Source organism: Corapipo altera, unplaced genomic scaffold, assembly GCF_003945725.1.
Source record: "Corapipo altera isolate COAL_440 unplaced genomic scaffold, ASM394572v1 1, whole genome shotgun sequence".
Taxonomy (NCBI): Eukaryota; Metazoa; Chordata; class Aves; order Passeriformes; family Pipridae; genus Corapipo; species Corapipo altera.
Window position 1 is genome coordinate 13249627 of NW_020884873.1, and position 144179 is coordinate 13393805.

The 144179-nt window shown below is 40.4% G+C and overlaps 2 protein-coding genes and 1 long non-coding RNA gene across 6 annotated transcripts in view; all 3 read left to right on the forward strand.

Moving 5' to 3' along the window:
* The first annotated feature begins 920 nt into the window (after positions 1-920).
* Positions 921-92299, forward strand: RFX4 (regulatory factor X4). 3 transcript variants are annotated; one of them, XM_027668107.1, is made up of 18 exons: positions 921-1328; positions 20881-20967; positions 27607-27667; positions 32816-32939; positions 44145-44206; positions 48901-49114; positions 49953-50030; positions 51830-51993; positions 54385-54485; positions 56303-56361; positions 57913-58057; positions 62325-62419; positions 64079-64196; positions 69816-69935; positions 71201-71362; positions 78891-79053; positions 81505-81643; positions 90899-92299. In XM_027668107.1, exons 1-18 carry the CDS (start codon positions 1286-1288, stop codon positions 91169-91171), a joined length of 2208 nt encoding a protein of 735 aa, XP_027523908.1. In that variant the 5' UTR covers positions 921-1285; the 3' UTR covers positions 91172-92299. The 3 variants fall into 3 exon arrangements, with proteins under 3 accessions (XP_027523908.1, XP_027523915.1, XP_027523925.1); XM_027668114.1 differs by having other exon boundaries at positions 71204-71362; XM_027668124.1 differs by lacking the exons at positions 921-1328; positions 20881-20967; positions 27607-27667 and adding an exon at positions 31726-31816.
* A 4534-nt stretch (positions 92300-96833) lies between these two features.
* RIC8B (RIC8 guanine nucleotide exchange factor B) lies at positions 96834-131683 on the forward strand. Its single transcript, XM_027663956.1, has 10 exons — positions 96834-96928; positions 100191-100238; positions 109628-110236; positions 112832-112926; positions 117451-117604; positions 117911-118006; positions 120444-120588; positions 120742-120886; positions 122680-122799; positions 130582-131683. Exons 3-10 carry the CDS (start codon positions 109760-109762, stop codon positions 130691-130693), a joined length of 1344 nt encoding a protein of 447 aa, XP_027519757.1. The 5' UTR covers positions 96834-96928; positions 100191-100238; positions 109628-109759; the 3' UTR covers positions 130694-131683.
* An 8958-nt stretch (positions 131684-140641) lies between these two features.
* LOC113954129 overlaps positions 140642-144179 on the forward strand; it is a 15629-nt gene continuing 12091 nt past the window's right edge. For both annotated transcript variants that reach the window (XR_003530111.1, XR_003530112.1), the window contains exons 1-3: positions 140642-140796; positions 142327-143888; positions 144068-144179. The exon at positions 144068-144179 is cut by the window's right edge and continues 5 nt beyond it. This is a non-coding gene — a long non-coding RNA (uncharacterized LOC113954129). The remainder of the gene's footprint in view (positions 140797-142326; positions 143889-144067) is intronic.

The following is a 144179-nucleotide window of genomic DNA, read 5'->3' on the forward strand; positions in this document are numbered from 1 at the left end:
TCCCCCTTTCTCTTCCTCTCCTGGAGCTCTATTCATATTCTAATCACAGCTTTTCCTTCCCTAAACCAGCCACTTTTATCAGAGCCCTAGCTTTGCACTTTTACTTCCACTTCCAGCACATACAACCGCATGCAGAATAAGCAACTTTTTCCAGCCTCTGTCCTGCCTGCCTCTCCCCCCTCAATCCTCTAACCCGAAATGGGATCTTCGCATCCTCGGACTAAAGCTGGGAGGCAACACCAGTTCGAAAACGCACCCGTTCGATTCTTCATTTCTCTTGGCAGTCGGGATCACCCAACCCCCTGCTTTCCACCGGGTCCCACGGAAAGCTCTCCGGGCCAGCCGCTCTCCGCTGCCAGACAAGCCGGTGGCAGGCGGCCCCCACCCCGTCTTGCCCTCGCTCCCCGAGGCCCGGGGAACGCATGGGAGTCCCTGCCGCATGACTGCAGTGCCAGCATCACTTGCCGAGACACTGGCTACTTCTCTCTCCCCTCACACCCCCCTTTCCTACCCACACACATCGCCCTTTTTAAATTTTTATTATTCTACAATAAACTAAACTTACAAGATACTTGGGAAGCTAGGCAGCTTCCAATGCCATGTGCCCGCTAAGGATCCCAACTCAGAGCCCATCGGGAGGAGGAGAATGAGGAGGAGGAGGGGAGCTCGGCCGCGCTGCACGCACACTCGGCAGCCCCAAAGAACACAACCCCAAACCTACTGCCCGTTTGAAGATCTAAGCCAATTTTGATCTCGGGCTGTAATGAGCCAAGGACCTTGGGTGGGGGCTGGGGGAGGGAAGGGAGGAGTGGAAAGACCGCTGGAACTTTAAATAAGAAAAACGTTTCTAATGCTCTAATAGAAGAGGGAAGTCGAAGTGTTGGGATTGCGTAGATCTAAGGCCCCCCTTTTTGGAGGAAAGCTTTTCTTATTCAAAACAGCATCACAATGGGCTTCACATTGAGCCTTGCCACATCCCCATCTGAGTAGCAGCCATTCATCAGGCTGGCTGGCCTATCAATGACATTTCTCCCATCAGGGCTTCTATAAAATGATGCTTTTTCCCATGAAACATCCGCAAACATTTTGACGGGTCTGGCTTTGCCCTGCTGGATTACGGAGTGTCCCTCTCTCCCGCTCTACACCCCCCTCCCCAACTATCTGCCTCTGCCCTCCCTCCCCACCCCCTCGCCGTCACCCTGCTCCCTCTCCCCCGCGCATCTCTGAGATAGGGGCTCTCCACACCCCGGGACCTTGGGGCTCCCGTCCCGTCCATGGGAAGAGCATGCATTGCGGGTTGCTGGAGGAACCCGATATGGACTCCACAGGTAAGTCCCCCCCCCGCAGGCAGCGGGCTCCTCTCGCCCGTCAGGGAGGACTTTTTAACTTGACCGTGGCGGCGGGGGCAGCGCGGGCGGCAGCGGGGGGAGCTGCCCGCCGCACCGACCTCGCAGGCAAATGAGCCCGGGTGTGTGCGGGGGAGCGAGGTGCGGGGGCCGCGGAGGGGGAGCTCTCGCTCCTGGGCTGGAGGAGCCCTGCGGTTCCACTTGCAGTTACGATGGAGCAGAGGGTGGTTTTTCCTTTTTTTTTTTTTTTTATTCTTCATGCGCTGCCGGCCGGCAAACTAATTGCCCATCCTCTTCTAGTTTTAGACGCTCGCTTAGGTTTGATTAGAACCTTTCAGAGGGGAGAGAAAAGGAGGTTTATTAAGGAAGATGGTTGGTGGGCTAGGGCGAGCCCAGCACCGAGGTCGTCTTGTCCCACGGGCAGAGCCGAGACTGGGTCGATTTGGAGAGAAGGCAGTTTGGGGAAGGGCAGGGTGGGTCTCTCTCCCCGTACCCCCAAACGATGCCCTGGACGATCCGGCAAGCGGACAGGAGAAGGGCGGCTGGAGTCCCACCAGCAAGCGCCGCCAAAGGGGAGAAGCCCCGGCGGGAGGCTACGGGGACGGCCTTAGTGGAGAGGCCGCCGGCCTCGAGGGCCGCAATCCGCGTCCCGCCATCCGACGGCCGCCTCTGCCGCCCGGCCCGGCCCGGGGGCGGCGGCGGGGGACGTGGGGCGGCGGGTGCCGGCTCTGCCCGGGGCAGGGCTCAGGCCTAGGTCTGTCCCACTGCGGCTGTCAGCCGGCAGCCTCCCGAAACCGCGGGCCCGGCTCTCCCGCTCCCTGCCGCCGCCCTGCCCGTTCTCCCGCGGTTTCCAGCGGCCGCAAACGCTGCGCTCTGCCCGGGGCGCAGCCCCAGCGCTCCCGCGTGCAGCGGAGGGCAGGCGGCCGCCACGGTAACCTTTGAGATTTTCCTTTATTTTATTAGCACAGGAAAACACCCCCTCGTCCCTTTACTCCATCCCTTCCTCCATCTCCGCCTGCCTGCCTGCCCTCCCAGGCGTTTCTCAGGCGGACAGCTCGCACTTTAGGGACGGTCCCCGCTCTGCCCGCTCCTGATCTGCCCTGTCCCCTCCTGTAGCCGCTGCGCCGGCTATGACCGCCGTGCTGGGGGCAAGGTGGCCGGGGAAGTGGAGAGCTGAGCTGTCCCAGCCCCGCAGCCGGATCAGGTCCCCTCTGCCCTTCCCCGACGGCCTCGGTGGGCCGCGTTCCACCGGTCTTCGGGGCTCCGCAGCTCCGTCCCGGCTCCTCCGGCGTTGCCGGCGCCGTGCTGGTGCAGCTGGTGCGGGTGGGGACGGGCCAAGGGGCGATGGGGCAGGGTGGACCGGGCCTCGGAACCGCTTCGCTCCCTGCCATCACGAACCCCTCAAGGGCTCTCCCATCCCTGGCTTCCAAAGCAGCCCGATGGGCATTTTGTATAATTTAAATATTGATTCAAAAAAAAAAAAAAAAAAAGAGAAAAAAAGAGAGAAAGGGAGGGCGGGTTGCCCGACCCCACTCGGCTGTTCCTGCAGCGGTCCCGGTGCGGGGCGCTCAACGCACCGGGTGGGGTCGGCCCCTCTCCGGCCACCGGCGGCATCAGCCGGGTTTGGGCCACGTTTACTGCGGGGCCCCCAGGACTGTAAAAGCCCTGGCGGGCTGTTCCTGGGAGAAAGCGTTCGGCGGGGAAGGAATCGTTGTGTTCAGGTCAGAGCGTGTGCAGGAGTTAGTAGGGTGTTAGAGAAAGTTGCTCTCCTGTCCGGCGGCACTGCCGAGGTGGGGTTAAGGGAACGGGCGGCATCATCTCGTTGTCGAGTGGAACGGGTTTTTACGAAAAGAAAAAAATCGAACATAACAAAAACAACAAAAAAAAAGCCCGGCATTTTCTATTCCTCCTTTAAGAATTGTACATCCTCCAGCTGAGCCTCCGTACTATTCGTTCCTTTATTTCAGTATAGTTATAATAAATGGCAACATGATTGATTAAGATAATATTAATCAAAAACACTTTAGTCTTGCTAAACAGATGGCAAGAAAAGTGGAGCTTTGCAGTTGTCTCATTCAGACACCTTAACCTCCCTTTCAGAGGACTTAATCCAATTAGCTTTTCTCCTGAGTTTCAGTTGTTATGTAAAGATCCTTTTGCATTGTGGAGAAATATGGCTTCATTGAAAAAAATAAGTCATGTTTTAATTTATCCTCAACAGTTTTTCCCTAATCCAGCGGGATTAAAAAAAAAAAAATCACCCGCGATTCTAATTTTGAAGTAGGGGAATGGTTTCGTCCCTTCACCTTCCCCTAGCAGTGCCGTGTGCTTCCACCGAGTTTGGTTCCCGTTTCCCCAACCTGTAGAGTGACCCATGGGGACTGTCACCAAGGCCGAAGGGATTTCTGGCAGCCCGGGGTCTCGGGGAGCCCCCAGCTCATCCCGGGGCCCGGACAGCGGCAGCGCTCCCGCAGCAGCGCCCGGCCCCGACGGCCCGGCCTGGGCACGGCGCGGCGGCGCTGGCGAGGAGATGCCTTCGGAGCTCTCCCGTTGCCCTCAGGCCCGGCCCGGGGCCGGGGAGTGGGACACCCACCCCGGAGGGCCACACGCCCTTCTCGGTGAGTTTGCGGCATCTTTCCTCTCACCGTTTTGCCGCCGCCTTTAGCTGCGTCAGGCGCCCGCCCGCCCTCAGGGGTAGTTTCTTGTACTCGTACCTGCTGCCCCCAACCAGGCCGAGAGCCGTCGAGCCGTCGGGGGAAGTGTGCGGCCCCCTCTGGGGCTCCCCCGCCCCTCCGCTGTGGGGCACAAAGGGCTCATCCCGGGAGGGCCGTGTCTGGGTTTTGGGCTTGCTCCGCCTGCCCTGCGCTCGGCCCGGCTCTCACCCCCCAGCCCCGTCGGCAACCCGACACCTTTGTGCCCGGAGCCTGCGGGGAACTGCGGACCGCCGCACCAGGACCCCATCCCCGCCCCCGGCAAAGTGCACCGGCGGGGCTGGGTGCTCGGAGCCAGCGCCCAAGGGCGCCCCGAGGGGCGGCTGGGCCGGGGGAAGGAGGCTTTGCGGGCTACCCCGAGCATTAACAGCGGGTTTCCACAGCCGCAGCCCCCCCTAGTGACATCGGCACGGTGAGTGCGGGGCGCTGCCGGTGGGGCAGAGCTCTGGCCCCGGTGCTCAGCCCCCCCGCGCCGCCCCAAGGGAGCTCTCCCACGCAGGACGCCCCGCCGGGCTCTCAGGGGCGCCGCCCGGTCGAGAGCGGGGTGCGGGGCCGCGGGGCGGTGTGGATTTCCCGGGGGGCCGCCAACTTCTCTTCCCCGCGGCATCCGCGGGACAGCGCTCGCCGCCCCTCTCGCGGAGCAGGAGCCGAAGGAAACAGAGGCACGTTCTTGGGGCGCAACTTTTCTGCACAACTCAATAAATATCCCTCGTTATTTCAGTGTTGGAGCCAGGCAAAACCTCCACTGGTTTCCAGGCGCTAGATGGATGAGGTCCTTGGGACGTGAAGCTGAGACTTAGGAGCTGATCCAAAGCCCATTAAAATGAGCAGAAAGCTTTTCAGTGCGGTCAAGGACACTGGGATTAGGCCCTTAAAGCAGTTTGTTTGAACCACGAAAAGCTGGTTCCGCCGCCTGGGTTGAAAACTTTGTGACAGTGGCCAGATTTCAGTCTGTCTTCTTATCAACATAGACAGGTGTTGCAGCAGTGGTGGGTGACCTTTGCGACGAGCCTGCCATATAAAATGATCTAGCATATAAGCACTGATTGAAGGGAATTAATGGCTTTCATATCCTGGTTCAATTAATGAAATTACCAATAGTGGTAATAAGTACTTGAATGCTAGTTGGGAATGGAGCTGTGACATTTCAGAATGTATGTGTGATGCTGAGTTGTGGGATCCTGCATTCCAGTTTGTTTAATCCAAACGAATGGTTGGTTTTGCTTCTGAAAACTATTTGCTTTGCTTATTGCAACATAGTAAAGAGGAAACTTGCTATTGGCTTTTTCCCCCCTTACTTTCCTGGAGTACTTTTCATACTTAAACAAAAAAGTGACTTACTTTTATTGGAATAAGTAAAAAAAAAAAGTTCTTTACTGTTCTAGAATTTGTGTTTATAAAAGCTCTTATCTGCTGTGCAGTTAAGATGATCTAATGGTTCTTTGGAATTCTAAATTTGATATGATATGGAGATGCAAAAGAAATACCACTGGTCCTCTGTATAGTTAAACCTGAGTATTTATCCTATGTCATTTTGTATCTCATAAGCTTTCACACATGAAAGAAATGGAGCAGGGAAAAAAAAATCAACCCAATATAAAGTTTCTTTTTTCCTGCTGCCTGTGGAGATCCTGCAGGCAATGTTTGTGCTGAAGGGCCTGATCCTTGGCAGCTCCCTTTGCCTTCAGCAGCAGCAGAACTGGGATCTAAATGCAAGTCCCATCACCGGATTAGGTCTTCATTCCTGAGGGGGGTTTATTAACTTTGTAAAATCTGTAGGAACTTTTTTAGAGGTTTGTAATTTGGTCAAAATTTCCTTGAAATAAGAAGTTTATCTTCTAAGTCTGACTCAGAGAAAAGAACAATTTTATGATATATTTGTCTGCTAATGAATTAATTCTAAAATTCTTAGGGAGGAGGAATTGTGATACTTTTCACTGCTCTGCAATCTGTTATTTACCTGCAGTAGAGAAAAGGTCTTTAAACTGATGGAGAGAAAAAAGAACTAAAACAAATATTTGCATGAGAATAGCCAGAGAACTGTAGGAAACTATTTAATTTATTTAAGGTGCAGTTTAGGGTTTATAGTCCTCAAGATTTTATTTGAGTTGAACTCTTATTACAGAAGGGACTCTGGATTCAGACAGATAAAACTTTTGGGTTTGAGACTGTAAAGAAACCCATAGACTCAGTTGGTCTATCACTGTTACACCTTTGCTATAGCAAATGTACATTGAGCAAAAGATCTTCTTGAAATTAGAAGAGACCATTTTGTGCTAAGATACTTGTGATGCTGCTAGAACTGTCCCACATAAAGTCATTGGAATAGTATCCTGCTTCCAACAGGGTTTTTGGCTTGTTTGCTTTCAGAAAAAAGGTCTGGGTTTCAGCCAGTGATGCAGCGAGTGTGCAGGCAAGGAAGAAGGTTAGTGTAGCTGTAAAATCTGCAGCATCTCCAAATGTAAACACCTTTGCCTTCTTTCACCTTAACTTGCAACTGGTTTGCAAGTTAGGGCAACCATAAGGAAGTGCATCCCCTGGGATATGGTTTCCATACGTAGGATTTCACTGCAGCAAACTAAAGATCAAATCATGGGATCACTGAAATCCGCGTGGTGATGAAATGACAGTACCTCTTCACATCAAGACTTTTGAAGAGGTGGCCTTAAATGCAGCTGGGGCTTAATGGTTCATAACAATGCCTTGAGAGCAGTGGTGGGCTGTCATGTAACTAATACAAATATAAGGTCAGTTCTTTGGGGATACTTGATGTGACATTGGAGTCCAAATAATTAGCTCACAATTCTGTGAGCACTGAGGTTTGTGAATTTTTTAAGTTCACCCACTTGTCTGTTTCCCTGCATCTGGGCTGGATTTTCTATTTGTTTCATTGTGTCTGAAAATGAATACCCAGTGTGATCCAACCCTGCTGGAGCCCAGCACTCCAGCAGCCAGGGGATTTGATTGCTAACATACTAGTTAGGAAGATGGATAGCATAAAGGATATTTGATGGCTGAGCGATTCCATAGATAACAAGTGTAGGAAGGAAGAGTATGTGGTGATGATTAAGACAGTGGAGGCCCACATAGGTTTTTTAATATGTCTGTACTACGGGCACGTTTGCACACATCTTTCAGGTCCTACAGAATTATATATGTGTGCCAAAGAGTTTCTGTGAGCTTTTAAAACTGTGGTGCAATTTGCTGTTGGAGATGGGTCCTGATCCTGCAATGGCTTCACAAGGGAAACACCTGTTGAAGTCCATGTGTGTGCCTGGGAGGCGGCAGGTGCCCAGGGTTAGCACATAATGATCCCTCCCCACAGCTGGGAATGTGTAATAACTTAATTGTAGCTATTTTACATACATAACTAGCAGTACTAAGCTGTCTTAATTTACATTTATTTTTTCTCAAGAGATTTGCAGCAAGAACAGTTTGTTAGATATAAAATATTAGCCAGTCTTAGAAACTGCGCATTAAGTTGGCGTCAGAGTCTCTCTTGTTGTTGCAAGAGCTGTGGTTTCATTCTCTGTATATAAAGAAGTGTTGGTTAAATACTTTTGTCCATTCTTCCCTTTCTGATAAATTTGAAATTAGGAAAAAGTGGAGAGGGTTAAATATAGCTTTAGCTTTCACTGCACCCAGGAAGAGACAGCTCATTTGCAGCTCAAATTGCCCCAAGGCCGAAAAGCAGGACTCAGCACTGCCTGGTTTCCTTCACTTCAGCTACAGTTAAGCACTTTGTTTTCTTTTATTGGTAATTGAACTTAATTTCTCAGAGATGGAAGTTGTTATAGGAACCAAGGAGTTCATTCACACCTATGAATGATGTGTTCACAATTAATTAGCAGCTTATCCTGAGCATTTTTGTGCAGGATACCAAATATTATCGTAATGGCAAACAATATATGTTAGATAGCTGGCACATTCTCTGAACCTTACAGCCCTGGGGATTAGAGGCATTCATTTCAGAGCAGTAGGCTGGGTACATATGCTGGGATTTCATCAGTTTTCTGGTCTTGCTGTAGTCAGATGCTGTGATCATCGCTCTGACAAACTTCGTGCTGAAGCTTTCAGTGCTCATGAACCCCATGGCAGGAATTCAAACACTTAGAAACACAAAATCCTCTTCTCTAGGATCTTTGATTTGCTGAGATCATATCTAGGGGAAAAAAAAGGATATTTGCCTAGAATTAACGACTACAAGTTTTGAGTGTTAGAAATTACTGCCTTTTTTTTTTTTTTAAAGAATACAGTGTCTAGAAATAGAACTACTTGCCACTCACCTTCTCTTTTTTCTCTTTTTAAACTTACACTCCTTAGAATTATACTCTCAGACTCTCCTGGTTCCTTCAATGCAGCCATTTTCACTAGTTTGGCTACTTGGGGCAAAACTTACAGATGCTTGTATAAAGTCAGGTAAAATTCATTATATGAAACATCTTACATGCAAATACAAGTTTGCAAGGGAGATCTCCAAGTCAACAAAATAGACATGAGCTTTTTGTTCTTGTGTAGACCTGTAAATTCAGATATATCTTGTGCTACACTTGTAAAGCAATAAAATACCAGAAATGCAGTGACAAACATAATTAAAACTAGCAGGAAAAGCAAAAAGCAGAGGTAAATACAGATAGAACTGAATGTTAGAAAGGTTAACATATTTCCCTCCCCCCTACAACCCCCAAACATTTTAATTGCTGAACTATTTCAGAAGTGTTTAAACTACCTCAGCTACAGCTGGAGGGAGGTCCTAATTCACTAGTCACCTCTCATGAGAGGTCATCTAATGCTGGGAGAAACCACCTGTGCCCAGAGGTAGGACCCCCATGGTGACAGCAATGCATACCTGGTTGAAAAGACCCCACAGAACATCCTTTTCTACAACCAACCACACTTTTCAGCACTCTATAACAAAGGTACAATCTGTTGCAAAAGACCAAAAGTTCCTGTGTGGCAGAGGAAAAGCAAGAAAGGCTATATCTTTTCCTAATATTCTCAGATCTTACAGAAATAGACCATTTGTTTATTACAATTCATGGATGGTTGTAGGAAGTAGGAAAAATCCTATCCTTCATAGGGGAAAAAAAATTCTCAACCACCTGGCTTGTGTGATTCCCACTCTCATCTAACATTCTTTTTAACCATTAGCATGAGTCAGGATGTCCTAATTAAGCAAATGAGTATTTAATGCTGTTAACTACTAGCTACCCTACTCCTGACTGTTGCTCTCTCTGATGCTGTGAGGAAAGTAAAATCCTTCCTATTTCTTTATCCCTTAAAAAACTTAAGCGACATGAGGAAGTAAATATTCCTGGCTGGTCCTTAAGGTTGCAGTGGCCTGATAGACCCTTTAAAAAAATATGGAAGCTGAGTACTGCTCCATGAGTGCCCTGTGTCCAGGTACAGCAGTATCATGCTGTTCCGTGATGAGAGCTGCCTGCTCCTGTGATGGACGTTCCTGGGTGCATGGGCTCATGTCATGGCTGGAGGGAATGGGCTTCCATGCAGAGACTCACCCACCTCCCATTCGTTTCCGTGTTTCTCTCTGTTGGACTGGGCCAAGCAGTGGGCCAGAGATTTGCTGGCCAACACTGTTGGCATCCCGGGGGCAGCGGGAGAGGAGCTGTGTCCAGTGCTGTGTGTGAGACAGAGACCCGATCAGGGAAGACGTTGTGCAAGAGCCAGACCAGGAATTCTCGGCACGACAAGTCTGCAATGTGTGCCTTGTGTAAGTAAAAGGCTGCTTCTTTTGGGTCTCTTGGGGTCAAGGGTAGAATCAGCTATGTTTTAGTCATCAAGGAAACTTTGGCCTTAGGAGAGAAAGAGTGCAAATGACACATTTTCTAAACAGCGTGTTGTGTTTGCACGCCAGCCTGTGTCCCAGACGGGCCTCCTGGGTGCTCACTGTGTGACACCATAATGTCCTAACTCAAAGGAGGAGCGCTTAAGAGACTTACGAGATCCATGGCAGACCAGGGCAGCAGCCAGGTAAGATTCACTCTGTGCCCTTTGCAGGCTGAGAGCAGGGACTGCTCCCAGAAAGGTGCCCTGTTCCTTTCTCCCAAGCAGTGGCAATAACACATCCTGCTGGTTGGGCTGACTGGCTAGCACAGGTTTCCCAAAGTTTCTCTCTCCTAAATGTAGAGTCACAGGAACAATACTGGTGCAGGGGCCCCTCTAATGCAAACATTTTTTAAAATCAGTTGTGGTAGGGGTAACAAATGGCCTCCATTGTAACCAAGTGGGGAGGACTGCATTTACAGAGCGGTTTAATCACATGGATGGAGCAGTGTGTTCACCTCTCCTTCTTGCTAGGTCATTTCCACTTTGAGCTCTGCAAACAGACCGTCTATTGAGCAGTTAGTATTCAGTCCTGAATATTCAATACTAGACTCTTGTTTTGGTGAGTCTTGGGCAAAAAAAGAAGGAGGAAAGAAGACTTCTCTTTTTTCTCATGTTCCCTCCCTGAGTTTGTTTTGCATATTGTTCAGCAGAGACTGGAGACTTCTCAGAAAAGCCAGGCTCCTGGTTTTAAAAGGACTGGTCTACTTTTATAATACTTTCTAAGGGGAGGGAGGACACAGTGTGGAAGGGACTAAATTCATACAAGGTTTACAAATCTGTGAGTCTAGGCACACTGGGACCTGGCAAAGACTTTTTGTCAACCCCATTTAGACTATAAAATTAATAGCATGAAATGCTTGTTCAGTATACACAGAATAGTTCAAAGAGGTACCAGTCTTTGCAGGGGTATGTTATGATGATTTGTTGATGTCCCCTCTGCTAGTTTTGGTAGGTAGATATTCTCTGGGTGCAGCCTGAGAGCTGAAAGAAGCAGTGTTCGTTTCTATCTGCTGTGCCATATTTGTCCACAAAATGTTTGTGAATAATGTGATGGCTGCATCATTTGAGAGTAGTGAGCAACAGCTAGATCTGGAATAGATATCCATAAAGTGAGGAAAGGTGGCCACCATTTGAGTAAATGTAGTGTCTCTTACCTTTGATTCATATTCTTTTTCGGTCAAGTGATTGTCTCTTTCTTGCTGCTATGACTATGTCCTGACAATTGAGGTTTTTTTGTACATATGTGTCTGTCATCTTATGTTCTTTCAATCTGCCTTACTGGATACTGTTTCTAATGAGAAATATTTACTGTAGCCCCATTCCTTCAGGAGCTCACCTCTTTTCTCCCAGTTTAAAAAAAATATCCTCTCTATAGTTACTTTATTTTCTTCTATCCTTTATTTCTGACCATGCCCTTTTCTTTCTCATTCATTCTTTTGTTTCCTTTCCTTTTCTTTTTCTTCTCCTTTCCAATAGCCAGACTTCTCCCTCTTCTCTTGTCTCTCTGAGCCCCACAACCAGGGTTTTGTGTATCCTCCACCCATATCTCACATCTTTTCATTTTGTCATCTTTGTGGGCCTGTCTTACTGATGTACTGCTGCCTCTGTGCCAAATTGGCCTGTCTGCTGGATTCATCAGCTCCTGAGGCAGAGGGGAAATGTTTCATGGGTACTTGATGCAAATTCTGCTTCTTGTTGAGTCACAGCCTTCCTGTTCAGCCGAATGACTCCAGCCTTGTGTACTGGTGAAGAAGAGCTGAATTAAGGACTTGAGGACTTTATGTCTTCTGATACACACTGATGAACTGAGGGGTAGTGGCAGCAGCTGGAAATGTTTAACCCAAAAGCTAATGAGCCGAGACTGCTGCAAGGTGTGAGTATAAGACATGTTGTGCAAGATACCCAGAAATTAAGTCCTATGAGCTCTCTTGTGGGTCTCACATTAATTCTATAGCATAAGAAGTTAGTGCTATCTGGGGCACAAAGGGCATCAAGAAATGCTGAGCTTTTTTCTGGGAAAGAATAGGTCTGGCATTGATCAAGAGGGATGTTTGCATTTCTTTGGAAGGAAACATTACAGCTAAATCAGAGACAACGATAGCGTTTACACTGATTTTTGCAGTAGACCCTGAAGGACTGAGGAGCTATAACGCAACATGTTGTGGAAGCATGAGGGTACACTTTGTTGTGTGTAGAGTTGGTACTTGGAAGGCACACGATGTGTGTGATGATCTTTACTGATTAAAAGATTGGCTGCATGTTGCACAGAAAGTTAAAGTTCAGCTCTGGGAGAGCTGAATTGGTCAGATACTGGTGTCACTAGCTTAAGTGATCCTAGGGGAACGTGAGGAAATGTCACTGCACTGAAATCAGACCAAGCGAGGTTTGCTTTGCCGTTACATGAGTAATGGCCTTGATGAAGCAAAGCCAAGTGGCCATTTACTGGTCTGGTGAAGCTTCCTTTTCAAAATAAAACAATAGATAGCATCTGTGTGTGACTGGGAGAGAAAAAGGGCTACTCCCTAATTATCATGCATATTGAGTTGGAAATGCAATAGCAATATGTTTTGTGATTCCAGAGAGGGGAACAGGTAGGACTTCACAAGTCTTGTCTGATGAATGCTCGAGGCTACCCAAAACACCAGAATCAATATGCAAAGAAATCTTATATTCTAGGGTTATTGAGGGTGCTTATCTACACTTGGGGTACAGTTTCTTAACAAGGAGCATTGTTGGTAGAGCACTTAAATGAAAGTATCACATTTAAATGAACTTCTGCACAGTGCAAAGGGTAAGCAGAATGCAACATCTCATAAATTCCAATTTTCCTGCCGAAGTATTCTGGAGGAGTTAAATAATGAACTGTCATGCTTTTTATTATCAGTTTAAATATGGTATGCCAATTTTATATACTTTATCAAACAGTTTAGTAGAAAATCAGTACTAGGACCAAAGACCTGGTTAAAAAAAGAAAAAAAGAGCTCTCTCACATTCAAGAGAATCATTCTTTGCATTCTTATGATATCAAGGCGAATCTTCACAATGCTTTACCACAATCCCAAGTCAAAGAAAAAGAACAAAACCATTCCCGCCAACATCCAGTAAGTTCCCTGGGCCAATGTCCATTAACCCTGAAATAGTTCCAATAGAATTGTATGCCAAGAAATAAGAACAAAAGAAAGGACTGAAACAAGAGTGCCTGACATTTTGCCCTGCTGGAAATGAAATAAAAAGTTAGATTAGCGAACAAAACACCAAGGTATCTGGCAGCTTGTCAGGGAAGCGGCTCTGCCATCTGCACCAAGGCCATGTGTCACTGTCATCCCTGAGGAGAAGATCTCTTGGAAGAACAGAAGATGGCTATCCAGGACCAAGGAGGACACTGGCATGATTTCCTGTGGAGCTTGAAGAGGTTCCTGACAGCTCACACACACTGACTGAAGGGAGTGTGCCTTGCTGGCCGATAGCACCGGATGACACGCTGAGGAGCAAAACTAGGCTCTGTATGGCAGGTCCTCCTCAATGGTCAGAGAGGAGCTGGTTTGTGAACTAGGAGTGTCTATGTGCTGAAGGAATCAGAGGGAACAGCAGCTGGATGATGGCCCTGACATGGTCTCGCAAACCTTTCGTTTGATAGTGAAGAGGAGGGAGATTTTGATTACATCACCTGTGAAAACATATGTCTTAGAAAATTCCCGTGTGTGTGATTGGCTGTCCCAAATAGCTTGTTCTGCTTGATTTTGGTTTACAGGGGGTTTAATGCCCTTGATGGGAGCCAGTGGCTGCCAAGCCCTGTCGTGTTACAGGCACACAGTTGTTCATTACATTGTGCAGAGAGTAAGGCAGAAGATATTGTTCAGGTCTTGTTTTTGCAGTAGATTGAGGTTTTGAACATAAAGCGATTTTTGTTTGTTTTCTTTCAAGCAGTGTGGGTCTTTAAAAGCTTTAAATGTGCTGCTGCAACCAACCTGAAGAGAACTCCAGCAGCATTGAACTTCTCAGGTGGCAGATGTGCCTGTAACCAAGAGTGCTGTGCTGCAAAGTGTGAGAGACACAGAACAGGAATCCTGCTTCTACTCAGGCTAAATGTTATGTACAGCAGGTACTAGAATAGGCTTTTAATAGTTTGAGGGTCAGACTTCAGGTTTATCTCATAATCATTACTCCTGAGAGAAAGGGATCATCTCTTTTGCCTTTAAGGGACTTTTAAACTAGTGGTTTGTCTTCTAAGGTGATATGACAAATTGATCCAAGACTCCAAAGTGCTACAAGGTGTAGTCTCCACTTGCATCAGTCAAAATATTAGACATACTGGCTAATTTTTTCTTTACTTTCATATAGCATTTAGAAATTAGATTTTCAGCCCACTAAGGGATGGCCAAAACAGGCAGACTGCTCAGACAATATGAATTTAACAGCTGTAGAGGTTAGAAGTTCTCTGTCCACAGCAACGGTGCAACACAGCAGGAACAGTGTCTGTGGAGTGCTGGCATATCTCAGACCATGTTCAGCAAGATCAGCTCTGAAGAGAAAAGCTTGAGGAATCATGCAGACCTCAGCACTTACTCTGAGACAGACAAAAGAAGAAATTCTTAGGGCAGTGATGGTTTCCTCAATAAGAAAAGATATAGAGTATCATCCTATCAACTCCAATGAAAAATATTATATTAACATAGTACCATGGGCTATCAAACTGGAAATGAGTGGTTCCACAATCTTCAGTCAGCCTCTTGAGCTTTTGAGTTACTGCTTTTACCTGCTAAACCTGCTGTCTGCAACCACTTTCTCTTGGTCTAACAGATCAGATGAGCAGCAAGGCAGTATTGCTGGCCAGCTCAGTACTGAGACACTTGGCAAAGAGATGCTGTGGGAAGAGATGAGTAACTCTTCCCTCTGAGAACAACGAACAAATAACTCAGAGGGGTGCTAAGACTCTGTATGCATGAGAGGAGTTCCTCCTCTGTCACTGGAACTGTAAAATTAAGCCTGTCATCACTTCTGAGTATTCATTTTTCCAACATGTCCTCTTGTAAATCCACTAAAATTTGGTTGTCCCTTTGTATTTTATATACCTTTGCTCACAGCTACTTACTAGTGGGTTTTTTCTACATTTGCCTTGAAAAACTGGGGAAAAAATTACAAGAGCAACCATGAATGCAAATAAGGCACTGGACTGTGGCAGCTGTGCCATCCAAGTTGGTATATGGCTAAGGCAGTGGTTTGGGTCCTAACAAATCTTTTATTCTTATTCCAGTGATAACTACTTCAGTGACAAGCAAACTTATGTGAAAGAAATGCTGGTCCATGTGCAGCACCCTAAGTAATTGTGCCATGCTTATTTGTGAATTGCTTTAAAATTTGGAGTAGGAGAGCCAATTTAGAGCTGAAGGCATCTGAGAGGGATTTTCATGCCATTGCTAGGGCTGTGGTGAAACAAATGATTGTGCAAACTGATACTGTGATTACAAAAAGCCTTGACTATCTCTCTAGGACATGGGAATTCTCATACAATTTCAGAAAAAATAGCAATTCACAGTTATGCCAGTGATACGACCACATCCAGATCAGAGGATATGGCGTAACTGGAGAAAACCAGTACTGCTTACACCACTGTAGGGAATGAGGTGAGCAAAATGCAGCTCAGATTAGGAGACCACAGAGTCTCATTCTGCCTGTAAAACCTCTTAATCTCCTTTCAGGGTGCACACACATGCCCTCGGGGCTGCAGCCAGTGGCTCTGGGTACACTTGCCTACCAGCGATGCGGCACAGCCCCTCCAGTAGGTTTTGGCATCCTATTTGGGTGCTAAGCAGGACACAGTGCCTCACAAAGGCCAGAGGAGATTCTGCTTACAGGTTGTGCTATTACTGAGCAACGCTTAGCCCCCTTGGCAGGACAGGAGAAGCAGAAGCCACTGCCAACTGCAATCAGGCCCACCTCCTCTTCTCCTCCACAGAGCCTGAGTGGCTCTTGCACTGCTCCTGCTATGGCGACGCACATGAGGGAGCAATGGGTGCTTTCTGTTCTGGGCTGCAAATATGCTAAGCCAATAACCACTACAAACGAGGGAGTAATTATCTCATTTAATGTACTGGCATTACACAGGCACCTCTGCTGTATTTCTCTCACTCAACTGAGGCTCTGTAGGGAGAAGCCTTTCAAAGGTGTCTTCTAGGAGCAAACCCTTCCTTCTGAAGAAGTTAGCATGTCAAAATAACCTGTCAAAGTTATATTTGATAAACATTTGTGCTTCTCATTTCTGAAAGTTCATGTAAGCTCCTGCCACTGAGCAGCTCTTGTGTGTTTCCATCTGTTTTGGGGAATACTGGGTGTGTCTTGCCAGCTCAATGTTTGAAACACCATACAAATAAAAATATGCTTGTTGGTGTGAAGAGAAGAGCCTTGGTAGGGACAGGGCAAAGCTACACAGGCCTCTGTTCTGCCTGCTTTTGAAAACAAGTTCAGTTTAAACTTCTGTTGTTAAAAGTGTGGTGGGCACATTTAATGGAGGTGGAATACTCTTGTGCTTGAGGCTCAGTGGATATGTCAGTCTTAGCAAGATAAGGATCAAAAAGAGGAAAGTCAAAATGAGGGCCAGAAGTAGTTCCATACTTCTTTTTTAATCCATTTTTCAGCATTTTATTGGGAACAATTTGTTATTTTTTTTGTGTCACAGTAAGTTATTCTGCCAGAAAATTGACACTGGAAAAATTATTGTAATTTGAATAACCATATCCTTTCCCTCACGTAGGAATCCTGCAGAAGACACAATGTGTTTGTATTCAGTAGTGCACAAAATTATATAGCTAAAGTTTGAAGGCTGAGGAGCATAGTTGTGTGTTTTACTATAATTCACTCTTGATCTTTGGGAAATTAAATAGTTGACCTTATATTTAAAGATGCAGCTTCAAAACGCCATTAAAAACAGTATTTGCTTTCTTTGCTAATAGGATTGTGATAGTTTCCATACTGTATCACAGTCCAGAATTATCAGCATGTGACTATACTACATTTTACTACTAGGTATTAATAAACATATTTACTTTGCCTTGATTTTTTTTGACTAGTGTTGACCCTTGCTCCAACCACCGTCCCAGTACAACTGAGGGTACGATATGCTGGGGCTTAGGATGGGAAGGAGTCCCTGAGAACAGAGAGAGGAAATGCCTTAATGCTTGATACACTGAAAATGCAGTGAGTGAAAATACAGCCTGTATTAGACGGGATATATTTTCTTTTGCTCTCGCAAGCATCTCCCACTAGAAATTTTGAGTTTCTCGTGTTATGTTAATGATTCACCACTTTGTGAAGCCTGATACGCACTTCTGCTCCGTCGATGCCTGAACTCTCCATTACTCTGTGACTGTTTCTGATGTGAAAACCTGTCTGTGAGAAGTTTATAAGGTCCAAGTGCAATAATTCAGGCTTTAATCACTTTAAAGCTTCCATACCACGTGACTCAATGTGTGTTTAGAACAGTGGAGTAATATGATTGGTGTTAGCCTTGGGAGCAAGTGATGGACCCTGAGCCTAGTGACGCCAGGGGTTTACTATGGGTCTTTTCCTGCAGCTCTGCAGCCAGACTGCCTGGGACAGGCCCCAGTGTGGCCCAGTTGTACATCCACGTGTCGTGAGGAAAAGAGAATTTGACATACAGAGGGCTTTACCCAGCGTGTTTGTTATGCTGGAGCAGGATCTAATGCTATTAACTCTTACAGAGCTTCTAAAAGTTAGATTTAGTTTTGACTTTAGATTTTGTTTGCTCTGCCTCTTTCTCCTATTTTTTTTTCTTTTCTTTTTTCTTACTTGGTTTTATTTTAGGCAGATGCTATCATATCTGCAATTTGCAGGCTGCTGAAGGGAATATTTAAAATTTTAGCAAAACTGTGGCTGTATTTTTATTTTCTTTTAATACCTGAAGACATTGTTAATAATATGGGGAGTTTAAAACCCTGTAAAAATGCTTTTCATTACACAAACAGTAAAAAATTTCTACTTATAAAATGAAGATATTTATTAGAACATGTATTTATTTATTAATACTTAAATAATTTGGTTTATGAGATAATATAACCTTTAAATGGTTAGTTGGTGTTGTCACGTTTTGTCATCTGCCACATAATTTGACAAATTTGCCATAAACTCCCTGACATTTTTGCTCAAAGAGTTAGTTTTCTTCTTTCTTTGGTGCTAGACAGGTCATGTATCTTTTCAGACTTGAAGAATTTCTGTCAGCTATTTAAATGCAAGGCCACAAAGAGAAAGCCAGACTCAGGCTGCAGCAAGCTCAGCCGGGGTGATTCAGGACCAAAAGAGTTGCAGCACATACTTAAACAGTAAATGTGCCCTACTCCAGACTGTATCCATCAGTGTAAACTGTGTTCTTTGCCAACGGAAAAGGTGGATGTGTGCAATTATCAGAGACAGTAAGTGCAGGATGGCGAGAATTGTTATCAAGTGACACTTAAAAAGTTTTTTTTCCCCTACTACTTAGACAGGGAATGTGACTAAAAATGGCTGCTGCCAGTTCCCTGCTGCCGAGGGAAGAGGATGCGTCCCAGCTTCCCAGCTCTCGGTGCCGGGAGGAAAAGAAAGGGCAGAGCTGGGCATCGGTCTCTCCTTGGTGCTAATGGCAGCTGCCTTTGCTTTTACTCCCTGCAGCTGGGCTCAGAGCCAAGGGAATTACATACAGCCGTGGCTGTGTGCTGAAAGGAGGAGGAGGAGGAGGAAGGGTAATCTTTCTCAAGGCTTCTTGCACCTCTCTCTGATGTTGCCCTCGGCAGCAGGTTTCTCTCCACCTTGCAGGGATCTGGGAGGATCCACGCTCCTGCCCTCCAGTCCAGGGTACTAAAATGGGACAGGAGAGATACTGTTTGCTCCATTTTGGGGCAGTAAAAGAAATCTGACACAAAGCAGCCGTATCGTTGTGTTGGCCCTCAGACAAGGAGGTGATACACCCCCACCCGAGGGAGCTGAGCAACATGAGCAGGGAAAGCCTCGAAGATGAGTCACCACAGGCTTGTGGGTTAATAACAGGTCAGAGGCTGATCAGACGGCCCAGGCATCACTGGCAAGTTTTACATTGTGGTGTCGGCAACATTAAAGTGATTTTTATACAAAGCTGTGTTGAATTTGACGGGAGGAGAAATACCCTTTAAAAAATCTATTGACAACACGTATTATTTTTGCTTATTTTCAGGGAAGTGCCTCAAAGGAGCAGGCTGTAGGGAAGAGGCAGTGTAGTTGTGAGGGACCTTAGGCACAAGGCAGTTTGATGGTGAATGAATAAGATGCACACAGGGACATGCTTGTACTGATGAAGGCAGAACCACAGCATGTTCCCCCTGTGAATACCTCGGCAAAGAGGCAGAGGGAAGGGAATAGTCTGGAGGTGCCACAACACTGCCTGAAAACCAGAAGTTCACAAAGTAACAGCACCTGAAGTCTTGTGGCAGGGCCTGGAAGTCAACCTTGAAGAGTTCTCAGCAGATGCTTTCTGATGTCCTGCACAGGTGCAATCGTCCCTTTTGGTTGTCTCTGGGTCACTGGAGAGTGTGTGTAAAGAGCAATACGTACAAATTTGTGCAACTGCCTGGGTTTAAAAAGCATTTTTTCTGTAGGATGTATTTGGTCATGACTAATCGTCTATCTGTTTATTGGCATCCAGTGCCGAAATGAAGTCATACCAACTTCTACAAACCAGATGGGCAGCTTTCCCAAGACACTGGGTTCCTGCTTTCCCTTCAAGTCTGCTGCTGTGATGGGCTTTGCTGGCTGGTAGATTGCTGCCTGCGCTGTGCAGGTATCCTGATGTGTCTGGAGTGGGGGGCTCATGGAATGGAATCCGAAGCCATTTCCATGTCTTTGAAGGTGTTTCTGGCTCTGGCAGTTTGCTGACAGCGAGGTCTGTTTCCCCTTATTTCTTGTGCATCTCTTCACTCAGCGGGGTTGTTTCCTGTTGTAACTTGTGGTGTTCCCTTGCTGCCTTCTCACCTATCCCTTCTTTTTTGTGCTTTGTCTGCAGGGAGCTCTATGAGCATAAGCTCATTTCTGACCATGTTCACGCCCTTGAAAAATAGCCTTCTGAGGGAAGTCAGTTTATTGTAGCAACACCCAGGGATTCCAGACAAACTCAAGGACTCATATTTCATACTTTGTCCAAGGAAACACATAAGAAGGTGTAACTTTTGCCCTGAAGATCTGTAAATTCTGCTGAGTCTGGTGCATCCTCTAAAGTCATCAGGGGATGTAAGTTATAGCTTCCAGAAAGAACAGCAGAGTCAAATCAATGTAATGCTGTGGGTAACTCATCTGACTGATGGAAATAAACTGAAAGTGGGAACAGAGGGAGGACAGAAGTGGTTGAATTTGCACTGTGGATTGACAGAGGTTTGGGCAGCTCAGTGGCTGCTGACTTGCTGTGTTGGACTTTTACCAGTGAGGAAAAGATCTTGGTAGGGCCTGGGACTCCATCGGTGTGAGTTGGGTCGTAGGACTGGACTTCAAAGAACACAGTTTGATCCTCACTGTAACCAGAAATCACATGGATGATTGATTACACGCGTTAAGATTTGTTTTCAAAACCAGTAGAAATACTTGAGGATACACATCTTTGCCAGGCTAAGACTTGGAAATTATTGTAGTTTCTGCGTTTCAATTGATTTTTATTTTTTTTTAATGCATCATATCATGGGGAGGGGAGAGAATATCCTGAGAACCTTTGTTTTGTACACAGAAGTGTTTCAGCCTCTGTAGTTTAAAAACAAACAAAAAATGAAATTGAAAAGGAACAGCTAAGTTTGAAAGCAAGAAAGGATTTTCTTGCTAAATAATGTCAGACTGAGTATGTTTTTACAGAAATGTTACAGAACACCATCTGTTGAAAACCAGTACTTTATTTAGGTTTATCTGTTGCCAGTTTATTTTTTATGCAAAGAAAAACACACAAAAAAAGATCACCTTTGGTTTTTTTGCAGAGAGTTGGATTGAAAGATGTCTCAATGAAAGTGAAAACAAACGTTACTCCAGTCACACCTCTCTGGGGAATGTTTCAAACGATGAAAGTAAGTAACTTGTCATTTGCTTAAAATGAGTGTGAACATGTCCAAGTGCTTATTTCCTGCTATATAAGTTGCTACATCTTGGTGATGTTTTTAGTACTGCATAGTTTGAAAAGTCAACTCACTTGACATATCCAATAGTTTTATTTTTTTTTTTTAATATTTGCATTTTTTAAAAAAAGGAAATAATATATCTATTACTTAAAACAGCTAGAAGAATTTGTATGTCACTGAATAAAGGTTGGATGATCTCTAAAATGTGCTGTTAGTATCAGCTTATGAGTAAAACCACCTGTTTTGCTTTTCGCTGGTGAACACCACATGGCTGAAATACAGTAAAAACTGTGCTGCTTGTCAATTCTACTATATCAAAGCATACATAGGAAATCTTTCCTTTAAGAATTAAACAATCATAGCATTAAAACATCATATACTAAACTGTGATACTGATTCCTTTTCAGTCACAGAGAGGAAACAATTATCAATCTAGCTGATTTTAAAATAGCTATTTTTTCTTATTTTTTCTAATTACCATAATTTCAGATCTTGATTTTTAACAGCAGCAGGTAATCAAAAAGACTTCAAAATAGTTTAAATTAACCAAATAATTTCTTTTTAAAATTGCAAGACAATTCTATCTTACCATTAGTTTTCCCTGTTTATGCAATTTCTATTCTGATTAATTTGCCTAAAGCAAAATACTCTTCATGTTAGTTTTCCTCTCAGGATTTCATATATTTGTTCATGTTATAAGACATGGATGCAGACTGAATTATTTAATTCAGTAGCTCACGTTTCCTAAATAGAAGTTTAGAAAGTATATTTTAAATAACTTCTTAGTTGCTTAATGTCCCATTTACATTTTTTATATTTTAAGATAATTACTTTATTTTGATATCAGGGTAAAATTATATGCCTTACAGCACAATGTTGTAATGGAACACGACATTTGCTGTAGTTGGGCCTTACTCTTATTTGTCTGGAGATATCTTTGGAGGCAGTATCTCTTCTGAAGGAGAAGGGTGGTGTTAGTAGAAACATAGTATTTATTTATGACTCCCAAATGGGCAAGGATCCTTAAAGACAGACAATAAAACTAGGAGAGGTTTGGGTTCTTCTGTTTTTAAAAAGTAAGGGATTAGAAATTAATTTATCTTTAAAAATTGTAGTGAATGTACAAACATCAGCTTGTTAATTTGCATTTTATGAGAACCTGTGAGAGATATGAATTTGATTTCACTCTGATTCTACTGAGAAAGTGAGGAAAGAATTCTGTAATGAATGAGATGTGACTTCAGACTCTTAATAGGGCCAGAATTCAGGACTCAGCTCTATTGACTTTAGTGAACTTTCCTTAGACTCACAGTTCAAGACAGTATTGTCAAGGAAATTATTTAGCACCGTTAGCTACATTAATAGCAAAATTATAATTTCACTATTACAGGTCTCTTTCTATGTTTTGTTCTAGATTTGTTGCCTTAAATAGGTTGTGGCCAAACTTGCAGTAGTTTGTTATATGTGCTTTAAATGGGAACATGAGAAACTTCCACCTACCTTGGACCTGCCTGGGTTAGCAAGAGCCCATATTTCAGACAGTGGCATTGAGAAGATAAGATAGTGGTTCCTTCTGTTTTCTGGGACTGGAATTGAGGGGCAGGCAATGCTAATGAAAGGAGGTGAATTTAGAACTGATGGAACAAATACAGAAATGAATTTGTCCCACTGTTCATGTGCAGAAGACATTATTGTCACAGTATATTATGGAAACCCAAATGAGAGTGAGAGTCGATTTTATCTGGCTTCCTTCTTAATAGTCAGTTCTACCAGATGCTTCCTTTGCACTGATGACCAGCATTTCTGCAGTGCAGATAAGAGAATTAATCCACCTGAAAAGTCATCCTTGTTTTGAGGGGGAGGTAAGAGAGAGAAGAAGGTGAAGAGGAGGGAGTAGGAAAGCAAAATAAGCCACCTGTCTATCAGCAAGACCAATAATCTGTGAAATCCAGAACAAACTAGAAGTTTCACCTTAGAAATCATTGAACTGTGTACTCCTTTCCAGCCCTGGAGTTCTTTCCAACATTTCTCTAACAATGCCCACACACCAACCAAGAAATTTCCAAACTACTATGACACTTTTTGTCTAGCCTCTCTCATACACTTGCAAACAGCAGGAGGCAAAATGTTTTGAGAAAACCTACATAACTCTATTCGAATTCTTCAGAATGGTGATCAAATTGCTGTTGTCAGTGTAGCTCCAATTTTCATCTGGAACCAAAAGAAGGCATCATCCATCCTTCCCTTGACTAGTTTTTTGTCTCTAAATACATCAGATAGTGGTTGGCTGGATTCTACCAGAAAAAAATGTGGGTTTGGTGTTTGGTTGGGATTTTTTTGGCCTTGTATCCACTGAAGATTATAAGAACTTGTGCTGTGAACTGATAATGTTCTTACTGAACATCACGCTTGCTCTTGTGACTGTTTTTCCCTGGATGATTTTAGAGTTCATAGGGGTTTAGGACAGGAGTAATAGTTTTGCTGGTGTCCTTTTCTACTGATGAAGTATGCTACAGAGCCATACTTCAGGCCACAGGGGCCCTTTGCAATCTTCTATTCTCATCCAGATACCTCCAGGCCTCTTAAACCTGCATTAAATTGTGAAAGCAAGCAATGACTCACAGCTGAGGATTCCCATGACCTCTTCCAAAAAACCTTTTATATTCTAATATAAAAATTACCAGTAAATTTTATTTCACTTTCCAGTTTTTTAAACACTTTCCCTCCTACCACTTCCACACTCTACATGTTAGTCAAAAGACTCAAGGAAAAGGGAATGGTACAACCTTGCATTCAATAATTAAAAGAAAAACACCCTCACATTATTTTCTGTGTACTGTGCATTGAGCCAGATTAGCCAAATTGAAATAGGGATCTGGAAAAATACAAATAAAGGCTTATGAAAGTTTCAATTTCAGTTCCATTGGAAAGAAGTCATGGTACTACTTCGTGAAGTGGAAGGATTGCTTATCCAAATTTTCTTGCTTAGTTAGAAACGTGAATGTGTAGAGAGTTCATATGAGATAAAAGAAAATATTCACACTAGTTTTTGTACTTCAAAAGCAGTGTTCAAAATCCATGATCTCACTTGCTGAAACGGACTTATCCAGCAGCTTCTTTTCTTATTTGAGCTAAACTTCTTACTCTTCTGCTAAAAAAAAACTGTTTAAAAAAGAGCTACTTGTTTTCATTGAAATTTTCCTTGGGGAAAATTCTTTCTTTTTCAGTCATACCTGCTCAGTGAGAACTCTGCTCCTATGTTTCTCAGAGGGTTTTAAAAAATTCCACTGTTTTAAAAGCACAGAATGCATGCTGCTGAGCCTGAATCTCATTTATAGCTACATGTAAGAAAGAGACAAGATAGCTTCTTACTGTAATTAAATTCTAGCTAAGGCCAAATTGCTTTTGAGAATAGTCAGAATGTGGCCTGCAAGAGCTACAGAGGAGGAGGCTATTCCTCTGAAAAGTGTAGAGCTAACCAAACAAATTATTTTATCCATATAAAGCTACTAATAGCATGTTAGCTGCTTTTGAGATGCATGCAAGCAGCACCGGAAAGTAGAGAGTCCTTCAACTACCTCCACAGTGGAAAGAAGAACTTAACTCCATTTAAGTTATGACAAACAGACTAACATAAACCCTTCAGAAAAAGGTGTGCTAATGCAGGGGCTTCACTTTCGGTTGTTCCACACACAGTGTTTAAGGCAGGATGCTCAAAGGGGTGCTGAGCATAGCTCCTATTGTCTCCATGTCTTGCCCCAAGAAGCAAGAAGTCCCTCAAGCTGTACCTAAAATCAGGCCACTGAAGTTAGAGGATGCCACTCAGAGCTCAGGGAAAGCCACAAAGATACAAAGAGAACTCTGGTGGCTTTGAAACAGAATTTTGAAAATAGAAAGATGGAGCTGTTATCAAAGAAACTTACATGGAGTTTGGGAAGAAAAAGATTTGTTGATATCTCTGGGAGCCAACAAATATTGATTTTCTATGATGATCCTTGGTTTTAATATCTTTGAAGGCCCCTTCTGTGCTGAGTCTTACTCATTTGGATTTTAAGAGTATTGGATTTTAAAAGGTATGAGTTCATTTTAATCTACAGCGCTGGTCTGATGGGGACTGATAAATGAACAGGCCAAAAAGTAAGAAGTGGTATTTTCCCTTTCCTTTTCCATGTTGTGCAAAGAGTTCTGGGATCAAACTTGAGTCAAGAGTTACAGGAAACATTCCTTGCTCAGTATGGAAGCCATCAAGTGCTTCTACCAATCAAAATATAAAGAATAGGGATATTTATTATTTTCTGCTAGTCAATTATCTGATAAGATTATATAGTTAAAATGTGCAAGATAGAATAAGGTGCTTTTATGTGTAATGCTGAAAGTTTGTATTTCTAGATCCCCTCTATTCCTATACCATGCACAATTCTTTCCATCTAATAGAAAAGAGAAAGTTTTCAGAAAATAAATACTTTAGACAACACTTGGTGAAAATGAGAAATATATTGGCTGACAGTTGGTCCACTGGCAAAAAGCAAAGTAGCTCTCTGTTCTTGTACAGAGAATTGGTTTGGGGGGAGACAAGAACTAAACCTGTGAAAAATTTAGTTTTGTTGAAAATCCACTTTTCAATGGGAAATAGTTTATGGGAAATGATGCTTAAATATCTTTTTTGAGTAAATTCGAAGTCCATCATTCTCCTGCTTTGTACTGAGAGACAGTTCATGGAGGATGTTAGAGAGTCTTGAAGAAGGATCTCCAGGAAGCAAACATACCTGAGGAGGGAGATATAAATCGCAGCTTATTATCTAATTGTTAGTTTGTGTTATTAAAACAAATCCTTACATGGGAGGAGCTGAGTAAGGCTGGCTTGAAGTGTGTCTGAGGGCAGGTAAAGTCCCTGCTCAAGAGTGCTCGCTCTCAATGACAGCAAAAAACAGCTGGGGGAGGGATGGAAGGGGTGTGGAGACCCTAGTATTGTGTAATTTAGATATCGATTTAATGTCTGAGGGAGTGTCACGTATCCAGGGGGGAATTCGGTCTGGTTAGCACAGGTGAAAGCCACCCGGTAACAGGTCCCTGAGCGTGAGGAGCGGCAGCCGCGGCCGCTCGGCATTCAGGCCCCGTGTGCCGGGAGTTTGTTGCACGCCGACCGTTTGTTTGGGAAAAACAAATGAAAAACACAATTTAAAAGTGATTTGAGATGTGTATGTTGGGCCTGTGCGCTGAATAAAAGCGGTCCCTGAAAGGCAGGGAGGGAGTGTGCAACCCAATAATTAGGGGCCCATTGTCATGCAGATGCAGAAGGGGGGCTGCGCTGGGGGTCCGCGGGAGCTGCAAAATGGGATTTCCTGACACTCAGGGGAGCGGCCGAGTGGGATAAAGGATGCTCGGTTAGCACAGCTTCCCTGTGTGTAATGGGAGAAATGCTGTGGCGCGGAGGCTGGAGACAGGGCGTTCCAAAGTGGGGTGTTACAAATGTGCCTGGGTTCACGGAACAGCACAAAAGGCCTCCCGACAGGGTCTCATGTTCGGAGGAGGTCGCTCGTAAGATCGACTCTCTTAAGATTCAGCATCCTGAAGGCCCGCTTAAATAACTTCAAAAAGTTGATTGCATGAAGAAATTAAACTTGCAGCGTGGTGTACAGGCATAGTGATTTGTCTCGTTGTTTAGGTATCAAAGTCTTCTATGCTGAAAGCTTTCATCAGGGACAAAGTTGTGAAAATATCAAACTGTGTTTAATACAACAGTGTTTCCCAAAGAATATCCTTCTGTAGCTGCTGATTGTGCTTTATTCCAGCTTTCGCCTAGGAATGTTTTATGTGTTTCACAAAACACAATTTAATAGGAATTATTCTATACATACTTTTAAATAGTTTCAAAAGAACTAACACAAACTAGGAAGAATCCAGTATTTGAAGTTTTATTTTAATTATCTTTTTCTTTGTTCATCTTTTATTTAAATTTTTGTAAAGTCAGAAAATCAGAGTTGCCTTGAAAGCAGTTAATGAGGAATACTATCAGATAAATTATCTGAAAAGGAATAAAGTATATTACAGAACATACACTTCTTATTCAGAATCAATCTTTGTAAATATATAAACAGCTAGTACATATCATATGTTAGGATTAAACAGTGGATGAACCCCATTAGTTTAAATGCCTTATCTAACATAAAAATTAGGTAAAACAACAGTTCCCTTAAAGCAGGTCAAAGTGTTTATATGTCCTCACATGCTGATAGAGATCTAAGAGTTGCTTTTGCTCCATATAAATTTATGCTTTTCGGTGTCATTCTTCCTAGGCACCACTCTGCTCCTGCTATCAGTGATGTTTGCAAGGTTTATTGCCTCAAGCAATATCTACAGATGGTAGTTTAGAGAACATCATTATTTACATTTCCACAATTTAGCCGATATTTTGAGAGAGCTTTAATACTTGAGAACATTTTAAAAATATTTTTTAATTATTTTAATTTTTTAAAATGAATTCCTTACCATTCATAAATAACTTTTTTTAAAAATTACTTATCAGTTCACAAATGCCTGGGAAATTCCCACTGAAATTACATAGCATTTTTTTTTGTTTCTTGACAGATGAGGAAAAAGAAAATAATAGAGCATCAAAACCTCACTCGACTCCAGCTACACTGCAATGGTAAGATGCCTTTTAAAAAAATCAAGAAAACCTGTTAGTGTTGTTTCTTATGTATTTTCCAGAGGAGGAGAATAGAGCTCTTAGACATCTTATACAGTTCTAAAGAAACTTTCCCTGTAAGTGTTTAACATGCTATTAGTATCCTGTACAGCATTTCTCAACAAATGTCCTACTCTTAAGGGATTTGTTTGAATAGAGGAAACTTCTGATATAGTTTAGAAGATCTACTTGGCATATTTGTTTGCCATCTTACCAGCTGGTGATTTGTGGTTTGCCATCATTGTTATATTTATTACAAAAAGAAAACTAGTACTGAGAGGTTTTTTCAAGACTCACATTTGTTTCAGTGTCTGATGAAGCCCACCTTTACCAGCTATTTTACCAAAATGGGATCTATGTAATAAGATGAGCAAACATAAATAAAGGCATTTCGTTGGGAACTATTGTTTCTTTACACCTATTTGTATCACAAAATTCCCATTTTTTGGAAGTTCAAGAGAAGTGACTTTCCTTGAACAGACACTCAAGAAAAGGAGCGATTACAGAGAGAAAATTATTAAAATCAGTGAAACGTCATAACGATATTTTATTTTTTTTTTCATTACTCACTCCCACAACTTCCACACAGTTAAACTGGATAATAAAGAATAAAGAATTATCTAGGTAAAATAAAAGAGCAAGCAGGGCTTACCAGGCCCAAATTCAGAACAGTGTTTATTTTGCAGTGAAGTCAGTTAAGAGTCTTTTCCACAGGAGCAAACAATGTTGTAGCCAAGAAGCCAGCATTAATTAGAACGTGCCAATGATACTGTTCCCAACAGAAAACATGCAAATACTGTAAACAGTCTTTTGCCAAATACTTTCAAGCCTCCTCAGTCATAAAGGTTAGTAAATCCCTAAACTCCTGGGATATTGAGCCCTGCTGGAATGTATTGTGCGCACTTAATGCTCATTCAGCAGTGTTTGCAATAAAATCCTAAAATTTTGATTCTGAAAAGGCTGCTTACACCTTCTTCCCTTCTCTCTAGCTAGTGTAATGGCTTACTACCTCTCTTTTGCACTAGGTTTCTTACGTGTTGAGGTAGGTCAAACATTCTTCCCTTTGACTCTTTTGGAATATCTGCAATTTCCTCCATTTATTTTCTCAAAATTCCACAAGGGAATGGAAAGCAAAGAAGTTTTAACATTTAAAATCTTTAGCTGCTGTCAAACTGAGTTATACAATTGGCTAATTTGTCAATAGGCCTGTAGGTAAAAAGATTCTCAGCTTAGTAGCCATACCATCAAACAGTTTTCTGATGGCTTCTATGTGCTTTTCAACATATGTACTGCAGCTTTGAATTTGTATTTCCTGGAGGACTTTATATTCTAAACAAAATTACAAGCTCAAAATTTAGGGTCAAATTGCTGAGTAGTAAGCTTACTTTGTGTGACGATGTGGAGTTTTCACTGTTCTTGTGTATCAGACACATTATCATCCAGTTATTTGTACAGCAGAAACACCTAGCAACACATGGGTCAGTAAACTGTTGAAATAGCACTGCAAAAGTGCTTCCTGTAGGTTTAGGTTTACGTGTTTGACAGTTTGGCCTGCTCAGGTGTTGTGGTTTAACCTCAGCCAACAACTAAGTATCACACAGCTGCTCTTTCCTCTTCCTGCTCCCATTGGGATGGGGAGGAGAGCTGGAAAAAGATGAGACCCATGGGTTGAGATTAGAACAGGTTAATGACTAAAGTAAAAGTAAGGTGATAATAATAATAGTAATAGTAGTGGTAATGAAAAAGAGAGTAATAAAAAACAAGAAAAAACAAGTGAGGCACAATGCAATTGCTCACTGCCCACGGACCATTGCCCAGACTGTCCCTGAGCAGTGATCGGCACCTCACAGCCAACTCCCCCTGGTTTATGTACTGGGTATGTTATTCCATGGTTTGGTTAGTTCAGATCAGCTGTCCTGGTTATGTGCACCCACAGCTTCTTGTGCAGCTCTTCACTGGCAGAACCTGGGAGACTGAAAAGTCCTTGACTTAGGGTAAGCACTACTTAGCAACAACTAAAACATCACTGTGTTATCAGCATTATTCTCATACTAAACCCAAAGCAAAGCACAGTGCCAGCTACTTGGAAAAAAGCTAGCTCTATGCCAGCTGAAAGCAGGATCAGGCCTCACACCAAGTATTTGCACAGTCAGGAAAGACAAAAAAATTTAACTGGATGTGCCTTAGGCAAACATGCATCCTACCTTCTTACAAGAATCTCTGGGCCAGATTCAAGAGGTAGAAGTGGTGGCGTAAATTACTGACCAGATTTCAGGACAGAGTATCAAACTGCCCTTGTTCTGGCAAATGGAAGCTTCACAATCATCTGCAGCATCTGGTGTCTGCCAAGTTAAAGCTGGTCATGCTTTTCTGTTAGATGCTTCTATCATTTACAGCTAATGAAAGCTATGGAGTGTCAGAGAACAGAACCAGAGGAAATGCCAGTCACAAGGAAAAAGAAGAGGAAGAAAGCAGTAAGGAAAGTGTAACAAGACATAAGGGAAATAAGTACATTTTGTCACATGGTTCACATTGCCATCAACTCTATTAGTTATTTCTTTTCTGGCATCTGGCTGAAAGGGGCAAACAATATCAATCCCATGAGTATCTATCCTTAATGCTTGTGCCTCTTCAAAGGCGAAGTTTGTTGAGCATTTTAAATGTGGAGGAGGAAGAATAGCTGAAGAAGCCAAGAAGCATGTCTGGATGGCTGTCAGCCTGGCTAAATATCCTTTTCCTGGAAACAGGAATGATGCTTTTGTTTTGTTTTGTTGATGACACAAAATGAAGTGAAAGGCCTGGTAAATGTAGCACTACTGCCAAATACATCATAATTGGGGAAACTATGCAAGCTTGAATTTAAAGGTTAAGGCATGAATACAGCAACATCTAGTATCCTGTGCTTATTCCACATTCCTGTGTTCATTATCATCTGTAAAGCTATGGCTTGGCTCTAAAATGTTCATGATTATTTCATTGGTAAACTGGTTGACCGAAGTACAAGTGTGGAACTCTATTTTACTGAATTTTGGTGTGTGTGTATGTCTGCTTCTCCAAACACAGAGTTATTCCAAGTACAGTCAACCTAATTCTATGCAGTTTTGTGGCTTACAGTGTACGTAACAGTATTGTGAAGCTAAATTCAGCAAAACTATTCTATTTTCTGCAACAATTATAGGAAAAATTAAAAAAGAGGAAGGTAAAGCATCGTGAGGTAATGGGTTCTCCGCAGGTTACTACTTCCTCAAAAATTGTTATACTGCATCAAAATTAATCGGTTCTGGAATCTTTTATGTGATTAGCAGTGGTTAACATCACAGCTGTTCTGTGGTCTTGATATAAATAAATAAATCTGGAACAAAACTACAGACCTGATTCTGCTGTAGAATAATCTCATTTAATCTCAAACTATATGAGTGTATAAAGAGGGAAGCAGTAATAGGGACAGATAAAATTGTCATTCCTGTGGAAGTATTAGGGTCTTTATTCCTACACTGTAGTGGCACAAAAGGTCTCATTGTGAACTACTGGATTTCATGTAGCTTTATTACAACATTCAAAGTGTTTATATATATATATATGTATATATATATTCTTTCTGGAAATGATTTGTTAGGTAGAAGATTACGTTCATTATCTTCCTACAATACTGTAGAATGAAGCTGGATTCAAAATATGATAAAGTTGTTAAATAAAAGACAGGAAAATAAAAGAAGTGGAGCAAGATGGGTTTTTGATCATTAAAAAAAAGTTCAGGTATAATGGGGCATTGTTCAGTGTCAGACTAATGACTCTCTGTGAAAGAGAGGAGAAAAAGAGAAAAATTCATCAGATATGAAGAGAAATAATTAACTGCTTTTCTTTCTGTCCTGTCTTGGTCACGGAAGCTGACATTCCAATTAGCAGCTATAGTATACAAACGAACTCTCCAGGTTTTGAAAGGAGGTTTTGTTAAAGCGCTATGAATTTGAGGAAAGATGCCATGATGATATTTCTGTAGAAACCAAGGAAGAATAGATGTTTCCCATACAAACGGAGTCCATTCATCTGGCCGGATATCTTATTAAAATAGTTTGCAGTCACAAATGATCACGATAACTGAAATGGAAGGTAGGTAGGTCCTGAAAAAGGCAACGAAGGAGAGAAATTAGATATTTGGAAGGTGTTCTACAGCTACAAAATCATAGGGGATCATTTGCTGTAAAATTGGAGTTTTTTGAGAGTATGTATTAATTTTTTAATACATTTAAGAGGAAGTTGCACCTAACTTCTTCTCTTACCCAGAAAGGCAGACAAGCACAAAAACACACGTTTGCGTATGACTGACACTATGGATGACAAGATTAATTATGATTTAAAGTTAAGTGTGTATGTAAATATCTCTTGAATATTTTTGGATAAGCAATAATAAAAATTTCATTTCAAAGGAATGTTTCTTTAATCTATACATTTATAATGAGACCAGTTTCAAATTTTAAAGATTAAACATGTGCCTACTCTTATATTTGACACATAATATAAAATTTCGTAGTTTCATATTTGCATGTGCAAATAAATAATAACCTCTTAAAGGCTGAGGAGGATATTATCTCGCTGAGTTTTTTTCAGTATTGTGTTCAGATCACGGATTCTTTTTTTTTTTCCCACTTTATCTACAAATAATAGCAAGAAAATATTTTACAGTAAGATTCTGTGCACACTCTTGAGTATTTGCCAATAACTTGCTTTAGCTGCATCTGCTTCCTCAAGGTAAGCAATTTTGCAGCTGGCCAGGAGTGAAAACAGTGTCATGAACCAAAGGTGACCTGTTCTGTAAAGAAGGAGAAAATTTCCCTTAGGGAAATTTTACTGTTTCATAGTTGTGCATATATTTGTTTACTGCAGGATGCACTGAGAACTCACAGCCTGTAGTTTTGATAGCAAGTATGAACCAAACGAAGCAAGCAAGTTTTATGGAAATGAATTGGAACAACTTAGGAACAAAGTAAATTTAGCAGACAAGAGGAAGTCAGAATGTTTGGTCTTAAAAGATGCGGCTTTGTGTACTGTTTACCATACAGGACATCCAACATACTTGCAGTTCTCTCTGTTTGATATTTTCTTTTTAAGGCTGGAGGAGAACTATGAGATCGCTGAAGGTGTTTGCATTCCTCGAAGTGCTCTCTACATGCATTACTTGGATTTCTGTGAGAAAAATGACACACAACCTGTTAATGCTGCCAGCTTTGGAAAGGTAAGTCTAAAGCAGCAGGATGACATCTTAAGCTCTCACCTGGTTCATGTGCATTTGTATTATTAAAAATAATTATATCTTCCATTCGAGATTGAATGAAAATATTTTGAATGAAATATCTTATGTGTTCAAGTTATTGGACAAGGCTAAGATTTTAAGCATTTTGATGATTGGAATAATTTCTAATCATGGCTAAGCTCCAAAATACTTCAGTCCCAGCCTAGCTGACAGTGACATGGTGTACAATATTGGCAGTTAAAGCTGAGTTGGAAGCTGAATACAAACCAGTGTTAACACATCTATATGGTGACCTGCACTACTTAAACGAATATATAACTTTTAAAAACAAAAGGGTAAAACCTCAGTCATTGAATTTTGGAGCATGTCTAGCCCATTCTTGTAAGCATGATATGGCGATCCCTGAGTTAATAATATCAAATGATATGGCAAATTCACATGGTGGAGTACAACGCCTCCAGATGTGAAAGTCTAGAAAGCATCTAGCTACCTTTTTGTGGCATTGCAGGTACAGGCTACCAAGTTATCTTTGCACTGTGATTCCTGCTCTAGTAAGAGCCACTGTGGTTAATTCCAGATTCACAGCAGAGGTGCATTCCTACCACAGACACACCTCTGCATCATCCATGTATGAGCAGTAAAGACCTTATGCTCTACACAACTAGCAGATGTTAGTAGCTGGCTAGAAGTTTACATAAAGTTCATATTTTGGATTTTCTGGCCAGCTGAGGTTTTCCTCTCAGTGAAATATAGGGTGACATTTAAAACTGAAATTCTAATATAGAATGTGTCACAGATCTTTAAAACTTGTAGACTGTGAAAAAAACAAAGTGTAGAATTTGCCACTGTTTTTGAAATGCTTGCAAGCATAAGTCTGAAGCCAATTGTCCTGCAAGATATTCTCTTTTAGTGTTTGCAACATTTGTTCTGTAGAAGTGCTGGGTATTCAGAGGAAAAATATTCCTTGGGTAAGTGCCTGTGTGAAGAGTAGGTGAAGGAGAAGAATGTATTTAATGAGGTGACATTTGCTGCAGTGCACATTTAGGTAGGTAGTCTAGCAAGGAAAGTAAAATGTACCATGTTGTAACATTACTACATTTGTTGTGTCTTGAAGACCTGCACAGCTCAGTAGAATCTGTGTTAGTTTTCTGTTTAAAGAGAATGCGTGTGAATGAAATTGCTCGTTGTACGTATTCTTACTACCAAGTGTAAGTGTAGTGGCAACATTTAATTTAGACAGAGTGAGAACAAGAAACAGATTTTGTGTAGACTAACACATTTGGAACATAGCTCAAGTTTACACAATGTTAATTTTGCTGCTGCTAAGAACTTCTGTAAATTGTAAGGTGTAAATACTCTGAAATTATTTCATCAGAACGTGAATTTACTGAGGACTTACTCCACAATTTTTTGGTATGTGGCAGTTTTGTAACACTGTTTAATACTTCATCCTACTCTTCTCCTGCCCCTCACACACACACACCCCTGTTCATTGGTAGGAGTCCCTTGACCTAGCAGGACAGGTACAATGACTTCCATCCAAAAATCATGGCATTCCAATGTGTTCTTCATATGCCGTCCAAGTGTTTCCCACTCGATTGTGATAAAGTTCTGAAGCAGTGATGCATGAAACTTCTTTTACCTTGTTGTGAAGAGGAAGGAAGCCACACAGAATCATCATAATACTGTCTCATACTAGTACTTCATGTGGCCATTACTTTTGCATCTGGGAACTGATGCTTCTACACTGGTGTGTCCAGGAACTTCAACACTGGGGTAAATATTGTAGTGAAACAGGCTTCTGCATCTTCAGAACCTGGAGCAGACCCCAGTAGTCCTTTTCAATCTATTACTCCTAAGAAAATGTACTGCACAATTATGAAGATCTGTAAGGTACACTTCCACTTCATTCTATCAATAGCTTGCCATCAGCTTCTCCTTTGGAGCAGGTACATGGATGCAGTTTTAGCCAACAGAGTTGTTATTATGTGACTTAAATACCATCTTAGAAATGTGCATTGCATAAATGCCTTGGAGGCAGTAGAAGCAGTGCAGTAAAATAGGTGCTATTTAAGGGGTTCTGCATTTGACTGCTGAAACAGAGACCCCAGACATGTTTGTCCTCATTGGGAAACATCAAGAGCCCTGCAGCTGTCATCTCCTCCAGAAAAAGGAGTTAGTTGTTCTGTGAAATTGTAGACAGTTCGCCTTTCAGTAGACCACATTGAATTTATGATTCATCTTTGAACTTTAGCTCTGTGGTCAATGTTAAATTTTTGGGCTTTTTCTTTATAGACTGGTAATTTTTAGAAAGAGAGAGGGAGTTCAGCACATTAAAACAAACTTTAATAAGTAATATCCTATGTATTGTTACATACTCAGTTACATCTCACTTAACAGAACAGTGTTGATTTCACTTTTAAAGCTACCACAGGAGACATATGAAGCTTGTCTGAAAGTGGTGCCTCCAGATTAAGGTTTTGTAGACAGCACTTCAGCCCATGTGTTCTTCTTAAGCCTGATATAAGTCAAATATATCCACAAAAGAGCATGGCAGGGAGAAGAGAAAACTTATTCATGAACTGCTGCACTAATGAGACTTCCTACCATCTCCTACGTTCCCTAAATCTTATGGAATATCTACATGGTTCCCTGAAGCACATTCAATCATTTCCAGGTCCCAGTCCCTACATCAAGATCTTACTTCTTTTAGTTTTCTCACACATCTGTTGCACCTTATTTCTACATTATTTTTTGATTCCCTTGTGTCTACCTGTTTATTCTTCTGTCTCATTTGTTCTTCCCCCTCCATGCAGACAGCTGGGCAAGAAGCAGCACATGGGGTGGCTGATTCAGAGCAATGGAAGTGTTGACTGGTTGCCTCATGCTCATGGTTGTCCGGTCAGGCAGGGCCAAATGGATAAGCTAAAATCTGAGATTTTCTTCCCTGTCTTGTCCTCAGCATTAACATCAGTATGTTCTCCACACTCTCCAGCCAGTATTTTCTATTACACTGCTGGAACATGGACACCAGGCACTTGGTAATATTGCATTAGTGAAACCAAAATTGGTCCAAGGGGTGAAGAAATTAACAAAGAGACAGTAATATTTTGTAGACTGATTTCTGAGGAAATCAGGCTAGTAGCAATTAAAGGAATAAGAAGAGCAAAGAACAGACTTACTGTATAAATAAACACCTTTAAAAAAGCAACCTGTACTCCTAAGCCACATAAAGTACATATGAAATTAGGAATACTTTAGTATGGTAATTAATGTGATATATTCTTATATGACAAAGTAGTTGTAACTTTAACTTGTTAGCCAAGATTTTAGTGTTTTACTCACCCAATTTACATGTGAAAGTTACAGGTAGTTTTATTTATACTGGCATTTACCAATCTGCTATGCTACCTAGCCTGCCATAACAGTACTTGTCTGCAAAAGGCAGGACCAAGGATTCTTTTATATACCTTAGCTAAATAGTGACTAGGAAGGGCCCTGTAATTTGCTGGATACAACTCAGTATCAAGTTAAGACTCCAGTGTTAAGTTTCTGCTCTTACTGTAGACAGCAAAGCGTATTATATGCAACAGGATCATAATTTCACGTAAAAGTGAAGCAGAGTAAGTAAAAATGTTCCATGCAACCACTGAAAAGACAGGGAGGTACAGTGAGGCAGGGCAGGTATGTCATTGAGTTATTAACAATTAAATGTTGCATATGAGAACAAGCTCTCTCACAGGGAACGTGTTTAGACTGTGAATTAGTCTTCAGGCAGAAGGAGTGAAAGCCCTGTTGCTGAGGTCACTTAAAAAGGACGGCAGCCTTGTGCCCCTCAGCCCTGTGCTGCGAATGCCTTGGGCTCTGCTCCGGGATCTTGTGGATTTGGAGAGCAGTTAAAGATGTTTCCAACTGAAAGTTCTGCCTCTGCCTGCAGCAGGGAGTGCAGATGTATGGTTTGTGTTTTTTTTTTTTCTGAGCAAAAAGTTAACATAAAACACCAGTGATAATAAGTACAGTGAGCTAAAAATTACAGTGATGGGTGACAACTCTGACATGCCATTCTTACTGGGTTTAATTGCAAAAGCTAAATCATTCTGTTTCGGGACCTTCAGTGAATCAAAAAAAAAGCAGGAATGTTTTGAGCATTTCCAAACCCTTCAGTAGCTATAGTGTATGGATGTACATAAGGAGAGCCATAAGGCTCTCCTGGCTGTACCATACCGCCCAGCTGTTCACTGGCAGGTTTCTGAGCTTCTCTGTCACTTTTATTTCCAACTCTGATTTTTGTTCTTATTTCTTTTTTGACCCTGTATGTACATTGTTTTCTTAATCAAGACCCCTGAAGATGTAATCTTCCTCATCTTCAGCGACTTCTCCTATCCTACGTCTCCTCAGTTCCCTGCTTTAAATTTACTGTGCAGTGCTAAGTCCTCTGCCTGACCCTGCCATACCTCGCACACAGAACAGTAAATATCTCCTGGTGAAACTTCCTTTGCATCCTCATAAAGCATTCTTCCCACAACTCCCATATGCCCCCTGGAGGTTAAATACTTTCCTCTTCGGTTTTTCGGTTTTTCTTTTGGGGCTTTCCTGATATGTCTTTTGACAAGCAATAATAAATTAATATTTGAAAGGGAAAACGAAGAACGCTGACACTTTTCAGGATGGTTCTCCCCCAGCCTGAGGTTTCTTTACATCTCTCCAGCAGCATAAAGAGGTTTAACGTGGATGCATGCTCACACAAATTTTGTTGCTTCCTGACTGTCTTTGCTGTAAGTGAAAATTAGATTCCAATAAATGCATTTCACTAAATAAAGGGCAAAGTCCACAACTGATTAGTAAGATTGATTAGGAAAAAACTTTTTTTTCTCAGTAGTTTGCTTTGCTCCAGGGAAGTACAAGCTGTACCAGCCAGATTTTCTTTTTATCACGATGCACTGTCTCTATACCCAGAAGTTTTGCCAGCAGGACTTCTGCTCCAAGCATGATTAACATTAATAGGATTTACACTTTCATGCTATCATACCATATGATTTTAATGTTTGAAAAGGACAGACAAGTCCTTTATTGACACCTCTTTGATAATGACATTGTGATGGGATTATGTTTGATTTGTCTTTGTATTGAAATGTACGTCCTAGGAAATTGCCCGTTGTCCATAAGGAGGTACTTTCCTAAAGATGTATTTTTTATTTCTTTACTCTCAATTTGTTCCTAAGTAGCCTCAATAGTAACTGGTTTAGCAAAGCCAGGTTTACTCCTAGTACTCTCTTCTGATAGACTAAAGTAGCACTTGCTTTATTATGAACAGTTTCTACAATATTGAATACAAAAATAGAACTGGGGAAAAATCAATCTAAATCTGAGAATGTGCTTTCTGTTACTGCATCAAATGACTGCATCAGTCTGTCAGTGCTATCTGAGCAGTGCCTGCTTTTCCTTCATCTCTTTTTAATAGCTGAGGTTCCTGACTGAAGGACAGTTGACAGCAGTGTGGCTTTTCTTCCCAAGGCAGAATCTTCTAGGCCAAGCTCCTCTGATGAGACCATAGTAACACAAGCACTGCACAACCAAGCAGTCATGTTGGTGGGGGGAATGATGATCCTACAGTGTAGTTGGAAAGGTATTTGGTCCCTTGGCTCTGCTTCACTGATCCCTTGTATTATTGCAGGTTGCTGACTAATGCTATTTTCTCCACAAACTTGGAGAGTAAGGAAACCAGCAAACACGCCTCAGTTTCTCTGGAGTGACTTTTCCTTTCCCAGTGCCCTATAGGAATGGGATTTTTAGTGGCTTTGCAAGTTCAAGCCTCTGGCTTCCAGTTAGGCTTTGAGCATGAAGTAGAGTGGCCTGGGCTACTTTACCTCGTGCCTTGTCAACACGACCCCGAGGCTGTGCTTACAGCACCGGGTCTGCCAGAGTGCAGGGATCCTGGCGCTCAGCCTTTTCCCACAGATATGTTGGGTGATGGCAGTGAGAGGGCTGGCACCAGTACAGAGCAAGGGGAGTTGTGCAGGGCTTTAGGCCTGCTTGGCTTCAGCAAGTCAGCACCAAAAGTGGCTGCAGCTCAGCTGAGGATCTGAGTCAGAGCATTTGATGTCTGCAGTTTTATTGGGATGCAGTAAACTGTTTGATCATGCCTTAGGCTGAGTTCCATCTGGCCAGAGGAACTGCTGAAGGAGGATATTGTTGTACATAGATGAATCTGAGGAGAGGTCTCACAAGCTTCACTAAAGGGTCCAGTTCAGTCAGAGTTCCTCACCAAATCTGATCTCCATAACAGGCAGAACTGGGCACAGGCAACAGAGAAAGTGCCAGCAGGCTTTTCTGCCTTGCTTTGCAGTATGAGGTGAGATGTATAAGCGATAGAAACAAGTTCTTATCCTACAGCTAGACTGTGCCCTAATCCAAAAATTGTGAAAGTAAGTGAAGAGAAATGGGAAGGTTATTGAATCTAAACAGACAACAGATCTGTGATCAAGAGTACATTACAGTCTTCCCTCCTGGCCATGCAAATAAGTAAGCAAGAAGTAGAGAGGGTATAGACATAGTCACAGCTCTTCTCCTTTTCTTTACATGGTTTGGTGGATGTGAGAGATATGAACTGTATTTTGTAATGGACTACTTTGATCTTTCCTTTCTCATTCTGGCAGAGTGCAGTTATTGGGTTGCAAATTAGTTTGATTTTATTTCATTACTCTGTGAAGTTCTAGAAGCATGGGTAGAATTCTTTCAAATAGGAACAAGTGTCATGAAGAATAATGTCCCTGTAGATCAGGTCCATTGACAAAATGATTATGCCCTCTGAAAAGCAGAAATTTAAATTATTACAGAGAAAAGCCTTCTAAAAGCCATCCTCTGCCTATTGCCCTCAGAGCAAAATTTAGTATTTTGACGTAGGAGGGAAGAAAAAAAATTACTTCAGAAATTTCCAGACCTCTGGTTTCTTCCATCCTTATTTGTTTGCATAAAGACAGGTACATAAAATGCTTTATAAGATTTTTTTCCCCCCTGATTTGTTTTGACATCTCATATCATAGACAAATTTAGATGGAATAGTTAGGAAACAAGAAGTTCACAGTTTGATAATGAATGCAATGGGGAGTGATGGGTCACAGTATAGTGATGAGATCAGAATATCCCTGCCCATGGCAGAATGTTTGGAACTAGATGGTCTTTAAGGTCTTTTCCAACCTAAGCCATTCTGTGATTCTGCAATTCCTCATTTTAAAGCTGGGCTTGGCTTTGCTTGTGTTGGAATGTTACAGTACTGGAGATGTGAGGAGGGAGGCAGTGGCAGAAATTACAGCTGGCAGTAATCAGGTTGAAGGAATGCACCCTTGCAGTCGCTTGAGGGTTACAGAACAGCTCCTGCAGCCTGCCATGTCTAAGGGTAATAGATTGTGCAGACTGTAACACAGACCTGTGCAGAGGAAGTGCATTTTCCTAGCTGTTGCTCATAAAGCTCTCTCTGTTATACATGGGTGCTCAAGTAACCCATTTAATTTTTATTGCCTTATTTTAAGGATGACCAGAAATACAAGTAAATAGATACTTAATTCAAGTTTATTCAGACACCTCTATTGGGTTTAAAAAGCTGGAATGGGATAAAAATCCTGCTAGCTCCAAGATTTGTGCAATATATATTGAATGTTGTACTACCAGTGTTGCAATCTCATCATGGGAGAACATGAGAAGACCTTTCTTTCCTGCATTCACTTTGGTTGTCCCATACATTCAGAGTGTCAAGGTTATAGCCTGTCAGAGAGAAAAATGTCCCCTTCTGTTTTTACCTGCACAGACATTCTGAAAATCACGTTTCAGGGTTGTCTGCAAAAGGGTTAAACAAATGCTCACCTGGTTATACTAGTCCCCTGAAAAGGTGTAAACTATATATGTATGTGTTGTTCTATAATGTAATGAATTATATCTGGCTCTTATGTGTGCAGTAGGCACTCACCAGAAGAACCGCAGAGCTGGGAAAAGATAAGACTGTTCTTAATATTATTGTTTTTATTCGAGAAAGGCATAAAAGGTCTTCTGTAGACAGAAGGTAAGATTAGGTCTTAAGCAGAGCACAGAGAAGAGAGGGAGAACACATTAAAGTTTAGTAACTGAGAAAAATGTTGCAGGAGCGTTGGCTTCTGAGGCTAATATAGTAGGGATAGAAGTTACTTCCTGGTCTACATCTGTCTCAAAACCAAAAAGCCAGGTAACATAAAATAATGCCTAACAGTCAAAACTGCCATGTAATTTAGGTGAAATTTCACTTGGAAAATGTAAAACCTGTACCTTTTTACTCAGCAGATCTTATAGGGCAGCTGGAATTTTGGTCACTTTGGAGAAGTGTGAAATGAAATTTCAGTTCCACTGAAGGACAATGGTAAAAAGGTCCGTTCACTCCAAAATTCCCTTGGAAACCACCCATGAGATCTTTTTACCACCGCTTCTGTTGAGAAGCCAGACCTTCTGTGAGAAAAGGGACTGGGTTCCATTCAGAAAGCAGCTCAAACTGCGTGATCTGGTCTTGATTCATTTGCTTGTGCAACTTCACTGCAGTGATGAAAGGAAAATGACCCAACTTGATTTTCAGATCCAAACCTGAATTTTCATGTCTGACAATTAGGATCCCCTTCCCTCCCCATAAGACTGAAAACTTAACTCATTTCCTCTGTAGGTCTTTAAAAATTAATAAACATTAAACCTATGAGACATATTTTATAGAGTGACTTTTCAGGTTGAAAATGATTAAAAATCAACATTTTGGACCCTTCACTTTTTCCGTTGATTTCAGCACACAGTGAACTCCACTTTGTCCTGCCTTTACCAGTATCATTGCACAGGGATTTGCACAAACGTAGCTTAATATAAACATTTGTATGAACAGATAGTTCTCTTAGTACTTGACTTGTTTTATTCCAAACACAACCATTAATACCCGTGCATTTTGTACAAGCACCTAGGTATGAGTATGCTATGTTATATATATTTTACATATTCAGCATTACATAAAAAAAGTCCTGACTTTTTTCTTTTCAGAGGTTTGCTAGATTATTCTCTCTTTTTTTTTTAATTATTGATAAATGTTATTTTAATTATGCATACTTTTTGGATCTATTCTGAAAGGTGTATCTCATTTAAAATTAGCTGGATTTAAAAAAGAAACAAACAAAGAAAAGGAGATCATCTGATCAACTACTTCATTATTCTTCTCTTTTTCTTATCACCTCTGCCCTGGTATGTAGAAATTGGCTGATTTATTTAAACCCCAGAAACTCACACGACTTATGGTTCATAAAGTAGCATTTACAGTGTGCATTGTAACACTTCATTGCCACTAGAAAGACTTGAAAGTAATATGGGTTCATCCCATTCCAAAAGAAAAAATAGAGTAAAACTATCTCTAATATTAAGTTAAATGCTGAAAAATCAATTTTTGGAGAGGAATGGTATTTTCTGAATGGCAATTGCCACCAAAAAAAAACCCTACCCAAAAAAACCCTACACAACCAACCCTAAAAAAATCCCCTAGCCCAAAAAAACCATCCTCAGAAAGTAGTTCTTCAACACTGCCTTTTTTCCCACAGCCTTGTGGAGCCCCCAACCCTGTCTGCAGAAAATGAAAGAGAGAGGGGTGGGATTAATGTGTAATTAAAGGGAATTTGGAAGGCTGAGATGTTGCGGAATGTTAGATCAGTAGCTGGAACAGCATGTGGTGTTCTTTAGGCAGGCTTCATTGAATCCATACAAAAAAAGAAAGAAGGGCTGCTTGCCTGTCTGCTCATTTATCAAACAGCTAGGCTGAACTTTCACAGCTCCACAAAAGTGTTTTACTGTTTGCTGAAGTTTTGCTCCAGAAATTAAAGCTGAACAACCTAGTGACTCTGAGTCTATGCTGCATTTTTGATGTCAGCCATGTCTTGAAAAGCTCTTGGAAACCAAAACAGGTCAATTTTTACATGATACAAAGGGAAGATGAATATACCTTTCGCTAAAAAAAAATAAAAATTACTGAAGAAATGGTCAAATATGTGACACTGTAATGTCTTTATTTACGTAGCACCTTTTGATCCAAATACATGTTCCAAAGCTTTCAGTCATCAATCAGGATTAAATATTTATCACTGTGGTAAAATGGTTAATGGAGAAAAAAATCTGTATTATCTAATCAATATAAATTGATTTTTTTCTAGTTGAGCAGTTATATTCCATCTTGTGTGTTTGTTTTTCTTTAATCTTAGTTGGTGTTCCCACCCAAAGAGGAAGCATTTAGCAATTTAAATAATGAAAGCACAATTAAAATGGATTAAAAATTTTAAAAGGAAGAAATTCCTTTCCAAGTGATTCTTCAAGGCTTGCTGCAGTCTTTCTTGCATGACTGTTCTCGCAGAAAAATTTTCCTCCTACTTCAGACCACACTGAGAATCAGGTTCAATCCTGTGAGGTGCTGAGCACCTCCTTTCCAGCAACTACAGCAAAGCTTCTTCATCAGGATTAGCCTGGTTGATAAAGGCTCTGGTGACTGAAGGCACAACCTATGTTCATTAATCTACCTCCTTAAATGCAACTGGCACTAAAGAAGTTTTGGGTTACAGTAGCAATGTTCTTTTAATATCTGCTGACAGACTAGAGTCTGGATTCTTGATAGTATCCTGCTGTTTTTGAGATGCACTTCTTTTCCATAGAAGATTAATTAATTACAGGTGTCTTTACAAATGTCACTGAGAGTCTTCCTTGGTAGAAATGGTGCCCCTGTCAAATACCAAAATCTTTTCGGAGAATCATCTGTCAGAAAAAGAAGTGTTTAATGGCAGATTTGTGAAGGTCCATAGAGAACTTTGTTGATCCTGCAAGCTGACAAATAAATAGTAAGCCAATTCTCATTACAATTCTCCTTATTTTAGAGGTAGAACTGATCTGAGATTTTTAAGGAAATATGTTCTATTTCTGTAACGTCCAAAAGTATTTAAATTAATGGTAGTTAATGGAGTTATACTGAAGTTTAAAGTCTCTTTCCCCTCTTTCATTAATGGAAAAAATAAAAAGCTTTATTTCTGATTTCTCCTGCCATGTATGTTGCTGATATTGCTGTACAGTTTTTCTGCTTTTGTGTCTTAAAAGTCCATATTAAATTAATAAATGTGCTTTTCCATTTTTCTTAATATCAGTTCTATTTATTTGCAGATAATAAGACAACAGTTTCCACAGTTAACAACAAGAAGACTTGGAACCAGAGGCCAATCAAAGTAAGCAGTGTATGGTATTACTATCACCTTGCACGGGGCCCTATCTGGCTCTTGCTTTACTGAATAGAATAGTAAAAGAACAGGGAATAATTTGTCCAGCTGGGGACTTAAAACCAACTTTGATGGAGGTTTCATTGTAATCTTTACACTGTCTTATTGATTCAGCAGTGATCCTGCAAAGGTGGTCTAATGGAGGCCTTTTACTGATTTCATCAGCAATATTTTCCATGTTGTTCCTGTAGTGTTTTTCATCTCAACTCACTTTACACAACGTAAAGAACATTTACATCCAGGAGTACTGGAACTACTGTTGGAGGCTGGGAAATGACAGCAGGTTAGCATCATGCTTCTGTTTAGAGGACCAGTGTCAGAATGCTGTCTAGAATGTAGGTAGGAACATGCATTGGCCTAAAATGAAATTGTCCACACACCTGTATTTAGCCTCCATTTTGCCTGTGTAATGGAATCCAACATAACTTTAAGTGATCAAGGAATTAAACTTATTGCCTTACCCAAAAGATTACACTTCCTGAAAACAGTTCATCCTAATTCCAGAATAAGAAACTTATTCTGAATGAAGTATGCACTACCTTGACTCTTTTCAATTGTTGACAAGATGTGATTCTACCAATTTATGAAGAGGATACAGTAATGTTTTTATAGTGTTTTTCTGCTCGTGGACTCCACGAAATTTTTCTAGTGGAGCTTTGAATCTTTTTTTTTTTGGCAAATGTAAGGCCTGAAAAATAATAATAACTACTTTTCTTGATTAACCTTCACAGAATCCTACAAGGTAGCCTGAGAGCAGTGTCTGTAGTTCACAGTTTTCTTCACAGAAAACTGTGGAGAGGAAAATGAAAATCTGAGATGGTGTGTTTGCAAAATTTCATTGCTAAAGTTTCCCTTTCATGACAGAGCCTAGAAGATAATATTCCTAAATGCTGAGAAAGAAATATACTATTAGAATTGAACTTATATATTCAAGTTAGAATGACCCACTCTTTAAAGGAAAAGAAAACCTAAGATGCTAAAAGAAATGTCATTAAAAATAGCTCTACTCTGCTCTTCTAATAAGTTGTCCCTGCCAAGCTGTATCGCTTTGATGGGACAAAATGTCCTTTCTCCCAGGTTGATATTTTCTTAGTTTTTATTACTAAGCTTTCTTTCTCTAGAGCAGACATATTAAAGCAGCTAATTGAAGATTTGAAATCCATTCCCAAATGCAAATTCAGAGTTAGTATAACATCAGCTATAAAAGCAACCAAAAATCTCTCAGGTGGAAATTCTGGGTGAGTGCAACAGCATATTAGGAAAACTTGATAGGTCCAGAATCAGAGGATTAGGGTTTAACACTGAATATAAGTATCATGGAGGTTCATAATGACAGCGTGACAGTGTGCACGAGTTGCTTTATGGATGCATTCATATGAAAGTACTCACTGTCAGTCATCATATCCCTCTGACATCAGCTACAACTTTGTTATTTGTCTTCCCATTTAATGAAAGGAGTGAGCACTGCTGTATTTCCAAACTGGAGCTCCACCTGCAGCTCCAGGAGTCTCTCAGAGGAGCAAAACACTCCTGATCTGCTGACTGAAGGTGTCTTGCACCTCCAAAAGCTGTCTCTTTACTCTCAATGAGGTTAAAAATCAATGAGACTAAATATGTCTTGCATAATTTCCCCCTAACCTGTCTGCCTGTCAGAGCAGCTTTCAGGTCACATACTCCTTTCATACCACTTTTGCAACTGTTCTGCTCCCTATATAGCAAATAAGAAGGCATTTCTGTTACACAGAGAAACTACATGCATGCTGTACTTCTTTAGGATAAATACACTCTGTGGTAGACCCAGCACAGCTGTAACTGAGCTCTGATTTTGTTTTCAGAAACATCTGACTACTTTCCAATTAAGCGTTATGTTAAGAAATTACTTTAGACATTAACACTTCAGTTCCTTTATCACCAACTGTGCTGACCAATTGCTGCCAGTATCATTTTCATTCTGCTTCCCTGCTTCTGCCAAAGGAAGTTCTGCCATAGAAGTGGTTAAGATTATCTGACTTCACACTGTTCTGCCTTCAGTCTTTTTATAGCACGGCTGCCTTGTAACATTACAAAGTTCAGAGCTACAATGGTGCTATACTCCTGGCCATCAGTTGTGAGCCTTTCTTCCTTGCAGCTGGGTTTATTGATGTAAGCATGCAGCTGTTCTCTATCTTGCTGAGCTTAAATACAGTTCCACCACAGGTGAGCCATGAGAAGGCAGCTAAACATAAAAGCCAATTTCTTTCTGTACTGTAGTCTGAAACTCTTCCATTATGTACACAAGATGTTAGTTAAACCAATGGAAGCTACATGGTTTGAAGGGAATTTTGCTTCTTTAAAGGAGTGCCGCATGAGGGGAAAAAGCATTCCACAAAAAAGATTGTGTTGTCTCCATGTTATTATTCTGCATATCAAAGTTTCAAGCCCTGTTTATTGGATTAAGTTGTTTTGGGTTTTTTGTTGTTTTTATTTTTCTGATAGAAATACATAAAAGTACTTGAAAAAGACTCTATATAAACTACTGCAGTGAGTTTTGGTCATTTGGGTTGGTAAAATTACTGAAGGAAGAATCTATGTGGAAAAATTTTGGAGTAAATTTGGCTATTGCTGTCTATATGATTTTGAAGCTACAGAAAACTTGGCAGTAGTTTACTGCCAAGTGCAATATATCAGGAATTAAATAATGCACAGTGAAACTTTACTTCATTTTCCAGACTTTTTTTTTTGACTGATTTAAGACAAAACTTTATATGTGACTGACCTCTGTTTAAATTATACAAACCTCTCAGTCAGTCTAGAAATTTAGCAGTCCGGTTTGCTCTCACTTCTTCCCTCTGCCCCCCCTTCCCTCAGAAATTTTGTGGTGCTACCTCCCTGTAGCATTTCCTTTTGGCTTCCCCTACCCCAGGTGTAGCACGCAGGACATACAGAAGTTTTATGGCTCTTATATGCAGTGTATGCATGGCAGTTGCCAGAGACCAAACTGGGGTGTTAGTGTTCAAGCTAAAATGCCAAACTTCTCTAGCTGGTGTCATAACCCCAGTGTTAGCATAAACTTGCCATTAGTTATCTGTGACAGGTCACAAGCAGTCTGGAACCTGGTTTCTGGTGTAGGATGCATGTTTTGGCCTAAGCTCTGATGGGCATATTTGGAGCCAATAGTGTGGCTTTCTAAGGTATCGAAGTCAGGAAATCCCTCTCATAGCACGTAAATTTAATGTTTTAATAAATTTCACTTGGATTATTCAATACTGAGTCCAAAATAGCTTTTATTTTTAAAGGAAAATATGGAATGTCCTCAGTGGGCATGGCAAGGGCATCATGTACTAGAAGTTTGCTACAACTACCTGGGCCTCCTCTCAGCCTGTCTGTGCTGGTAGACAAGACCAGATTTCTAGCTCTTTGCCACCATTTTCTGATGGGGATTATGACATGCACTGATCTGTGGGTGAGTGACTGTGGCTGAAAAAAGGAAAAAAAGTCACCCGAGTTAAACTACTGCCACTCAGATGTTACTCTTTCATTAATTTAATTGATGAACTTTGTAGGACCAGCCAATTTGCCTAAAGCAAATTTGTTTCTATTCAAGTGAATGGATCTGGTGGCAGAACTCTGAAAGAGTAACTGACTAGAGAGTAAGAAACATCCAGAGATTATAACTTCTGGTGCCATCATAGTGGGCTCCAGAAAATAATGTCTTATTGTGATCTGATAGGTATAAGGAGAAAAGCGGAGGATCATTGAAAATTCTGTCTAGGAAATTAGGCTAATGCAAAAGTATGCCAGCAATACAATCTTGTGATGCCTTTAGCAATCATTACAAATCTAGCTGATGGGTTAGTGGTTCCTGAAGCTGAGAAGCTGAAATAAATTTAAGAAATTATGGAAGGACTAAGATTACCTTTGATGCTTTGATGCAAGAGTTTTACTTGATAATCACTACTTCCATCAGCACCTATAATAAAGCTGAGTTGTAGCATAAACTGGTGCCATAAGACTACCAATCCATTTTTGTTGCACAGCCACACTGTGTCATTCCCACTGTGGTCTGCTGAGATAGTGTTGTATAGCTACTCACCTAAGCCTAGTGCTGATGTAGGGTATGAAGGAAATAATTTGAACTGTACATTTCCTACCATCCATTGCTTTCCAGCACAAGCCTTTCTCCCCCTCTTTTCTTTGAGGTGTTTTCAATTTTTGAAATACTTCTGATCAACCCATTTGCAATAAAGACTCACGCTTTTCAGGAACCAAAACAGCCCTCAACAGTCTGAGAATCGGGGAACTGAAATAACAACAGAAGGGCCAGTCCAGAGGGTCTGTACTTCTGCTTATTGCTGAACTAAAGGAGCAGCTGCACAGCAGAGCTCTGCCAACAAGTAGCTTTAGGACACTTTTTTTTTTTTAACTAAGAAGAAAAAAGTGGAATTTCTTTCTTTCCTGCCCTGCAACAGAATCACAAAGAATGAAAATAAGTAAGCTCAATATATTACCACAATGTTCTGCTACTGCATCAGTGATTGTTAATAATATGTAAACTATTGCCCAATCTGTTTTGCTGTAGAAATTATCAATTTCTCTTGTCTCCATATATTTTTTTCAAAATTTCAAACAATCCACTTTATAAAATATACATCTCTATGTATCAGGTACCATTATTACGGAATTGCAGTGAAAGAAAACTCCCAGTATTATGATGTGATGTATTCTAAAAAAGGAGCAGCTTGGGTCAACGAAACAGGAAAAAAAGAAGTAACCAAACAGACAGTGGCGTATTCACCACGATCCAAACTGGGAACATTACTGCCAGAGTTTCCAAATGTCAAAGATCTAAATCTGCCAGCCAGTCTGCCAGAGGAGAAGGTAACACTTTGGAAATCTTTTCTCAGCTTGTCTTGGGGTTTTTTTCTCTGCTCTGGATGAAAGCTTTGTCTACTATATAAAGACTTTAAATTAGAGTAAGTTTAATAATGCTTTGACTTGATTTATGGAGGACTGAATTACTTCATCTAATAGGAAGAAATATCTTCCCTTAAAATAGGCAGCCGACACTATCAGCTGTACAATATTTCTAAAGCCCATGCACACTCTTTTAAAACTTACATTACATACAGCAGGTGAGATTTCAGGGCAACTTCTTAAATACATTATAGCTCTCTATCTGTGAACACATTTGGTGGCAAACTGAACAACAGTTCTGATGCTTTCTTGAGCAGAGAGGGACTTAGTGCATTTCTTATCCTTCTAGACTATAAATTAAGAGAATCCTATCTGCACACATGACAAAAATGCTCTGGCTTCTCTTGGCTGAGCTTGCTAGTTTTCTGGTTCTATTCACATGTGTAGTATCAATGTAAAGTGGACAAAAGAATAGGGTTTTATAGTTCTTTATGTCCTAATTAGAGCCACATTCTCGTCTTTGATCTCACTGAGGCTTTTTGCTCCTCTTACATTTGAAGAATCCCCATTGACATAGAAAAATCCATGAATTCAAAGGGAGAAATTACTTTTAAGAAGAAAACTCATTTTACGGGTAATATAACTAATCTAACCAGACGCTAACCGATTTCATTATTTTTGCAGTTGTGCATACGTAAGATAAGAAAAAACTTACTTTTTCTGTGCTCTGTATTCTGATTTTTTAAAAGCAGATTTCCTAAAATAGAATGATCTTTTGTGTGTCTCCCTCATTCTTTTTCAGGTTTCTACCTTTATTATGATGTACAGGACTCACTGTCAGAGGATACTAGACACTGTAATAAGAGCAAACTTTGATGAGGTATGGTTACAGTCATAGTTTAATGATTACACATAAGGTATTAATGGATCCGAGACTCTTTCGTGTGTGATATTACAGACTTACAGTTCTGTGCTGGTTGATCCTTTTTATGAGAAATGCACAATAGCTATACTTGAGTATATACTCTGTGAGCAATAGCACTAAATCTCACTTTAAAAGCTGTCTGAGTTGGAGGAACAAAAGCAATGGAAATGTTTTTGTCCCTTTGTTCTCCAGCAGGATTAAGGTAGCAATATCCCCTTACAAGACATGGGACAATCCACAACTCAAGAAGTGTGTCCACCACAGCTTTTCGAAGCATTTTGTTGGGACTGAGTAGTTTGAAGGAATTCCTCTCAGTGTTCAGTACAGACCCAGGTCAGGTGTCACAGCCAAAACAGTGGGCTCTGCTGGTCTGTTAACAATGATACAGAGTGGTGGGGGGCTTACAACCTCCCAGGTATCCCAGAAAGCTATAGCTGAAGTGTCCAGTTGCTCAGCTGTACTGCAGCACAGCTAGGAATGCACACGCTGCTCAGCAACTGATACCATTTGTTAGAGGTGGATAAGGTTTGTACCTATTGCATATCTGACTTAATCTGAGTAATTTCTGGCAGTGCATGCAGACAACTTTATAATTAGAGCTGAAAAAATTAAATGTTAATGGGATACAAGCAGTTTTATATTATGTGGGAAGAAGGCTTCTAAGCCAGGAAAGCAAATCTGACTGTAGAGATGCTGAGGACCTGATTCGAATATGACATTCAGGTCCTGGAAGAAAAAATCAAAGGAAACAGGTCTTTTGACTCTGTCTTCTGAACAACAGGAAGAAATTTCCTGCTTTTCTTCTTCTCATTAATTCTCACAATCTTCCGGTTTAAATCTGGTTTTACCCTGTTGTACCCAGTCTAGAAGTTTCCCTGTGAGAACAATATGTGGTACATATTCGGGAAATTTGGCTGAGTGAGTTTCAGAATACTTTCTTAAGAGCAGGATGCTGTATTTTGTTAGGGAATCTGTTTATCAGGATCAATGATAGGGAAGGGGCTGAGCAGCAGCAATACATAAATGGCAAATATTCTTTACTGTACCTGGTGTGGTTATTTACTTCACTACAGATTGCACACAGATTATCATGAATGCTGGTGTTCTGACCCCTGTGGAACTGATCCTATCATTCTCTGAATAACACCTTTATTTCCTAAATTAAATTTTTCAGAGGTATATTTTGTTGTGTCCTAAATCTCCTCCCTATTTTTTTTTACCTTTCTCCATTTTTTCTTCTCTTTCCTTCGTATTGGAGGAAAGAAGAAATCCAGAAGTGTAGTGTTTCTTTCCAAAATGAAGAAGAAAATGGTGTATTGACCAATTTAAGCCATGTGCTATCCTCCTCTCCCTCATTACACCAAACTGTAGATTGCATTCCTTTGTATACAGGGTCAGAGAGCAAAGAGAGAGAAAAAGGCTTGACATGTGGAAGCCAAAGAGTTACACTCACCAGCCACTGATGGAAGGTAAAAATATGGTGGTTCCCATAGGTCTCTCTGCTGTAGTAACACAAAGACACCCAGTAACCAACCCAGAGTGTCTCCTCACCCTTTGGTTGATTCTTCCACTGAGTACTGTGTTACAGTATGAGCCTGTCTAGTTAAGAAATATGCCTTGCCTGTGTGGCACACCATCAGACCAGCTCTGGGGCTAAAACAAATGCTATGTAAGCAGGATCATTTCAAGAGAGAGGTATTTGTGGCCTTTGATTATTTTAATTTAAACATCCCTGCTTCTTCTCATGATTGCAGGTTCAAAGTTTTCTTCTGCACTTTTGGCAAGGGATGCCTCCTCATATGCTGCCTGTACTGGGTTCTTCAACTGTAGTGAATATAGTGGGAGTTTGTGATTCAATTCTGTACAAGGCAATTTCTGGAGTTTTGATGCCAACAGTACTACAAGCCTTACCTGACAGGTCAGTATAGCTCACAGCACTGACCCCTTCTAGCTCAACTGTCTTTGTTGCATGTGTTTTCTTCAAGAATGACACCAGTTCTCAGAAAGCTGCTTGCTGCCACCCATTTTCTGAGTTTAAATCACACTGTCAATTGAAAGGAGTTGAAGAGCTTACATGTTCCTTAATAAATGTTCAGATTTTAACAAGGCTTGTATTATAAAAAGCTTGGAGGGTTGGGAGTTTTTATGGGATGAAGGATACCACCTTCTTCTTGGTTTCTTAACATTCAGCTGACAGTTTTGTCCCAACTTGCAGGGAATGTCAGAAGTCTGCATGTTGCAGAGTACCATACTGTCTTCCGAAAATTTCTGACACTTTCTTCTAGTCTGTGAAAACAACATAACTGTTCTAGATAATTATGACAAGAGAAGGTGGCCTGACCACTCCGTTTGTAAATATTCACATGCATATTCAGGCACTGCAACCTAAGCATTTGTCTGTGTATACAGTCTAGGAACCCAACTGTTATTCTGCTTGCCAGGAATATAAAACACACTTGTGAAACCTTGAAGAAGCTGATTTAATTTTAATACTATCCTATGAAGAACAGAAGTGTGATTTGCTTAGGATCATTTTATTTAATGAGTATTTGCCTCTGTTGTTTCAAAGCTAAATTCACTTTTCCAATCCATGCAGTAGATTTCAGCTGTTCTCTTCCTACCAGGAATTCACATGAGTCCAAGAAGTCTTGTTTATATAGGAGAAGCAGGACAGAGATCAACAGTCCACAGTAAAAAGTATAGTCATTGAGTGCAATCAATATGTCTCTCCCTTTGTTTTTCCTAATATGAGTATCAGGAAGATATTTTTCTAGCTATATTTTTACATCTTTAGTATTATTTGACTGATGCGGTCCTGATGCGGAGCAATTTGTTAAGAATATTGCTCTAGGAGTTTCTTATTGATGCTGTGTATTATCCCCCAAGATTTTAAAGTGTCTGTAATCATGGAAAATATTTTCAGGATGTTGTTCTGCTCCCCTGTGTGCCTTTCATGACTGCTAAAGTACAGAATTACAGGCAAGGTATTTTTTACACAAGAAATCTCTTATAAACATGGGCTTTTTTTGATAAGACATGTACATTTTTAAAGGCTTTCCTTCCCGCTGCCCCCCCCCCCCCAAATCTATTTCACTGGAAGGATTAAACAGAACAGCAGTCCTTTTCTCAAGCTGCTTAGTTCTTTCATAGCAAATAAGGAGAGACTTGAGTGTGAATATAGACTTTTGTAATGCATATAAAGGGCCAGATTGTGGCTATTAAGCCATAGCCTGCACTGGAGGGGGTGAAGAAGGGTCTCATTGCAATGGAAGCTCCTGAAGGAAATCTTGCTGACTCAGCCAGAATCCTCTGAGATACTTCCTGGGAACAAATTCTGGCTATCCAGAAAAACCACTTTTTAGGGAGCACAGCAGTTGTCATCCATCCCTTTTCCTCTTTAACTCTCTTTGTGGAGCAGAGCAGGCCTATGGCCGTGTTTATTTTACCACATCTCTTCTCAGTGCAGTGTGTTAGGAGTACAAACAGAAAATGCTTCCTGGCTGAAAGAGGAAAGTTCCTTGCACCTTTCCTCTCTCTCTCTCATTTGTGTATCTCTGCTATTGCTACAGGCAATTCAGCTTTGTCTGTCAGATCCAGCTGTTAGGGTCCCCTGCACAACACTGCAGCTCTTCCTGCAAACTGACATTTTATATTGAAGATTCCGAGAAGAAGAGCAGAATGGATCTCCTACCAAGTTTAACAGGAAATGATGGAACCATCAGGAGTGGGTAGCAAGGGAGAAGAGAGAAATCTCACTTGTCTGGGAAAGTTCAGGTCCTGCGCAGAGCTAAGCAGGCAGGTCCTGTTCCACCCCCATTTCCCCCACCTGTGTGGGCTTGGCCTGAAAATTCCTCCCCTCCATCATCATCCCCACTCACTGGTTCTGGCCTGCAGCATAGTTGATTGTTGCTCCACTTGAACATCCCTGTACACATCTGTATAAATCTGGGCACAGCTGAGCAGAAACCCAAAGCTCGATTTATTGTCTTCTTTAAATGGTTGTGATTTTATATTTGTACAGAGTATGAATGATTTTATTTCAAGTAGGAATACTGTTTGTAAGTATCAAAGCGGTGCCACGCAGAGACTTTCATTCTTTGTGAGGTTTTGAACATGGTGGTATGTTTTGCTTTTGCTGCAAAGTTTTCAGCAGTTTCAGAAGTTTTTCTTCGTGCCTACAAACTAAGATATGTTAACAACTCTGCATAATAATGAGTTGCAAATAAATGACTCATGGTCCCACACATTCAGATTTTATAGTATAATGCACAGAGTAAATGTGTTCTGATGTAGTGATTCCTTTTTGCAGTTTGACGCAGGTGATCCGAAAGTTTGCAAAGCAACTGGATGAGTGGCTGAAAGTAGCTCTCCATGATTTGCCAGAAAACCTACGAAATATCAAATTTGAATGTATGTATTGCTCAATCTCTCTCCTGTTAAACTGGGATGTACAGTGTTTATTGATTACAAATTAATTGCAAGTGAGACTAGTGTTCTTTTAGGAACCTGTCATCATTATAAATCTTGCATTCATTTGCACTCTTCACTTGTTCATGAGAACCAATCTCATTTAGTGAAAGAAGGCTTTGCTCAAAATAAGAATTTCTTTTACTTTCTTGTGGATTCTGATAAGAAATTAATTTTGTTTATAGTAAGAAAACATTAGGGATGATATTAGGCAAAGAAAATTATTAAACAAACCTTTAGGCAAGCAGAATTTGAATACAGCTTGAGACCCTTACTCAAAAAAGTGCCAGAGTTAAAAATGAAGGAGATCAAATTACCCTGTCACCACAGGAAAGGGCACTAGTCCTTTTCAGATGTGCTTTGTAGATGCCTGCAGTGCACATCACCTATTGATAAAGCCTGCTTTATTTCACGGCTCTCAATTCTTTGCCTTTCATGAGCACTAAATTCCACACCACAAAGTTAAAAGAAAAAAAAAAACTAATTTAGGAGCAGGATTAACTATTTTGATCAGCGTGGAAAATTAGGTGTATATTTTACTGAGAACAGTCAGAATGAAAGTTGGAACAACTGATTTTAAGGGGTTTTGAATTGTTTACTGATTTGTTTAAAAATTAAACAAAATCAGGGCTGAGAATATGCTTTACCACATTTTTACCAGTTCAAAAATGTTGAGAATCTTCAGCAGCAAAATCTTTTCCAATCTTATAGGTAGAGAGAAATAGTTGGATGGTGTACTCTCTAGTCATTCTCAGTCTCTGTTCTTTAACTGCCTCTATGTACAGTACAGAGGAAAAATACTCTGTGGCCACATCTAACATCTCTTTGGATATGCCTGAAAGGCTGGTGATTTTGGTATAAGGAAAATATTGTGTGCATCCTGCCTTTTACATGAATCTTTGTTGCTTCTGCAATTGTTTCTTCCTCATCAGAATTGGTGATAGCGTACACAGCCAATGGAGGTACTGAAAGGAGTGAATGCAAGCTTGGTAATGTTTGCAGTTCCAGAGTCACAGATTACAGGGAAAACATGCACAAACCAACATTTTATAAGTTCATTTTCCAAGCATAGGAAATATCGTAATACAAGGTCCATATTGCTTGCAAAGAGTTAAAATAGGAGCAGAGGACTGGCAAGTACCTCCTGAGGCATTTCAGTCCATAATGTATCAGCATATCATGCAACCACTTTCAGAAACTTTGATCAAATTCTACCTGAAATTATATCAGAGTTTAGCTCCTACTACTTCAGTCAAAAGACTCCTCCAAAACTTGTTTGCATTAAGACTTAGCAACCTTTTCTCATTTCCACACATAAGGTAGCTATTGATATTTTATGCCCACTTCTCCTTGCACCAACATTTGTCTTCCCATTAAATAGTTCTTTCTGGTCTTCAGTTCCTTTGTGTAGCAAGAGAAAATTTGCCATGCTGAAAAAGCAAAGCTCTCCTATTGTCCTCTGTTTCTCTTGTCACCTCATTATTCACAGCATCTATAAATCATTGCTTGCAATATGCCTCTGTAAAACTGATTGAGCATCCAGATTTAAGGTTTTAGGTCAAGGTTTAAATTAAGTGAAAACTGTTTAAATTAAGTGAAACTGGGTTATTTGAGTGAATTTTATATGGTCACAATTTTATATAGGAAAGTGGATCTTGTTTTGTTTTATTTTATTTTGTTCTCATTTTAATTTAATACTTTCAGGAATAATTTTCTTTATTTAGCACAGTATGTAAATATGCATCTCTTCTTTCCTGCAGTGTCCAGAAGATTCTCACAAATACTCCGGCGACAGACTTCACTAAATCATCTCTGCCAAGTAAATATTTCAGTTACCTAAGTTTGATAAATGCCATTTTTACTGACTTTTCAAGTAATTTTATGAATTGACAGGTTAGACTTTACTCAAAGAGGAGGAGATCATGTTAGCAGTTTGTGTCCAATATTTATTGTGACCATCTTTACAAACCAAAAAGTAATCAGTGAAAAATGCTTTTCTAGACAACTGGCAATTCCAGATTATTAAATCCAGCAGGGTATTTCATGAAAAAAAAATTATTATTTGATTTGAAGAGATGGTTCGTTTCCAGTAAGTAAATATGAGACATTTCATTGCTTTCAGAGCAGTGCCTATTAGGCCAATTGCAAAGCAAGAAAAATTTCTACCTGCCCAACAATAAACTTCAAGTCTAATTTTATATTACAAATCAAATGCAAATTGGGAAAAACAAAATAGCTGAACCACTGGGCTTTTAAATAGACCTGGTCGTGTAACCATAGCAAGTGAACATAAAAACTGCTTTGAAGTGTTTGGTTTTCACCAGTTCACCTATCAATTACCTATCAAAAAGTCATGAGGCCAAATTCTAGCATAAAAAGGGAGGGAATGCATGGAGCTAATTAACATTTCATCCAGGTTTTGGAGGGGATAGTTTGTTTTCAATGTCACACTGAAAGCTCCATTTTTGGAAGGTGTATCCAATGCCTCTGGTGAAGTCTGTGAGAGGTGAAGCCCACAGGAAGAATCTCTGGGGGAAAAAATTCTTTGTAGTTTTCTTCCTCTGTTATTTTAATGGTGGAGGCAGAGAAACCAGCGTTACCCTTCCTCAAATATGGTGGATCATCACCAAACCTTGGAGGTCCATAGGAATTCAGAGGAAATCAAGATAAAGAGACCACAACCCTGTGCATCAGACCTGTGATCAAACAGTTTACCTACATGAAGGACTGTTCCAAGTGCACCACTTCCTTGGGGAAGCTGATAACTTTAGTGCGAGTTATCATCCCTGCTTAACTTACAGAGATCCATTGTACTTTATATGACCATGACCTTGTGTCACTTCCTTTCCTCTCAGTCCATCCTCCCCATTATCAACAGCAGATCCCTGTCTCAGTTAACCAAGACACATATGTGATGAGGAGGCAAAGGAGGTTTGACCTTTTTATGTGGCTGAGGGAAGAATGAGAGTCTTCCAAGTTTGGGAGAGGGGAGGGTGCAAACCTGAGTGGGGTTTGTTTGGTTGTGTCTTGACTTTTCTTGTTGCTTTTTTGTTTTGAGCTGAAGCTTGCCGTAAAAACCAACAGAACTGTTAGAGATTGAGGGGTCTAGCAATGGCAGCATCAGATTGTTGTTCCTTAGGGTTTGGGGTGGATGCAAGCAAAATACTTGAGTTGATTAAAGTAGGCAAAATTACTTGAGAAGTCTCCTGTTTGAGGGCCCTGTAATATCCATAAGACATCAAGCTGGTGGGTGGGGGTCCATGAGGAGGATCAACTTAGTGAGCCTAGCTAAGGAAGCATAAAAGGGGATAAAGCCTATTTTTTAACCTAATAAAGCATGAACTAATGAATAGATTGGATTGGATTACAGGCATCAAGAACAGTGATCCACAGTGCAGACATCACATTTCAAATGCTGGAGGACTGGAGGAATGTGGATCTGAATAGCATTACCAAACAAACCCTCTATACTATGGAGGACTCACGGGAGGAACACAGAAAGCTCATCATACAATGTAAGAGCAGAACCTTCAAATAAAGCCAGGTGAACTTGGTTTCCTGCTGCAAACAAAGCTCAGAGAAAGTAGCACTATTTTTGCAGCCATTGGTTTGCTCACAGGCTTTAGATAAATACAGAGACATTTACCAAAATGTAAGGCAAGGCCCTGCCAAGGCCTTACGTTTTGTGACATAGATCTGGGCACTCTTCCATTAATGAGTTCCTTTCTAGTATCCAGAACAGCCAATGGCACAAAACTTTCACCCCAATTCAGGAGGATTTTTTCCATGAAAAACTAAATTTATGAGTGAACTACTGAATATGTGAAACTCCATTCTTTCCTGCTGTAGAATTGCAGGAAAATTGTCTTTTGAAGGCCTTGAACACTCAAGTGGCTGTGTATTTGAGTCCCTTATAAACTTGTTTATAAAAAGTTTCTTTTCACACCGTGTTTTCATAAACAAGATCACCTGATGGGGTAAGCTTTCACTGTGAACTTTCATGAGTAAGTGGAAGTCCTACATCAAAGAAGTTCATTGGCTAATTTAGCTTCTGTCTTGTATAGTGAAGGGCATGGACTTAAAAGTGACTTTGGAGAAACTGGCAAATTGGTTTTAGAATCAAAGATCTTTTACAAATATAAAATATACCTTCCGTAATCCAGCAAGTGTTTCATGGTTGCAAGCTTGGTGTAACATGAAGCACATTGAGTTTTGTTGATCTGAGGCAGCAGAGCTTTGCCTCTAGCATCATTCATAACCTCACTTCCCTGGGAACACACCTGTTGTATTACCATCTCTCTCCTGAGAACACCAGTCATCTTTTATCCAGATCCAGCCTTAATGGAGTGCAAGCTGGGCAACCACTTGTGGGAGCCCAGCAAGGGTAGGTTTGCTAGTGAGGTAACTCTTCCACTGAGTGGCTGGGAAGAGGAGAGGTGACACCTTCACAGGTAAACTGGACCCTACAAGGTTGACTTTGGCAGTCATTCCACTGTGTTAACACTAGCAGTCTTCTCCTCTGCTCAGGGATGGGCCTTGCATTCCCTGTTAGCTCTGTTTTCCAGTGAGGAGTGCTTGGTACTCTTTCCTCTCCTTCTTAACCCTTTATTCATTTCCTAACAGGGCCCTCTTCCCTCTTGAGGAGATAGAAGCTTGACATGGCAGCAGAGGAGGTAGCATATAGTGAGACTGAAGTCCAGAAGCTGAGTGCATCCTTCTGTTATCTGTTCTGTTTTCATTATCTAGCCAACATCCTCGCATTGCCTGAAAAAGAGAGTTCCCAAAGTTACACTCCCTAGCAGCAGGAAAAATTTTGGCTGCCATTCAGAAAATCCTTAATGTTCAGGAAAGCTTCTTGTACGTATGCTAACTACTTAAATACAAACTTTTGTGTAATAAAATCAAACTGAATTTTCCTGAATGCTAATGGGTTTGAGCAAGTTTTTCCATATTTTAGGTCCATACTGCAGCATTTAACATCCTGCTTTGCAGAGGCTGCTGAGCTTTTTGGGCTGGAAGTCAGCTTAAAGAAGACAGAAGTTCTCTATCCACCAGCACCTCAGGAAGTCTTCCATCATCCCCATATCACCATTGGCGAATCAGAGTTCAAATCAGTCCAACAGTTTAATTACCTAGGTAGCCTCATCTCCTTGAATGGTACGATTGATGGGGAGATAGACAACAGGTTAGCAAAGGCATACAGTGCCTTCGGAAAGCTTCATAAAAGAGTTTGGCGAAGTAAACACCTCAAGAAAAGTACAAAGATCAGTGTTTACAGAGCCATAGTGCTGTCTACTCTTTTATATGGATCTCAATCATGGGTCATCTACCGCCACCACCTGCGTCTCCTAGAACACTTCCATCAACGCTGCCTCCGAACAATCCTAAACATCCACTGGTCAGACTATGTGACCAATACATCTGTTCTAGAACAAGCAGCAGTCACAAGCATTGAGGCCATGTTGCTGAGAACACAGCTGCGCTGGGCAGGGCACGTCTCAAGGATAAAGGACCACCGCCTCCCTAAGATCTTGCTTTATGGTGAACTTGCCACCGGCTGCAGCAAGAGAGGAGCCCTGAAGAGAAGATACAAGGACTCCCTGAAACAACATCTCAGCCTTGGCCATACTGATCAACATAACTGGTCTACTCTGGCCTCCAGTCGGGAGGCCTGGAGACACACCATCCATAACGCAGCTGTCTCCTTTGAGATCGCATGCAGGATCACTCTTGAGGAGAAAAGACAACGCAGAAAGAATCGTGTCTTGCCAATACCACCTAAGGAGTCTTTCTGCTGTGCCTTTTGCAACTGAACGTGTCTACCTCGCATTGGCCTTTTTAGCCACCAGCGTGTTTGTAACAAAGGTGGGCAGAGCCCTTCCCAAATCTTCATTCGCGAAGCCCAACCACAAATGAAGTCCAATAAGTAGTTACTTGGAAATGGTAACTTATTATGAACGTTCATCATGAGATGGGATTCCACTGAGATGTTCTTATATGTAGCAAGATTATTCTAGAACTTACTTTTTTTTTTCCATCTTTGATGTTTATTCTACTTGACTAAAGTTCTTTTTAAAGGCTACATTCTGTGTGACTTATATGACATGAACTTAAGGCCTGCTTTCACATTGTGGTACTACTAATCAAGAAAGTACAATTGCCATCTTCCGTAACTAGAAAAAAGTAAACATGTTTATAAACCTTTAAACAAGCTTAGAGAGAAACAGAAAAATCACTGGGCATAAGAGAACCTCTTTCCCCCTCTCCTCTGGTAGCTATCTCTGACATGATTTCTACTTTATTCCCTCTTTCTCAGATCCTGTTGAGGTATTTTTGACAAGCACTAAAGGCTAAGAGTTTACTTTTCTCAAATAGGTTGTTGTACACAGTTGTATTGCTCCAGCAGCAAAGCAAGCAACTGATTTGTTTTTCCACTCTTACTCCCCTCTTTGCACAGCATATGAATTACTTCATCTGTTGTATCAGGCAGTTTTTGTCCAGCCAAATATTCAGGTAAGGAGACATTTAGATTCCTCTGTGATCTTGTTCTGAATAAAAGGAGGTTGCCCATCCAATAAAACAATGAAAGAAGATAAGGGTGGCCCAAATATCCCTTCTTCCCTGACTAATGTTGCTGACAGGTCAGCCTTTGCAAGTCTAAGCTAAACAAAGTTGTAGTCAGGTGTGAAGCAAATGCATTCCTGGTCATCTTGCTGATTCAACTTAAGAGACCAGGGAGGTTTTCTTTGCTTTATTGTCTGATAGCCTCCCTGGCTCGTATCTCTAGCTGTCATTTCTAAGCTTTGCCTCCTTCACTATCTTTTCTACAGCAGGAAATTCCTTCCTCCTGTTATTTATAACTAAGCAGAAGTGGAAACGCATAGCACATTGAAATCATCCTGCAACACAGCAGGTAGAAAGTATCTTTCTTGACTTACTGTGCCTTTTATTTTAGCTGAGTTGAAGAATAGTTTGTTAAGATGTCAAAATACATGATTCTTTGTCTTCCAGCCATTGATTCTCATAAATAAATGAGACGCAGTTTTAAGGGCGGCATTCCAATGCCTCGTTTTTACTTATTGTATTAAAATATTAATATTGGAAAAGTGTATTTGGAAAAGCTTAAAAAGTATACAGGTTGCTTTTTGCAACTCTTCATAATAAGTATAACATTTCTGCAATGACAGCAATTTGCTTTGAAGAAGTAGAAGTTTATGGAAATTGTGTGTGTGTGTGTGTGCGCGTGTGTGTGTGCATGTGTGTGTGTGTCTGGCATTGCAAACAGATGATTTACAGCAGTTAATTAATGTTTTTGCAACTAAAGCGTTATACAGATTAGTGTCCTACCAACAATGCTCATCCACTTGGTGCCTAGAAGATTCTTTATGCATTTCTAAATCAATATTATGCATGACATTTTTTCGTCACCAGGGTCCATGCTGACTTTCTCACTCTTTGTAGAGAATGCCACAAACATTTCACTTCCAGGTACACCTGATAGCTGAAGCTTAAATCAAAATATTACTTTTAAGAAGTAGGTTCTAATTTGCCCACATGAAAATACCACTTCCAATGATTGCATCGCTTCCATAGAAACAAGATAAGAGACCGAGCAAACTTTTTGGGTCAGCACAAAGATGAATTTATTACACTTATGCAATCTATTACGAAAAAACCACAGCGAACTTGTGATGCTACTGGCAGCCTTTTTTATTTGTTTTTCTTTTGTTCCAAATGTAATCCAAGTACTGAGATGGGCTGTTGTTTTGTTTTGTCTGCCAGTATATCAGGAGTTTGATCACCTTTTGGAGGAGCAGTCCCCCATTGAGTCGTACATCGAGTGGCTGGATTCCATGGTGGACAGATGCGTTGTAAAGGTTGGTAAGCAGGAGCAAGGACCTGAGTCACTGATGTGCATTATGAACTCTATTGAGGTCACAGATTTTTGGAAAAAAATAAAAAAAATTAAAAAAAAAAAAAAAAAAAAAAGAAAAGCATTGGTAATAACCAGGAATAAAGCAGCAATGGGCAAAATCTCACCAGTTTTCATGGAGAATTGCTCACATTCAGGATTCTGCTTTATTCTGCACTTGTTTATTTTATCCCAAAAGACAGTATTCAAGAATGAACAGAGCTGAGATTTCCAATCAAATCAATATTTCAGGAACATGGAAAAATAGATTAAGGGTCAGAGTTGTCCTAATGACATAGTACAAATAAAAGCATAATCTAGCCTTCTGAGATTTTTATGAAAAGGATATTTAAGCTAGTTAATTCATTTATATATAATCAAATGTAAGGATGAAAGCCTATATTACCATTCAGTCAAGGGTATATTTATGTTGACTTTTCAGCTGATTTGGATACCAAGGACTTTTATTTTAATTTAAGTGCATGCAGAAGCCTACTAACAAAGCTTTAAAACGTATTTTCAAAAGCAATCAGTCATCGCCATAATTTTACATAGAGTATGAAAATATATGATTGACTATTTAAATTTCTGTCACTAACAATATTTCGTATTAGGATGTTCTATTAGAATTTCAACTCTTCATTCCAGTTCACAGAATCACAGAACATGCTGAGTTGGAAGGGACCCACAAGGATCATTGAGTCCAACTCCTAGCCTAGTTGTGAAAGCTCAGAAGCAAAAACAAAACAAAACAAAATACACTGCCTCTCTCTCTGCTGCAAAAGGACCATACAGAAAAGAACAGATATTTCCCTGGATTACTTGAAATATTTTGATTGCTTTGGGGAACTTTTGCAATTTGAAATTCAGACCATGACTGTTAATTTTAATGAAGAACCTGAATGAATTCTAATAGATGATTGGGTAAACCTAATTCTTTAACTCACGTATGGCTATAATAAATCAATTTTTGAAGAGTTAATGCCTGAAATGTGCTTTCTGGAAAGTATTTTTCCTAGTTAAATGACTAAGTGAATTCACAAAAATAAAAACATGAAGGAACAAAAAACTTTATGGACAATACTCTCAGACACATGATGTGACTCTTGGGTATGGTTCTGTACAGGCCCAGGAGTTGGACTCGATGATCCATGTGGGTACCTTCCAACTCGGCATGTTCTGTGATTCTGAGTTCAAGAAGCATTTATACTCAATATTAAATCTTAATTGAAATATTAATGTAAATTTTCAGTGTAGATCAAACATTATGGATTATAATTTGCTTCCTTGACTAGGAAGCAAGAATGAACATGTAAGTAATTAGGTTAAGATGAAGATCAGAGCAATTTTTTTGCAGTCCTTTCATCATTTATGAAGGAGATTCAGTCTCGAATAATACTTCATTAATTCATCTTTCTGAAGGTTGTATATGGTTATATGCTGGTTTTCTGTCTAAGGCCATTTGGAGTTTGGGTTTTAGTAATTTATAATGTATATTTTAACATGAATATAATGGTAAGTAGTTTTTCAGTATAAAAAAAGAAGATGGATACGTGCATCATTTAGCTGTATTGCTGGTAGAAATGTAAGTTTCTTCTTGTCAGACATATCTGTCTTCTTGCAGGTAGCTGCCAAGAGACAAGGCTCTTTGAAGAAAGTAGCTCAGCAGTTCCTCCTGATGTGGTCCTGTTTTGGCACTCGAGTGATTCGGGACATGACTTTGCACAGTGCACCCAGCTTTGGTACTTTGATTTTGTTGTAATAATTGCATGTCACAGTCAAAAAAATCTGTATCTTAGCTTGTAATGTACAGTTTAAGTGAAAATATAAACAGTTCTCACACGTCCAGGCATCATTAAAAAATAAGCTGGGGCTACTGACATTTGGAAATAATGCTCAGACAGATGTCTGTCTTCAAGATCTAGCCAGGTGAGCTGGAAACTTTACTGCTTCCTTCTGTTTGCTGTTGGCCAGTAGCTGGAGTGATCAGTCCCCGGGCAGCTGCAGGAGTCAGTCACAGGAGCGTTCCCTAGTGCACTTCAGCACAAAGTGAGCCTGGTTACCCAAACCACTCTGACCACGCGTTGTGCCAAGAGAGATGACTTTGTGCTGAAGTGGATGAAAAGCTCTCCAGTGAACCACTTTGCCAGCTCTCCTTTTAAAGGGCATAGCATTTGAAACTGGTCTTTGCAAAATGAGTGCGCTTCTATAACCTGGACAGATTCTCTTACAATTTTTAAGATGTCAGTCAGGATGGAAAAATAGATTTTTACTTTTTAAATGAAAAAGCATCTTGCTTTTCTACAGAGCTTTAAATGGGGCTTTGTCCTGGGATACAAACAGTTCAGATTAAAATCAGTTAAAAGCAAGAATGTTTAGACTGCTGTGTCATGGGTGTGAACATTCACGGTCGATTGGGACCAGATTTTATGTAAGGGATGGTTTTTGTGGTACGTTTGTCTGAATATGTTAGTAGAAGATCAGTAGAGAATGATTTTATATGGGCATTGAATTGAACAAGTGCAAGGATTTCTGCCAGCTGAGCTTTGAAGTCCTTGATCCTTTTAGGACCACCTAACAGCATAAATTCAGATAGTGTCAGACAGGTACAATATGATATTTGTATTATATATTTATATATTTATAATACATATTCATAGTATATATACTATATATTTGTATATAAATTATTTATATTTTAACCTGAAACTGCTTTCATTCCCATTGTAAAAGACTTTTCCAAACAGATATTAGTGAATCATCATTAGACATTAGGATAGTGAGTGTTCCCAAGGTGATTACAATTTCCATCTGCTAACTTGTGTTTTCAGCACCAATATCCTGGTCACATCTATTTTCCACTTCCTTTAGGACTCATTTGCTCCTTAAATCACTGTGTCTTTTATTGTGGGCATAAAAATAGCTGGTACTGCTTAACAGTATACTTTCCCCCAGTGTTCAAAAATCCCTTTGCATGAATACTGAATAAATGCTGAATTTCCTTTTCTAGAACCTTGGGTTGCAGCACTTCTCTGTGCAGGCACAGTCCCGACCTGTGAAAGACACCAGTAGACAACAAATGAAAAAACATTCTGTGTTAGTGCAGTGTTGAGATTATATTGTTACTCATGAAATGAGAAGACTGAGAATTATTTGTTGTTTCAAGTTTGAAATGCACTACAATATAATAGATCATATCTATCAAAATAACTTACCTGTTGTCTCTCTTAAAATTTTGGCATTTGAATTTGTCTCTTTTTTTGAGATCTTCAACTGTTCAGCTGAGTTTGTAGGGTTTGGGGTTTTGTTTGTGTTTTGAGTTCACTGAGTATATTTGTGTGTACAAATGCGTGAGTCTTCTTGTATGGACACACACCTTTGAACATTATTTTGATATGTTTATATGTAACTACAGTCCAGAAAAGAATGGATTGGCCATAGTCGACATGTTATTCATGGGTATGTGATTATAATTAGAACAGGATCAATAACTGCTTTTCAATTTGGCAGCCAACTCAAGAGTTTGAAGAAACCAAATTATCACGCTCAGTGTGAAGCTGAGATAGTTTGTGATTTTCTTCAAATTCAGAAATCTTTTCAAAAATAAAATCAAAGATAATTCTTTTTCACCTGTCAGATTTTGGTGCTTAGACCACCAAGGAAGTTGGAATACCTGGCACTGGAGTGACTGGCACAGAGATTTGATTCTGCAGAGCTTTTAAGAGTGGTGGCATGGGCAGGTTGAAACAATCCCTGGCAGAAGAAAAAAGCTTCTCTCTCTTGCTCTCTCTCTCTTTTTCTCTCTGCCTGCCTCCCTCCCTCCCTTCTTCCTGCCTATGCATATCAAAGGCACAGTTGGTGGCACTGTTTGGGTAATGCATCCAGTGTATAAAGTAACTAATTAGTAATAGAAGCTCCATGATTTTGTCCTGGAAATCTCACTGTTGTTTTGCTAGTTACATGTAATTGCTGTATCCCTTAATAGTTGCTGATGCTTACTATGCCTCAGCTGGGTAATCACTGCCATAGTTTCTGTTAACTCCTGAAAATCAGACCCAAATACTATTTATCATTGTAACTACAGTCTCTTGAATGACTTCTTACCTTTTCCTAAAGAAGTAATTGGTTTGCCAGCCACAGCTGGATCTATTTCAGTATTTAAAGATAGACTTGAAAGAACTAGAGTTTCACATGAGAAACAGTAGATTGCAAACACAGAATAAACTATGGTACATCATGCTGAATAGCCATTCACTGAGGCTGAAATGCATGCCCTGATATTGGTTTCAGTCTATAGCTTATATTTAATTCAATCCATTTAAAAATGTAAAAATATTGCATTCATTCAGTACGAAAAACTTGTTTGTTTGGTGTCTTTCACACAAACTCTGGGCTCAAAAACTCTATGCAGAGTTTAAAAATACACAGTGGGAGAAATAATAGGAGAGGAAGAGAGAAATTCAAAAGAGTGACAAGGGCACTGGAGTGTTTTTAAGTGCTGCATTCAGTATTGCCAACATCAAGTCTTCAAAATAAAGCATTAGACCCCCCGAAAGCAAACACATTTTTTAAAATAGCAGATCTTGGGTTCCTGTCATTGGCTTACTATCATTACAGTGTTTAGGGTTCACACACAAAGTGTTTTTATGAAACTACAACCAGCTTTCCTTATTTTATTTTTATTTTTAATTAAAGCTGAGTAAGGAGTTTGATGGAAAATACTAAATACCTTGAGTTTTATATCACCACATGAAGTTTGCCAGCATTTTGTCCTGTTTTTTTTTTTTTTGCCTTGAAAATACCTGTTGGTAGTAACTGCACTAGAGTAAACAGAAACTTTCAACTGAAAAACTCTAGTCAGAAGAAGACTGAGCATTTTGTGGAGATTCTTGATAATCCAGGTTTCCAGTGGGGAAATTCTAGGTCAATAACAAGGTGATCAGCCATGTCTACTGTCTTTATTGTGCTGCTTAATTGAATAGTATTTTATTTAACAAGACTTTGAGCTAAAAAAATTTCTAAAAATGTTCTCTGCAGTAGTTAAGTGAAGGTCCCCCACTATTTACCCTCAAAAGGCTGGGGAAACTTGTTACCGTTTTGATTTTTGTAGTCACATGAAACAAATGAAGAACTGGATGCTTCAGGTTCACCAGCAGCCAAAGATTCCGGCTCATTGCAAAGGTGTTGCAATGACTGTGTCCTTTTTCTGTGCTGCCTTGGCCAAGAGCACAGAAGCCCTGTGGAAACCTCCCAGGGTGTGTGCTCAGCTCACACCAGTGATGACAGAAGCCATGCAGGCCTGGACTGAGAGAATGAAACACAAAGACCATCCAAGTGACAAAGAAAAAGTCTGTGCTCAGCGCCTTGAAAGCTAAATTGCCAATTAGATTTAAATAAGGATATAGGGTCTTTCAAACCACTTCTGCCCTTCAACAGAATGTTTGAATACAGAAGTCATAGTAGGAGTAGTTATGCTTCGTTGTGATGAAAACTGGCGCATCGAGATAAACCTTTGCTGTGAAGAAACCAGTCACTATGAAATTTGATTGTATTTGGAACTTGTTTGATCTTTTTCTCATGGAAGTATTTCTCTAATGTAGTAATGGAATTTCCAAAGGAATACATCCAGATGAGGAGTTTCTTTTGGTTTTCTTTTTGTCTGGCAGTAGTTGATCGCTGTTTCCAGCTCAGCTGATGATCTTTCTCTTAGTTTAAACTAGCTGCTGGACAGGCTGTTATGTTAACCTGACTGTATTTGCAGTTGTCAGAGTTATTTAGTAACTTAGATGAACATATAATAATCCATGCAAATATAAACCCCATTGGATGAGAAAGTTCTGTTTGGAGCCATTACAGGTACTTGACATCATGGAATCTATTACATAAACTGACTCAACTCCAACTTGATACTTCTCAGTCCTCCCCTGCAGATGGGTGTTGGTCTGTTCAGAAGGGCACCACACAATATCTCAGCTCTGATGCTTTGCTCCTCTTACTTTTCCCTGAAATGCATCTATGCTCTATTCTTACATATCTTTTTTTTCTTGTGGCTATTTGTGCTCTAGGGCAAACATTTCTTCACCATACCTGATACGTATCCTTCTTTATAAATTATGGGAAGCAACTCACTTCCTTTCTGCAAAATAAAGCCAACTGTGCATTTTTTAGTCATTTAAAATCTATTATCTGTTGCCCACACCCTTCCAGTAATCTTCTCCATACCAGTTTCTACTTGTATTAATTTCTCTTGAACACGGGTAACTAGAGTTATATGCAATGTTCTAAGTGAGGTTTCACCAGTGCCTTGTGCAACAGTATTAATATTTCTGTTTCTATAAGGAATTATATAAATCAGGGGATGATATAAGTCTCCAAGGGCAGGACTTCTTACAGCATGCTATTAAACTTCATTTCCATTACTCTAGTCCATAGTATCACCCAGTCCTTCCTCCTAACAACATTAGCAAGTTCTCCATCCGTATTCAAATCTTACTTGAAGATTTCTGACAGATAGCTATCCATATAATCTCCTTTCACTATTGATTTTCAAAGTACTTTTTTGACTCCATACCCCACATATTCTTTTGCCCATGCTCTTCCCTCAATTCCTCAAGCCTTTAAGTTTTTCACATTCCTGTAATGGCAGTTAAGAGGCAGTATCAAGGGCATCTCCTTAGTTAAGCACAGAAACAGGCCAAATGTTATGCTGCTATGATTCAAACTGATAATTAGGAAATGGTAGCGTAGTACTTCTTCAGTAGAAGAACTATGACAGAGCAAAGCTTTGGCACAAGTCTTTTCCTTTGAGACATCTACAGTTGCTGCTATTGTCTCCACGTTTGGCAGATACTGCACTGGGGAGATACCATCAAGAGATTTAGAAGGTTGCTTCTACCTTCCTGTTGATTAGTCTCATTTCTTTGGCACAGGTAGTTCAGAAAATTCATACCAGGATGTGTTGCTAAGGTAGCCAGTTCGGTATTCTACTTCTGACAGATAATTATATCTGATTCTTTAGATAAAATGAAACCATTTCACTGTAGTGCAAGTGTCAAAATTGTCATTCAGTGCTAATGCAGGAGAAGAAAAATCCGTCAAGTTCCAGCTTTCAGTTAGGTGACTTTCTTGCACCCTAGACCACAACTGGTTGTAGAAGCCTGTATAAATTCAGGAATGAACAGGGTTTACTACTCACCAGTTTTATTTTGACCTCTCCTGCCTCCAGTAAGAGAGATACTTCAGTGGCAGTAACATATAGAGGCAGTCCTAGCAGTACTGTTTGTGTTGAGCACCATAATAATTGGTTTAATGAGTGTATTGAGACAGTCAATGGCTTTTTTGTTTTTTCACTTTATTACCAGGGTCGTTTCACCTTATTCACTTGATGTTTGATGACTACGTATTGTACCTGCTAGAATCACTCCATTGTCAGGAGAAAGCTAATGAGCTAATGAGGGCAATGAAAGGAGAAGGAAGCACAGGTGAGTTTGTTCTTTTATTAGTCATGTAATTTTATTCCATTGGTTTCTCTATTTTCTACGTGGAGATATTTCTTTATCCTTATCTAACCCACTGAGGCTTACCTAGGAGCAAGGTGGTTTTCAGTTCGATCGTGACGTGAAATAAATAATTTGATAGGCGTCCCTGGTTAACACATTCTGGAAGAGATCTACCAGCTTCCCAGTGTCACTCTGGATGTCTGAAATCCCATTGTTAAGCACTCAGTCAGTGTTTCACTAAGAAATTTTTGTACTGAAACTTTTAACTTAGTTATTCTTGATTAATTAGTTATTAATTGATTACTGTGTTTCAGTGGACCCAGTGTTAATAAATTCACTGATATAAGTGGATTTTTACCAGTCTAAATAAGAGGAAGAGATATCAGAAGTGAGAAAAGACAAACCCTGGAGCTATTGTTTCTGGTACACTTATATTCTGAGTGCCTGTACGGAAGGAGATTCTGAGTCCTGCTCCACTCTACACTGCCTTGCCAGAACAGAAGCAAGCAGAGGTTGCCTTTAGTCTTTCTACTCTGGGCAATCCCTTGCGATGAGGGGTCCTCAATGATCTTTCCTCCTTGAATCTCCCACTAATTTTGTCAAGTTAAACCTCTCTGTCACCTTTGGAAAGCTTCATTTTCCATTTTAGCTGTGGTTTAATTTGTCAGCTTGTAGATTTATGGGAAGAGGAACATTTCAGTGGTTAGAGTAATATCTTCTATGTGGTGAAAGACTTGGATTTAATTCACTGCCCTGCCATAGCCTCTTGGGTTTTTAACAAACAAGTTGCTTATCCTTGCATATTTTCCACTACCTTTAGCAGTTAAACCATCCAGGATGTCATCCTCTTTAGTCAACAAAGAAAGAGGATTGTGACAAAAACCACTGGAATACCCTGGAGATTCCTGTTTCTTTCCCATGTCTCTAGAAGCTGTAGGAGCGCCTAACTCAGAGTGGACTCCTAATTTTAGATATGTAATAGTACATTACAGGAATATAAGCCTTAAGTTGTCCATGCATGAGTTTCCTATCCATACAATAGCAAAAATGGTACTTTCCTTTAAGAAGTCTTATGTACATTGAGGGTTATAATGCTGAATGTTACAGAAGTACTTCTTTCAAAGATTTTTGGTTTCTGCTATGTATTTCTTAGGCTCTATGGAACTTAACTGCTTGAATTAATATTTTTTTTAGTTTCCCTGAGTCTACCTTTAGCTATGTTTTATGATTTCTCTCTCATTCTGCAGCAGAAATACGAGAAGAAATTATTCTGAGTGAAGCAGCTCCTCCAACTCCCTCCCCAGTGCCGTTCTCCCCCGCTAAATCTGCCACCTCAGTGGAAGTGCCCTCTGCCCCATCACCCATCAGCAATCAGTCCCCAGAGTATGGTGGCATAACAGCTACTACAGGTAGGTAGGCTTAGGCAACTAAATCTACTTGAAGGTGGCTTTTGCACTTGGTGACCTGATATTGAGCTCGAGAAGATGATGTGCTGGCTTGTAAGATATGAGAAGCCTTCCTAAACCAGAAATCTGTTCTGCACGTGATGTGCAGTCTATCAGGAAAAAGATATGATGTTTGGATATTTTATGCATTTGAAGGAAATGTGCCATGTATTTTAGATTTTGTGAGATTTTCAAAATCTCAATTCAATACTGACTCAGGAATTCCTACAGGGTAAAGTGAGACATGGGTATCTTTCAGTGCATTTCACTCCCAAATATGTTTAAATAGCTGTGCAAGTTTCTCTTGGGAATGTTTTACATATCGCTGGTAAATTTCATCTGTCAATGTTAGAGACTAGGAATTACATGTGGAAACTCTCGCTTTTGTGATGTACTAGAAAAGTTACAAAATCTTCTTTAAAAATATCATAAAATGATGATTTACCACACTAGAGAATTTGGCAGTGGCTGGACAACTAATAAATCTTTCTGAAAAATACTTTTCATGTTTTCAAAGGCGCCACAGGGAAACATAATGAATAATTGTGGTGGAAAGAGATTTAAAAACATTTGTCCCTACATCACAACTTAAGGTTTTCTCACTGCTGGAGACAATATATTTTTAGGAGGGAAATAGGATGGTATTACACCCAGGACAGTTAGACTAGAGACAAATGATTCCCAGACATGGCAGGTGATCACATAGGTTTAGATCAGTCAACAGTGGAGGTGGTGCATATCTGTGACTCTTGTTGAAACGTTGATTTTGCAGATAATTTGGTCTGTAGGCATTGTGGTCCAATGAGATCATTGTGATGTTAGAGCCAGAACTTAGTATGACACAGGGTTGTCATCATCATCATCATCATGGCTGGGCTTCGTGAACGAAGATTTGGGAAGGGCTCTACCCACATTTGCTACAAGCACGCTGGTGGCTGAAAAGGCCAATGTGAGGTTGGCACGTCTGGTTGCAAAAGGCACAGCAGAAAGACTCCTTAGGTGGTACCGACAAGACACGATTCTTTCTGCGTTGTCTTTTCTCCTCAAGAGTGATCCTGTGTGTGTTCCCAAAGGCATCAGCAGCGTTATAGATGGCGTGTCTCCAGGCCTCCCAATTGGAGGCCAGAGTAGACCAGTGATGATGATCAATATGGCCAAGGCTGAGATGTTGTTTCAGGGAGTCCTTGTATCTTCTCTTCGGGGCTCCTCTCTTGCAGCAGCCGGTGGCAAGTTCACCATAAAGCAAGATCTTAGGGAGGTGGTGGTCCTTCATTCTTAAGACATGCCCTGCCCAACGTAGCTGTGTTCTCAGCAACATGACCTCAATACTCGTAAGTGCTGCCTGTTCTAGAACAGACGTATTGGTCACATAATCTGACCAGCTGTACCCAGAAGTAAAAGACTGCAAAGAAGGAAACTGTGTTCTCTCCAGGGCCATTGACAGCAATGGAGATTTGAGAGACTTGTGTTTAGGGTGCAGATACCATAACTCTGTCTGATTATCACATAATAGTTAACCCAAAGCTTATTCCATATTTCTGTAATGGGCATTTTGCCAGGTATCTGAGCTTCCACCTTCAGTTGACTTACGCACAACTCTAGGCAGGTCTGGGAACTGTGTAAATCTTATGTATCCCCCCCTGAGTCCCACCAGTAATGCAAAGGAATGGCTTTACACAAACATTACAATCTCTTTTTTTTCATCTTGTCCATTATTTTATTACAGTCTGATTTATTCTCTCCCTCTAATATTTTTATTGAATCATAGAATGGTTTGGGTTGGAAGGGACCCTAAAGATCACCTAGTTCTGACCCCCCTGCCATGGGCAGGGATACTTTCCAGTAGACCAGGTTGCACAGAGCTCCATCCATCCCGGCCTTGAACACTTCCATGGATAGGGCATCCACAACTTCTCTGGGCAAGATGTTCCAGTGCTTCGTCACCCTCACAGTAAAGAATTTTTTCCTAATATGTAATTTAAACCTACTGTCTTTCAGTTTGAAGCCATTTCTCCTTGTCCTGTCACTCCATGCCTTTGTAAATAATCTCTCTCCATCTTCCTTGTAGGCTCCCTTCAGGTACTGGAAGTCCACAATTTGGTCACCCTGAAGCCTTCTCCTTTCCAGGCTGAACAAACCCAGTTCTCTCAGCCTTTCCTCACTGGAGAGGTGCTCCATCCCTCTAATCATCTTGGTAACCTTCCTCTGGACTCTCTCCAACAGGTCGATGTCCTTCCTGTGCTGGGGACCCCACAGCTGGATGCAGTGCTCCAGGTGGGGTCTCACCAGAGCAGAGCAGAGGTGTAGAATCACGTACCTTGCCCTGCTGGCTGTGCTGTTTTTCATGCAGCCCAGGATGCAATTGGCTTTCTGGGCTGTGAGCACACATTGCCAGTTCAAGTCCAGCCTCTCATTTACCAGCAACCCCAAGTCCTTCTCAGCAGAGCTGTTCTCCATCCGTTCATCCCCCAGCCTATGTTGATACTGTTGATACTGATGGAGATGTTTGCCCCAACCCAGGTGCAGCACCTTGTACTTGGTCTTGTTAAATCTCATGAGAATCCCATGGGCCCATTTCTCGAGCTTGTCCAGGTCCTCTGGATGGTATCCCATCTTTCAGGTGTGTCAACTGCACCATTTAGCTTGGAGTCATCTGCAAATTTCCTGAGGGTGCACTCAATCCCTTTATCTATGTCATTAAGGTATTAAATAACAGTGATCTCAGTAAGGACCCCTGAGGGACACCACTTGTCACTGATGTCCATCGGGACTCAGAGCTGTTGCATCTACCCTCTAGATGCAATTGTCCAACCACTTTCTTATCCACATAGCAGTCCCCCTATCAAATCCATCTCTCTCCAATTTAGAGAGAAGGGTGTAGTGGGGGACTATGCCAAAGACTTTCCAGAAAGATAAACGACAGATAAATCACATCTGTAACCTTTCTCTTCTCCACTGATACAATCACTTCATCATAGAAGGCCATTAGATTGGTCATGCAGGGCTTGCCCTTTTTGAAATTGTGCTGATTGTCCCAAATTACCTCCTTGTCCTCCATGTGTCTCAGCATAGCTCCCAGGAGGATGTGTTCCATGGTCTTCCCAGGCGCAGAGGTAAGGCTGACAGGTCAGTAGTTCTCAGGGTCCTCCTTTCTACCCTTTTTAAAGATCGGTACAATGTTTCCCCTTTTCCAGTCACCTGGGACTTCACCTGACTGCCATGACTTTTCAAACATCATGAAGAGTGCCTTGGCAACTACATCAGCCAAGGAGACTGGGATGCCTCTCATTTGGGTCCCATATGACATAAATGTCCCATTTATGTACATACAAGTTGCTCAGAGTGTTTTGAACCTGATCTTTACTTACAGATGTAAGTATGTTAGTATGTCCTGCTAAGGCCAAGGTCTGCTAGTGTGAAGTCTCAAGCCAGAAACAAGATGGTTTGGGGACAATTGTGGAAGAACCTACTCCCACAGTACAGCAGTAGAACTTGATGTAGTTTTTCCCACATCAGAACTTTTTAGGCAAGAAAACTATTTCTGATTATTTTTACATTGTTTTAAAAAATTTTGTTGGGTTGAATCGGATTTTACTCTTGCTGTCTGGTGCAGTTTTACTTCTGTGAGTGTGAAAATAATTTTTGCCTAACATAAAACGAACTTGTCAATGCAAGTAGTGGTCTGGTTAAGATTAAATATGAGTACGTGGCTATTTCTTGTTCATAATTTGGGCAATTAATAATACCTCTGTTTCCCATGTTCATCATGTAGATGGACTGATCACCTTTCTAGTTTGCTAACCATTACACCATGGAATGCACTGTTAATTCACATAAAGCAATATGAAATAACAACTGTGTCTCAGATATAGGAAATTGCTATACTTTAAAATAGGAGTGCTGAAGATGCATTGCATATACTAAAACTATTTTGTATACAGATCTGTGGCATTAATACAAAGAATATTTTGGAACATGAACCTCTGTTCTGGAAAGGTGTATTTAAAGTATTGATTTTCATCCCTGTCTTTTATGAGGTAAATGTAAAACTCTGCTTTGCACATCTTGAGAACTAGTTCCATTGGTTACCATTAGCTTTCAGTTCCCCAGCTTAAGGTATCATTAACTCTTTCTTGTTTTCGGAATTAGCAATAAAAGTTAACTATTAAACTTGCATTTTAACCTCTTTGCCTTCAGTCAGTGGTCAGTGCAAAACCAAATTAAACTGTTGCAATTACATGATACTGAGCAAAAGAAAGGTAAATGCTATGTATCACAGTCTGTGGTAGAACATCTGGCATGGCATTGCTAACATTTTATTTAAAACTTTTTGTTAGGTTACTAGACATTTAAAAGGCTAGTTAGTCTTCATCCTTTCTAAATCACAAAGGCCAGATTAATGATTATTCAAACTGCAACAATATTGTAATAAAATTGATAGCGGTATGGCAGACTATGCTGCTCTCTCTTAAAGCCCCTCTTAAAGTTTTTATTACTCATTTACCAATGTAATCATTTTTAGATGGCACAGAATTAACTCTGAATAGTAAGTAGTTCCTAATGTGTTATTAAACTATGGAGTTTACTGTTCAGTTTCAAAAAATATATGCTTAAAATGAGTCTTCAGGTCAGCAATGGTCATTAAGGGTCGCTGTTTTTCCAAGTCCAGGCTAGGTGTTAAAGATCTGGGAGTGCTTGCACAGAGCTATCACTTCTCGTATTTGTGTGTATGAGTAGAACAAATTTCTGGGTTTTTTTTGTAAAGCTTTAGCTCCTGGACTTATACGAGTATTTGAGAACATCAGCTCTTCTCCAAAAATCAGTTCAATTCTAATAGCTGCAGAGTGTAAAAGTCAAGGGTTCCAACTTCAAAAGGCAACTCTCCCCTTCAAATGGAAGGGCCTGTGTTTTTCTAAAGCTGATAGGTAAGGTAATCTGTTCGTTGTGGGAGGACATGAGGGGGGTCTGACTGGATTTCTGATTGCTTGAGGTTGACAGTACTGCTTACTATGAGACATAGTGCACAGTGCTCTGAGTGTCTCGCTTGTGCCTTCATGGTCATTTACTCCAGCATAAAGCAGATATAAAATGCAGCACCATGAAGCAGCTTTGGGGGGTTTTGTGCACTGGTGTACATGATGTCACCAATAACAACAGGGCTCTTGCTGGACTAAGAGCAGTTCCATTTATATTTGGCTCCTCTGCAGGTCAGATGACCTCTTGGTTAATACCCCCAAAATCACTCTTTTTTTTTTCAAAGAGAAAAGAAAAAGGAGTGATAATAAGTGAATTTCCCTATTTTAATCAAATCCTGCATGTTCAGAACACAAAGCAGAGCAAACTGTTGCTCAATCACTATTGTTTTTGCTTATTTCAAAAAAGCAGTTCAGTTGGGTTCAGTCATATCTAAAAGAGACTTCATCTCCTGGAGTTCAATTCTGTGACTAGCTGAGGAAATTAATCATCGAGGACTGGGACACAGGCATATTGAATACAATATTAGATAAAATGCAAGGGATCTTTTGGCCCTTTTATTACTCTTTGTGTTAGAGGTAGGAAGGTCATGAGATTTTTGGATTAGTGGTCAATTTCTTTCTGGGAAAAAATAAAATCCGGTCAAAGTAAATTCGTGTTTTATGGTAAACTGAAAAAAAAGTGAAAAAAACCCTCCCCAAAAATAATGTTACCTAAAAATAAGTATTTGAGTTTTTTCACCATCTTTGTTCTCCTTCTTTCTTTTCTCTTTGTTTTGCCTTTTGAATTTAGGCTTGTTTTGAAACAAAGTTTCAAATTTTCTTTTGGAAGATAACACTCGAAAAATATGTTGACCTTTTGAAATAGAAATGTTTCATAAAAATATTCTGTAGACAAGTTGTCGATAATTTCAACACAGTTTTTCTCATGTTTTCAAATGAAGTTATTTGGTGACCACATAAGTAGTTTTGGCCCCTTCCACAGAAACTTTTTTAGTGAAGGCAGCTTCCTTAAATATTTGCCTCAACTCAAGGAACCTTGACTGCTTATATCCACAGCAACAGTGATGAGCTGGATTATCTTTGGTCTCAGGGATCTCAATGGTCCTCTGCAACAGGAGGACATGAAAGACTGAAAATTCAAGTCAGTGGCAGAAAATGCAGGCATATGAAAACAGACTTATCACAAACACCCTTGGCCATAGTACATCCAAGGATGTCTATTATAAGAACAACAAATCACACCCTGCTGAAATATTTCAAGCTGGACTTACCTTGTGGAGCTCAGAATGCCTTCATTCAGTCTCAGAATTAAGCATTTCCCATTTAAAAAAAATATTTGCCTGATTTTGCCAAATGAAATCACACATACCTGAGGAAAATTATTCACAGCTGAGATAGGCTTTTCATTCCTCAAAGCCATGGAGTGGGCACAGACCTGGTAGTATAATCACTTCCCCCTCTGAATTACGCCCTTTTATACTACAGGAAGTCCTAGAATCCATACTGAAAAAAAAACTAGTCACCTCCTGCAATTCCTTTTAGCTGATGAAAAAGAGTCAAGAGTGCCCAGAGACCCCCAAACTTGTGTTCACATTGGGCTAAATTCAGTGTTCTGGTCCTCATTTACAGGGTAATCTCAGCCAGTATGGTCATGACCTCCAGCGAGAGCTATGTTATACTGGAACAATAGATCTGTCAACCTCCTGAGTGAAAGGGGTGTGTGCAAAGGACAAAGGTTTCTCAGCAGCTGGCTCGTGAAACTGGAGTTCCTGCCTGGAAGGGATCAGGATGATTAAAAAACTCAGCACCTTCTAAGCAAAATGGAAAACCCACTTCTTTGCTCTTTGCTCTTCCCACAAACACTCTACGTGAAAAAAGAAATTAAGTCCAGTCCCTGCTGCCACAAAAAAAAAAAAAAAGAAGAAAAAAAAAAAGAAATATTATTTGCAGGAAGCAAAAGGCCAGGGAATTTCTGTCTATATACTTGTTATAATTTGGAGATCTTTTTAGTGTTGCCACTACAAGGGCTGGTACCTGGTTGGGTGGAACAGGTACAAATTGCAAAAGGAATCAAGAAATTTATTTAGCAACACCCATTTTTTTCTCTAATCCTTCACTGTTCTGATCATACCTCCTGCCTCAGTCCAGGCAGCCCTCTTCATGTGAGAGAGACCCCACGGTTTGGTGTATCATGCCTGAGAAATCTTAACACTGGTGTTTTTCTGAGTCCCATCCAGGTTTTTCTTTTTCTGAAAAATTATTTCAACACCACACTGAAAGTTCACAGTGTGAACCATCCCATATATGTTTCATACTTCTGGATCTTTGTGCACTCCAAATGATTGAAATGTATTTTTACTTATGCCTAAGATATGACTGGTTTGTTCACTTTGGTTGATACCCTTTCCATTATTATTGCCTGTTAACTTGTTTTCCTATCATTCTCTCGAAGAATGACACCTCTATGGATGGCAGCCCATGTTAACTCTGTTCCTTTAACATTTGTTTGTCTGCAGGGGCTATGCAATCCTACACATGGTCACTCACCTACACTGTGACAACAGCTGCTGGGTCACCTGCTGAAAATTCCCAGCAGCTGCCCTGCATGAGAAGTCCACATGTACCCTCTTCATCTGTCACACACCGGATACCCGTTTATCCCCACAGAGAAGAACACGGGTAAGTCACTTCCCAGTGGCTTGGGGTTTGTTTTGTTTTGGGGTTTTTTTGCAGGTTTTGGATGAACTCAGGTGCTTTTTTGAAATACAATGGAAAGCTATTTCTTGATGCTGTAAGTCTGTACTGCAGAGATATTGGTATCATAATTCTTTGGTTGTTGTTGCTGTTGTATAATTATATTATGTCTTAGTTTTATAATCTCGTTTAATTCTATTTAAAACCACAGTAGGCCTAGAGGATATTTTCTAAAACAGAAGGTTTCAATAGATTTCTTCTGATTTCTGTTTTTCTGTGCCATGTTTTATCCCAAAAGTTAGATGTGCCTAAAGAACAACCCTACTATACCATGTCTCAGGAGAGGTGAACCTTCTCCTCTGGTCAGCACACCTGAGACCACATCTGGATCCAATTCTGTGCTCTCCAGTACAAGACAGACATAGGTATACTGGAGTAAGTCCAGAAAAGGGCCACCTGGATGATTACGAGACTGAACTATCTGCCATAGCAAGAGAGGCTGAGAAAGCTGAGGTTATTTAGCATCAGACACAGAAGGCTCAAGGAGCCTTATACACATTTATCAATGTGTATAAATACCTTCTGGGGGATGTAAGGAAGATGGAGACAGAGTCTCCTTAGTGGTATTTAGTGACAGGCCAAGAGGCAACAGACACAACTAGAAATACAAGAAATTCTGTTTAAACATAAACAAAAACCCTCCTTGTTCTACTGTGTGATCAAACATTGGAGCAGGTTGCCCAGAAAGGCTATGGAATCTCCATCCTTGCTGATATATAAACTCCATCTGGACATAATCCTGGTCAGCCTGCTCTAGATGACCCTGCTTTGAGCAGAGAGGTTAGACTAAACAAATTCTACAAGTCCCTTCCAACCTTAATGATTCAATGACTACTGTTAACCTGTGGACAAAAAAACATTCAAAGATTGGAGAAATGGGCACATTTTCACTATAATATTCTAATCCTATCTCCATCACCAAAATTTACTCAGGCTCTCAATTAAAATAATTACAGATTTTAAATTAAAATAAGTATATATTAAAATAATTATAAATGTATGTAACATTATTTGATCTTGAAATACTTTAGACACTCAGACTAAGTCTCTCAGTGCTTTTTTCATCAAGCAACACTTCTGTGCCATCCACATCTGAGTGTATAACTCATAGATATCCATAACTAAAAAGAAACAATCACAAACTAACTGGTGGAAAAGGGCCAGGCATATAGCAAGATTAGCAAATGCCCAAGTGCTGTTATGATGCAAGAGGTTCAAAAGGCTTCACTGAGTTCCTCAGTCTCACTGCATACTCATTAACTTTGTAGAAGTACTTTCCCAGGGTGGAAGATTCTATACTGTTTGGAAGGTAACAGTAGATTAATTTGAACCGTGCATCTTCTTCCTTCTTTCATGTGATTAGGTTTAGATATCTGTTTGAAAGTCACTGCTAAGTCCTTGCTGGTAAAAACCTGAATATGGAGTTATGGAACACCTCTCTTATCCAGCAATTTAACTGTTTGGTAGAGACAGAAATAGAGCAGCAGGGAGGTTCAGGAGATAACAGGATGCAAGAATTGGAACAGACCACAGTAAGGCAGTACAAACGTGTGTATATGTGTGAGAACTCATTGTTCCTAAAGGAATCTCTTGCCTCTGGTGTTTGACTGATCATGGTGTTTTAAGGAAACATTTTAATCTAGGTGAATCAACTTTTCTGAAAGTCAGCAAAGATCAAATGTTCACATGGCTACACAAAGATGGGGAAATTGCAGAAAGTGTCCACACACCTTCTGCTAGTGAATGGTCTAAATAATGGTGGTCAACAAACACTGACCCTGCAGTTTTCTATAACTACAGAAACTGCTCCTTCCTTTTCCCTGGCTGTTCCTAGACAGGAGGTTGAGAATCAAAAAAGAAAGTAGACAAGTTCTCCAGCCTCACATCCTGCTCTCTTATTGAGTTGGCTGTGCTAAAGCTGTATGTTGTACGTTTCAGATTCAAACTAATACACCCCTCTGCCTCCCAAAAAAGGAACATCTGACCACAGTGCAAGGAGATAGCTGAACTCAGTACAGTTCTTTAAGTCAAAGCTTACTATACTTCCTCAGCCTGGATAGCAATTTACTAATAACATGGCACTAAAATAACAATAAAAGGGAAAGATTCTTCCTCCTTAGAAAGTGCACAACTGAGTCTGCAGTTTAAAATTAGTCACAGAAACATGCTGAGTCTCTCTGTTGTTGTGTTAGACACGTAGTTTCACTAAGTGGCATCTGCTTCTCATCTGACTTGGGAAATATCTTTTTAAAAAAGATTTTAAAAATCATTCTCTTATTCCAAAAAACTGCAACTGTATATTTCATAAAAGTTCTGGAATTATTAGTTGGAATACAATTATTGTGCACATTAGAAGTCTTTTTTAATGTATTTTAGATACACAGGAAGTTACAACTATGGTAGCTATAGCAACCAGCATCCCCATCCAATGCAGAGTCAGTATCCATCCTTACCACATGATTCTGCTATTTCTGGACCACTTCACTACTCAGCTTACCACAGAAGCTCTTCACAGGTAAGTTGCAATTATTATTTGTTGATATTTATAACATTTGAAGTAAATTTTTGTTTGTAAATTTTTTTATTTTCTTATATCACCTAGATTTTTTTCATTTTGGTGGAGATCAGAAGTAGCCTTAGATTGTGAATATAAAGTACTAACTCTAAAATCCAGCGGACTGGACTATGGAAAGTGTTTCTGTTTTAAGGAGTAGCTAAAGCAAAAATGAGTATAACTAGTTGCATGATTCTTAGATGTTGGGAGCAGGAAGAGATTCTTAAGAAGAAATGAAAGTGTTTTCATATAGCTGAGGATGTAGTGGAATCTTCTGGGGTCTCTGCTTTTGAGAATACTCATGTTTAGGAATTTGCCAAATTAGTGAGTTCTGCAAATAGTTTGAACAACTTCAGGACACCACTGCAGAGGTTTTGTTTAATCTCCTATGCTATAGTCTCTTGCTATAATGCTGAGAAATTATGTCAGTAACTCTTTCACTTCACAAAACTGAGCCAGTAGGAACCAGCACAGATTAAGACTGAAGATGAGATCTGGCAACAGTTCAAAAGTAGTGCCACTGTAGGAGGGCTTTAGTACCTCATGCAGCTGGTGCTTCCACGGTATAAGCAGCTACTCTGCTGGAAGATTTGCTGGGCTCTCTGCTGGAAGATTTGCAAAAGGTGGATACGGGGAGGGGGTGAAGGCATTAGGATACTCCACCCACATGGCACCACTTACCCTTTATCTACTGGAAATTTATACAAGTATATTAGGGACTGCAAGGCTCAGCTATCATCACTGGACTGGAACAGTTTCATACCAAATGCAAAGATATGAATTTGGTAATGCTTTGAACTAGAGCACATGAACCCTGCCTCTCATGCTGGTCTTTGTTATTAGTCTGCCACATGATCTTAGAGTAGTGGGATCTCCTTTTTATGCTTTGTTTTCCCTAGCTGTAAGATAAGAATAATGGTATTGATCTCCTTAAAGCTTTATAAGATCTGCTGGGAAGATTGTCCTGTAAGAACTCAACATGTTCATTTGGACCAGCTCAGCAATGGCTGCTTAGTTTATGGAAAGGATAAGCTACAACTTCTAACCCATATGTAGTACCTAGTCTATTGGACTATATGAGGAGTTGTTGTTTAAGGGGTTTTGCAGCTGCTGTATCTTCAATAAGAACAGTGAGTGGTCATTTAAGTACAGAGTCCTATGATAGGTTTGTATTCCTTCATTTTTTAGTACAGGTCTTACCCTGTTATCTCAAGAAATAAGTAAAGTAAATCAAGATCAACAGATTTTTAATTTACTCATATCCTGGTTAACATGTTGTATGCAAACAGTAACATACACTGAAATCAGGCAAATATTTTTCATATTGTAGTAGGCCATCTCTACAAGTGCAGATGTCAGATCATAGATCATTTTTCGTCTCTTGCTAGTCCTTGAACTGTCCTGAAAATACGAAGAACAGATATGCTTTAATGATCACACTCGAGAGGAAAGTGATTTCAGTTTGTATTTAGCATATCCTTTCTCATGCTGCTTGTAAACTGAGATGGAATTGCACAGCAGGACACAGCTACCAAAACCCTATCAATGTGCTTGTTCTGCACTGACAAGAGCTACAAGCTGAAACCTTACTTTCTAAAAATGATCTAAAAGTCTAATGGTTTGATATAGAATTTGCTGACAGTCAAATTTAAAGCTAAATTATCTTTTACAAGACTCCTACCCTGATAATAAATCCTTTACTACTACTTTTTACCAAAAAAAAGTCGTAAGATGTCCCTAATAAGCTGTTAGGGAACTACTCTTTTTCTAGCAGTCTTTCTGAAGGGAATATGGTGCAAGGAATTGCAGTAGGACTCGTGATGTTGCAAAATAAAAATACAGGAAGCCAAATTTACAATGAATATATCAAGAGCTGCCACTATACTGAAGTCAGAGGAGTTGCAATGTGTATAGCTGGTGGTAGTATAATCAGTTGAGAAGAGGAGGCATTGACCATGACTCTTAAAAAGAAGTCTTTGTTATAACCTACATTCAGGCCAAATATAGAACTCTGGCTCAACTTTAGTCTATCATCCTCTTTAGGACAGCGTCTAGGGGTTAACTCCTAAGAAAAAAATAAATGTGTGCGGAGGGTGTAAATTCTCCTCTGCAAACATGGATTCAGGGAGACACCTTGTCCCAGAAGGGGGCTGAGCCAAAACAGGCGACATGTAATTGAGGTGGATTGTAGACTGCCACTATGAACTACTCATTTGGTCTTGAAGAACACCATGTCCAAGCTCTTTCTGTGGAAGAGAGTGACATACTCCAGGTTTCATCAGCTACCTTGAGGTTTTTGGTTCTGTTATTGGAATCTTTAGAGTGAGGCTGAGTTGGGGAAGAAGTCACACAGCTTTTACTATGTGCAGCTCTCAAAAAATGCAGGTGGGGGTCTGGCAGTATAGGCTGACTAATTTCCACTGATGGCTAAGACTCTTTTTGTGACAGAAACAGTCTGTTCAAACCTTGATCTTAATCTGAATTTTTTTTCTTTCATCAGCATCTGCGAATAGTTCTCAGAACAGTTCCTTCCTTGTAATTCCAGGCCTGATTGTTCATTTCTTGACTTGGCTTACTGGCCAGGAGCCTGATACACAAATGAAAATGGTTTACAGATTGATCTGCTACTGCCTAGCTCTCTAAGCCATAGTGCAGAAGTGCATACAATACTCTGATGATACTCCATCATCATATAGAAGGGGACCATTTCATGTCTGTACACAAACACATCTATACCAACACCATATTTCATCAATTCTCTGCCTCTGCAGTTTTAGGTACCAGGTGCTAGGGCAGAAAACAGGCAAAAACTCTGTCTAAAAGCCTCTGAGTGGTCTAATCAACCTATCTTGACCTTAATAGAGAGGTACCTCCTTCAAAGATAACCCCTTCCCAATGTCACTACCTAATCCACCTCCATGATGTAGGCTTGACTGGCTTCTGAGCACAGCTTTTGTCTGCAAGGTTCACACTGGTTAGACAGGTCTTAATCCTCTATCAGGTGATCCATAAATATTTCAATTCATACCATTCTACCTTTTCCATTAACACAAAATAACTCACAACGCAGCCATTTTTCTTTGTAGATTTCAAGGTTAGCACTTCTAGTCTGAAGGATAACTAGAGAGATCTGCATCAGTGTACATTTTAATATATCTGGTAATATATACAGATGCACATCGTATGAATGTGCATCACTGTGCATGCAGTATGAAAAACAGCAAACATACAGTATCTTTTTTAAATACTCTAGTGAATCATAGAATCATAGAATCATAGAATAGATTGGGTTGGAAAAGACCTCCAAGATCATCAAGTCCAACCCCTGATCCAACTCCAATTACTATATCATGGCACTAAGGGCCACGTCCAATCTCTTTTTAAAAACCTCTAGGGATGGTGAATCCACCACCTCTCTGGGTAGGCCGTTCCATTTATCCACGTCTTCTCTCTAGCAATTACTAGAATGTGTGGAGGAAAAGTCTTAGAAGCAGGGTAAGTAGAATTTGGTCCTTTCACTGGCACAGCTATGCTCTGTTTGGCAAGAGCTGGCCTAGGGACATCCTGAGTAGGAAGCAGCAGCTGGACTGATGTATGTTGTAGCAAACCACTCTACATTACCCTGTCTTTGAGCAATTTTGTACATAGAGACTTCACAATGGGTAGCATGAAACATAACATTCGCTTGTTAATTTTAAGTCTGTTATGACTGCATTGGGTGCCCTAAGGCTTTTTGGTGTGACGAGGAATAGGGAATACTCATTCCCTATTTATCTACTCTTGCCATTCAAGACATTATAGATCTGCATCACTGCTCTCACGTCCTTCCTGTCACCTTTTTTCCAGAGTTAAATGTTACCATCTGTTTAGTTTCTGTTGTGACAGATACTCTAGAGATACACAGGAGTTATGCAAGGGTTCCATGTGCACTGCAGGGCAGGCGTAGTCTGAGGAGCGTGCGAACATCCCGTTCTCTCAGTTGTGTTGAGCAGGGAGCCTGATGGAGCTGGAGCTCCCATCCACCCTTTCTGTGTAAACCTGAGAGTAGATAGGAGGGACTCAGTCAAGAAGCAGCCAGATCGGCCACCTAGATCTGAGAATCACTCCTAGGTGCTGCACTAAACACCACCTCATTTTACCTTTTCTCCTTTGCCACCTCCAAAAGGTCTATCTCAGGTGCAGGAACTCAACAGAGTAGCATAGCAATGTTTCTTGTTTTGTTCCTTGTGATGCAGTTCCTACTTAAAGACAAGCTGGTTTTGGGGGGTTTTTTTGTCTGTTTGTTTTTTGTTTTGTTTTGGTTTGGTTTTTTTTGTTTTGTTGGGGTTTTTTATTATTTTTTTTAATTATTATTTTTTTTGTTTGTTTTGGTTTTTTTTTACCCCCTGTATTTATGAAGACCATAGCTTACTTCCACAGTCTGGAACATGCTGCAGTAGTACAGACTGGTGTTATGCAGTAGATTGGGTCTGTACCACTCAGAGGCCCAGAGCACAGTATTTGGACCATAGTTAAAGGGACTTTAAGCTGTATTTGTACTCTGACTCCCCTAAACTGCTCTGTAGACTGCAGTGGTCTCACATAACTTCCCAGGGTTGCAGCAGCATGCAGCTCCGTTTCTCTGTAAAATATTGTATGCCAAAATTCTACTCAATCATGTCTTCATTTCCCTTCATATACCTCTGCAGCAGGATTTACATGAGAGCAGTACTGGAAGACAGTAGTAACTGGTTTTTGTTACAGTGGGGAAACCAAAGAAATCCTCTCCCAGACAGAGCCCACACTTCAGTGTCCATTATTGTTGTTCTGGCCCATCTACTACAGAAAAAAAAAAAAAAAAAGGAGAGCAAAAAGTTCTTAACTCCCCAGCACATACACATTATAAACCCATGACTATAGCAATGCAGTAAGAATAATAAACCCTTCCCAATAACGACTTTGTCAACAAACAGCTGGTAATGACAGAAAGACAAAAATACTGTCCAAATCTCACCCATGCAACAAGAGTCATTGTTCCAAACTGTATAGCTTCATAACAAACTTGAGATTGTTAGCATGTAATTGAAGTAATTATGTATTGAATGCAACAGGAAACAGATGTCTTAACTTCTCTTTAAATAATTACAAATAGCATTTTTTTAGGGCTCCAAATGCCACTCCCAAAAGCAACAAAATCACTCAGATGGACTTGAAAGGTTCGCCTAACCTATTTAAGAGATTCAGTAAGGTCCAATTTATGGAGAAAAGTGTCAAATTAAGGGTTATAAAGACACAATCAATAGTTTAGATTATGTCATTTTACGAGATTTTAAACATATTTTTATGAACGTAATTTATAGCCGACTCTTCACAACTGGTGCAGCTTCTGGTATGAGTTATTTTCAAGCCCTAAAGTAGTGGCTAACATACAACATTAATTTACAGCATTCAGCAAAAGTGTGAGCTAATGCAATGTAAAGTCAGGGACACATTCATAAGGAAAATATTTTGCTCTTTGGACAGAGACACCTTTCACCTCCACTCATAATTTGTTGGTGAGTTGAGGATAAGGATAAAGAGATTATTCTCCATTCTTACACTGCAGAAACTCAGCCTTCAGTATATGGGAGGACATATTTATCATCATATTTTCTAAAATAATACTAAAAGAAATTGAATTAATTTTACTTTTTTGGGAAAGGCCTTAACAATAATCTGCTCAAAGTCTCCCAGACTTAAAGGGCTTCTTGTCTGTCTAACAGCAGCAGTAGCAACAAGTGTGAGTTAACCCAGAAAATGGTAATTTCCTGTCAAGAGCCCTCCAACAAATGTCGCTTTTATATCTGGCAAAGATCACTAGGCCCCAGTGTTTTGAGTTCAGCATGCTTAAGCACTCTTCATTAAACCGGATGTAGAGTGTGAAAGGTGATTCAGGCAGCATGGGCAGGCATCCGCCCAGATGGCTATGCTTTGGACACTCCAACAAGGCTGAATAGATGCTTCATTGGGTGAGTTAATAGTCAGGCAGAGGCAAATGAGTACTTTAAAAATATTGTCTTTCAATAGTCTCTTCACTGTAGGGAAAAAGAAGTCAGTGACTCATTTGCGATTAGCTGACCTACCATTACAAAACTTTCCATCTTGCATTCAGTCATAACAGAATTTATTGTAAAATACTAGATATTTAGAGTCCATGTTATTTTCAAGCAATTATTCTTTTTACATTCATGACACATTCATAAACACAGCTGCGTCGGGTGCGCTGGATGAAAAGGAAAAGCAGCACACTGTATCCTGTCCCCTCATGCACAGCCACTGCCCTGAGTTCTTAGTAAGCTTTAGCATGGCCTATTGGCTGCAGATAGGAGGAGGAATATCTTTCTTTTTCAGTGCATCCTGAAGTTCATTCTGGGAGCCAAGATTTCATTTCGGCAATGGTACAGGTTTTGTGGTTCCAAACTACCAGAGAGACATGATGTGGCTTACCCACACAATGCCATGTACAGCAAGGAGGCCCACCTCAATATTCCCAGAGTTCATTTTCTTCCTCTTACCCATAGATTTTGCAGTCTACAAATTATCAAGTAACAAATTATCCCAGCTGAAGACAGAGTTTCTCTTGGCATTTGTAAGGGATATGAAAGCGAGTAATTCCCCTGTTGTAAGTCACGAGTTCAGTTTCACAGCCTCAAAGGAAAATTGCACTGAGTTGGGATGGCAAGGGCTTCTGTCACAGTTAACAACAAAGTAGATCAATTACCTCACTGGAAAGAAAAAAAGGGATAATCATTGGTGTATTATGGCAGAAGTCTAGGTTAATATTGTTATAAGTATATTTTTTAGTACAAGAATCTACAGTGACTTCAGGTATAGATCAATGGGTAATAGAGGCAAAGACCACAATAATTGGTATCAAGTAAAGCACTACTGAAGACAAAGAAAAAAGTTTTTAGCTTTGCCCACATCTTGCATCTCCACAGGTAACATACAGAAAACAGAAAGTTAAAAATGTGTTAATTTGTGTGGTGTGATTTTGTCCCACTCATCTATCCTGGTCCTGACTCTTACCATCTCAAAGATGACACAGTCATTAGTGGGACATTTCAGATCAGCCAGGAAAAACAATTTATGGATTTGACAACTATGCAAAGGGGACTTTTCTTCAAAGAACTTAACCAGTGGATTATATCATGTAGCAGGAGGAAGCAAAGAGCCATCTTCTGAGGTCTGTTCATCTTCTGTCTCAAATATTTATCTTGAGACTTGATAAATTCTTCCAGTTGCTGTAGACAGTGCATAAGTGACTCACTTTTACTAGATGGCTGACTTTTTGATAACTAAAGTTATGGGAGACGAATTCAACTCTGAAGCTATAGTGAATCAAAAAACAACTTGTTTCCTCTATATTCGTTATGGCAAGAGCTTTCTTTAGGCAAAGGTAGTCAGCAGGCACTGGCAGTAAGGTGACTTCTGTGTATTGCCAGTGCAGACCAGGAAAGCAGCATCCTAAATCTGTTATCTAATCTCCCAAACATTAAAAGTATGAAAATTGTTCAACTTTTTCTGGAACCTCTTGTATCAGCAGCATCAGAGTTGAAGCGTTGACATTTCAGTATGACGCTACTGTTTAACACTGTTTCAGCAGCTGATTGCACAGGTAAATCCAGCCTCTGTGGTGATGAGAAGTACATGCTAAATAATGCATCATACAGCTTTGATGTCTTCCCTCTCATTTGCCAAATGGCCTGTCTCCCCAGGACACGGAGGAATATGCTAAATCACTACCTACAGTATGTTGGTCAAAAATAGTCTTCCTTTTTCTCCTCTCTAAATAGGAGTGGCCAGCGTGTGGCTTTGAGATGCCTGAGGCTTGTGAACTATTTGAATAGGTTTGACAAGGCAGGGCTGCCTTCCTGGCTGCGGTCTGAAGGGAGACAGCACAAACTCCTCAGGGAACGTTGCTGTAATTGCCTGGGGCTTATGCAACAGTTGCTTATGCAACTGATTGACCCTGGGCCCATTCAGCACTGGAGTAATGTAATGAGTCCCTTAGGGAATCACTGACACCTCCCTCCTAGGAACAACTACAGCAGCTCTTCTCTCCATGAGCCTCAAAAATATGGGCAAGGGGTTTTACAGTCCTCAGCCTTATAAAGCTTTGGCATGCAGCTTGAAAGGTTTGTAAGCATCAGGAAAGGTGATAGTCCTACTATAGTTCTGTTTTGGTGACAGCTTTCTAGTTAAAGAAATAATACAATGTCAAACAACCTAAGATAACGAAATTTTAAATTATGACACTTTTTGCAGAAAAGGCATAAAGAGGTAAAATGTAGAAGCTCTGAAGATACATGGCTGGTCAAGGGGAACAGGGATCCTAACTATCTCTCTGATGCAGATAGGGGACAAAACAAGGAAAGCCATTTCTTAGACACAGAACACAGATGATCTGCTCCTGCAGCACCAGCAATAAGATAAATACATGTTAAGCAAGCACTCATAAGTACAATTTACTTTCGGTTGCTGTGGCTATAGAGGGCAAAAGCTGTTCTCTGTTTTCCTGTCTATCCTCTCCTCAGCACATCTTCTGCTTAATGAATCCATTTGTCAAACTTCTTTGATTTCTAGTTTCCAATTGTCATTGCGAATAGCTGGGGAATAGAGAGATTATTCCTCTTCTGCCTGCCTCTTTTCATAAGTTCTCCAATTAGCTGCTTGCTCTGAGGCCAGACCATACTGTTTTTCTGCAGGAACTGGGAGGATGCCTTGTGAACATTCAAAGTGGGATGCTCCTTCCCAGCAATAAAGATTCTTTTGCTCCTCTCCCTTGAAACTGAGTTGAGTGAGCAAGAGTTGGGACATCTTATACTCTGATTTTTAGTAAATAACAAGTTTTCAAGTAAAAGTGGGAGAAAAAGATTAAATTAATTTATTTTTCTGCTCCCAGATATAGCTGCCAGTGCCTAGCACTTTGATAAATTAATTCAATATTTAAAAGCAGTGACTCTTTTGCAAGGCTTTCCCTGAAACTTTGTTTTACTGCAGACACTAGTTATCTGATATTCCACCTTCAGTATGACGTCTTGTTATTGGAGAGCTGCTAATTCATATGATTTTGGCTTTGTTAAACACAGAATTGTGACATCACCAGCCCATATTTTAAAATTAAATATATGGCAAATAATTATTTCATTTGTTTTTATTTGTTTGTTGGTTGGTTTGGTTTTTTTTTAATTGTAGTACCCTTTCAATGGCCCAACAACAAGAATGGAGCCCTGTTTGATGAGCAGTACTCCTAGGCTGCATCCCACCCCAGTGACTCCTCGCTGGCCGGAGGTCCCAGCTGCAAACTCCTGCTACACAAGCTCATCCATGCACTCCACAAGATATGGAAATTCTAGTGACATGTACACCCCCTTGACGACACGCAGAAATTCTGAATATGAGCACATGCAACACTTTCCCGGCTTTGCCTACATCAATGGGGAAGCCACCACAGGCTGGGCTAAATGAAAATGACTGCTATCAACTAAGCACACGTACTTAAAAAAACTTCATGTTATGTGGGACTTTTCACGGATGTTCTTCAAGAGAGGTGAAGATGGAAAAGATCCCAGGCATATAAACGTAGTTCATAATGTGGGCAGATTGCAGACTGGTATGACTGAACGTTCCTGTAGCTGAAAAAGACTTTTGTGCTGTTCTAGACCAGTTTTTGGGCCAACCTGTGCCTTTTTTAATTCTGGCATGTGGGCCAACCCTGTGTGCTGTCAGTTTGAGTGAGCCATTTTTGCCCCCCTCTCTTATTGACAAATGTTAATGAGTCTTATAAAAAAAGTACTGGAACAAGACCTATTTATAACTTGAATTAAAGACAGGAAATTCACCCTCAGCAAAACTCTGTCAGCTGTTCTTCTTTTAAGCTATTAATGCATTCCTTAAAAACCATTCTGCAGTCATCACTTATTCATATCAGTTTCTCTATCTGGTTCGTTAAAAAGACACTTGTTGCTGTAGGTTTCAGTTTACACCTAACTTTGTGTATTGATGCACCTTTCTGTTGATCCAGTAAGTTTGATCTTTACAAAAGAGAAGACATGTAGCATTGAATTATACACTGCCTTAAGTTGACTATTGTTCTTATTATATATGTATTTGTGTTAAGTTTGCACAATCTGGAAAAATCTAACTTCTCTGGTCAGTAATGACAAGGTAAGAAGGGACTTGGGACTGGGAAGATTTTGGATTCAGAGCCACATATGTTAAATATGATGATATGAAGCAATTATATAAAGAAAATGACAATGCAAACATGATTATTCACTTAATTACCTATTGACAGGTATGAAAATGTTCTCTCAATTCCTTCACGTGGTGATAATTCTATATACGTCTACAAAAGCAAAATTCAAAGCTGTGCCTTTGAACTTATTCTGTACTGTGTATGTGTGGAAAAATGTATTGTATTTTGGGGAGAATTTTTCTTAGACATTTTCTGTCAGATTTGTAGCTATTTGTGAGTTTTTGTTAGTTTTTATTAACATAGCTTTTTCTTCTGTATTATAAAATGCACCAAGCAATTATGGTGGACCTATTACCCTATGGGTAAGAAAAAAATAAATGGAAATATGACAACAGGCATTTTAGTAATTGTTTTGTAAATAAAATCTTTGATAGCACCCAGTGTGATGATAACCACGTCTATGCCTAAAATGGACATAAGTGTTATTTGTACAGTTGTGCAAGATATATGAGGGATTTTCGCACCCAAATAAAGTTCTTGAAATTAAATAGATGCTATTTAAATTCACTTAAATACAAAAACTTCTGTAAGATGCAAACCTTCAAGAAATCTTAAATGTAATCATTCATGTTTTTATCCAACGAAGGACTTGAGAACAGATACAGCTCATAACAAATGAGTAGTCCTACCCCTATGCTTGCAGCTACAGACTGCTGAAAGGCTATGACAGGAGAGATGACTCCATATTGCTTAGTTTAAGCCCTGCTGTTGTTGTTCACCCAAGGCATTGTGTTCCCTGAGGCAGGTAAGATGTGCTGTCTTCTTTACAGTACCTTGTAACAAAGGTCGCCACGGGAACACTGGAAATGGAAAAGTCATTTTTCCTCAGGTAAGTAATAAAGGGGGTAAAATTTAACTAATGGGAAAATTTAACTAATGGGAAAACTGGTGAGAGTTTGGGGTCTAAAGAGGAACGTGCTGGAAATCTGCAAGGACGGAGGGAGAAAGGCTGCTTCAGGCCATGTTTGGCAAATGTCCAGGCTCTTAAATACTCAGCCAAGGTGGGACTTTCAGAAACACACCAGGAGCCAATCTCCACCTTCAAGTACCTGATGAAAATCTTCTTCTCTCAGTTAGTGTCACAGACCTTTTTAAATTTTGCCCCTGTCAGCTTGTGTTATTACGCAATATACTTTTCACTTTTATTAACGACAGGGATGATCAGGCTTAGGCTAACTCATTTGTTTTATTCTTATTCAAGTTCCCTTCAGGCAAAATTGGCTACATTGTGAAGAAAGATTCCCATGAGGAAGTTTTTTCAATTGCCAGTCTCTAGCAACTACAGTTTTGATGTGTTTGAGACCAAACTCCTATATTGCATTTTGTTATTGAAGATGTTTAAATCAAAGCATCGATTCTGGCCTATTAATTTTTAACAGGTATAGAAATATCTGCTTCCTCAAGACTATGTGAAATTAGTATGAGAAAGACAGTGACACTAGAATATAAAAATACACTTTATTTTCTTCAGTGAATTCCAAATCTCTGCATTGCTTTGCATCTGACAAGAGCTCAATGTGACCCAAATCACTCAAATCATTATCACTGGAATGTTGATCCATCTCCACTTACCTGATGGACTGTTGGTCATGACCTGCCACGGTCCCTCCAAGGAACAGATGCATTGTTAAAATGTTTGTGGGCAGAACTGACCAGGAAGGATCAGGATGGAGGTGAACCCAAGCACCACTCAAGAGAAGCCAGAAGCACTTCCTATGTTTTTCGTAGTAACTTGTTAAACCGAATGAAGTCTAATCCCCATTGACTGAAAGAGAGGAGAAAATGAGACTACTTTAGTATATAAACATGCCATATCCTTCAACATGTTTGGGGACAACTCCATTACCCTGATTTCAAGAGCTAAGGCAGACTGTTCAGGAAGGAAGATGGATATTGGACACAGAAATAATAAAAACTTTCTGAGCAGAGAACTGCAACACCGTGCACAAAGGCCTAGGAGACTTTGTTCTAACCAACAGCAGCACCACAAAGCTGCTCATAAAAACAGAGCCAAGAACATCATCAGTCAGATAGGGCTTGGGAACTCTTTTGCAAAAGAATGTCCACAATCTTTCTTGGTTTTTTAAATTAATTTAGAATCTTGTGTTGATGCCACAGGAATCTGAATGTGTGCTTCCAACTACCTGTGAACTGCTTCCTGATGAGGGCTTTGAAATTTAAACTGGACACTCATGGGGAGCAATATACTGATTGCCAAATGCCACTCTACAGAGGTCACCATCACCACCTGCATCAGAAGTGCTGTAAGGGAAATCAGTCCCCCTCCCTGACCACCACAGGTCAGAGCCCACTGTAGTAATACAAACCACTGGAACTTTTGGGTCACACGAGTGTACACCAGGTTGGGAAGTGCAGCAGCTCCTGAGAGGATGATAACCTCTGGGTAGAATGGCTGGTTTGGGGCAAAATCTCTTGAGTCATCCCAGTACAAACTGCCAAACCTCCTAAGTTAGATTCTGCAGCCTTTCCCTTGAGCATGGAAACTAAAAACTGCTCTTTCTTGCCTAGATATGTATTTATGCGTATATAAAGTAGGTGTATGACTACAGAAATGTTTCTGAAGAAGCTTTTATACTACATGCTGAAATATTCAGTCTCAATTTCACTTTCTCTTCTGTTATTATTTTCCTTTTTTTCTTATTTATCTTTTCTTTCTCCTTTTTCTTTTCCTTTTTCTTTCTCTTTTTCTTTTTCTTTCTTTTTTCTTTTTTTCTTTTTCTTCTTCTTCTTCTTTTTCTTTTTCTTTTCCTTTTTCTTCTTCTTCTTCTTTTTCTTTTTCTTTTTTGCTCACATTCTGTCTTTTTTTCTTACAACAAATACACTTTTTATTAAAAATGTGATTTTTTTCATGGCCTAATACATAGCAAAATAAATCATAGATACTGGTAACATACATAATACAATATAAATTAATATTATATATTACAGCATAACTTACATAACATATATAATATTTTTAAATAGATGTATACACACACATAAATGTATATGTATGCATGAGTACAAAAATCCATTACAATTCTTCAAGATTTTTCATTACCAGGTAGAAAAAAGACTCAGCGGGGGAAGAGCAGTGAGAACACCATTCAGTGGCATGAATCCTGTTTTTGTCAGGCTGCCTCTTGCTGTTAAGGTCACTACCCTTTGACAAAAATGGCCTCTGACCTCCCCAGCCCCACAATTCTGTTGTGACTGACCCTGAAACCCATGAAATTCAGGGGCAGACATTGCTTTGGAAGGTTTAGATAAAGCTGACTAACATGGGAAGGGCGCATGGTATGCACCCATCTGAAAAGGTCTGGCAGTTCTTTGGTAGAGGTTGCAATTTATTCTGTCCCCCTCTTTCATTGAAATCCTAATCCTTCATATGCTACATAAAGTGGAAACTAAAACGGACTGATGATGAATAACAATGTGCCTTTAAAGGGTAGTAACAGTTTCTTAATCTTTATATTTTAGGTTTTGTAATTAAAAAGAAAATAATTGGCTATGTACAATTAAAATGGTATTTTGCTGTGCTATATAGTAAATCTAAGCAGGCTTATGATTTACTATAGAGTTGTAAATCTGACAAGGAAAGGATTATTTTCATTGGGTTTCTCTCAAAATCTGCATTAGTATAGATGTGGATCTAACTCAGAAGATACGGCTGGATTTTGTTACTCCTTGCAGTCCAATGACCGTGCTGTTCTGGTTTTATATCTCAGTTCAACCCATTGTGGCAAGAAACCCCCACCCAGAAAATTCAGTTCCTAGTTTGGCTCTGCATCTTAAACACATGCAGGGATACAGCAACAAGTCTCAACACCTTCAGTGCTGGTAGGAGCCACTATCCATCTGCAGGTGGAACCCTGCTCCAGTGGTATTTCCCACCATGGAGCCAGTCACTTGTGAGACTAAAGGTTTCTTTTTGTGACCATCATTCGAGGACAAACCGACCACACCTCCCTTTGAACATATTGTTTTGTTAACTTCAATATATCGTTCTCTGCTCTCTGGACACTTAATTTCGATTATAGGGTGCCTTGAATATGGAAATACTATGTGTCTTCTCACTGTAATTTAAACCCATGGTCTTGCAAAACTCTTTGCAGAGACATTGTTCATCTTTGCCCCACTCTGCCCTCCTGCCACCCTCCCATGCTGCCACTTCCTCAATGAAACGGAGACTTTTCCTGTATCACCACCGCTCTGGGACGTTGGACTTGAGCGAAAGGGGTTTGTTTTGCAGCCAGACGTTGTGTCAAAGCCCCACTTCAGGGAACAGACACAGACTTTGCCCGTGGTGGAGGCCCAATGACCAAAAAGTTTGAGGAAAGGTGGCCAGCCCTGCTTTTGTCAGCCTTTCGCCTTGTGATAGCTATGGTATGCGCAGGGCAGGTCGCAGAGAGCAGACAAGCCTAAGAAGGAGGGATGAGCCACTGGGCATCCCCATGGCGCGCTCCTGGCCTGCCGCGCCCGCCCGGGACTCGAACCGGCGGTCTTCACCCCGCCCCGCCGCCCTTCTCGGCGGGAACACCCGGGGCTGCCCGGCACGGACTGCAGCACCCATCGTGCCCCGCGGCACCACAAATCGGGCACCCCGCCGCGCGCCCCGGCGCCGCGCCGCTCGGCATGCTGGGAGTCGTAGTCCTCTCTCAACAGCGGCCTGCCGGAGGCGCGGCAGCCAATAGGAGGGCTCGGGGCCGCGCGCCGCCGGCCCCTGCAGCCAATGGCGTGGGAGCGCAGCCCGTCAGTCGGGGCGGCTCCCGAGGGCAGCGCCAGCCGCGTCAAGGGGCGCGGCGCGGGAGGTCGGGGCGCGGCCGCTGCCGGCGGCGCGGAGCGGGGCAGGGCAGGGCAGGGCGGGCATGGAGCCGGGCGCGGAGCTGGGCGCGGTACTGGAGGCCGTGGAGGGGCGCGGCGGCGCCGAGGCGGTGGAGCGGGTCCTGGCGCGTTACAACGAGGAGGTAACGGGTCCCCTCCCCCGCCCCTCTGCGCCGCTCCCCCGGCGGTGTCGCCACCTTGCCCGCCCTCGGCAGCGCCGCCGGCATCGTCCTGCTCCCCCGGCCGGGGCTGCACCCTCGGCCCCCCCGGGCTCGGCTCGGCGGCGGGTCCCCAGCGCTCACCGCTTCTGCCGCCGTGCCCCCAGCCAGCGACTCCGGGGCGGCCCGGCCCTGCCCTGCCCTGCCCGGCTCGGCTCGGCTCGGCATGGGACAGCCTCCCGGCCCTTCCCCATGCGCTCCCGTCCGCAGGCCGTGCAGGCACCGCGGCACTGCCGCGCTGGTGAGCCAGGGCATTGCCCAGGGGAAGTCAGACTTTCACGGGAGCACAAAGCCAGGGTTGTCGCGGGGAGATCCCGCCCGTGGTCGGGCTCGGCCCGGACACCTTCAATCTTTTGGTCGGGCAGTGTTGTGGGTTATCGGTGATGGGGCTGTATAAAGAGCTATTCCACAGCGTACATCTGCCTCACAAGTCTTTTAACCGACGTATACCGCCGAGAAGAGGCTGGACAGAATAACACTGGAGTCTCTTTGCTACTTGCCCACCTGCCACACCACCGTGCACCTGCCCGAGGTGCTGCCCTTTGTCACCGGCTCTGGAGGGGCCTTCCTTCCACCGCCTGGGCAGTGACCATGTCCATATGCAGTGGGAGGGAGTCTGTGTAAAATGGGCCGCCAAATCTCACCTCATTTTTCTGTGTTTCCGGTCAAGCAAAGCAAAAAGGGAGGAGACAGCTCGGAGCAGGTTGAGCTTTTAATGCTGACAGGTGTGAAAGAGTACCAAGTGTCTGCTGCCCTTGCAGTGTGATATATTTGTGCTCAGTCAAGAAGTGAAGGGATTTCCTGGTAATGCAGGGGAATACAAATCAGAGTGACAGTAGGTGTTAGGTGGATTTTATTTTTCCTCCCCCTGTCCCCCCTTTTCTGATAGGGACATTTTGTCACCTAGATTTTAGTAGAGCAGTATAGTCCCTTTTGACAGATTACCTCTCAACCCCTCAGGTGTCTGTTGTTTGTGTAGATGCTTGTGTTACTGGTTCACAAGTCTCTAAAGCTGGTACTGACTCAGAGTTTGGCTTTGGATGTAATTTAAATGCAATTGTGTTGAACTAACTATCAGCTGAAATTTAGGAATCTGTTACTGGAACAAACATTCAGATTCATAGCCAAATGAATGTGGATTGGTGTATAGTTATTCTTCAGCCTCCAAGAGGTGTCTTGAAATTTGCTGCCTTAAGTGCAATATGTTTTAAGACTCACAATAGCAGTAACTGGTTTCTTAACTTAAACTTGAGCTTTTGGGCACATGAAATTCAAATGTAGAGATAGATGCAGCTGCAGGGCACTTTTTCTGAGAGACTGGTAGACCAAGAGTTTGTTAGACACATCTGTTTTAAGTTACTGCCCTCTGAGGTACAGAGGAAGGGTTCTGATTGAGGAGAATTTTATGTCTGTCCTTACTTTTCAAAATGACCCTGTGTTAAATGTTAAAAAGCATGCACAAACATAATTTCTTAATTTTGCTGTATTTGGTTTTATGCCTTCTCTGTAGCTTTCTGAGATTATTTAGACTTGAGTTGAATTGTCAAGGACAGAGTGAGAGCTGGTGCAGTTTCTATTCTGGCATTTCAAATCTTTGAATGAAGTCTTAGAGTTACATGTGTAGCTAAATACTGCTTTTGAAGTGGGATGGGAAACTTTTAATACTGTTTCAATATAACATTACTCTTTCTGTGTTTGTTACAAGTTTTCCATTGTGTTTCCTACCTCTCTTTTTCTCTACAAGGTGTTACTAACTCACATATTACCTGCGGGCCAGTGATGATTGGGCAGAGCACTCCAGTTTCCAGACCTTTACCCATGCCTCTTCTGGGCTTTAGGTTTCCTTAGGGTTTTTTCCAGATAAGAAACTTAATATGCTTAAGTTGAAAAGAAAGGATGGATCAAGTGTAGTTCCAAGATGCAGGTGGCTGTAGAATAACTATAATAAGAGAAATCAATAGGTCTGTTGTTGCTCCTCTGTGGTGTTCCATTTGCAATGATTATTGCAAATCTCTGTTCCTCCAGCACTTGGACTTGTTGCTGTCACTACATTTCTTTTGTAAAATTTCCAAAAATATTCATGTGCAAACAGAAGGGTTGCCTTCTCTTGGTTAATTACTCATCATTTAATGTTCACCTGCTTTTGACTGGCATGTTGCTGAACTTGTGTGGTTCAATCAGGAGCCTTGTAAGAGAGAGGAAGGGAATTGTTTTCCTACTGTTGAGAGAGGAAGGGAATTACTTTCCTACCATCCTCCAGGCTCTAACTGATGTTGGTAAATTTTGATGGTAGGGTAGATGTCCAAGGTCTTTCTGTGTAATTGCAAGCTTGAGCCATGAAAGAAGTCCATGAATGTGCTATGGAAGGTCACTTTTGTTTTCCAATCACTTGCATGATATAGCAAATTGTATATTAGAAATAGAAATTGAGATTTTTATTTTTTTCTAGCCATTTATCGTGCTTAATCATTTAGCTTGGAAGTTGTAAAATGTTAAAATAACTGTCCGATGTTACTGCTGTTTTCTTTGGCTGTCAGAATAAACTTTGTCACATGAGTAATATTTCACTAATAACATACTTCAGGATACTAACATAGAACTAGACTCAGCTGCTGTTTGAAGTGTTTAATAAGTACTCCTTGTTAGACCATGTCTATCTTGTGTTTAATTGTGCCAGAGAAACAAATACCTTGGTAATGTGTTTTGGAAATTGCCAGAATACAGAAAGTGGTAGTTTTTGTAGCAAGACTTACTTGATTTATATTACTTGTTTTCTGGGCAAGATGATACTGTGGTTGTTCTGCTTTGGAACAGTCAGTGCAGTCAAAAGCTTGTAAACAAGATCTGCTTGGGAAAGAATCTGAGGAATAAGGTATTTGTAAAACACAAGGCTCTAGTTTGTTTTTTTCACTCTGTCAATGCCACGTGTGGTTAATGCTCATCAGAAGTGCAGCCTGTAGATAAAGGCTTGCTCTGCACCAGCAATAGTTGTAAAACTGTTCAATGAAGCCACTCACTGGAGCTCTCGCTGTTGGGTAGGGTGGGAAAAGGACATGAATTGCCATGGTTATGGACTCACTGTCTGAGGCTGGTTTTAACCAGACTACTGAAATTTTATGATAATTTTGCAGGCATTACATACTTAGCAGCTGATGTGCATGTAACAAATTCTTGTCTTTATTTACAGAATCGGTCCATTTTCAGATTTGATCCAGCAGATGAAGACAAAAGAAAGGTAAGTAAAAGAGGCTATTGAGCTGCATACCTCAGTGTAGAAGTATCAAAGCAGTTTCTTAACTTAGTTGCCATTGTAAAATGGTGCAAACAGTGATTATAAAGTTATATTTTAATTTTTGTTTCTTCAATGCAAGAGACATGACAACTACACATTCCCTTTTTTTCTGAAAGGGAAGACCAAATTTCCTTAGAAAAACCCCCAGTCTTGAATGAAAGTAGTAACAGAAAAGCCCATAAATAATTTCGCTGGGTATAGATTTGGAATGAGATGGAGAAATAAGGGTAAAGATAACTCTCTGTCTCTACTGAGATAAAATTTTGCAATAGATTTTCTGATTTTCTCTCTTCTCAGCATGTAGCAATATGAAAGATGTATTTCTTGTCTGTGTTAGATACTTAAATAATGCTAGAGACTAAGATGAAGTAATGGGTACAGAGGAAAGCTATGAAGCTGTATGGGAGGCAGAGCTACAGAAGGCTGTTCATTCAAAGGTAGAGGTAATCAGTGGTACGTGCATGTCGGGTTTCAAAGATGGGAAATGTTTGTGTGTTGCAGTATTGAGCTGTGCAGGTGTGTCAGGGCTTAACAGATCCCCTGACACCCATCCACAGCCTCGTATTTAAAGCTTGGACATGGCTTTTTTTATTTTTTTCCTGTTATTTTTAGAGTGTACTATGTAACAACAAGACTCTGTTCTGTAATTAATTTTTGGGGCTGATTTGCATATTTATTCAGAAAATGTTCATCAGTGAATGAGGCTGCGTGTTTCTGCTATTTCTGGAATAAACTCAGAGCTTGAAATCAGAATTGCAAGGTTCCTGCAAGGGTAGCTTGTTTGAAATTGGACACACATAGATTCATTCCATGATTTTGTGCAAAATCTAAATATTTTAAGGTATTAAGTCTTTTTCTGGTAGAAATGGGCAGGATGATAAATCTGTCCTTTGCATTTGCAAAACCATCAGCTGTGTAATCCTAAGTTACAATTCTTTATTACACAGACGGCTTGAAGACCTCTTAGCTTGACTTTACCTATGGCTTTGCTCAAAGCTGACGTTCAGTAGTGCAGTGATGGACTGTGTGTGTCCTTTTTGATCTGTAGAACAACTCAGCTGGGATCTTGATTTAGATTTCTTACTGTGTCTGTGTTTGTAGGTCTCCTTCCTCACCATCCCTTCCATCTCTTTTTACGTTGCGAATGAGCAAGTGTCTAGTCTGAAAAACAGATTGCCAAATAGAGAACATAGGAAAGGCTACTCAACTGCATATGCTCAATATCTTTAGCATCTGTAAAACACTGAGCATTCTCTTTTCACCCTTCAGTTTAGATAAAAAATAAAAATGTTTAAATTGAAAGGGAACATAGTACATATTCTTGCTAAGAGCAAATTGCTGAAGTTGTCAATAAAATTGATGAGAATTGCTTGAAAACAACATGGTGCAGCCTCAGGTTCCGTTTTTTGTTTAGTTAATGTAATTGAGTTGATAGTATTTGCAGTTCTGCTGCTATTAACTTAGAATGATTGGAGTGAAGGAGAGTCTAGACAAAGGGTCACAATCCATAATGAAGTCGTATGGTAGACTTGATGTTCAGCTATGGGGGCAAATACAGAGGGACTTCATGATTTTGCCATTGGTTTCTGGTGCTATTGAAAGTTTGCATTATAACCTGATGAACGCAACACTTACTTCTTACCAGTCTCGTGCTGCACACTGGGTTTGTTCATGGCCTAGGAGTAAATTTGCTTATTTACTGCAGCAAGCCTGACAGACTTTGTTGTAAGGCATTAATGTCTTTACTTACAAGAGTGCAAGTAAAAGATCAATTATAACAATGCAAGTTTTTTCTCTGCCTTATCACGCAGGTTCAGCTGTGACCTTAGGATTACATCAAGGTTGTGTCAGTAGTGTGGTTGTGTTGAGATGTAGGTGTAACTATGCTTTAAACTTTTCTGCATTGGATACTGTCTGTTAGGGAGAGGACAACCCATACACAACAGTGACATGCTGTAAAATATGAAAGATAGAGGGGCAAAACTATGGCTTGACTGGAAGCTGGGTAGATTGGATGGAATAAGTTGCTCTGCAATGATATGGCTATCAGAGCATGATGCTTTAGGCTATAACCTAACTAAATCAGCACTGACTTTGTAATATTGAATTCCAGGAGGAAAGTAGGTTGTGTCCTCTAGAAGGCAGGAAAATGCTGTCAAGTGTGTCTATCTGGACATAGCCACAGGACTTTAATACATCACAGGGTGATAAAAACACAAGATTGTAATGTCAGGTGTCCTTGTATTTGTTCTGCTTTGCTTAATGATGTATGTGTCTGCATTGCCTTGTATGGTGGATGCTATCTGGATATAAATCAGATGGCAATCTGCGTTGTACTATAAGATCTGCTCAGATACCAGCCATATCAAGTTGGTGCCATTCCTTCTTAACTTTTTATATACTAATAAAAAACTATGAACTTCTGAAAGCCCGTTTTCAGTTTCTGTGTGTAAACTGTATAGAAATTGCCAACCAGAAGTAGATGTGTTCTGGAATAGCAGCTGAAATAAAGGCAGCAATGTTGCTTCTGAGGGCCTTAGCCAGCTCTTAGAAATCTAAAATATTTGTCTCAACCAGTCAAGAAGCTGTTAACAGTGTTTTACTGGAAAAGTTGAGTGTTCAGAACTGTGACACTTCACAACAGCATGTCATGGTTGATACACAGTTGGTTCTTTAGGTCTGTGCTGGAAGCAACTCCAGAATATTAATATCTATTCACTTGACCAGGCAGTCACCTTGGAGAGAGGTGTCAGGTGTAGTGTCTCCCTCTCTGTGTGGCACAGAGGGTACTTCAGCTCAAGCCTCACATGTCGTAATACAAAAAGGGAAGGGTTTTTAGGACCACTTTATAATTATTTAATAGCTTTGCTCTCCATTATTTATACCTTGTCAGGGCCAAATACTGCTGCTGAAGTAGCAACACAGTTGTGCTGTTTATAGACTTAAAATTTTAAGAAAGTTATAGCGCTGTTTGTGCCCTGGAAATGTCTGTCAGCACTGATTGCCTAGTTAGCCATAGCATTCCACAGCTAGAATTGCTACAGTACCATTTTTTGAAGTGATATAACAGAAAAAGTACGTCTGTCTGTGGTAGCAAGCAAGACTTTTTTAAATTGGATGGAGATGCTGAGTTTGGGGGAGGAAGGGTTAAAAAAGGGAGCAGCAGCCAAATGTTAGAATATTACTCATGTTCTTACCAGAAGTGGTAAGATATTTATGATTCACATATTTCCTCTTCCACTCTGTACCTTTCATCTGCTTTACCTCTTGTAGTACTTGCAACATCTGGTTTCTGCTGTATTAGCTCTAGCTTACTGTGTTGGGTCAGTTCTGTAATACAGATCTTTAGAGTTTTAGACCAGTTTTCTTGAATTACTGTTCAGGTTCAGTTTGAACAGGATGGGTCTAAAATTCAGTGGGAAGAAAATCACCAAAATAGTCTTTTCTTATGTTGCTGAATGTTTTCAAGGTGTTGAAATAGCTGGTGGTAAATCATACCCAAATGTATTGTGGGCCTTTCTCTCCCAATTAAATTCATGATGTGGGGAGATTCCTTAAGGCCGTGGACAGTACCATATTTGAACTTTGGAAGGATGGAAGCAGTGAAGTATGTTGATGGAGCAAGATGCTGTCACACTCTAAATCTCAGGAGAACCTCATTCTTAGATAGTGCTGTTGACGCTGATGCTTCAGGGAGGTCTGAAGATTCCTGCAGCCACCAATGCACAGGGGTTTTCTTCTCCCACTAAATTTGTTGCAAACTTTTAAAGTCTGTTAGTGAGTGTCCTGTAAAAATATTAAGTTCAAGTGCTCCTGTGGGCACACTGTGTGGTGTCTTACTTGTTATTGTTCTGACTTTACTGGAACCCCTTAAGGGATTACCAGTCTGTAAGAGAAAAAAAGTTACTAAGTATCCTTCATTAATACTAAGCTGTTGTGCTATTTCCCTCTGGTCTTGCCAATTCCCATCCAGCATTTTTCAGTTTTTACATCTCTTAAGGTTTGTGACAAGCCAGTGAAACCCATCTCTCCTTTTAACACCCTTCTTTCACCACTGGGTTACAGAGGGTAAAAGGGTTCTCCCTCTCCCTGTCCAGTGGGGAGGACCAGGAGGGCTACACAGGATTTCACCTTTCTGTGACTGAAGTTTATTCCCCCAGTTGTGAGAACAGGGATTACCGTGCCTGCTCCTCACCTCACCTGCAGAGTTTTGTCTGCAAATGCTCTCACCTGTTCAAATGTGCAATTTGGGCCTCTGCCATGTCAGAACTGGCAGGCTCCTGCCAAACAGGCCAACCTCCTGCTGTCAGTACCAGCTGAACAATGAAGTTTTGAAGTGAAGCAGACCGAATCCTCAAGGAATACAACTCTACACCTTCCCTCCTCACCCACATCAGTCCACAAAGACTAGGCAAAAATTTGGCATGGCCTTTTCAGAGGAGGTTATCTAATTGTCCTATTATTCAGCACAGTTGATGATACATGTTATATAAACGTTGTCTTGACTTCCAGAGAAAATGAAAGTTTAAACTAACATTTCAAGTACTCCGGGGCTTACCTTCTCACTGCCTTGGATGCTTGCTTAGCTCTGCAATCTAATGGAAACTTAAACGCAGAAACTAAAGACTTGTGCTCCCCTTTCCTTCCTCCTCCTCTCCCCAGTCTAATTAGCCTATGAACAAAGGTGATGGAAGAAAATGGAAGTAAAGAAATAACACCTCTTTGCCCAAAGCTACACACAATAGGTCTGTGGCTGAGCAAGGAAGAAAACACAGGTCTCTTGTGTCTCAGGAGAGGACTTTTTCTATTGGGCTATGTTGCTTCTTAGCATCAAGGGTTTACATTGTCAGGATAAGGGACCAAAATGGATTGATGTTTTTTTATTCACTAAAACAAGACAACAAATGGATTTTTCTGGGCTTCCTGTTTTAACACACAATAAAATTTTATACTACAGCACAGACGAAAAGAATGGTGTGTATTGCTCTGTGTTAATCTTACTATTAACACAAAAGCTGAAAAATCATGAATTTTAGAGAAATTAATGGATTTTATAATAAAAAAAAGTTTAAAAATACTAGAAACTGCCTTGAGTCTGTGGAAAAGTATATGAAAAACATTTCTTGCATGCCTGATGAAAGTCCATATCTCATCTGAATTTTGAAAGGATAGAACTCAAAGGAATGTTAAAATCTTAGTGACTTAGAGGTTAGCAATAAAACCTGTGACACTAGGACAATCATCATATATGTTGTGGAAGGGGATATACCTTGCTGTCTGAATTTTCACTTCCTGTCATTTCCAACCAAATGAAATAAACTGTGTCCCTGAGTTTATGTGTTGCTAATGGCATACAAGGTGGTGGAAGGAGCACCACCTAAAGAAAATGAAAACCATAATAATGCTTTTGTAGTCACATCCCTTCCTGTTTCTCCTCTCTCTGTGCATCATTTCTGTTGCACTGTCAGGGCAAAAACAGAAAATATGAAATTGTGCTGTATGGCATTTGGTTTTAGTTGTCTCCAAGGCAATTTCCTAATAGGGGGACTTTTGTTTCTTCAAAACTTTCCATGGGTAGTTCTTCAATTATAATCAGATGCTGTAGCTTTTCCTTGAGCTGCTCTTGGCACTTGGGATCAGCCAGCAATGATTCCCTGTCATGGATATTGTAACTGAATTTTGATTTGCCTGAAGTCACTCTTGATGGCTCGCTGGAGTCTAACTCCAGAGAACTTTGTCAGCAGTTCCTATGTGTTTTTAACATATGTGAGTCTTGTATCTTCAAAAAATAGTGTGTGTGCGTGTGTATATATATATCTAATGGCTAGGAAGCTTAGTAACCTGTTCTTAAGTTTGTAATGGCCAAGCTTTTAATTTAGTATGCAAAAGACTATAACTGATGCTTTTGAAAATAAACACTAACCTTGCTTATATTGTGAAATATAAGCAGCCAAGTCTTCAGGAACATGTAGGAAATAAAGTACCTTACAAGCACAGTGATGGTTTGGGGTTTTTTAAGTTGTAAGCAGGTAGCTAAAAAAAAAAAAAGAAATCTATTTAGTATCTATCTTTAGTACAGCTGTTCAGAGTTAATCCTCTTCTGTTGCTACATTTCAGTAAGATTTGAAGCCAGGAGATGATTTTATAATCTTTAATTAAATTGCAAGGATAGCCTTTAAATGTATAGAGGAAGGGTTACATTTCCACTGGCAAGTCAGCAGGAGTTTGATACCCTTTGGGATGCCTCCTGCAGTGCTTTTGACATTTTGCAGTGACACTTCCGTAGCAGCAGGTGGGTGCAACTTATGGAAAAAAAAAAAAAATCAGTCTGAGGTTTGAGAGGCCTGGTCTCTTTGTAGTCAAATGAGTGTTCAGGTTTTATCTGATTGAGGTTAAAAACCAGAGCACCAGATGCAAGATTTTTGTAGGCAGTGCTGCTCACCAAAATGTGGTGTCCTGCTCCGAAGAGGAAGGGAGCACCCAAGATTTGTAGATGGTCACAAAGGAAGGACAAAAGTCGGATGGTCTGCAAAAACTTAAAAGGTTTAATTAGCAAGTTATACACTTGGCATGGAAATTGGTATAAGTTAGTCCCTTATCTTCTGGTATAAACACAAGTGTGATGGATTTTGAGTAACGGGTAGGGTGAAAGAGAGGGAAAGATCACCAGTCCCGGCTCCAGCATGAATCCAGCTGATGGAGTGTCCACGGTCCTGGTGCACGTGCACACTCAAGCTTTGTGGGGATACCTTTTTATAGATAAGTTTTCCCCACAGTGCAGCTAAGTTTTTTGCTTTCTATGCAAATTAATTATTATACACAGTTCTAGACTTTTCTGGAAATAGGTTGAGAGCTTTGAGGGTCTTTGGTGGTCTTGATTCCCACCCACTGGGTCAGCCTTTGGTCAGCATTCCACTTCTCGACCTCGTTCCTGTCCTTGTGCTGTACTGTGTTGTGCCTATCTCCAGGAGCCAGAAGAGGGATGTTTGTCCCAGAAAAATGCTGCCCTACCTCCGTATGGCCTCCTTCTCCAGCCACATGCTGTTCTTTCTCATAGTGTGTTACTGCCAACAGTCCTTGCTTGTCTGCACAGCTATCCAGCTATCAGGGTTTGAGACATACACATTAGCCCCTTATCTGCTCAGCTTCTACACAAAAATGAGGGGAAGGTCCCCTTTATTTCAGTGGTATTGATCAGATAATTTATTAAGTGATCCTTGGTATTTAAATGCCTAGAAGAAACCTTCAGCACTGTTAATGAGAAATCAGATCTGGTTTTATGCTGGATGTATTTACTGATAATGCAGTCTGTCTGGCTCTGTCTTTGAAATGTCCATTCAGCATCTTGGTGTTGGGAAGGCTGGTAACTTGGCTGCTAGTGTTGTTAGTATGGTTCTGCCTACACAGCATCTGAAGAGAGGGAGAGTCCAGTTGGTGAACCAGCAGTTGAATTTGAGTAAATTGTTACAGACCACTTTGTTGCAGCTGATATAAACAAGGAAGAAAATAACTGCTAGGTCTCATAGAAATGTACTTAAACAGAGAACAGAGTAAACTGGCATTTTCCTGGAGTTCTGTGAATTGTCCATTCAGTTCTGTGTTACTCCTCAAAACCAAACAGGCTTCAGGGCTGTTGCTTCAGTTTGCAAAGCACAGTTAATTGTATGGAAATCTCTCTTAGGAATAGAAACAAAATTCTTGTAAGAAGTTGAGCTGTGACTAAGTAATTGGCTGTGGATCTGGACTGTCATTTTTTGTTTCCTAGACATTTTTTAAACCACTTCAAAGATGCCACCTTCAGAAACATTTAGTGCAGATCTAGCATACCATACTTAAGTCAGGGGGTTGTATGGATCTGTGTGAGATCTTATGTTAATGTTGAAAAGCACTCTTTGTATTTGAGTATCTTTTTCCAGCCACGGTAAGTACCTCTATGCCTGTACAGGTGGTCAAATGTGGTTTTTATACTATTGCCATGTCTTTAATATTCTGATAAAGATTTCTCCTGTTGCCTCTGTGATAGTAAGAGGTGGAGCTCATTCCTTGTTTTCAAACTTTCTACTGGATTAATCTAGTCAGAGCTGTGGAGATGCAGTCAAGATCTTGGTTGTCTGGGTGGTACTTTTGGGTGGGCTTAACCCCAGGACAAAGCATACTAGAAATCATATTGAGAGTTCCTACTGTCTGACTTTGTTTACAGATTGTCTTTTAACATTGTTGAAGACTTGTGTTGTTTTCTCCCTTATTCTTCTGGAGTGTCTGTTCTAGATTTGCTGTAGACTTAATGTTTGTTGTTGATTTTGTTAATTTTTTTTATTTTGGCTTTAGTTGTAAGTGATCACAGTAACAAAACTTGCTTGGATGTCCTAAGTGGAACCTTTGTTTTGAACTTTGAGTCAGGCTGATGGGCTTCTGTGCTCCTCACCTTTTCGTTATGGTGGTGATGGCGAAACATGAAATTCCGGAGACCATTCCCCAAGAACTGTTTTATACTTTACTATGATTCCTATGCTTTCTGTAATTACTTACATGACACAGACTGCTTGAGACCACAATATGAACTTCAGGTCTTTAGCAGACTTCTGCACTAGGGCTGTTCAACTCAGTTGCTGCTCTGGCTTCTTTGGTAATTTATTCATTTTGATGGTCAAGACACAAAGCTTGGGAGGGCTTGGGAGGTGAGAAGTGTGGAGGAACAGTGTCCTGTGTGGTACAATGCAGTTTGTATTGTATTGGGAACTTCTTTGTAACTGTACTTCTGACTCTAGTACCCCAGAGTAGTAGTAATGTTGTCCTGAGCTTAAGGCATAAAAATCCTATAGAGTCCTCTCACATCAAGCAATCTCTTCTGTCCTGTCTTTTCTGCCCATTAATTGATCATCTAATTGTCCATTTCTGTCTTATAAAAGGTAATTCTTCTGTAATTCAGATGTTACAGTTCTGACCTGCAGGTTATTGGAGTGTTGTATTTTTCTCATGCTGCATTTAAACGATTAATGTTTACCCCTGCAATCATGTGGGTATAAAGTATCAGTGAAGTATTTTGACAATAGCGGCAATTTTGACAATAGAGAATAGCATCTGCCATTTTGCTTAATGCTTTTGCAAATGTTGATGTATTTGGATTGTATCCACGAGGAAAACTGCTTTTGGTGCTCTCTGGAGGCCTTTTGTAACAGTTTATACTTTGAAGAGCTAATACGGAATACCTAGTTTCTCAAGTCAGCTGGAAACTCAGAAGTTATATGGAAGCTTAGCAAAAGTAGTTTCTTATTGCCATCAATATTTTGACACTAAAACTGTTCCTTTTTTGTTTGTTTGTGTTTGCCTAGAAACTGTGTGAGGGAATTCTAAACATCCTTGAAAAAGACACAAAAACATCATGTCAAGTTGCCTGCCTGGAGGCCCTCCGGATTCTCTCCAGGGACAAGAAGGTTTTAGTGCCTGTAACCACAAAGAGGAACATGCAGATCCTTATGAGGCTAGCAAAGCTGGACAATGTGGAAGATCCTTTGGAGAGAGTGTCTGAATTTCCTGTTATAGTAGAAGCTTTAAAATGCCTCTGTAACATAATTTTTAATAGTTCAGTTGCACAGCAGCTCAGTTTTGAACTGAATCTTGCAGCAACGCTCTGCAATCTTCTGCAAAAATGTAAGGACCAACAGTGCGTTGATGACATTAAATGCTTTGATTTGCGTCTGCTCTTCCTCTTGTCACTTCTGCACACAGATATTAGATCACAGTTGCGTCAGGAACTACAAGGGGTGCAAGTTTTGACTCAGGCTTTGGAAAGTTCCCTGAGTGTAAGATGGACAGAAGAATATAAAGCAGCGGAAGATCGTGACAGGCCTCCTCTATCTTTGCAAGAGACAGATTGTGCCATTGAGGCACTAAAGGCTCTATTTAATGTAACACTTGACAGTTGGAATGTCCACAGCAAGGTAAGGCTTAGCTGAAGTGTTTTTTCAATTGATTTTGTTTAGCCTGGGAGAGCCAGAACCAGCAGGTAGATACAGAAGAGACAGTTGTTGTCCAGGTCCCGGGGCAAGGATTTTAGTGCTTAACTTTTGCTATTCTAATTTTGATGGAATATAGTTGCATTTTTCAAAATAGTAGCTAAGGTAGTCTTCAAATTTTGCATCCTAGTTTCTCTGTATGTAAAACCAATCTGAGAAAATTTGTCTGTCTGAATTCTGAATCTGTCAAGAACTGATGATCTTGGTCTTTCAAGAGGTGTTGAGTCTTTAATGCTCATTGCTTTGAATACCAAAATAACATTTTTGTTCTTGTTACTACTTAGGCAAAAAATCTAATCCATATGTTTTCTATGTAATGGAAGAATAGCTTGGATTATATGATGCGAGGTAAAACTGTATGTTTTTGAATAGAACATGCAAAAAATACTATTTTGTAAAAGCCTGAGATTTACAAAAGAAGATAAATGTTGTTCACTAATGGCTAGGAAAAGCTGTGTAATCTAAAAGTATCGGATGGCTACATCTCTGGATGTATAGCAATAGGGTAATAGAACTGAGAAGACTCCGTTGTTTTCATCTGTTTTTCTGAGCATGACAGTAGGTACATGAACTCTAATTTTGAATAACCCAAATTTGTGCTACAGTAAGAGAATTATATAGGGAATCTTTCTTTTTAGTCCACATCATATTGTCTCTAAAACGTTGTTGTTAACTTCTCACTGACCATTGTAAATATGCAGAGTATAAAGCTGATCAAAATCCACAGTAGTTAAAACTGACAAATAATTGTTCTCTTTAGTGCATTGGACTAGACAGCAAATAAGACATTAATCATAACTTTAAGGAATATAAAACTTGAGAAAAATCTGAAGTTTATTCTTTGATTTAATGTCTCAAGGATATGCTGAATATGAAATCCTGAAATTTAAGATTGAGTGATGAGGGGATCTGAGAAGGTAATACTTTGAGTTTCAAGGAAATATAAACAAAGTGAGGTTTCTTTCTTCTGTTAATATTTCTGGTTTAGACCTTTATTAAAAGTATCTTTAACTTTGTCAAAGTTCTTTGTATAGAGAGGGTAAAAAAGAGTGTAACACAGCTTTATGGAAAACTGGGAAAAGAAACTGTATTACACGTTCACCTCTTAAAAAGCTAGCTCTTGAAATCTGGATCTTGACATTGGTTTACTCTTACAAAATGCTGAATCTGTAGAGATGTAAAGCCCAGCTCACTGCAGACAGGCAGGCAGGAGATGGCACACAGCTGTGGTGTTACCTGATGAGGTTTCATGTGGCTGCTGTCTGTGGGATGAGGGAGGTTTTGTCCCACAAATCTTTTCCTCATTGAAAAGTCCAAGCATGCAGCTTTTTTTTTTTTTTTTTTTAATGAGAGTTTAAGACATCCTGGGGCAGGAGAAGTTTATTTTGTTTTTTGAGATAAAGCTTATATAATAACTCCTTACTAGAAGTTCCTAAAAGCAGGGAACCTTTAAATTAAAGAGCTTTTTAGTAGTTGATAACTGTTAGCCAGATATGTTGGTTGACATTCTGCTGAGTGAATGTCCCAGTGGCAGTTTTAATGATCTGTAAGAAGAGTAAACAGCGTGTTAATGAGGTGGGCTGAAGATACAGAATTTGAAGAGGTTCCAAGCAGTAGGCAGGTTGGAAAATAAAAGGAGAGCAGAGAAATTAGGTGTGAGGGTTAGAAAGCTAAAGGAGATCCATCCTAAGGGGGACAGAACCATTTGAAACACCAGTATTTAATGACTGGAGACAGTTTCAAAGTAGCAAAGCCAGACAAGAGCTGCAGGTGGTATAGCCGGCAGATTTGGATGCTGATGCTACAAAAGATGCATTGGGGCGCTTTGTGCTCAGTCAAACACACCAGAACATATGATGGATGCCAAGGAGACCTATTGAAAAAGGGTGAGGACAAGGTTACACACAGTTAAATGATTGCAGTTACTGGTGCACTTTTGTGTGGCTGCTGTCTGGTGGGAGGTTGGAAGGGGGAATTGCTTGGAGAGAGCAAAAGTAGGGCAAATAAGATTGCTGAGAAGTTACTAATGAAATGGAGGGAAGGTCTCAAGGGAACAAAAGCAAGTGAATTAGGAAAAGAAACAGACTGAGTGGAGGGAATGAAACTGTTGGCAGCAAAAGGCCTAAATGAGGAGAAGGCAAATTAAATGAAAAAGGTGCATAATCTAAATCAAGAGGTGGTCTGATGTAAATACAAGAAGGAAAATAGCAGTGGTATATTAAGAATAATGTTATGGAACTGAGCAAACACTTTTAATTGGTTTTTCTGGTAGCAAAGGTTCGTTTAACTGGAAAATACTCCCTAGTGACTTTTACAAGGCCTAGTTTGAAGTCAGCTTATGACAGTTATGTTGAATTAAGCATTTAGTGAACTCTAAGGTACAGTCCTTTTATTGATAGGGATGGATGTTATGATCTAATAGGTATTTCCCATCTTTAATTTTTATTATTCTAGTGACCTGAAACCCTCACTTGCAATCTTCAAAATGAAAAAATATCTTCATAATTTATATTTATATAGAATGAATCTCATCAATTTCGTTACATGGCTGCCATCCTTCGACACTGCTTATTAACCACGGGCCCTACTGAAGACAAAACTGAAGAGTTGCACAGGTTGGTGGAACTGCAGAACCAGTCCATGTTAAAAGATTTTTGTTTGGTTTTTTAAGTAGAAATTTGACTAAAATCTAAAATGGAAATCTGAGAAACAACAAAAACTATTCATTTTGAGTAAAATATTACTAATATTTTTTTGATGAAAGCTATTTGCCTCAAATATTGTTTAAGCATGTCCTCTGTTCCAGATAGAAAGTGACTGGCAAGGTTGTTATTTTCTACCAATGATTATGAAGCTCATCTTTTTATAATTTTTTTATGTGCATGTGTGTGTATCTGAGGATGAAAATACATATGGAAGTTCTAGAAGTAGTGTAAATTGGAGTGGAATGCAACTTCTGTTGTTTTGCACAGAAGCTGATGGAAAAACTACATTTTGAGATTTTCATATGTAAGTTTTGCAATTCTGATGGATTGGGATGGAAGTAACAAGTTGATATTTAATCCCCAGTAGTTCTAGACTGCTTCATTAAAAGTACAAACATTTTTTCCTTTTTTTTTTTTTTTTCAAAAATGAGTGAATCATCTTGTAGTTTTAGGTATGTGGGCGGGGGGGTTTCCTCAGTCCTGCACCCAACTGTTAGGTATTTGCAGCAAAAAATTCAATCAAAAATCAGATTATTTTTAGTGAGGTGGTGGTTTTCTGTTCAGTGTTATTGTTCTTTTTCTGTGAAACTCTTACTTTTATCCAAGTAGGTCAGCTGTTCACAGGGCCTGACAGTACAGTAGCTTCAAACACAATTCACTGTTATCTCTCAGCAGTGAAAGAGTGTTGCCATTTTCTTCTTCAGAGATGTCCATAAATCTAAGTGTAGGATCTTTTGAAGATCTTCTGAACCAGCAGTCTCTAGGAAGAAGGATACACAGTTTTTCACACCCAGCAATCTTGAAAGTGTTAAATGAACTTGATTAAAATCTTGGAAATCTCTCAGAGATCAACAGTCTTAGTAGGTGAACCCTAAAATCCTACATCAGAGCCCTGCTCAGCTGGTGCAGACTAACTTGGAATAATTTAGTATTCTGTGGCAGTAGTTGCCATGACTAAAATTGGTGCTGTGTCCTAAAAGGCAGTCAGTACTGCTGCTTATGGTGGGCATTTTGAGCTCTCATCCTCCTTGAAGGGAGGGACTGGTGGGAATAAATTCCCCACTGCTGGGCGAATTTAACAGTTGTGGATAAATTCACAGAGAGCCCAATATTCTGGTGAATTATTATACGGCTGCTCTTCTCAAGTTCTGTTTCATTGTCCAGAAATCCAACTAGTCTAATCACCTCGTTAACTACATTGCCCTGTAAAATTCAGTTATCTTGTGCTATTGCAGAAGGATGCATTTTATGCAGGTCCTTTTGGTTTTAGCTTTTGCAAACACTTGCAGATGAGATCTAAAAAGGGCTTTACATAAAGAAGTAGGAAGCTGTGAAGAATATGTAGTATAGGTGTGATTGTTGTCCTTGTTCTTTTCAGTCAGAAGGGATATTTTGTGTAGTGATGCTGCCCGTGTGGACCTTTTGGAGACACCACGTCAAGGCAGAGGTTCTCTGTAATTCTGAGAGGGTGAAACAGAAAAGAAATGAGGACAAACATCACTGCTTTGTGTCACTTCAGTTGTTTCCCCTTCTCCATCAGACTCAGTGTAGCACCACATCACTTTCTGTTATGCTGAGAAAACAACTTTCTCCCTCTGTTAGCAAACTGTAGCTAGTTGACTTAGCTCGAGTTCATAGAGTAAAGAGTGCAAGTATAGCATTGTTGAATGTAGTATTTGATCTTGATTCACATGCTAGAAGAGCTCTGTGCAGGTTTTGACTTTTGCGATTCAAATATTTCAGCCCATTTGCAGAGCCTGAGTTTTGTCTTTGAATGCTACAAGGATGTAATGAAAGCTGAATAATTGAATATGCTTTTCTACCAAGACTATTCATCACAAGGCAACTCTGGAATAGAAAACCTATAGTCAGAAGTAATGCCCCTGCAAATCCTCAGAGGGATTGGGGCCTGGATCAAGGGCCCGCTGATGTATTTGGACAAGCAAAACTTTAATTCCTGATAGGAGCTTCACTAAGGAATGAGTAAACTCTTGTTAGGAGTCTGTAGCTAAAAAAGAGAGACTGTGTCATCATTTAGGCTGTTCAGCATGCTGGACTCTGACCATGCAGTCTTTATTGCTAGAGATGAGGTGTGAGTCAGAGAGCAGAGCATAACTTCCAGCTCTGCTTTCCACTTGGAGCCTATCAGTAAGGCAATTAGGAAAAATCTGTCAAAAGTAAAATAAAATACAAACAGTGTTGAATGCAGAATAAACTTTATGAAGCATCAAGGAGACATGTATTTCTTAGGATTGCCAATGACTTGCACTTCCCTAAGTTTATTGATGTGCAGAACCCAAGATGCTTAAATGAAGGGTTTGGGCAGCCTGTTAAAGCACATCATTTGAATGCTTGTGCTCTCAATATATAAGTTGAGGATTTATTTTATGTGAACATCAGTGTTGGATACATGCCCTGTGCTATGATGTACTGATTGTCAATGTGACTCTATTTCTAATAAATAAGCAGAAGTTACCTGTAAGAATATCTTAACTAATTTAGTACCTCGTATTGTTGTCATTATTCTGTCGTGTCATTACTTAATGTTTGAATATGAACAGCTTAAAGTACCACATATTAGAGTGAGTGCCATTTTTGCCACTAACAAGGTTTTAATCAAGGCATTCAGCAGCTCTAAATAGGCCTTTGCTTTTAAATTTGCATATCAGGAGGGGGCTGGGAGCATGAGTGGGTGGATGTCATGTCCCAGTGATTAATGATCTCTAGGAAGCCGAGAAGGAGAGAGTAATATACGCAGTATTTCTACCCCCTGGAGTAGGAATGCAAACACTATTGTGCAGATCTGTGCATAGTCACTGACTTCCTGGTAGCTGGAGAATTTCATACACTCCTCTACCACAAATAAAACTGTCAGTGGAGTGACAAAGATCAGAAAGCCGGGCTTCATTTATTGAAAAGAATAGCTCAGACACAGTGATCCAGAAAATTAATTTTGTAGGTGTTTGGGAACTTGGTTGTTTAATAAGAAACTGGTAAAAAGAGAACTTTTGATGAAAGGCCTGAAGGCATCAAATATTTGTTGAATTTCAGTCTATTTTGTTTCTGACTATTCCTGAATTATTGGAGAGGAATAACTTCCATGATATAAAAGACATATCTTAAACAGGAATTAGAAACAAAACAAAGAGAACAAGCATTCCCAAAAGTAATAGTTGTCTGAATTTCAATTGCTAAAAGAGCAAAAGGGAGATGGCACAGTGTGGAACAGCCACCCACTCTGATCAAACCAGAACCAGCACATTTGTTAGAAATCCTGTCTTGTCTGATCGCTGCGATTTTCTTTCTCTTTTACTAATTCTTTGTTCGAATTGTATTAATAACTTAAAAACAGAGAGCAGCTTCTAAGTAGATATTAAAAGTCTTAAATGAAGTTGTTTGAGAAGTTTTCTCCATTCTTGTAACACTTCACCGATTGTTGAAACAGCAGTGCTCATTGCTTCATTGATAGCTTTGAAGTCTGCGTATGTAAACCTGAATAGTTCTGTAGTATTTCTAAATACATCCTTTTATAAGTTTAGTTGGACATGAGCAAGTAAATAATGACAGAATTCTAATTTTTGCAGCATCTGTGTAATTGAGCCCAATATGCAGCAACAGTGCAAACACAAGTCACTGTTGACAATGAGAACAGGATAGATAGCAAACTCGAGGGATGTGTACCTTGCAAAGTAAGTTCCGTCCTACTCCATTAAAGAGGAGGGAGGAATCTTGTGATCTAATTTAAACCACTTAATGGCTCTTTGGGAAGCACTCCTCTTTGTGTGTTGCAAAATGTGAAGATGCTGGTTACTCTACTGAAGTAGAGTAACTACGGGTGGCTACTACTGAAAGGTAGTGCTTGGTAAATAAACCTGAATCTTTTTTTAATGTCTTAAAAACCTTCTGTATTTCATTTACACTACAAGCTAAATAAAAGTGAAAATATTTCAGAGGACCTAAGAAATTACCACCGTGACCTACTGTTACATCAGGGGGAAATGTTTTCTATGGTGTACTTTGTCACATTAATGATGGTAATGCAGATATGTGGTAAAATGTTATAAGTTTCAAGGAGGAAAAAACTGACCACTGCAAATCAATGTGAGAGTTCCCCCTACTGTCCTTTGAGATCAGCTGCTGTAGCTCACTGCTGGAAGCTGTGCCTTATCCATGGAATGGGGAACTGTGGGGGCTGGAAGTATTACTGCACTGCTGCAGTATTGCTTTTGGAGCTTTTTGTCTTTCTTTTTCCTTGTTTGTCCCAAGAGCTGACACTCGGCGATAATGCGTGCCACCAGAGAACACAAAATAAAGCATTGTTTGAGTTGTAGGGCCTCTTTTTGATCGTAGTTGTACAAGCAGTTTATGGGGAGTTGTACTCTGTTTTTAATTCTTTCTTCCAAATGAATAATGAATTTTTAAAATCTGTTTCAGCAATGCAATCAACCTCTTAAGCAATGTTCCCGTTTCTTGCTTGGATGTTCTTATTAATCCATCATCCCAAGAAGAAACAGATATAAAATACAATGGTATGAATATGGGAGCAATTCAAATTTTACTGGATTTCATGGAGAAGAGAATAGACAAGGTATGGGCTGCAGGGGTTCCTTGCAAAAGGGACCTCTTTCATTAAAGTAAAAAGTGCACATATGTAAAGCTTGTTCCAAACCTTCCAGCCAGTATTAGCACAAATATGGATGTTCTTCTAGATTGTGAAACATCTCAAAGTTTAGAATAAATTCCTGTGAATATCTGAAGCTACTTGCTTGTGCTTGTGTGTGACTATGTAAAGTTCATATTTTGGCTGTCATATAGAACTTCATTGAAGTGTTCATAGAATTTGTAAAGGAAAATTTGTTACAAAATGTTTTATTTGTATTTGGTTTTATTTTAGGGAAGCAGCTATAGAGAAGGTCTGACTCCAGTTCTCAGTTTATTAACTGAATGCTGCCGAACTCATAGGAATATCAGGAAGTTTATCAAAGCTCAGGTAAGTAAAATATTCATCAAAATTTGAATATGGAGCTATTGATAAACTTTGAGATTTGTACATTAGTGCAGGACAGTGCTATAGAAATAATTTTTCAGTCATATAAATCAGTAGATATTATGGCCTAAGTTCCATGATACATTTTGTAGTGCAGTTAAGTGATAACATCAGGGATATTGTAAAGCTGTGTTATTGTGAGTCACCATGGATCATATGAGATGGGGCAAAGAACTCAGTGAGATCTGTCCTCTTACAACTGGCATATAAAAACATTTCCGTGCAGTTGATAAAACTTTGCAGAACTGTGTGGTAGCATGTGAGAATACAGGTGTTTTGATGGGTTCTACTTGAGCTTTAATTTGACCTCAGCAGGCAGGAATCATTGGGATTGAAACTTGTGTGCCAGTGTGTATAAGCTGTCCTGGCAGAGTAAAACTCTGTTCCTGAACAGAGACACACTTCATCCCTCGGTCTTTTAAAGGAGCAGTTTAATACAGTATGGACTGTGGGTTGGCTTTTTACAGGAGAAAAGATTTCCATGCCATGGTTAAAGATCTAAAGGGTCTGTATAGTTTGGTGGTTGGGTGTGGTGTTTTCTATTTGTTTTGCTGCTTCTCCTCAAATCAAGTGGAGAGAAGTTAAAAGATGAGCAAGGGAAAGACAGCTGAAAGCGGCTGAGAAACGTTCTTTTTCCTAAGCTGCAGTGGTTTTTGGGTTGCATCCTGGATGCTACTCCCAGATCAAAGCTGTGCCTGAATTCCTAAATGGAGTTTAAAACGGAAAAGAGCATATATTTCATGCCTGTTTTATCTATACCAGAAAAGTGGTTTTGAGGAATTTAAGAAACTTGTTCTTGTTTTTTATTGTTTTTGCTCGCAGCAGTTCTTTCTCAGGATAATCTGCTGATCTGTTAACTAAAAAAAGTTCCAGAGCCAAATGTTCAGAAGCTAGAAAATGAAGTTGTCTGCATGTTTTTACGACATCTCGGCATCTAGATGTCAGGATATAATTGCATGCTGACTCCTACCACAGGACCACTGCCTCATATAGTGCAGAGAATGGATGGATACTGTTAACTGCATGACTGGATGTTTGATATTTTGAATTACCCTCATTGTTAAGTGTTGGCCTTAGGCTTTATTTATTGTGCACTATTCAAATTGTGATCTGAAGACAGTATGATTAATTTCCTTATGGACTGTCCTTTGGCACTCATCACTGTATTAGTATTAGAGTACTCTACAAACATTAATTCATTCTTACAACACACTGTGAAATGACAGTCATGGTACTATCCCCATTGGGGAGAGTAAGCAGGGACAAAGTAAAATGTTTTTGCTAATTGTTTGAATACTTAGTTTGAAAAAGAGGGGTCTGTTTTTTTCAAAGTAGTCAATACTGTAGCATTCATTTGTTTAAGTATCAATTCCCAGTGAGTCTGATTTCAGTAGTAATTGTACAGTAATTTAGCACAGGACATGACATTTTACATTAGACACCTAGAAGACAAAGGACCTGCAATTTCTTATGACAATTATTGGCATCTTTTTTTTCATTCCCAAGTAAACCATTGAAGATCCTTAATTCTTATTAGAGTCTTCAGATCATTAAATATCCCATATTATGGCCCAGATTTGTTTGCAGATCATATCATATCATATATCCTGTGAATGTGGAAAAAATTAGTGTAGATTGTGACTCTGAAGGCATACACACAAGGAGGCAGGACTTAGTTTGCCAAACAAGCCATTATTGACACACATCCTGCCTTTCCTGAGGGTTGAAGTTAACAATATTAATGACACTTGATGAGAAGATAGTGTTGAAGAAATGTTAAATAGTGTTTTGTCCCAAATATTTTTTGAAATTTATCTTGAACTTTTAAAGGAGTGTTTTCTGGGAGAAGTATGCATTTTCTCTATACATGTAGAGCCCATTTTTGAAATTCAGCAGTAGAAATTTGAAGTAGAACTTGCAATATAACTTATTTTCCTGCTTTTTCATTATAAGCATATAGTTTTTCTATATAAACTACTCATCATGTTAGTATTGTGAGTTTCCTTAGGATGGTATTTATAATGCTTTTACCAGATACACAAGCAAAACAGAAGACACAGAGAACATGAGTTTACTGCTGCCTGTTGACCAACTGTTTTGGTACACCCATTTGTGCTCATAAATTCCTGATAATTGTATTTTCAAAGTCTATATTTGAGACTGAGTGCTTTTCTGCTCAGAATGACAGGTCAGAAGACTTAAATATATTAAGAAGCAAGAGTCATTACTAAAGCATTTAGGCATAGTTGGCTGATTTTATTGACTTTTTTTTTGAAGAACAGAGCTTACAGTATTTCCTTGTTCTGTTGACTGTGGGAGTTTTTGCAAGTGTTGGATAGATATTGCTGTGCACTCTATGCCATTTTTTTTGTCCTGCCAGGTACTGCCTCCATTAAGAGATGTATCAAATCGTCCAGAAGTTGGCACAACAGTGAGAAACAAACTCGTGCGCCTTATGACACATGTTGACCTTGGAGTAAAGCAAATTGCAGCAGAATTTCTTTTTGTTCTTTGTAAAGAGAGAGGTAAAAATTACTTTTCCTCCCCCCTTCTGTATAAGGTCTTGCTGTAATATGTACATTTGCCTCTTGCTATAACTCTCAATTCTAGTAGCACTATGGTGGGGTTTGTTTTGTAGCTGATTATAGCTGAATAATTTTCTGTATGGCTCTTTGCAGTCGATAGCCTGTTGAAGTACACGGGCTATGGTAACGCCGCAGGATTGCTGGCAGCAAGGGGCCTGTTGGCAGGAGGAAGAGGAGATCATTGGTACTCAGATGATGAAGATACAGATACAGAAGAATACAAATCTGCAAAGCCAAAGTATAGTAGTGTTTTCAATTCTACATATCCTGTTGTAATTTAGATTTTATTTTTTTTTTGGACGTAATTTTTTTGTTTCACGTTTTCCAGAGAAGCCAGTTTTGGAATTACATGTGCTTGTACTAACTACTGTCTTCTGCTTAATTCATGGTCTTATTATTGAGAAATCAGCCTCTAGTACTGTCCATCATATAGTCATATGGCTCCAGAGGGAAAAAAAATCACAATGACAATGATTTAAAATCAGCCTGAGTAACTATTTAAAATTCAAGTGTGGAAAGAGATTTTTAATCAAATTTTAGAAAAAAAGTTATAGTACAAACTTAGCAAGGGTGGCTTTTGCCCCAGATTTTCTAGGAACTCGCATGAAGTTGCCAAACTGCAACTATTGTTTGTGGGGTATATCCCTGTAATGGAGAAAACAGAAGTGTCAGATATGGCTTAAGATTTTAATCGGAAGTTTGTTGAAAAGGAACAAAGCAGTAGGTCTAGTTTCAGTTTTGGTCTAGCTTCAGAATGGTGGTTTCTAAAATTTTCCTAAAAAATCAAGTGGGTCACATGTAAATATGGAAGGAGGAAAATAATTTCTATAGAAGTTATGCATCAGGAATCCAATTTATTTGAAGGATTCAGTGATCATATAGAAGCTGTCTGTTGCTTTTTATTAATTGTAATTGATTGGGTGTTAGAGGTTTCAGTTTGTCATGTTACATCTAAGATTTGATGCCATTTTAAGTAGGTTCTGAAATTGTTGACAGTGGAGATCTGAAGGATATTATTTTTCTGTTTTACTGTGTTTTCCTTGAATTACACATATGTGGTAATATGATGTGATGGAGAGTTGTGGTTTATTGAAAGATTCTTATTAAGGTACATGAATGAAACACAGGATTAAACGTATGAGAAGTTACAGGAATTACATTGCTTCTCTGTGAAGAAATTAAATCAGGAAGTTTCTTTTTATTTCTGTGCTTCAGGAATTTTTTTCGTGCTGTTTTCTCTCTGCTCTTCTTTGAAAAGCCTGACATTCAGTTATATACATATAAGTGAAACTATAACATCTATTTAGTTAAAAACTGACACTTAAATGAAATATTCAAGACAACTGTCAGCTGATTTATGCATCTGGTTTTCTGTATGGCTGTTAAATGTTTGTGATTAAAGTGTTTGAAAGGATAATTTGCCCTGAAAGTGTCCTTTAAAACTACTTCTCTGCTTGTTACCATTTCCGTAACACTGTTGACTTGTTTTAACAGTGAAAATAAAACTGGCATTGTAAATTCTCAAAGTAAAGTAACTTAATTTGGTTTGACCAAAAAATCATTATCATGGGAGGGCAATAGTAAACTAATACAACAGTTCTTCATGAATAAGGAAATTAACTGGAACCTGTCTATAGTTTTAAAATTAAGCCTGTACAGAATTAGTTTCAAACATGTATCTGTCATTCAGTTTCCTATTTATGTCACTATTGCTCATGACATTGTCATTGCACTATCATTACTCCCCTGTGTGTGGGTTACAACATAACAATTACTGGGGGGCTGTGCATTTCTGGGTAGCTAACAAGAAATTAATACAGTGAATCAACAAGAAGATAGAATCACATTTCATGAGAAAAGGCTAAAAAGGGTATAAATATGAAGGTTGGCTATTTATAACAAAAACTTTCATGTGCAGTTCAGACAGTTTTAGTCTTGGTGATTTCTGTTAGTTCCTTCCTTGCTATTAAGAAGATAGAAAATGTACATATTTCTACAGAAATGTAAACTGTATTGTTTTTCCGCCTCCAGCATTAACCTTATCACTGGTCACTTAGAAGAACCAATGCCCAATCCAATGGATGAAATGACAGAGGAGCAAAAAGAATATGAAGCTATGAAGCTTGTCAACATGTTTGATAAACTTTCCAGGTATTGTATTCTAGCTGCTTTTGAGAAAGGCAGCTTGTATCCTGGCTCTTTGCTAAGGTCTGGTGCTTCAAAACAGTGCTAGAATCAACTTCTTTGGAGGATTAGGACCACTTTAACTGCAGAGAAAAATGTTTAACACTTCAAAGAAAAGAGTGGTATGTTGCAGGACTTCAGAGGAAACCTCTTTAGGAGATGATAGGACAGAATAAGAAAGATGTGGTGGTGAGGGGACCTGCCTCCTGAATAGGTAGGCTGATGTTAATGGAGAGAATTTCTTTTAAAGTATGGGACATGATCCAAGCCCAAGGCAAATGTACTCATTTTTCCCCGAGTCAATCAGTAGCATCTCATTGTAACTACTTATCTCTGCTACTTATATGAAGAACAAATACAATGTGAAAATAGTTGTAATCGGAAACAATAAATTGCATAATGGAGCAATTAAAATGGAATTTACATTTAAGACTTATTGCGGATTTATTAGATTAAGTGTGGACTGGATTACAAATCAGTCTTTGTCATTTGTTTTATGTGACTAAGGTAATGCAATGAAAGAAAATGGTACTCAGTGTGACATACAGGTGTACAGTATTGATACAGAAAGTTGATCTTTGTTTTATAACTTTCTACATACAAAACGGGTACACAGCTATTATCTGTAACTTTTTTCACTTGGATTAGAATTTACTGATTTTTCTTTCTACATACTTGTAGATTGCCTGTAGCTTGTTTTCTGTGTAAGCAGAGTTCTACATTCTTGAGGAACCAATGGTAATACCAATTTACCATTAGCTGTAGGAGATAAATATATGAGTGGATCGCGCTTCAAACATGGGAAAACTCAGCAGCTAGAAATGTGTTTGTTTTGTAAATATTCAAATAACAAGATCTCTTGAGAGAAATTCAACAAAGCAAGTATTTTGCTGTATTCCTAATCTTTATTAGAAATGTAAAAATACTTGTTTTGCTGAATATCTCTAATAAAGATTAGGAATACAGCCAAATATGCAGGGGAATCTGAATTTTACATTAGCTCTCAAAGACTGAATTGCAAGCAGGATTGAAAGCAGGGAAGAAACTTGGAACAACTGGTCTGAGACTGTCAGTGAAGTAATTGGATACTTTTTCACATTATTTGCATGGAAAGCAAATGCAGTATGTCATAGTCTTTTTAGTAAAGAGAAGAAAATGCAATGCTCATATAATCTTAATTGACCTACTTTTTAAATTGGAATCATTGCTATGTAAGCTAGAGAATTAAGATGCTGAGCATCAAGGGTACCACAATAAAATGACTAAACGGTCTGAAATGTTTTTTAAAAAGAAAGATTGAGACCGGAGATGAACTAAGACTGCAGACAAGTCAGTTGCTCTCACTACAGCAGTTACACAAGAACTCCCAGTGGCACCACTGTAGCATAAGAGCCTTTTCAGTTTGGAGGATTGAGACACCTGCTGCGGTGCCTGCTACAGACTGACAATGACTGAGCAGCTGCTGCCCTGTGCTGACACTTACCCTCTTGGCCGGTAGCACTACTGTCACCTTTCTGTGTCACTTACTTCCACCTGCAGCTTCTTCTATAGCACTTAGACTGCAAACACTTCAGGGCTGGGACTCTTTGTAGTAAGGTTTTTGTTTGTTTAGTGTAGTGATTACTGTGGGGCAGTGTTGTTGGTGTGACCACTTTAGGGGCTGTGATAACATGAATAAAATCGTTTGACTGTTCTTCCCACACTTTTTGTTTTACTAAAAATCGGGGAGGAGGGAAATGCTGGCAGGAAGGAAAAAGAAAGTACGACTTGGTCTGAGAGGCTGTAGGACATTTTTCATGAATGTAATTGAGTGGGCAACCGGGGGCTTTGAAGATGTTAAATAAACTGGGAAGCTGCCAGTCTTGTATACAATAAGGAGTTAGTAACACGCTGATCATACTCAGAGTCCCTATCTGGTTTTGGAATAGAACACTTGTGCTGCCTCAAGCTTGAGCCCTTCAGTGCTGGGAGTTTTCAGACACTTAAATCTGCGTTGAATGCATCTTTTGCCGTGATTTGCACCCCACAAATGCAAACCAGAGGTTGCTTTGGTAGGAGTCTTTGGTTGATTCTGGGGTTTGAATCTTGCTTTGAGGCAGACTGCTCATGGCAGGTGTCCTTACTTCTGCTGGTCTTTGTTGTTGTCATCGTAGAAGGGGAAATACGCCATGAACAGTTTCAGTTTGGGGCAGTGTTATAAGTGCTTGCAAGTGCCATGTTATAAATACGGCGTTATAAATGTTGTAAGTGCTTATAAGAGGGGGAGGAAGTTGAACAGGAACAAAGAGCTGGTTCTCATCTTGAATGACTTTATGTAAATTTATCTGTGTAACTTGAACAAGAGCTTAGAGTAAACTTGTGTGATGTGCAGCAAAACTGGTTTAGTGCACTGGTATTGTCCCAGGAATGGAAACTAAGCTTTGAAAAGCTGACACACTTTTACTGGAGAAAGATATGAAAGAAAACATTGAAGGACTGACAAACTTGCTTCCGCTCCCTGACTGATGAGGATAATCAGGCCACTCTGTCACTGAAGTATTCTAGATATGGCTTTGACTGCCTGAGTATCATTTTTGAAAGCTACCTGATGACACAAATTGAACTCAGAAAACAAATTTGCAGAACAGTGCTGCTTCATTGAAAAATTTATAGTCTTCATTAGTCCTGCTGTTTACACTGTACCCTGTGTACAGGTTTATGGAAGCTATGAGTAATAAAGGGACACTTTTTCCCTTGTTTCATAATAGGCCAGTGGATTTTTGCTTTTTGGATTTCTCTTTATTTTCACCATTGACAATGAAAAATTTAAAATTGTTGAGGTGATGTAAAACTGATTCGTGTATTTGGTCATTTCAGGTCATACTTCCAAAGTTTTTTAGTTCTATTAGGTTGTTGGTGTTTAGGCCTGTTCATGGGGTAATTGACAATTGATGAGGCTAAATTAAAATTAATCACCCAGTTTTGATTTATCCAAATACAGGTAGGAAAGCTGAATATTGTTTCTGAACCCATTTCCCTTACCCCAATATTTTACCATAGACTTTAGTTCTACAGAAGCTTTTATAGAAATTAGAATTTTGCTCAGATTTGGCTGGACCAAATATTTTTTTTTTAAATAATTAAATGTATACAAATTATAGATATAAATGAACATGAAAAACCTTGATTACTGCAGCTCTTGAGAGATGTATATATTACTTAGGTTGATGCTAGATGCCTGAACTTGGCCCTGATGTGTCTCTATGGGTATTGTCTGCATTAAGTGTCTTGTTGATTCTTCAAGAATTGTTTGGTGACTGTAAACCAGTGTTCTGTGCACATGATGCACATCTTTGAGCAAAACTCCCCAAATTTGCAAAAATATTTAACTCAGCCTTCCATTTTCTGCAAAATATCAAGTTAGCCACCCTGAGTCAGTGTTGTATGATATTCTGTCTATATAATGGATTATTGGAAATACTCTGTGTTAATTAAAATGTCTGGAAAAAACACTAACATTTTTTCTATTATAAATGGCAGGTAGAATTGTATATTAATTGACTAATTTAAAATGTCAGGATGCTTTTTCCAAGCCAACCTTGTATTAATAGCAAGAATCCTTTTGCTGATGAAATGGTCTCCAATTATCACAGCTTGGGTTTTGTTGTACATTGAACAGAAGTCAACAAAATGAGTATGGAAGAGAACCTGTCTAAATAAGCCACCATACTCATTAAAAACACGAAATTAATCATAGGATCAATGAAGAAGGCAATGTTACATAGATCTTTTTTTTCTTCCCCTTTCTAATCATAGAACAAAATAATGTTACATGAAAGGATCAGAACTATTATGTAGTACTCAATTATGAGGAGGTGAATAGGTCCCCAACATACTGTTTTATGAAAGGAACAGACTGGTGTTTACATGACGGCTGTTTGATTACAGACACCATCATTAATTCCCTGTGTCAGCACTGCCCTGTGGCAGAGAGCAGACAAGAAAGAGTCACCCTTCAAAACAAGGGAATGATTTTTAAGTCGTTATCAAGCTAAATGGCAAGCAGGAAGCCAAAACTTGTATAGATATATTTGAAGGGACTCTTGGGAGACCTGGAAGTGGGAGAAGAGAATGCATTTTACCAACTGTTTAATTATGGTCTGTTTCTAAGTACACTTGAATAGAATGCTTTGTCTGCATTAGAAAAAGAATGTTGCAAGGTGCATTTGAGTATGTGGGAGGTCACATAAGGATGTTCAAACATGCATAAATACACACACTGTGCTGGTATAGATCTTCGTGGATACAGAAGAATTCTTGCTGCCATCTACTAGGCCCAAGCCTTCAATGTTCTACTCTATAGTGTACTATAAACATCCAGTTTCTGGATAGTAAACTGCCTGCTGAACCAGCAGTTTCTGGCACTTCCCTTGCCACCTTCTATCTCACCATAAACAGTAAGTTCATCCTCAGTTAGCCCAGGGTATCAAAGCACAGTTGAGGTCTCTAAGCAGCCAGTGCTAAGTGTGCAAATTGCTGAGGCTGGCAGGGCTGAGACTGTTCATGCCAGGTAAGGATAAGCTATGTGGGCTCTTGCATGGTCCTTCGGTTTAGCTGAGTGATGCCTCTTGCAATCTTTTTGTTATTTAGCAGAGAATTGTTCCAAACTTCAGAAACTGCCTTTTTAGGCAGCCCAAATCTTTTCATCTGTTTGTCTCTCTCTGTAATTTTCCTCTTTGGAAACCAGGAGTAAGCTTGTGTGGTGTTCAGAGCTGGCAGTCAAATCTTCACTGGTGAAAGGATGCCATGTTTTACACGGGTTTAGGACTAGATTATGGTTAGAAGCAAAATAGGCTGATCCCTGCTTCTCCTCTTTCTTCTTCTTTTGGTGGCCTAGCATATTTCTGCGTTCACACAGTTCAGTTTTACTGTGTAACTTTTGCCTAAGGAAGGATGTATAGAGTTTAGCCTTCTAATACAGAGAGAGCAACAAACTGTAACAGCCATCTTTCATCCTGCTCAAGGGTTTGCAAAGCAGGAAGCTCATGCAGGGACAGAAATGTACTTGATAAACATCCTTGCTATTCAGTGCAATGCAAGCTCAGCCTAGGTCGAATTGTTAAAGCCTAGAGAGGAGGAAATCATCGGGAATAACCCTCAAATGCAGTACAGCACAGTTGGCTATGGTGCACTTGGAAATGAGCAGAGTAAGCTAAGAAATGGGCTGTTGAGCATCATGAAAGAAAATACAAGTGCACATCCATGACTCAGAGTTCTGCATTGCATTGTCACGCAAAACTTGGTGCATTTATCCCCAAAAGACTCCCAAAGAAACCACAGACCAAGCCTTGAGCATAAGGATGTGTCTGGTCTCCTGCATCTGATGTTCAGTGTTTCTGCAGGTGACCCACCAGGAGAGAAAACATTTGTGTCAAGTTCTAGAGTGTGTGTAGTGGGATGTGAAAGTGAAGCTTGAAAAGGGCAGTTGCAGAGAAAGAACTCTTTCTTTATAATTGACAAGTGATGAGATAGGACTTCTTGACTATTTACAGATATAAGTATCTTTGTGATATCTGTGATATAAGTATCTGTGCGCCCTTGTTTTTCCTGTGTTTCTCTTTCCTTTTTCTTGAACAATTTCTTTATCCCTCAGTAATTATCATTTATTTATTACCAATATTAAATGGTAAATGACTAGAAAATTATGTGATTCTATGACTTTTGGCTGCAATATTAAATGTTGCAATATAAGAATGTGCATTGGGATTTTTGAAACAAAAATCTAGGATCCTCTCAAGAGGACAAGCAAAGGTATTTTGGCTCTTTGTGGCCATTTTTTTACTTTTAGGACTTAAATATGAGCAAGGACTTTACTCTTCAGATTACTCTTCTTCAGAAATAAGTGTAATCAATCACTATTGAGGCTTGAACTTCAGTAAGTGGCACTGAAGAGTTCTTGCAAGATGGCAAAGGACAGTTGTTTTGTTATTATGGTGTTTAAAGTTTGAAAGCCAAAAAGACCTTAAATGTATAGGGTTTTTTTCCTGTGAAAAAAAAGTCTTTGCTATTGGACAGAACTCCAAAGGACTCCAGCTTTGCCTTTTGTGGGACCCCTACAGCAGGCTGGCAGAGTTCTGGTCCTGTTTGGACACTGTATCTGTAATCTTCATGTTTTGAGCCCTTTCAAATCTGATTTCAAGTATTCTTTTGATCTCTTCTCCACACATCTTCAACAGATTCTTGAAAATTTAAGAGTGCTGTCATTTGGGCAGAATCTGCATGCTACAGATTGCATTGCCTGAAGCAAGAGGACTTGCTGTCAGTCCTTAAATAATGGCAAGCCCTCTCCAGTCTATTTAAAGGTAGCTCTTACTCTTCCGACTGAGGGAGAGTCTGGCCCATGCTCTTTGAATATGGTCTTGCAAACCTCCTTCCCTGGCCTGCAGCTTCCCACCAGACCTGGTTTAGCCAAACCACAGCAGGTTCTCCACGTCCAGTTTCTCCTGTGGCATTTTTGATCTTAACTACTGTAGTATCTGATTGTCACATCTGCACAAACAGCTGCATTTATCTTGCTGGTCTCTGCTCTTCCTGAGCAAAAGGACTCTTTGAGACTTAATTTGACTGCTTCTTGCTTGTACAATATCTAGCAGATGCCTGCCATGTAATTCAGAGGTTGCCTTTCTTGCTGTTCCTGATGTGTTAAGATTGGATCACGAGCTGTGTGCAAGGAATTTTTGTCCCTTTTTTCAGCCAAGGGAGTAGTGCTGCCCAGACAGACAGCTGGTGAGATGCTTTTGCTTTGCCATTGAGTGATGCAGTTTTACTGTCTGTGACTTGGGAGGGTGGTAGATGTGTGTTAAATTGACAGTTTTACTGGGCTACCTTTCAAGTAAGGGGTAAATTGACATCAAACCTCTGCTCCTTTATTTAAGGTGACTCCTGAATATTTAGAGGTATTTTCCCTTTTTTTTTTTTCTTTCCCAGCAGAAAATCAAAATGTTATCTTTGACCTTACAGCTTCTGCCATAATCCACCTACAAATGAGGTGATAAAAAGTAAGGATAAAATAAATCTTTGCTAATACTTTTTGATTGGCTTAATCAATAATTAATCATCTCTTAGATGAGGCTGTAGCTTGTGGAGTAGATATAATTGGATTAACTGCTGAGCAGCCTTTGGAGCCTTGAAGAGATTAAAATGGCTGTAAATCCTGTAATTAAACTGCCACAAACAAAAGCAATAGTATTAGAATCAGTCAGCTTTTTTAAAATGAATCAACAAATACTCAAGACACCCCTAGTAGTGGTATAGGCAGAGTCTGTTCTCTTAACTGATTTATTTCCTTCAACAAGATGAATATGTATCAAATCACTGTTTAAATTGCTTGGGCGTATATTAGCCAGAATGGCAGGTGAAATTTTAGGAAGAATTGGCTCTCAGAGAGCTTTTCAAAGAAAAGCTAGTTTGTGTATCCAAAACAGTGAACCTGCCCCTTGTCTTGAGCCTTTTAGGCACTGACTTTTCATGGTGTCTTTAATTGGCTAAGTAAGTTTGGCCTAAATGAATGAAGTCTTTATCTGTCCTGCTCTTCCCCTCCCACCTATTTGGGAAGGGTTTTTTATGCCTTTTTCTTAAAAACGGAGGGCTTTAGCAGAAATAACTTCCTTTTAAAGGCTCATTATGTACTAAAGCATATACTGTATGTGACTGCATTATACACATGTGTGCCTATGCTAATATATGTTCTTTTTTTTAAATCTCTTACAGAGATGAGCTTATAAAACCAATGGGAGTGCGGCCGGATGGCACAATGGCTCCTTTGGAAGAAACAGTCAGCCAGTACCATACCAACAAGCAAGAGAGTTCAGATTCAGACTAAGGCATCACCTGCTTCACTCGCAATTTGCCTCTAATCCACACTTTTCCTTAGAGCCACATCTTTTATCTAGGCATTTTATCCTAAAGTTAGCCAGCATATCTTTAACTGTTCTATTATTGGAATATTTAAATGATGGATCCTGTGCTGTAATGTCTGAATTTTTATTATGTCTCTTTAGAGAACATATCAATTTATTAGTTTATGATCTTTATTAATTTAAAACTAAACGTATTTCAAAGGGATAAAAAGTGAAAGCCTATAATGTAAAATAAAAAACGAACACTTTCATTTTCCAGAATCCTGTTTTCTGAACTCTGTAGGTTTTCTCACTCTTGATAATTTTTTGTATTGTCTTGTCAGTCTTCCTCTTTATGTAATTGTAATTAATGAAGCGTGTTTAATTGATGGCATTAGGAGCAGAGGGTGTTTAAACTTAGAAGTCTGATTGACCTTGTGAGGCTGCTTCAACTGGCATTGAGCAGTGATTTCAAAGCTACCCTTTTTAAAGTGTCATGGGGTTTCTTACTGCTACACACTTCTTGGGTTAAGCTGCTGCTTAAGATTTTAACAATGTGTCAGTCACTGCTGCTAAAAACTACCTTTAAATTGGGAACAAGATCATGTACCTTGTATGTCTTCCCTCCCTCCCCTCCCTGGTTAAGACCACACAAATATACCTCCCCTCCTTCCCTCTTTGGTTAAGTAAAAACATCCCTACTCAAAATGGTGTTCAAGTATGTACACTTAAATGAATGGGAGTGGACTGAAGTGAAGTGCATGTGCCAGTGTTCTACTGAGTTGGGGCCTACTTTTGGAGATTAGTGGGTATGCCTCACTTGAAGGGAAGTCAAACTAATCAACAAAGAAATATTTCCCTTTACAGAGAACTTAGAAAGCAGTGGCATAGAGAGTGGGAAGGTGGGAAGGAGAAGTGTCACTTTCAATTCTGTACTCTTTGAAAACAAAGATTAAAGTTTTAGGCGTGCTGCACTGCTGTTCTTGCCTCTTTGCCTGCTTGGTTTCTTTCTCTGTTTCTCCCAGCATGAATTACATGAAGAATGTCCTAGTTTCTAATTCCTGTTTTTGCGCAGAAGCATGCACATGCCATTCCCTGTGAACCTTTCAGAGGTTGGTGATGGTTCTCCAGTTTGTTTTTCTTTCCTATGACTTGACACTGGTTCCCTGAACTAAGGAGGTTGGTGTTCAAAGACCTCGTAAAGGGGGGGATTTGGTATGAAGTTGTGCTGTGGTTGCCTATGAGAGGAGCTTCCACAAATCTCCTTAGTCTTCCAAAAGAACTGAAAAGAAAAAAAAAACAATGCACTGCTGTCCTCTCAGCAGCGCATCTTGTGTTTCCAAAGGACAGTGTCCAGCCACATCAATGTCCTTCCCACCCCCTGCCCCCCAAAAAAGTGGGAGCTTAGAGAAATGTATACAATTAATGTCCCTATGCTGGGACCTTTCTGAATGTTGATGATATTTTGGGTTGTGACTTGGCTCAGTCTATATTTGCTGCATCCACATGGGTGCAATTTGCTGTGGGGGAAAAGGAAGCCACCTTTCCCACACAGCAATAGCTAAAGAAAAACAGTGTACTGATAATACTGTAATTGTACCTATTCCTCCTCTGAAAGAGGGAGGGAGAAGTTGTCCAGGAGCAAGAAATATGCTTGGCTGCCTCTAAGCTGGGTCTCAAAAATGGAATTCTGGATTTAGTATCATCCACTGACTGCTCTGAGCCCAGCACAGGCAAGTATAAACTGCCCTGCGCGTGCAAGGAATTTGTGAACTTTCCCTGAGGAGCAAAACTGAACTAGCTCTGCTAATGAGGAACTGAGCACTGTCTTAGTATCAGCTGAGGCTCATTCTTGGGACTGGGGAATCTGTTATTTCAGTAATGGGCCTCTAAATGGATTTCTGTAGAGGGCAAAATACAGAGCATGAAAAAGGGGAAAATCTCAGTTTGTTGTTTTACAAGCTGTAGAATGTGCTCCTACAATTAGCTGGTTAAAGAGATTAATAAAACAATAATGGCTCCAGGGACCTTGTTACAAATGGTATAGCATGAGGATTTTGGGGTCTGTCTCCTGTCATTTGCCACAGGGCAGCAGTATTTGAAATAAACAGTTCTTCTCTTTAGTTTATCTTGGAAAACAGATGCTCTTAGGTTCTACAGACATGAGATGCTGCTTCAAGTAAAAAGAAAAAGCATAGAAGGTTCTGCCTGAATCCTCTACCTCGAGCAATTGTCATAACTGGGTTCCTGTAGTGCAGGCTTATGTTGTCAAATTAATAACTTGTACTCCTGCAATGCCCCAAAGCTGTTCCAAGGTGATAGGTTGCAGGATTTTTGGCTTATCTTTGAAATGTGACGTAGATCCAAACTTATCTGCGCTGGCTGGAGATCTGGGAATATCTTGAGACAAAGGTTCTTCAACTCAACAGTGCATGTACTTCCTTTTGTGGTGTATGGTATTTTCTCTTCAAAGGAACTGTGCATGTAGTAAGATTTCTCTTGGAGGGAGCTTGGAGAAAAGTGAGTATTTGGAGGTTAAAAAAACCAAAACCCCAAAAGAACTCCCTGGAATTTTTTGTTTACTGTGAAATTAGGATTTTCTTCTGGATTTATTTTCAAAGTTGAACCTCCAAAATTGGAGGCTTGGGCACCTGAACCTTACTTAAACTGGCAAACTCGGCAGTGAGTCTGACTGGTTTGGGGAATGCTCTCTTTTCCCTCCCCAGCAGGGTACAGAGGTGCTGCATCTGTATTTGAGTCAGTGTCAGACGTTCCTGGCCGATGTGACCATGAAATCTGCTGCAGTCAACAATGCTGTAATACCTGGTAGTCTCAAACCTGGAGAGTGATGGAAGGTTTGCTGCCTCAGCAGGTCTGGTAGGGTCATCATATATGTATCTGATTCTATTATTTCGTTCAATTATATGAAACAAAGATATTTTATTATATAAATGCATACTTTCATACTTTAATCAGGAAAAGGATCCCTTCTGAGTAAAATGTCAATAAATTTTCTAGCAGTGACTATAAAGGTGTTAGGTAGTGGGTTTCAGATACGTGTACTTTCATTCCCAAAAAGCTGTTCCCAGTCAGTCCCAAAAACAAAAACTTGTGTTTCAATCTTTATTTTGGCATCAACAGTCCAAAGCAACAAAGTTCTCATTAAAGCTCATCAATGATTTGGAAGCTTTGCTTTTCTTTGTTTCCCATTACAGTTATGAAACAAAAGATGATGGGATATTGCTGAAATTTGACAGAATACTTTGTTCTTTTGCAAAATAATGCAGATGCATTTGTTTAAATGTTCATGAAAACTTCCTGGCAGGTATTCTCAAATGCTAATTGAAACTTTATGTGCCCCAAAAGTGGTTTTCAGGAAAAAGGGACATTTACAATCTGTTAAAAATGTTGTTGTGAGAAAATTACCAGAACTTTAAAGAAAGTTGCCAAAGAGGAAAACCACATTAGCTTCAATGTTTTGAATATGCAACATTGCTGTATATGTGCGTGGCCAAAGTAGATTTTTCACCCTATATCTGGAGTTTTTTCAAGTACCTGAAAACCTGCAATGGCTTTAAAATACCAAAAAAAACCAAAACCAAACCCCAAAAAAACCAACCAGGCAATTTCTCTAAGTAATAATTTTCCCCTACCTGGGTGAAAAATCAATTGTCAAAGGTGGCTTTAACGAAGAGAATATTACAATGAAGCTGTAGAATTAGTGGGTTGCCAAGCACCCAAGTCTGAAAGAAGAAAGTAAACCCCAAAGTATACAAGATCCCAAATCTCCTGAAGGAGCATTCCACAACATTGTACTGCACCTTATTACCACAAAACAGCTAATAAAATCCTGTGCTTTAATAAGACTGGCTGTAAAAAGACTGTTCCACTGTTCAAACAGTTGAAAGTCAGACTTTGCTGGTCTTTGATGAGCAGCAAGTTAAACAGCTGCCCAGGTCAGATTCTTTTCTGGTCAAGCATGGAAAAGTGATGATTTAGTAACAGTGCAAAGATGCAGCTCACTTTCAGATGAAAAGAAAGAGGCACAATTTAATCCTGCAAATTAAAATCTTTGTTGCATTTACATCTTAGTTACTTGGATGGCTCTGCCCCTTATGAAAAGTGATAGGGAACATTTCCCAGTCTCTTCGTGCAAAAGAGTTTGCTCATCCTGAAGTTGGTTCTCTCCAAAATACATGTCACTCTGGTGATGCAATGTTTAGACCAGGAATTTTGGGGAGAAGTGATGTCCTTTTAGCTTTTCCATGTATTCTCCAGCTGGCTGCGCTTGAGAAGCAGCTCTCTCAGCAGTGGCAGAGGAGCAGGCAGAAGATCCTGGAAAGGTATGCTGGAACTCCTTCCTGACCTCTTCTGCCAGCCAGCTGCTTGGGGGTGACCTGAGTGAGGGCAGCAGAGGCCCTGCCTGGCAGAGGTGGGACCTGGGAGGCCACACTGCCCATCTCCTGCTGAGGTCCTGTGGGAAATCACAGCAGACACGTGGCTGCAGGGCAGAGGGGGAGATACAGGTGGATATGTGGTGCGGGAAAAGGTGGTGATTGCCTACTTGTAGTAAACCTGGGTATTTTTCAGGGCTCCTCCTCTCACCACCAGCAACACTGTCTGCAGGTGAGTCCTGTTAATCCTCTGCTTTTACCTGTTACTTGGCCTAGTGGAAGGCTGTGCCTTCCTTAGGTTATTGCCTTTGGTTTGGAGAATTGGTGATGCTTTGGCTGTTGCTTGTCTGTCCCTCATTTGGGAGGTGTGCCACGCCTCCACGGCTTGCTTTCCTTCTTGAGAACAAGCCCATCTTCCTTGCTCTGTACAAGTGATGAGGAGGGGGTCCCTCAAGAAGGGATCAAACTCATTTGTTGGGAAGGAGATGGGGGCAGCTCTGTCTTCTGTCTATGCAGCACCAAAGCCACTTTCAATTCCACCATGAGACAACTCAGAGGGCCAGGCTAACCTACAGCTACTTCCATCTCAATGGCTTCTGTCTGGGCTTGAGGACAGCAGATAGAGTCTGACAGGTACGGGAAAAAAAAGTAAAACCCAAACCTGACCATTGCCACAACCAGTCCAACAGCATCATTTGACAACACATGGTCAGCTCCCTGTCCGGGCTGGGAGCTACAGGGTCCAACAGGATTGGGTAAGTTCCTCGAGCATCCCAGCTTTATCTAGAGTAGGCATGAGCACAGATTACTGAACTGCTGATGTGCTTGGGAATCGATCCCTCCAACAGCATGCCAATCTCTGTGGGGTACCTAGGAAGGCTTTTAGAGGTTGGTGGGGAAGGAATTATTCAGACCACCCATCCTAGCTGGCTAAATTACCCGGGTAGTCTCTTCTAACTCCTTTTCCAGTCACGGATGAGAGAGAGGACAATTCAGAGTAAGGCTAATTTGGGTGCACTGAATGACCCTCTGCAGGAGCTTTGCTTTCCCTCCCTCGACTACAGAGGGAGCCTGGGGAGACCAGCTGGTTACATTTAACTGCTAAATTGATTGCCAAAAGATGGGTGGTGAGAATTCCTTCCAGTTTCCACTTTGCCATGGACCACACTCTTCCCACAGCAGGATGCTCGCTTGCTCTCTCCTGCAAATTTGGAGACTGCTCAGTGCAGTGGGATACAGACCCCCAGGAGCCACCACAAGACAAAAGCTGCATTACACAGTTGGCAGGTACTGTACAACACTGTGTGCAGGGTTTCATGGGCTTTAAAGCAGCTTTGCTTTTGGGAGCCTGTTTAACAACTTGAATTTGTATAAGCCAAGTTTTATGTATGTTCTGAAATTTAAAAAGCAAAAATTGTCACTAGGGAGGGACAGACAACAGAAAAGACTTCTAAGTTCATTCCAGATGTTACAAATGGAAAGGAAGGTGAAGCCATTCAAAATAAATGCTGCTGAGGTTGCCCCTTCCTCTTTGCCTGATAAACCCATTACAAATTAAAACAAAAGCAGCCAAGATCCAAAAGCTTCAGGGCATCCATTAGCCCTCTTTTACCTTTTAGAGCTCATAACAGATACTGACTGTGGGTGTTAGTACTTTTCTAATCAAAAAGGCCAGTTCTCATTCTGGAAGCTTAAAATAAAAATTTCTGCTGTATAAAAGCCAGCAAGTGTAAGAATTCAAACCTAAACCTAAACTACAATAATTCTCAGGCTTCAGGATTATTTTTTGCTCAAGAAGTGATCTTGCCTGGTAAATCACAGTGCTGTGGCATATCACACTTCCAAAGGCATTTGAAAAAAAGCAGTAGTTTATTAGAGTTTTTTTCCTTTTTGAGAAGAGAGTAGTAACTGTCTGGATTCCCTCCTGTTTTCTCAGTCCCCAAATGTTCATAACACCCTGTTGGGGAGGAGTAATTCCCATCCAAGTTGTAAAACACACTTATAAGTAGATGGGAAAAGCATGAACAGAGCTGTACAGAAAACAAAACCGCCAGGAACAAGATCTTATTTTGCATGCTTCTCACTGTTGTATTTTTGCCCCAATTAGCATATTTTAAAGACAAGGCTTTAAAAAAAAAAATTCTGCTATCTGCCTGAACTGTTCTCAAGCTTTGAACTTTTCCATCCTTTCTATTGATTATGGCCAAGTGACCCATATTTAAAAAGCATTTACAATAAAATTATAGCACTTTCTTTTGTGCTGCTGGCTTTCCCAGTGAAAAGCTAAAATGTTTTAAAATTGTCACTTTTTGACAGAGGTAATGGCTGTAATATATTTAGTCTCTTCCCCCTTGTTGTGCTTAAAATGGCTATGCTAATAAAGGGCACAGCTGTCGATACTTTATGGCCTGCTGGGGGGAAGAGGGGGAACGAAGGCAAAAAACAGATTGACTGTGTGTCAACAAATGCAGCTGGGAAAGAAAAAAAGAAGCCCCTTGAAGGCCCCTGCAACCTAAAGTCCAAGATAAATGATGTCCCTATGCTTAAAAAAAAAAAAATGGAGGTTGGAATTCAATAAAGGGGAACTGAAAAGGAAACTGCTTAAAACTGAAAGCCTTTTCTCTGCCTCTAGACAGCTTACAAGAGAAATGAGCAAAACTGACCACAGAAAGAGGGTGAGCAGCCAAGAAAGAAAACAAAAGCCTATCCTGGAAAATATATTGCGTCAACGAATTATCTGAAGTGCATTACCGCCAGCGGGCGGAGCGCGTACAGTTTAATGGAGATGCGACAACTTTTACATGCCGCTGCCTTTTGGGGACCAGGCTGCTTTGTGCACAGCAGAGGGAAAAGGGGAGCTGGAATTACTCATAACAAAGCAATAGGACTGGGACAAAATGGCCAGTGGGGTGATGGTGGATGTCGCTCCTTGGGGATCTGGGCTAGGCTACCCCCAGGGCTTCTGCCCATCTCAGCAGTGCCCGGCAGCTTCGCTCCCTGTGCACCCCACTTTAAGGGGTTTTTTACCCCAGGGCTGCTCTGGTGTGAGCTTCTCTGGACTTTGGGAGGCACCACGAAAAGAAAAACAGTAATGCTTCTCCCCTTCCTGGGGACAGCAGCCATAGGAGGGAATGCCATTTTACGTCCTGGTAGCCCTGTCAGGCCTCATTCCATTACCCGCAGTGAGCTGGGCCCACACGACGTGGCAGGCACGGCCCTTCGTGCCCACCTGCACCTGGCCTGGGAGGCCAGCAGAGACCGGCCACTCTCCCCAAGCTCTGCAGTGGGGACAGCCAGCGGGAGCTGTGCCTCAGTAGGCTGGGGAGGGCAGAGGGAGAGGCAGCACCATTGCTGTCGGGAAGCCCTGCAGGTCATGGTGGGCCTGTCCTTGCCACCCCAGCTGTGCTGCAGCTGGATTGATTCCAGAGATGGCAGACCCCAAGGATGTACACAGCTGGGACCCTGGTGCTTTTGCTACTTGTTAACTAATGGTCTTTCTTTTTGTTTTCACAGCAATGCGTGTTAGGACCCAGTACAATGCTTCAGATAGAGATGGCTCCTTAAATGCCCAGCTCGGAGGCACAAACCCCTGGGTTGTCCCTGTGAGGGGCTGCAGCAGGTCCTGCCTGGCTGGTCATGGGGAACTTGGGCACACCATGGAATGGCTTGGGGCCATTCCTGAGGTACAGCGAGAGGAGTAATAGGGTTGTAAGGGATGTAGGGATGGGGAACTTGAATTAATGCAGTGAGGAAACAGTAGTATTCAGTGCAAACCTGCAATAATCAGGTGGTTTTCATGCCCCAGGTCATGAGACAGCTTGTTTGCATGGAAGCAAACTCATAATAAAATAACAAGTGACAGGGAGCCATTTGTTCATTGTCATGTCTTGGACAATTATGGAAGATTAGGACAGTTTTTCCCAGCCTTAGGCTTTGTAAGTAGTCTTGTCTCCTGGACGTATGCTGAGAGTATGGGTAAGGCTGCATCAGTGCCACCAAAGCTCCTGTATCCCCTGGTAAGAACAAGGACCCAGACACTCCTGCTACCTGTTTTGGGTCTGGAAAGAGGCTTTCTGGGAAATAAAAGTTTGACAGCAGGTGAGGCCAGGAGAGCTGGTCAACCTGCATATAATCTCTGCTTCTGCATTTGGAGGGTGAGGAGACAGTCTGAGGTGGGATGTCCTGCTTTCAGGAATCATTCTGAAGGTCTTCTCTTTCACTTTCCCACTTCTGTCATTCTTGACTTGCATCACCTTTTTTTTTTATTATTTTTCACTCAAGGCCTTTTTTGCCTAATTGCTTGCTTGCTCCGATTCAAGAATATCTGGAAAAGTTTGTCAGATGGAAAAAAGGGTTATCTGTTTTCTCAGTTTCCCAATTTTTGCATATGTGTATTCTTTTTAACCTCTGCAAATTCTCCAAGAATAGGAGGAAGGAAAAATGAAGTAACCTAAGACAAGGCAAAATCAGGAAATCAAAAAAAAATTCTGAAATTAAATGAAACTGTCATATCAAATTTTTACTAAAACAGTGGGTGGTTAAAATGGCACAGAAAGTGCTCATTTCCATTTGTAATTATTCGAAAGAGTTTTAAAAGGCCATAATTTTTACTATTTCTGCTAGATTTCACTTGGTAAAGCCCTTGTACCAGTAGAGGTCAATACCTCCCAGTGATTCTGTGTCTGTGGGATGAACAGTTTGGTTTTGGTTTTCTTTAGAAAAGAGTGGAATTTGGTATGGCTGATGTGCAAGAGGAAAAACTGAAAGATAGCTGCGCCCAAGGACAAAAGAGTTAAGAGATTCCCCACCCACACTGGGGACTTTGGGAAGCAAAACTCCTTGCCTGTGACCGTGACTCATTGTGTGTCCCACTACCTCTTTGTGGGTGATAGTTGAAAAAAAATGGGTAAAAACAAGAGAAAAATACGTGCACCCTGTGTGTGTGGTACAAATGATATGTTCACTCATGTGGCCAGGCAAAGGTTCTCCTGAAGCTGGGTTAAAGGTGGAAAGACATGGTCCCTGTTAAAAGTAAGAAGTAATGCTATGAGAAAAAGCAATGCTAAAGTTGGTGTGGTGCATGTAGCATGACTGTAAGTAGCTCAGCAGTATCTGAGCTGTAACTGCTGTTGGAGAACATTGTCCTCTGGAAAACATTCAACAGGTTCCTGGAAAGTCTGTGGCCCTGGGGACACTCAATGTCTGTATTCACGATTTGGAAAACAGCCTGAAAGGGCTGGAGATAGCACAAAGATGGTGTGTGACAGTCAAAGCCAATGAGTTACAGAGTGGCTGCATAATCTCTGCAAAAGTGCCATTAGCCATAAGGAGCTGATCCCTTCCATACAGTGCTGGTGAGACCATGACTGTGGGCAGCTTCCATGCCCATAACCCACATATCTGCAGAGGTCTCAAAAACCCAGTGAGGTAATTTACGATTGTGCTGCTTAGAACACTCAGGGGAAGGCTGAGAGAGGGCTGTGTAGGAGCCACAGCAGATGGTTTTTGTAATTTTTGCTTTGCAGACCACCACAATTTTCCAGGGAACATGTAAGCCTGGGATAGTGGCTGTTGAGCTCATAGACTTACTTTGTTAAATTATCATTTGTGAACTGTTTAACAGGGGCCTGGAGACCCTAGGAACTGCCAAGAGCCAGAGGTTGGCAACCACCAAATATCTCTGTAGGAAGAAGGTATGTAAAACTTCTATTTATTTAATGGAGCTGAAAAACAGCCTGAAATGTTATTTTATGTACATAATTGGGCATTGAAGTGACAGACTGAGAGCTCTGGTGGGCTTGCTGCCACCAGAAGCTCTTCAGTTGGTCAGCTGGCTTTTGAATCTGGACAGCCATGCTTGCTGCTGCCATTGGTGTTTCATGGGCTGTGGGGAGCCTGAAGACTCTCAAATCATCTGTGCTTTGTACCAGTTACTTGTAATACAGGTCTTCATGTCAAAGCCTTTCAGGTATGGTGTCTCCCACAGTCCTTTTAAACAAAAAATTCCGGCAAGGAACTGATCAAATTTTGCCTCCTGTTGTTAATATTTATTTTTAGTTTCAGGCACTTTTGGATGTTGTCCTCATTGCTTGGTCTATCAGTTTTAATGGATAAAGTTTAAAATATATTGTGTTTCACCCAGAGTCCTTTAGGACTGGTGTTAATTCTCTTATTTTCAACCCACAAGGTGTGAGGGTGCCTCTGCCTTCCTCCCAGGCTCTTCTGCTGGTCTCCTTCCACTGCATGTGGGTGATGGGTTCTCAGAGATATCAAGTCACCTAAAATTTAGCTAAAGGAGGCAGGGAGAGGGGAGGGAAAGGTTCAAGTGTGCCCTTTGCCTTTATAAAACATGACAAATGGTTTGCGGTCAAGCTGATATCTTCCTGTGTGCTATCAGGACCTGGGCACAGATTTGTAGGAAATGGGTTTTGCTGGTTCTTATGTGCATGAGCAGAGAGTCTTTCTCAACAGTTCCTTTGATAATTGTTTCATCCTGCTAATAACATTGTCACTGTGTGGAGATTCACATGTGTTTCTGTCCTTTCCCTGTGCTCCCTCTGGTAGCTTTAAACCCAATTTCCAGTTTAAAACACATCTGTCAGCACAGTAAAGGTGTCAGAGACACACCACTGCCATGTTTAATGAAAATCTGTACCCTTGAAGAAAAGAGAGGTGCAAAATAGGCCCCCTTGAAGGAAAAGGCTCCAGTACGTGCTTGCAGTTTGCTGGAGAATTTCCCATGTAAATACCCCAGCTCAGCCAGCCCCCAGGTTCCCATCAGACAAACATCTGCAGGAGGCCAGATGTTAACCCTTCCAACACACTGCAGTAGTTTTGCCGTGCTTCCTTCCTGCTCCTTTTCCTCTCCCTCTCCCTCCTCTCCCACAAAGCCCCTGGCTTTACCTTGCCAGATGATGTTTAGAGGTGAGTTTAGGGATGCTTACAGGACATTTAGGGGATGTGCTAGAGCTCAGGGATGCATCTAAGGTAGATGTCTCCTTGCATCTTCACTCTAGAGAGCAGGTCATCCCACCTGTGAGACCCATCCTGGGAGGCATCAGTCATTCTCCAGGAGTGCCTGTCTCTACAGTGACTCCAGAGAAACTGCAGTGGATCAGACATCTATTTTCCAGACAATTAAATCTTTGAGTTTAATTTTAATATTGCCTTTAATACAGGTAGGTAAATCCTGAGACCTGCTCTCAGCAGATGTATTTTTCCAGGTGAAAAGGGAGGGCTGTTTTGTCTCCCTGCTATCTCAGAACTGCCTCGTGAGGTGAGATATGCTACAGTTAAGGAGCCTGGAATGACTGTGCCACCCCTGCCCACACCGTGACCATGGCCATTCCATGTTTCCGACTGGGAAGGGAGCTCCCATGCAGCACAGCAAGTCATCACCTGAGTGATACGCGCGCACACATGTGGGTGCCCCTGAGCATTTTTGGCTCTGCTGCCAACACTTTGGAGAGGGCTATGAGATGGATGAGAGAGATTTGGTCCAGACTTGTGTCTCTATCACAAAATCAGGCTGTGGTTCAGCACCGGGCAGGCTCATCTGCCCTCAACTTACCCTTAGATGGGGACAGAGCAGCTGCTGGAACAATTTGTGGTGTGGATAACTGAAGAGTGCATCTGCAAAATACCTTCTGCTTGCAGACCCTTACATTGCCCTAAAGGAATCAGCCGATTTGCGGGGAGGATGCTACAGTGCAGGATCCCAGAACTGTTAAAGGATTTAATCCAAGAGTCAGAAAGCCAGTTGGATCCTGACAGGAGGGACATTGGTGCAAAGTCCTTGCTGGGTTTCTGATGCTCAGAAATCTTCCTAACAACCCCCATGTCATGAGTGCTTTGGTGAAGAACTATATAAAAATACCAGAAGTATGTTATGCAATAAGGTGTTTGGGATTACAAGGGAGACCTTGCAAATCTAGCCATGAAGCATCTGCATGGAAAAAAAAAATTTAATTCGCATCTTCTTTCAGCTGCAATCTAAACTTTGTGCTAAGTTAAATCTCCCCAGCCCTGGGCTGATCCCTGTAGCCCCTCCAGGGTTTTCAATGCATCCAACAATGAAAGTGAAATCCAATCCCATCCAATTAGAGGAAAATGAATGGCTCATCTACAATAAATGGGCTCTGAATAACAATAAGCCAACAAGAGAGCAATGAACTGGAGACAGAGTACAATCTTCCTGAATGTTAATCGGCAACTAACTCCACAAGCTTCTTAGGGGTGGAAAGAATTGGAGGAAAATAGATTAGGGAAGCTTTAGAGCACATTGCCTTTTAACTGCTTAGGCCTCACATTTTTACCTAAATACAAGAATGTTTCTAATGCTGCCTTTTGCAGAGTGGAGGGAGGGTGTGTGTGATGGGGGTATTTGTTCTCAAAGTTAAATGTTTTCAGTTTATTTGTAATTTGTCATGGTAGGTCCTACTGTATAGCCTCTACTGTTATTTCATGGTTTTATTTATTCAAAAGTCCTTTTCTAAAATTAAAAATGGCAGAAGCCTTGGAAAATGCCTTCTGTAGATCTGAGAATTTGGGGAATGAGGCTGAATGAATTCAGGAGTTAGCCTGAGACTGAAGAGAAGCTGGAGAGGCAAAAAAGAAAGGATAAGGAAAACTCTGCAGTTCAGCTGCTGAAGTGCCATCTGTACCAAGCTCCCCCAACGCTGCCTGCTCTCTGGTTCCGCCTAGATGCCTTTTCATGCTGTCAAGGCTAGTAATACCTGAAATACCTCAGCTCAGCTGATGCTTTCTACTGCCCTCAGCCTCACAGGTAATTTTTGTAAAGCCAGGGAAGATGCAAGCTTTCCTGACCCACCATTAAGAAGCCTCTGCAGCCATGCAGGCTCCATATTCAAGGCAACCAGGTCTCACCAAACTGAGCTGGGCTGCCTATCTTCTCTATTCAGGTTGTTAATTCCCTAATAACCTTTGGGGTTTTATCCCCTCCAGACAAGCAGAGATCTTATTCAGCCAGACCAGCACTATCATCCCCTACTGCCTACCTTCATCCCCAGGAGCCAGCTCAGAGGCCATGAGCAGTATTGACAGCTGATGAGGCCTC

Bases quoted from the DNA above. Each gene is read 5' to 3' on its own strand.
- RFX4 (XM_027668107.1), top strand. From the start codon at position 1,286: ATGCATTGCGGGTTGCTGGAGGAACCCGATATGGACTCCACAG. The intron at 49,115-49,952 runs GTAACACTTTGG...ATTCTTTTTCAG, and splicing joins CCAGTCTGCCAGAGGAGAAG to GTTTCTACCTTTATTATGAT. The intron at 71,363-78,890 runs GTAGGTAGGCTT...GTTTGTCTGCAG, and splicing joins TGGCATAACAGCTACTACAG to GGGCTATGCAATCCTACACA.
- RIC8B (XM_027663956.1), top strand. From the start codon at position 109,760: ATGCAGATCCTTATGAGGCTAGCAAAGCTGGACAATGTGGAAGATCCT. The intron at 117,605-117,910 runs GTATGGGCTGCA...GTTTTATTTTAG, and splicing joins TGGAGAAGAGAATAGACAAG to GGAAGCAGCTATAGAGAAGG. The intron at 122,800-130,581 runs GTATTGTATTCT...AATCTCTTACAG, and splicing joins ATGTTTGATAAACTTTCCAG to AGATGAGCTTATAAAACCAA.